Source organism: Dermacentor variabilis, chromosome 9, assembly GCF_050947875.1.
Source record: "Dermacentor variabilis isolate Ectoservices chromosome 9, ASM5094787v1, whole genome shotgun sequence".
Taxonomy (NCBI): Eukaryota; Metazoa; Arthropoda; class Arachnida; order Ixodida; family Ixodidae; genus Dermacentor; species Dermacentor variabilis.
In genome coordinates, this window is record NC_134576.1 from 46,656,574 (window position 1) to 46,800,752 (window position 144,179).

The window sequence follows — 144,179 nt, forward strand, 5'->3', positions numbered from 1 at the left end:
TCCTAGAACTATCAAAATGAACACACAACATTTGAAGTCTGGCGAATCAAAAGGAAAAAACCACGCGCTCACTTACGGTTGCAGCACCCTGCCATCTGGTTCATTGGTCCGCTGTTCCCGGTTCCTCAGGACTCTCTGGGTCGAAGGCTCGCTCTTCTTCGCTGTTCCCAGTTCCTCGGGAATCCTTTGGACGAAGGCTCTTTCTCGCTGTTTCGGGTTCCTCAGGATTTCTCTCGGCGATGGTTCATCCGTAGCGCTGCCACCACTTGTAGCATTTGGAGGCGATCCCACCGCTGGCAGCCAGTTGTAAGAGTTGAGGAGGACGTCAGGATGAAAACTCGGAGGTTTATTTACATTATTTACAGTGAGACGACCAAGAAATTAACAGTCATAGAGTCATTACGGGCCGGCACGAACTCGGACGCTGCGGCCCGTGGCAAGAAGCTCGAAAGAGATTAATCAAGGAATGCTCTATTGCTGCTCCCGGTCTCTGGCTTTTAAGCCCTTCGGTGTCTCGAAGACACGTCACGTTCGGCCAATCGGCGAGCCCGCTAAGGTGCCGTCATTTTCGGCCAATGGGAGGCGCCTGTGCGATTGTGTCACACCCGGCGGAGAGGGTCGCTCCTCGGGCCCCAATTGTCCGAGGGCTTTCTCCCTGCGGTATTGCCTTGCTGACTTGCAAGCGCCGACACAAATTGGCGGAAGGGGGCGACGCTGCCAGAATTTCACGGTGCATTACAGCCGTCTTGCTTCGGGACCCACTTTACCTGGAACAGTGCCAGGCTCTCGCTACACTTTCGGGAAGAGTCAAGCAGTGAATAGCTCCAGATGCGGCATACGAGGTGGGGGACGTCAACTCGTTTGCATGTGCCGCGCCTCGGGAATGTGGTATAGGCGCTTCTGCGCTCCTTAATTAGCTGTGGCGCGATTCGATGTGGTCTGGTGAACTCGAAGTGGGCTCAGGAAACGGTCCCGTATCTAACAAGGGGACGACTGAGCTCTCGCACTTCCGGCGACATGTGATAGATCGATAAATTTTATTTATAGGAAAGACAGGTCGACCTTCGCTAGTGCGTTTTAGTCTGCTACTCAGCATTGGCGAAGAGGAAAGGAGAATGAAAGTACTGAGATGGATGATGATGATGATGAACGAAGTGGCGAGTGCTTATGTACATTTGACTGCGGCCCTTCTAGATCCGCTCGTCTAGTTTTGCGTCATGCGGAAAGTTCAACACCGCTTTAGTAGTCCGCATCGAAGTTTCGGTGTCAGGCCTCCTCCGACAGTGATTGCCCACCAACGTACCACTAAGAAACCACTTACTACACTCCACCTCCCCCTGGCGCATTCTTGATCGCGTTACCGCGAACTCGCTGCCCTCTTTTGCTTGCGCGGGAAGGCGCCACTCGTGGAGTAATCATATTGCGTCTCAACCTCGCACCTAAAGCACAGTGTGCAGGGTGCGATATGATCTTATCGCACTTGCGACTTTATACGGATCATGATGCAGTTCCACTTTGGTGGTCTCGCTCTTGTTGCGCAGCGCGCAACTTCAGATGTGCATTTGCAAGCAGCCGCTCATAATTCTTAGCACCGGGGTAGTTGGAGAAGTATGGGAGAGGCCTTTGCCCTGCAGTGGGCGTAACCAGGCTGATGATATTTATAATTCAATCATTTGACCGCGTTTTCCTGGAAGTTTCCATTTTTGTCTCGGCATTCCTTTGCGGCGGCAGTGAAATTTCGCTATTTTGAAATCACATACAAACGCACTTCGTTATATTGAGGTTCTATATACATGGTGTTCAATGTACAAGAGGTTATGAAAAGTTAGGTACTTCTTTCACGGGTGTGACTGCCCAATGAAATTTTGGTAAAATTTTTGGAGCAAGTAAAATTGCGTTTTGGAGCAGCTTGGAGCAGTCTTTTATTTTGGAGCAATTTGGAGCAGATAAAATTTAATTTTGAAGCTATTTGGAGCAGGTCAATCTGAATTTTGGTGGAATAATGGTAAATGAAATATGGCAGCACACTTCAAAACCGCGATGAAACCAACATGACGCACCTAGCAGAAGTGCACTTTGTAGCTATAGCATACTAGAATATGGAAGACGGTGAGCAAAACGTGAACAAGGTGAATGCAGAAGCCAACGTTTCGACAAGTGGACTTTTCTTCAAGGCGACATACGCTTTCCTCACCACAGTATATATAGGTGGGGTTCTTCTAAAGGGGAGACAGACTGGGGTGGGGGAGTGGCCCTGGCTTTGGCCTTGTGCACAGCATTCCTTTACGCTCAATTCGACACGCTAAAACACCTTCCCTCGTTTCCGCACCCTCCCGAATTACACCCTTCCCCTTTAGAAGAACCCCACCTATATATACTGTGGCGAGGAAAGCATACGTCACATTGAAGAAGAGAAGTCCACTTGTCGAAACGTTGGCTCCTGCATTCACTTTGTTCACATTTTGCTCATCGTCTTGAATTTCCATCTCCTGCATTCCCAGTGTTTTCCCCAGAATATGGAAGAGAGTGTCGAGAGGCGGCACCAACACATGCTTTTCTGTAAAGCCTAGAACATCAGTGGCACTATGATCAAACTATATATTCCCATGCGAACGCTCATGATGACAGTGGAAAATCTCAAATTATGCGGTCCAATCGACGCAGTAACAAATTCTCAGTCACGATAAGTCACCGCAGACTCAGAGAGCCGCGATCAACCCAGGGCTAATATAATGTAAAGGTATTTCAATCTGTTTTTATTGCAACATCAACCATACGGACACTACAATTGCATTTCTGCCATCAGCATCGTCACGATGTTCTGTATAAAGTCCAGGGGCAATAATATTGTTGCCACGTGCCGTATGCTGTACAGTATGTGAGAGTTAAATCGTGCAAGGGTCAGTCGACAATGGCGCCTCAATCTCTAGCACGCAAGGAACTCCATTATATTGAGGGTCAACTGTATATGAATACTTGTGATAGCCCGTTTCCCACATTCTGTGCGTTTTTTGTGATGGCAATAAAGTGATGTTGCCGATACTACCTCGTGCCGATGCCACCTCGCGATACGACTCGTGCAACATAACAATCGCTACAAAGTGTTATGTAAAGAGATGACAGATGCCCTGAAGATACTTTTTTAGTTTCCCAAACATTCCCTCTACCAAGTGCTTTGAAAATATGAGTGCCAGGTACATACAACTATTCTAGATTGCACTGAAATAAGACTTCCAGTTCAAGCTAGTTAGCACTGAAATTTTCATAAACCTAGGGGCTGTGCTAGGGGGTGATTGCCCAAAATTGAGAAGCACGCTCTTCCCTCCTCCTATTCATGATTGATTATTCATGTAATCATAACTGTTCATAAAAAAGTACGAGGGACGTTTCGAAAGTAAGCTTCGTCATATTTTTTATAGAGAAGATGGTACACCAGGTGAAACAAACAATCGTCATTGTAATTCATGCCCGTTGCTGGTTTGACGACAACGGCAGCATCAGTGGAGGAGGAATGACGCATGTGCAGAGTGCTGAAGAGAGAGTAACAGCAGACCGGCGTGCCCACGGTTATTTGAGTACAAATTACAATGGCAGACAGATGTGTGCCGACAATGTGGCCAGCAATGGGAGTGCGTGCCGCTTTCCGGTACGAATGGGCATGTGGAACCAGTGTGTCCCTCATCCATGAACGCCTACAGATCTTGCATGGCAAAGAGGTCATGCTTAAGCCCTTGCGTCGCAGGGAACCGAATTTTACCAGTGTGGTTTCTTCAAACTCATTGCACACTACATGTCTCACTGTTGGTGGCGACTATGTGGAAAAACAGTTTGTGATGTCATGGTGCATTTTTTTTGGCAATAAAGTTTCTGTGTGAAAATAACCGACAAAACTTACTCTCGGAATGTCCCTCATACAATAATGGTGGAAACACCAAAAGCTTAAATACGTACTTCTTCAACGTTTCTTTCAATAAATAACTTCAAGTAAATCTGAAGTATGCATCAATTGCAACGATGCCCCTAAGAGAATGACAAGAAAGCCACGTTTCACCATAGTCGTGACAGATCACACCACCAATCTGTTGCAGCGAAACCAACACTTTTCTAGAAGTGTCACTGCAGTTCACATGCACTTCAGATTTGTGGAAGAAACAGGTAAGTGATGCCTGCAAGCATGGTGTTTAACTAAACCCACTGAATATTAACACTTCTGGGCAAAATTTCAGAATAAACGCGCCAACAGTTCACCTGGTCACCAACGGTTCAAGCTGTTTTGGTTATTTCTTGGTGCAGTCTTCACCATTTCTGCACTCTCGGTGAAATTCGGCACAGGAATTTGTGTGAATATCAAAATGCGGCAACTGGAACAGAATTCCCACCCCTGGAACTCTAGTCCACTTTTTTCCTTTGCATAGACGTATGCTTCAATGAGCTCCAGTTTGTCTACAGGGGCTGTATTCAGAAACGTTCGCCTTCCGCGATACTCATGTTCAATAAACCAAGTGACTGCTTACCCGTGACGTAAGCATGCACTACCAACATGCGATGTCGAACGCTTCACATCGCCTGAGAGAGCACCGTGCAGAGTCGCTCTGGTGCGTTGTTCTCTAGTGTAGTGGCCACAGTACGTGTTCTGCGTACTGACTACGGTTGATTGCAGCCCCTTTAGGTAAAATAAAGTAAGGAAGTGTGAAATGTTTTATTTTAAATGAATCAACAAATATCACTGCGAAAGAACGTGTGTAAGACGCCACCAAAAAGGCTACTACAAACTACCACCTATCTTATTTCTACTGCACTTCACCACCAACCGAACGCGAAATGACGTGTTCATTTATTCAATATACGTCGAGAGCATGCATCAACACCATGACACTAAAATGGCATAGGCTGGAACTACTAGATGCTGCTGTTTATTTTCCGGTTTTGCTAAAAGCGCCAATCGGCGAGCGCCCTTTGCGGAAGCGTGGCCAAGGCGATAGTTTCGCGGAAGGCGAACATTTCAGAATACGGGCCGAGGTATGCAGTGAAAAGAGCTACTCTCCCATGGTGCATACAAATACACTCACAAGTGACATTGACGGAGCTCGAGGAAGACAACTAGGGAAGCCTTGAATTGATACCAACATTTCAACGAGAATACTTGCCCTCATCTATATTTTAAATAGGAAAACCGTTTCACAAAGGCACTGGCACTACATTGCAGCTTCTTCGTCGTCATTCTTTAGTTCCCACTGCAGCTACTACACATGCTTCCTTTGGGAGCAGAGTCTTGTGAAAGTCTACCATCCTGTGAGCGAAGTGAACCGAGGCTGAGAGAGAGAGCCACACACATATAGGGGGCAGGCTTCTTGTGACACCAGCAATGAATTTAGCTGCTTTATCTGGAACACTTGCGAACCACTTTATTATGAACTGAACACACACAAGCTTTGCCAGTTGTTTGATTCTTTCTCAGCAAACATAAATATCCCACTGTACTTGTAGAGATATCACCTTGCACAGGATCCTTCACTGCATACACCTGTCTGCTGTTACAAATCAATCTGAAAATCTTGAATGAGTAAAAAAATATGAAAAACAAAACAAAAGGGTCATCGTCTGAATCGGCTGCAGGAGATGAAAGCAAGAGAGTCGCTTTGGAAGTAGCCGCCTGGGCATTGGCTATCAATGAAAGTGTCAAAATATGGTGTTGCAGCAGTGCTGCCATCACCAACTTTCGTCGATTCATGCCTTAGTGGCAGCTATTCTGCACCACATGACTGCTTCTTCAACCATGCGGGAGCCGCACAAATAAAGTTTCATTCCTACATCTTTCCATTTTTCTAACTTCTCTCTGAGCAACCTTGAAGAAAAAATGCGAACCCCTGCCTGCAGGAGCCACCACTAACATGCGTCATCAAACAATGACCCTAGTTATTTCTTGTGGCCAACGTTAATTCACTTCAGGTAAAACTTTCCATTAGCCACGGCATATGACAGCACAAGAATAAATGATTGCACGATTGTTGAAAGGATTTGAACACTCAATGGTTTACAGAGACGACAATTCACAAGCTTTCCACACCTCTATCAATCAACATTTCATCACAATTCCATTGCCTCTGGCTTACTAGGATAACAATAACATGCGAATACCTAGGCATGACCTAATTTAATGCATTTGATTTGTTAGAGATGCTCAAGCAATCCTTATAGACTTGGTTGCTCAGAGCTGAAAACAATGCTTTTTGACAAAACGAGAAACCATCTTCAATGCTACAGGCATTAGACTAATCACATCAACAGAAAAAAGAAGAGACAGAAAGTGACAGGCTTTATTTTGGTTACCATAACAAAGGACAGTGTAAATGGCTTGATCACTTATAATTTTGTTATTCGTGCATTGCAAGCAAGATTATTATGAAAAAAAAAAATCAATTTCCCCTAACGATTGGCCAGCCAGAATACAAAAGCACAGTAATCACAACATACAGCCCCTAATATGTCAACGTATGTTTGTCAAATGCAAAAATGAGCTCACGTAACTTGCATGCACTCTCATTCAACTGTTTCCGGGGGTTTCAACAAAATAAGTTGCGCAGGAAATCGACAATCGCGGCAGTTACTTTGAGAACACAATCAGGATCTCGTGGCGCGGAGCACTCTACATTTACTTAATGCACTTAAAAGTTTCTTGACAATCAATAAATCAATCAACACTATCATTAAACTAAGTATTGTACTGTTTTCATGTAGGAATGCTTTAATTCAAATAGACAGCAACATCTCACTGAAGGAAAATTAATGAAGGGGGCTACAAATAGGTACACAACCCAACATAAACATCTTTTCCAACACAGCCACAGTGGTGCAAGACAAGGCTTTACATCAGGCTTAATTAGTCCTAACTTCAATATCTAGTTGGAAATATGCAGAAACACTCTCTCTAGGTAATCTTCTCCATGTGATTTATCTCCTCCATCAACAGCGGAAGAGCCACTTCAAAAAACATACAACTGTCACTAGGTAAACGAGAGACAATTTTCTAAGCTTTTCTCATTTAAAAATTTTAGTTTCTTTAATTTCTAAATACTAAAGGGCTCCTCACCAGGCTCCATAGCAAAATTTGGTCATATGCTGCAAGTTGTTATATGTCCTCTAGGGAGCGTTCTGCAGCAAAAAATTTTGAAATCGGCTCATTAATAGCCGAGATATAAATATTTCAGTGGCACGAACCCATGACTTCAGCAGGCGGGCTCCACTGCCAAGTGAGACGCTCTCTCCACTCGCCCTGTCTAGCCTTCGCAAGCGAAATTCCTTCCCTGCATTCTCCCATACCAGACCTCAAGGATCGCGTGACGCATACGTCACAGGCCTTCATTTTTTTTTTTCGGCGTTACACACTTCCGCTGACAGCGTTGCGCGCGAGCTGTTGTCTCATTTGGGCAGCGCACAATTTTTCCCGCTGTGCACAAGGACACATCATGTGTCCTTGTGCATTGCATGCTCTGTGCTTGTCAGCTCAAAATGGCTAGACCTGGTGAGGGGCCCTTTAAAGGAACAAAATCAAAATTGTGCTACCATCTGTCATGAAAATTCTGCACTTTCAACACAGTTCGTGCAATTAGCCTCAATGGTTGTCCTAAATACAATATCTCTACATTTTCTATGTGCTTCAACAGGAAGTTGGATCTGAGATAAAGCAACCACCTTTATAGGGTCAATGCACAATAGTGATCTCAAGTCGGCTTTACGTAAAATTATGGATTACCGCACATATAATCATGCATTGCAGGATGGTCCACGAATCTGTACATTTACATATCCGCCCTTCAAGTGTAACATCAACAAAATGCATTGAAGGGCACAGTTCTTAATACTGCCGCAGGCAGGTAACAGTAGTGATAACATGCTACTGCAATACCACTTAAGGCCACATGTCAACAATGATCATTTGCATTTGTGGAGGCCTGCCAGGTCACGAGTCCTCACCAGCTGCTGCCTGAGGTGGGAATGGCAGCTCAAAGAGCCTGCAAGAACAACAGGACACAGAAACATTGCAGCCCAGTTAGACACACCGTGAATTATGACCATCCAGATGATCAGTGAAGTGACAATGAAAAAACGGTGCCCCGAAGGGCATTCACCAACCACAACAGCACTATTTATGTCCACTGCAGGAGGAAGGCTTCTCCCTGCAACCGCCAGTTATCCCTAGTTTGTGCCCACGAAGTCTTCCCTGCAAGTTTACCACCCAATTCTCTGCCATTCTCTACTGTGCTTCCCATTTCTTGGAACCCTTTCTGCAGCTGTAGTTTTGTAACCCTCGCAGGGTTATCAATGGTTATCTGCCCAATGCCTTACATGCCAAACTCCATTACTTCCCCTTAACCCTTGAGGGTCTATGCCGTAAAACTAAGGCGCCACGAACAAGTCCCAAGTGGTCGGTGTCATATTTATGGCGCCCTCTGTACGTTTGAAAAACACACCAATTTTTCAACTATTTGTTGCCCAGCAAGCGCCTCCTGCCAACCTGTCTGGACACAATGAATTTTTGTTTTCTCCGCAGTCGGCTGGTTTTCATTCCATGGCTTTTTTACACTGACGTTTCAGTGGCCGCTCGCACATCCATGCATGCGAAGGCGTGCAGCAGGTTCAGTTTTGTCTCGCAGGCTGTTTTCGTTCGTTTGCTCCTAAAAACCGATGTCTATCGGGTTTCTAATCTCTCAAAGGGTCACTGCTAGATGCTCGCTCGTGTGTTGCTCACAGAAGTGCGATTACATCTGTTCACAGGTGAGCGCCGGTATATACAAACGATGCTGCCATGCCAACCTTGCACTCGGCTCGCAAAAACGGACGTCCCCTCATTAGCGACGGAACGACGGATTAGTGCAGGCTTCTGACTATTTTGGTTTTTCGGACAGGTGCACAACTATCGAGTGATGATGTTTCAGGTTTAATGGCGCAAGGGCCAGGTATGGCCAAACAGCGCCATGCTAGTGGTAATGAATATGTCGTGGTCTGATGGCCTCTATGAATTTAATGTGACGTGGCTGTAAAGGGGCCTAAAAGAGTTTGTATAAATTGCATAAAAATTACACGTAATAAAATTATGGCAATGATTAATGACATGTACTATGATCACTAAAATGCATTACAAAAACAATGATGCATTATATAAAATATGCGAGATGCTAAAATTGTCTAAGAGCACTACTGCCTCGCCAGAGCCCTTGAAACGCAAGGGCCGAGAGGCATGTGCTATACGAAATAGCTATCACAGCGGCATCCTCTGGAGAGAGGAGACGCTATGAACGTATAGGGCTAATTAGATGTAACACAACATCTTTCAGGAAGTCTAGGACTGCGTTAGTGTCAAAGAGCGGTTCTGGGCCGAGTAACATTACAGGATGAAGGGGAATGTGCTGCCGGAATGCTAACGGAAAATGTTTCTTTCTGTCAGATTCGGCTTTCCGACACTCCAGGAGGACATGGAGGATGTTCAGCCTCTCCCCGCATCTCCCACAGGTTGGGGGCTCATTTCCAAAGAGTAAAAAATTGTGGGTGCCAAATGTGTGTCCTATTCTTAGATGGCAGAATAGCACATCTGTTCGGCGTGATTTTGTTGCAGAAGGGCAGAACCCTAATTGTGGCTTTATTACGTGCAGTTCATTATGTTTCCAGGTCCCACGAGCGTTGCCAGTAGTTTCGCAGTTTTCTGCGCAAGAAGGGCCTCAGATCTGTGACAGGGACTGCAGCGGTAGGATTTACAGAATACAATGCAATTGATGTGGCCATCTGGTCCGCCAGAACGTTGCCTTCGATGCCCCTATGACCCGGCACCTAGCATATGATGACATGCTGGTTACATATATACTTTTTACATAGGACGGAATATAGTTCATTGATTACTGGATTTTTGTGCTTAGAAAATGACATTAACCCTATCGCTGTCGGACCTTTCTGGCCATGACGCACCCCCAGTGTCGGCTTGGTTTCAGGGAATGAGCATAACAGGGAATGAACATAGCAATTTATTTTGGTTATGATCGGTATACAAATAACATAGTCAATGCAATATGCACATTTCAGTGTTCTGCAGCTGTTGTTAACATCATCAACATCATTAGCCTGACTAACATCCGTTCAACATCCGAATCTGACGATGCGGAACTCATCTCTTCCTCGCATGAGACACTGTCGGAGTCCAAATCCGAGCTCGGCTCATATTCTGAATCGGAAGAGCCACCGCTCCAATGAGCAGACGAAGGTCCCGCACGCCTCAGCTATCCGAAAGTAACCGCGCAGGAAGGATGCGCTTTCAGTCGCCAGCACAACGGAGAGAAATGGGACGTTGTGTGATCAAGAAGACAGAGGGAGATGGAAAAAGGCTAAAACAAAGTTCGAAGGGCTTTACATTTACTGCTGCAAGTGGGAAGCGACGGTGCGGCGAGAGAGCGAAAGCAGCGATCGAGTCACTCTTTTCGGAGAATCAACGGCGCGTGCGCCTGAACTTGATGCACTGTAGCAAACATACCAACAGAAGAAAAATAAAAACCTTCAAACCAGCGGAGATGGCAGAACAACCCTTTAACCCATAACTACACGCGTGCGACGCATGATCCAGCAAACGCGGAGCCACCGCGCCACTCAGAGAAGAGAAAAGGGGGAGTGGCAGTCGCACCGTACTCTTCAATACATGTACTAACACAGGTCGGGGCGAAAATATGAACTTGTAGAAAGAGTCAACAGATGGCGTGGCCAGTTTAGGAGCGCGGAAGAGAAAATTCCTAAGTGCACAGCCACAGGGCTAGACGAGGTTCCCGTTAGGCTGATAAATGAACTGGGACCAAAAAGTAAGGAAGCTCTGGTGAAAGCAGTGGAAAAAACTTTAAAATATAGATGAATACCAGACAGTTGGCAACAAAGTAGAATGAATTTAATTTATAAAGGTAAGGGGGAGAAAGACAGAATTCACTCGTATAGACCGTTGACCATTACATCGGTAATATACAGGCTAGCAATGGAGGCAATCAAATTAAAGCTTCAAGCATGGGCAGAGAATAACGACATTTTGGGAGAGCTTCAGAATGGCTTTAGAATAGGTAGGCGTTTGGATGATAACTTGTTTGTTCTTACTCAGTGTATTGAAATATCAAAATCAGAAAGCAGACCGTTGTATGTGGCCTTTTTGGACATTACAGGAGCCTACGACAACGTAGACTGCAACATTTTGTGGGAGATTCTGGAAGGGGAAGGCTCAGGTAACGATTGTCTACAGCTTTTGAGAGACATTTATCTAGAAAATACCGTTTGCGTTGAATGGGAAGGGATGAGGAGCGCGGAGAAAGTTCATATCAACAAGGGACTGAGGCAGGGGTGCCCTTTATCCCCGCTGCTGTTTATGATGTACATGGTGAGGATGGAGAGGGCGCTAGAAGGAAGTAATATCGGGTTTAATCTCTCATACAAACAGGCAGGTACAGTAATAGAGCAGCAACTCCCAGGTTTATTTTATGCGGACGACATTGTGTTGCTCGCTAACAAGCAAAGTGATTTGCAACGTCTGGCAAATATCTGTGGACAGGAAGGCAACAATTTAGGTTTGAAATTTAGTGTGAGAAAATCAGGTGTTATGGTATTCAATGAAAACAGTGAACAGACAGTGGAGATACAGGGCCAAGAAATACCTCAGGTAACAGAATATAAATACCTTGGTATATGGATAAACGAAGGCAATGGATATATGGAAACACAGGAAAAAACCACAACAGTCAAGGGGAAGAGAAATGCAGCCATAATGAAGCACAGAGCGCTATGGGGATACAATAGGTACGAGGTCCTCCGAGGTATGTGGAAAGGGGTAATGGTTCCAGGACTTACTTTTGGAAATGCGGTTGTTTGCTTTAAATCAGGGGTACAATCAGGACTCGACGGGAACCAAAGGTCAGTGGGTCGCCTCGCATTGGGCGCTCACGGGAAGACTACCAATGAAGCTGTGCAGGGGGATATGGGCTGGACTAGTTTTGAAGTGAGGGAAGCTCGCAGTAAAATTGAGTATGAAGAACGGCTGAGGAATATGGAAGAAAGTAAATGGGCTGGGAGAGTGTTCAGGTATCTGTACAGGCAAAACATTGATTCACAGTGGAGGAAAAGAACTAGGAAGCTTACCAGCAAGTATGCGGCCTGTGGGGTGGGCAACACAGCAACAAAGAAGGTCAAGCGGAAAGTCAGAGAGGCTGAATTAATCTCATGGGTGGAGGCAATGGAAAGGAAACCTGCCAAGAGTAACTACTTAAGAAGAAAAAACGAAATCAGGAAAGAAACCATTTATGATAACACAAAGGGAAGCTCATTACTTTTCGAAGCGAGATCGGGATGCCTTAGAACACGCACCTATCAAGCGAGATATAAGAAGGAAGAAGAAGCATGTGCTTGCTGCGGTAAAGCTAGGGAAACGACGGAGCATATTTTATTAGAATGTGAAGACGTCTACCCAGCGGTCGATTTAGGCGCCACTGGCCTCCTTGAAGCCCTTGGGTTCAGCGGGAGCAGTGGTAAAGCAAACAGGTCCGCAATAGACATCAGTAAGAGGCGATTGGAGGATTGGTGGAAGAAAAGTAGGGAAACGACAAAAGACTGAGACGTACAAAAGCACAGTTCGCAATAGAGGATCAGAAAATTGGGACGTGGTAGTTCATACGGTCTTTTTTTTTTCATTGGTTAACCTAGGTAGGATATAAGCAGCATAGTAGCAAGAGCTTGGTGGCGCAACCCACCGCCCTGTTCCAAAGGGGACGCTCATAACATCCATCCATCCATCCATCCATCCCATCCCTCCCATCCATCCATCCATCAATCCATCCATCCCATCCATCCCATCCATCCCGTCCGTCCGTCCGTCCGTCCGTCCGCCAGCTTTGCGCTCAGGCGCGAAATTTTGAACGCACGATAGGGAACGTACTGGTACGTCAGTGACACTGTGGGGGGAAGCGCGATGACGTACCGGTACGTCCGTGACAGCGAAAGGGTTAAGGCCTTCACAGCACTTAGGGAGTCTGTATATATAACTGATTTCTGGAGTTTTGATTTCTTTATATACTTTACAGCCGACAACAGTGCATAGGCCTCAGCCGTAAAGATACTAGTTTCCGGATGCAGTACGTCGGATTCCGAGAAGGATGGATTGACGGCTGCGTAGGACACCCCGTCATGTGACTTTGATGCATCTGTGTAGAACTCCATGCAGGAGTACTTGTACTGGAGTTCCAGGAAATGCATTTGGATTCCGATATCTGGGGCTTCCTTTGTAACTTGTAGGAAAGATATATCACATTGTACCAGCTGCCACTCCCAAGGAGGTAGCAGCTTGGCTGGATGCATTAGGCGAAGCTCGAAGAGCGGGACATGCGTTTCTTCACTAAGCTCCCTCACACGCAGTGAGAAAGGTTGTCTTACGGAGGGACGATTGCGAAAGAGTGTAGAATATGTCATATCATTAACAGTATTAAAACAAGGATGTTGAGGATTAGAGTGCACTTTCAGAAAATATGTTTGGCTGATATATGTTCTCTGCAGATGAAGTGACCACTCATTTGATTCTACGTATAAACTTTCAATGGGACTTGTTCTGAAAGCGCCCGTGGCTAAGCGGATTCCTAGATGGTGGACCGGATCTAGATCTAGATCTAGCGGCAGAATGATAGATCACGGCACCATAATCTAATCGTGACCGAATCAGGCTCTTATAGAGATTCAGTAGGCATGTCCTGTCACTACCCCATGTAGTCTGCGATAGAAGTTTCATTAGGTTCATTGTTTTCAGACATTTTTCTTTAAGAAGTTTAATGTGTGGGATGAAAGTGAGTCTATTGCAAAGTATAACACCTAGAAATTTGTGTTCTTTGTTTACAGGTATCTGTTGTCCACACAGTTCTAAGCAAGGATCCGGAACCAGGCCTCTCTTTCTTGTAAACAGAACACAAGCACTCTTGTGAGGATTGATTTTAAATCCATTTTTCTCTGCCCACTGCGACACCTTGTTCAAACCATGCTGTACCTGTCTCTCGCATACTGTGAGGTTGCAGGATTTGAAACCTATTCGTATATCATCTATGTAGACGGAATAGAAAATAGCTGGTGGTAAAGATGCACGAAGCGAGTTCATCTTTACAACAAAGAGCATGCAGCTGAGTACACCACCCTGGGGTACCCCAGTTTCCTGTATAAATGTGTGCGACAGTGCAGGACCTACTTTCACTTGAAATGTATGGTTGTCTAGGTAGCTCTCTATAGTATTTAACATATTGCCGCGGATACCTAACACGGAAAGATCGCGCAGGATTCCGTACCGCCAGGTTGTGTCGTACACTTTTTCCATATCCAGAAATACAGATAAGAAAGATTGCTTGTGCACGAAGGCATCGCGAATGCTCGCTTCGATGCGCACAAGAAGGTCGGTTGTAGATCGCCCTTCCCGAAAACCACATTGAAATGGGTCAAGCATTTTACTGGACTCTAGGAGATGTACGAGACGGCGATTGATCATTTTTTCAAATACCTTACAAAGGCAACTTGTCAGGGCTATCGGGTGGTAACTTGCCACTGAGGAAGGATCTTTGCCTTGTTTCAATACCGGGATCACAATGGCTTCTTTCCATGCAGTCGGGAGGTATACCACAGCCCAAATGGTGTTGAAAATTGCGACTAGTGTAACTTGGGTGTCTTTGTGTAAGTTTTTGATCATTTCATACATGATTCTGTCAGATCCCGGTGCAAAGCTCTTGCATACGTTCAAGGCAGCTCTCAACTCGGCAATACTAAAAGGACAGTTGTATGGTTAATTCTGTTGACATTTTCTTATGAGTGGCTTACATTCTTCTATTTGTTTATATTTCAGAAAGGATTGCGAGTAATGGTTGGCACTTGACACGCTCTCAAAGTGCTCCCCAAGTGAGTCCGCCTGATCTTGTAGGGTATCGCCTTGTGTGTTTACCAAAGGGAGTGAATATGCTTGTCGCCCTCTTATACTATTGACCCTGTTCCAGGCTTTGGCCTCATCAGTAAACGAGTCGATACGCGATAGAAACTTCTGCCAACTTTCTCGTCTGGCCTGTTGGCGGGTTCGCCTGCCTTGGGATTTTACTTTTTTAAAGTTGCTAAGATTCTCCGCGGTGGGAGAAGCGCGTAGAAACTCCCACGCCCTGTTCTGTTTTTTACGAGCGATCCTACAATCGTCGTTCCATCACGGGACACGCCGTTTGCGGGCCAAGCCTTTTACTTCTGATATGCATTTAGATGCGACATCTATTATGAAGGCTGTAAAGAACTAGATTGCAGCATCAATTCCTAGCGAAGACAGGTCAGCCCATGAGATACTAGTAAGAGATCGAAATTTCTCCCAATCAGCTGTCTCAATCTTCCACCTAGGAGTGTGTGGTGGATATCCGTTTTCTTTAGGTGATCTTAGCAGTATAGGGAAGTGGTCGCTGCCATAAGGGTTGTCGGTAACTTCCCATTCAAGTTCAGGCAGTACAGACGGGGAGACTATGCTAAGGTCTATGGAAGAATAGGTTCTGTTTGCAAGAGAGTAATATGTGTGTTCCTTTTTATTCAACAGACACGCACCAGAAGAAAAAAGGAACTGTTCGACAAGACGTCCTTAAGCATCTATACGAGGGCCCCCCACAGGTAGTTATGTGCATTGAAATCGCCAAGAACAACATAGGGTTCTGGCAATTCATCTATAAAGGACTGAAATTCATGTTTGCTTAGTTTATAATGTGGGGGTATATAAAGTGAGCAAATAGTGATAACTTTGTTTAGCAGAATAACTCGAACCGCCACTGCCTCAAGGGCCGTTCGTAGCTGTAAACGTTGACAGGCTATGCTTTTTTGAATTACAATTGCAACACCGCCTGATGATGTGAGAGCATCATCGTGATCTTTGCAAAACGTAACATACGTTTGGAGAAAGTTTGTGTGTTTGGATCTTAAGTGTGTTTCCTGTAGACACAGCACTTTTGGATTGTGTTTTTGGATAAGCTCTTGTACGTCATCAAGGTTCCTAAGAAGACCTCTGACGTTCCATTGAATAATTTGTGTATCCATATTGAATGTAAATAAGTGCCGCGTGTATGGAAACGGAGGTGATGCCTTAGGTTACAGAGCTCTTTCGAGGCCCTGTAATGGGGCTTCTGCCCTTTCTGGAGCGTTCGAGGGAGCCTCGCCGCTCCTTAGGCGTTTGGTGCGCCTTGAGGACAGGTGTAGTGTCCATTGCCTCTTGTGAGGCGCCGGACACGTGCTCTTGCGAGCGAGAAGTTACAAGAGAGAGTCCCGCCTTGGAGGGCAAGACCTCTGCGTCCACCAGTCCGGAGGTCGATGGGGCTCCCTGAGGGATTTGGCTGCGCCGGCTGTTGCCAGCGCTGGAAGGGGCCGGGGAGGTTGGGGCAGCCTCAGCTGCACTCACCTTCGGGGTCGGTGGCCCCGTCTGCTGGCTTGACGGAGCAGCGCTAGCTGCAACCGCCGCGGGGGCAGATCGCGTAACTGCCGACTCACGGCTTGTGGGTCGGACAGCCGCCGGAGGCCGTTGTGACGCAGCCCCCTGACGCGCCACTTCGGCAAAGCTGGCCTTAGGAAGGTATGCAACCCGCCTGCGTGCCTCTTTGAATGATATGTTTTCTTTTACTTTGATTGTGATTATTTCTTTTTCTTTCTTCCAAGACGGGCATGACCGCGAGTATGCGGCATGCTCGCCATCACAGTTCACGCAGTGTGGAGCGTTTTCGCACGTTTCAGAGGCATGGTCACGGGAACTACATTTTGCACATGTCTGCCGGCCTTGGCAGTTCAGGGAACTGTGGCCCAAACGCTGGCATTTGAAGCAGCGGAGAGGATTTGGAACATACGGCCTGACCCGTAGCATTACATAGCCGGCCTCGAGTGTCTCAGGCAGAATGCTTGAGGAGAAAGTCAGTACAAGATGCTTGGTTTTTATCTCCTTGCCATCGCGCCTTAGCATGATTCTTTTAACATTGATCAAGTTTTGCTCACTCCAGCCTTCCAACAGTTCGGCTTCTGTGAGCTCCATCAAATCGTCGTCAGAAACAACACCACGGCTGGTGTTCATAGTTCGGTGCGGGGTTACTGTTACTGGTATTTCCCCAAACGACTCAACTTTAGGAAGGTTTTCAAACTGTTTTGGATTGCGGAGTTCCAAAAGGAGATCGTCGCTAGCCAGTTTCGATGCTTTATAGCCTGTACCAAGAGTTTCAGTGAGATACTTAAGAACTGTGCAGCGGTGGCGTAGAGGTAGAACACCCGCCTCGCGTGCAAGAAGTCCGTGGTTCGAATCCCGGTGCCGGCAATTTTCCACCGGATTAAAAAAAAAAAAAAACAATCCGCGTGTTGATAAAATTGCACAAACAGGCCTGGAGTGTGGCCTGATCCCGGTGACCAGAACCGGTAACGCACTCCCTCACCAGAGCAGGATTGGCCACCCTGGTGCAGTACTTGGCCACAACCTCCTATGAACACAACAATCAAACCCCGGCCCTCAGTCCCCAGCAGCTGCGAAGCAACTGACCACGGCGGCGGTCAGACCTGCGACGCAGCAGAGGGTGCTAAGAATCACTGGCTCCGGACAGGCCGCCATTGGAATATGAACCTGGCAACGTTTAACGCTAGAACGTTATCTAGTGAGGCGAGTGAGTCTAGCAGTGCTATTGCAGGAATTAGAGGGCAGTAAATGGGATATAATAGGGCTCAGTGAAGTTAGGAGGCCAAAAGAAGCATATACAGTGCTAAATAGCGGGCACGTCCTGTGCTACCGGGGCTTAGCGGATAGAAGAGAACTAGGAGTCGGATTCCTGGTTAATAAGAATATAGCTGGTAACATACAGGAATTCTATAGCATTAACGAGAGGGTGGCAGGTCTTGTTGTGAAACTTAATAAGAGGTACAAAATGAAGATTGTACAGGTCTACGCCCCTACATCCAGTCATGATGACCAGGAAGTCGAAAGCTTCTATGAAGACGTGGAATCGGCGGTGGGTAGAGTGAAAACTAAATACACTATACTAATGGGCGACTTTAATGCCAAGGTAGGCAAGAAGCAGGCTGGAGACAAGGCAGTGGGGGAATATGGCATAGGCACTAGGAATAGCAGGGGAGAGTTATTAGTAGAGTTTGCGGAACAGAATAATATGAGGATAATGAATACCTTCTTCCGCAAGCGGGATAGCCGAAAGTGGACGTGGAGGAGCCCGAACGGCGAGACTAGAAATGAAATAGACTTCATACTCTGCGCTAACCCTGGCATCATACAAGATGTGGACGTGCTCGGCAAGGTGCGCTGCAGTGACCACAGGATGGTAAGAACTAGAATTAGGTTAGACCTGAGGAGGGAACGGAAGAAACTGGTACATAAGAAGCCGATCAATGAGTTAGCGGTAAGAGGGAAAATAGAGGAATTCCAGATCAAGCTACAAAACAGGTATTCAGCTTTAACTCAGGAAGAGGACCTTAGTGTTGAAGCAATGAACGACAATCTTGTGGGCATCATTAAGGTGTGTGCAATGGAAGTCGGTGGTAACTCCGTTAGGCAGGATACCAGCAAACTATCCCAGGAGACGAAAGATCTGATCAAGAAACGCCAATGTATGAAAGCATCTAACCCTACAGCTAGAATAGAACTGGCAGAAATTTCGAAGTTAATCAACAAGCGTAAGACAGCTGACATACGGAAGTATAATATGGATAGAATTGAACACGCTCTCAGGAACGGAGGAAGCCTAAAAACAGTGAAGAAGAAACTAGGAATTGGCAAGAATCAGATGTATGCGTTAAGAGACAAAGCCGGCAATATCATTACTAATATGAATGAGGTAGTTGAAGTGGCGGAGGAGTTTTATAGAGATTTATACAGTACCAGTGGCACCCACGACGATAATGGAAGAGAAAATAGTCTAGAGGAATTCGAAATCCCGAAGGTAACGCCGGAAGAGGTAAAGAAAGCCTTAGGAGATATGCAAAGGGGGAAGGCAGCTGGGGAGGATCAGGTAACAGCAGATTTGTTGAAGGATGGTGGACAGATTGTTCTAGAGAAACTGGCCACCCTGTATACGCAATGCCTCATGACCTCGAGCGTACCGGAATCTTGGAAGAACGCTAACATAATCCTAATCCATAAGAAAGGGGACGCCAAAGACTTGAAAAATTATAGACCGATCAGCTTACTGACTGTTGCCTACAAAGTATTTACTAAGGTAATTGCAAATAGAATCAGGAACACCTTAGACTTCTGTCAACCAAAGGACCAGGCAGGATTCCGTAAAGGCTACTCAACAATAGACCATATTCACACTATCAATCAAGTGATAGAGAAATGTGCAGAATATAAGCAACCGTTATATATAGCTTTCATTGATTACGAGAAAGCGTTTGATTCAGTCGAAACCTCAGCAGTCATGGAGGCTTTACGGAATCAGGGTGTAGATGAGCCATATGTAAAAATACTGGAAGATATCTATAGCGGCTCCACAGCCACCGTAGTCCTCCATAAAGCAAGCAACCGAATCCCAATAAAGAAAGGCGTCAGGCAGGGAGATACGATATCTCCAATGCTATTCACAGCGTGTTTACAGGAGGTATTCAGAGACCTGGATTGGGAAGAATTGGGGATAAAAGTTAATGGAGAATACCTTAGTAACTTGCGATTCGCTGATGATATTGCCTTGCTTAGTAACTCAGGGGACCAATTGCAATGCATGCTCACTGACCTGGAGAGGCAAAGCAGAAGAGTGGGTCTAAAAATTAATATGCAGAAAACTAAAGTAATGCTTAACAGTCTCGGGAGAGAACAGCAATTTACAATAGGCAGCGAGGCACTGGAAGTCGTAAGGGAATACATCTACTTAGGGCAGGTAGTGACGGCGGATCCGGATCATGAGACGGAAATAATAAGAAGAATAAGAATGGGCTGGAGTGCGTTTGGCAGGCATTCCCAAATCATGAACAGCAGGTTGCCGTTATCCCTCAAGAGAAAAGTATATAATAGCTGTGTCTTACCAGTACTCACCTACGGGGCAGAAACCTGGAGGCTTACGAAAAGGGTTCTACTCAAATTGAGGACGACACAACGAGCTATGGAAAGAAGAATGATAGGTGTAACGTTAAGGGATAAGAAAAGAGCAGATTGGGTGAGGGAACAAACGCGAGTTAATGACATCTTAGTTGAAATCAAGAAAAAAGAAATGGGCATGGGCAGGACATGTAATGAGGAGGGAAGATAACCGATGGTCATTAAGGGTTACGGACTGGATCCCAAGGGAAGGGAAGCGTAGCAGGGGGCGGCAGAAAGTTAGGTGGGCGGATGAGATTAAGAAGTTTGCAGGGACGGCATGGCCACAATTAGTACATGACCGGGGTTGTTGGAGAAGTATGGGAGAGGCCTTTGCCCTGCAGTGGGCGTAACCAGGCTGATGATGATGATGATGATGACTTAAGAGACAAGGAAAGGAGAAATCTTTCTCATGGTCTTTTCAGGTTTGTTTGAATGAATTACGTGGAATCGGGGGAAGCTTGGCGGTTTGTTTCCAGAAATTGGAAAATATCTTCGGTGCGCCCTCGTTTCTGAGAGCGATCAGGTAGTCGGGGAAAAGAAGTGGCCGTTAGAAGTATGGTGTTTTTCGGCAGGGATGGCCGCCGCCCACCATGGAGCCCAACCAGGGGACGACACAGGACGGAAATATTCAGTTCTGCGCACGCCAGCGGTACAACCCCGCTATAACCAAATACATATACCGAAGACTGGATATAATGCACAAGGTTAACCCTCGCTGCCTACGAAGCCGGAAGTAATACGAAAATAAAGAGAGGACAGGAAAGATTAAAAGTGAGAGAAAGACGAAGATTTGAGGGAGAAAGAGAAAGGAAAAGGCAACTACCGATTTCCCCCGGGTGGGTCAGTCCGGGGGTGCCGTCTATGTGAAGCAGAGGCCGAAGAGGTGTGTTGCCTCCGCCGGGGGGCCTTAAAGGTCCAAACACCCGGCATCGGCTCAACCTCCAGGATCCCCCTTTCCCCAGACACGGCTAAGCCGCGCACGGTTACATGCGGGAGGGTCCAACCCTCGTGTGCTCGGGTACGTGGTGTCGCAACACACCAAACGCCTGCTTACGCAGATGCCCCTGCGGGGAAAACTATCGAGTATTCTTGTGTGTGCTCACATTTACGGTTCGTTTACGCTACGGGTGTGTGTGCACTCGTTGCTTGCTGAAAGTGCGTAGAGCGGCGATTCCTCCAACAAGGACCACTTCCCAAGTGCCAAATCAGAATACATCCACTTCAGTGTATCAACTTTTTTTTTATTCTTATAAGTATTTATGGAAGCCCATTTGTATCTAGGAATAAACAATGTGTATTTACCTATGAAAAATATTTTTGTCACTTTATGGTCACTAAAAAAATTGCAATAAATTTTTTTTTTTGTAAGTAGGTCAATCTGAAGATTTGAAATCTGCAATAAAAAAAATTTGACCCTAGGAGTGATGTCGCATTTGGTGAAAAAACTTTACCCTCAATGGGTTAATCTCAACTAGAGCGTTGGCTACCCTCATTAGGTCTGCAATCCACATCGCTGCCTTGCCGTTTCTTGATGTTGTGGCAACCCTTTTTTTTTTTCAATCCGCAGCTTCTTGTAGAGCCTTTCATTCACTCTACTATTTTTCACGCATCAGTTCAATGTGGACATTACTGGGGTGGGAATGCCCAGTGTCACTTTGTTGCAATTTTTGGAGATGATAATATGTCCTTCTGGAGCATATCGGAGCAGACAAATTTGGATTTTTGGAGCAGTCTGTAGCATATATATCTTATATATGGAGCATGCAAATTTAGAGGATTATTATAATTAAGTGGGACAACAGTCACAAAATCTTGCACTCTGAAGCATTAAAGAAGTGTTGAAGAGAAGAAAGTTGAAGGCATTTTTTATACTATTTTTGTATTAGGTGCTGGTGAAGTGACTGGAGGTGTTTTCCAACAGAAATTGTGAAACTAGGGTCAGTGAACACCACAGCGGCTTATTCAAGGACATTTCTAGGTGATGTGACAGCACCGACTAGCTCAAACCAAGATTTTACACGTCACTAGTGGACTTCACTTTACCACTCACTAGACTAACTAGAAGCACCTAGCTATCTGAAGTTCACATAGAATGATTAGGTGCAAGCCCCCTGAATAAGCTAAAAGAAGCAACCTTACTCCTCTCCTTTACCGAGTCCCTTCGCGACTCGCCCCCTCAGTTTGCACTTTTTGATTGCAGCAACCGCACAGCACAGCAATGTGGTCCATGCAGTATCAGGATTTGCGATCGCCACTATCATGGGACTGCACAGGGAGATCTAAAGCAACTGTGATAGCACCAGCATGAATCAAAACAAAAAACAAAGGAAATGAAAGGCATTGATGCTCGTGCGAGTTTTCGCAAAAGTGGTGCCGGCCCTGTGACTCCACTCTGCCAACAGGGAGGCACGGATAAGCCCCTGACCTCCTAGCCTGCCTTCGCTCGTTGGCTTGGGTGGCCAGATAAAAGAATGTTGCTACCTTCAGTTTTATCAGGGTCCTTATATACTTCTGAAGGACCCTGGTTTTATTCATGGGGCTTACTGGGTGTGGTTGTTTGTGCCCATTGGCAACTAGAATGCGAAAGTTGCTTTTACGTAGGCACGCTCCAATACCGAAGACACACTGCCCTGCACCATGCCGCTGACCTTTTGCTAAGGTGTGCCAAAGCCAAAGCTGCTCTGATGCAGCGTGGCACAATTTACATCATTTTTCCACTTTTGGCACAATTCGACACAGGAATTTGCTTGAGTATTGAAATGGCGGAATGGACGAATTTAGAAAAGTGAGCACCGCTTGTGGTGCCAAGGACATTCGAGAATTTTGAGGGCTAGTGTCGGTTCTGGAGGTTGTAAGCTGCGCAGCTAGATATGACCGCAGTAGGTGACCGCAGCAGGATGCCACGAAGAACTTGCCCGCCATTGAAGTGCTCGGAAAACCGCATGCTCCGATTGGTCTCTGTGGGTGAGCGTGGTGACACAAGCTGGCCTGTGCTCACACCACTGGTACTTAGACGCGCATGAAGTGCCTTGTCCCGTCTGCGCAAGCTGGCTCTATTCCCATAAACGTGTGGGGTTACCCGCTGATGCTTTCTTCTGCGGGCTCTTCAGCTACACTTGCTAATGCAACCTCCATTCTGTGAGAAACGTGCGAGAGGTTATGTGCCCGTGAAATGTGTGAAGGACTTGTAAAGATTGTTGGACGGCTGCTGCCTATAAACCGAAGGGACGCTATAAAAAACACTAATTCATTTTAGAGTGATAAAGTATTCGTTATGAACTCTAAGTTTTCTTAATTTTACAGTAAGACATTGATTATTGAAACAGGGAGTGAATGTTAAATGTCACTCCTTGAATTTCCTGCCACAACTCCAGTGGCAAATACATCAATGTAGCGTCATGAATTTCATCATGAATTTCCAAGTATTTCCCCCAAATTTTCACCACTGTGACTCAGTTAAAGTTTCTGAAACGTTGCATGTTCAGTCTCTGGATCTTTTCGAATACAATGCACTCTATCTTCACTGACATAAAATGAACCAGGCCAGATCAGACACTGCCCATGATGTACTGGTGAGATGGTGCAAGAGCTTCAAGGTGGCATCAAAAGTAAGGTTTATCCAAGTTTTATCACATTTCTTACAGGTATATAATTAGTACAGGTATATAATACAGCTAATATGTACTAATATAACACATCTATATAACACATCGCCACCTGTCTCACTTTAGCATCCTTTCTTGTTTACCAAGCCTCTTTTCAAAGCAAGCATGGGTTTTCTGGCATTGTAGAAGGGTAATACTGATACAGCTCAAATAATTTTTCTCTGTAGTGTAAACAAAGCCATTAAGGCTTTCAACTGCAGCTTTTATTTTTTAAAATTTTTTTTAATACGTCATTATTACTGCGTTTAATAGGCCAAGCCTTGCGGCAGAAAAGGGGTGCTCTATGGGAAGGGGGAGGGGAGCCGGTGCTCTCTTTTATATTAGCTTTATTATTATTTTTATTTATTATTACTATATGCTTTTATTTTCTTGTGGCCTATTTCTACACCATGCCTTTCAATTATTTTAAATAAAAAGAAGAATGAAACACATCCATACTTCATTGTGACAGCGTAGTTGTCGTCCATGAGCTGAAGCAGCTCAGCGGTGCAGATTTCCAGATTCTGGAGCCTGCGGCGGGGAGAGATAAGCAGGGAGAGAACTTCGTATAACGTTTGTGCAAGTTAATATGCCAAACTTGACACCAGAAGGTTGTGCCCTTTCCTTTATGCAAGCTGCTGTGCCTCTGTGAAACAACACACTTGTTACCATTGCGCTGCTTGTTAGCACAGCAGACGGCTCCAGGCCCCACACACTCTCAAATTCCAGCAATCACCATGGAAGGTGAAAAAACAACCACTGCGCATTTCAGCATAAAGCGCACAAGCGGAGCTGCTGTAATTTGGTCACATGCTTTGATTCGCGTTTGTTGTGCAAGGTAAGCTCAACATGGCTAAATATTTCAACTATAAATGTAATTTTAGTAAGCATCCAACATAGTTAACATGTCATCTCATACAAAACAAGCAGGCAATTGCTTTTATTGAACTTTTGTTGTTCAACTCTGTACTTTATTATCTGAATCAATGTTTTGAGGCCTCACTGACTAGTGATAAGCAGCAGCCCATTAGTATCAATTGCATTTCTGCGAGCGAGGTGATTGTTTCCTCTGAGAAGCATCACGCAGGTTCATTTTATTATCTCTGTCAGTTTATGCTTCGAACGTCCAATAGTAGTGGCCACCAATCAAGCGTGTTTAAAACGGTAAATATTATGAAAAGCAGCATTTTACTTGCAAAATGGCAGACAACTTCAATCGTTTGTTATCTGCCACATCTGGCCACGCAATAAGTGTTGGTCGGAGAAAAAGAAAGAAAAGGTGCTAGCTAGTATGAAAATTTGTTGCTGGAACAGAGTCTTTTCATTCATTTGACTCCCTCCCTTAATTTCCAAATTGATCGAAAGGATTTTGGATAATACAAATTTCGACTGGCATGAATTTCTGTGCCATCCCGAGAGACTCGTATCATTGAGATTCTACTAAATTTAGCGTCCTTGTTTTATTCACACAATCGTTGCAGAATTCCCTGCAAGCACTGTTATCTCCGTAAGGTTATTTGCTTTCCAGGGAGTACCCTACATGTGTCAAAGCCTTTACTGCCGCACCTCAACACTAAATGTGCAGCAGAAATATCAAGAGCAGACAATATGAGCCTCGTGCCAAAGTTTTATGGAAGAAATGGGACATTGCAGCTCGAGCATATCTTGCTGACACTACATCTTTGCTGAGCACATTTTATGCTTATTTTTTTAATCAAGCTGAAATCTTTGAATGCAGACCATTATATGTATAGTGTGAAACACAACAAGCAGCAACACAGGCAAGTACAGCACGAGGGTAGCCCAGCATAAATATTGTTGCCTGAAAAGCTTCATTCTCCCTACTTTAAACGGCACGCCAAACATGAGGAGCTAAATGTGCTTGATTTCAGCTTTTCATTCCATTAAATAGATGGCTATGTGTCTTTCTGTGTATTGCAAACTCAGTGACTGACAGCATTCAAGTCCACGTGACCTGGGCATGTACTGCTTCATTAACCATTTAGAATAAACAATGTACCGTATTTTTGCGCATGTAGCCCTCAACAAACATGCAATAAATTGGACAGTAAAGCAGAGGTCCGCATTATATGCTATTTTGCCTTAAAGTGTGGCTCCACGGCGAAGTAGCTCGCGCTCCCGTGAAGCCACACTTGAAGGCCAGGTTCTTGACCATTTAGTTTCGCTATCTCCTACGGAACCCTTCCCACCCTTGTGCGTTGAAGCTCCCCTCCATGGTAGTCCATTCTCCTCTTTACCGAGAGCCATTTTGTGTTTGGCAGTTAGTGAATAGTGCAACGTGGCTCCGGCACGCTAGACCTCGGATCACGATGAGCTGTGTTCAACAGTTGTCTTAGCGCAGCAGAAGTTGATGATGAAGCTTTCACACGACGGTGCTCCCTCAGTCCGCACGAAGCACTTTGCGATATGGCTTGGTGGGGTTTGCTCCATCACCGTTGCCCATGCAAGGGCTGCTCTGTCTGCACTGTAATCCTCCATCGTGCGAACGCTAGCAGCGAAGTGATCCAATTCACGTGACATGCCATGTGACTGATTCGTCCGTGAACACATCCTTGTGTGAATTCAGCTTTATCAGCATCCAAGAAGAGCTGCTGGCTGAAAATACAATGTGGATGAGTTGTGCATCCGTGAACAGCGACTTCTTTCAAGGATTTTAGCGTACCTGTAGCAGTTATTTCCACGGGTTATATGTGCAGATTTTATTTTCTTTTTTTCTTTTTTACCAGGCTGTTGTAAATGGAAGTGCGGGTTATAGGTGCAGAAATATGGTAAGCTTACTTGTTTGATGTATTTTTTTGCAAACTGAGGCCTCTCGATCACCTGGCGACACAATAAAGGTATTGTTATGTTAGAGCAGCGCACACGCGAATACCATCCAGATAGCGGTAAGAAAATGCCCAAAACCAGCGAGCTAGCAGCACGACCGGCCCCACAAGTTGCCACTTCAGTGGCCATATTGAGTACTATGTAATGATGATATCAGTTCTGATTTTGACAGCATCCTTGGTTGCATACTTTAGTTCATGACACCACATGGAAGGAACAGTCTCCTTTTTCTAATTTTGTTACAGGTGTTCTGTGATGGGTCATTGCCCTCAGCTGCTGGTGTTGAGATGCCACGCAACTTTATTACGACCATGCTGAAATACTCAAAGGTGTGCCGCCAGTAACCTCTGTGTTCGCAGTGTAACACCTTTTTCAAAAGCACAAATACAACACTATTCATGTACTAACCATCATTCCCGTGGTAGCTGAATGATGGCGAGCTCTATGCAGACTAGAATGCCCAGTGAAGATTTTGCTCTTGCTCAATAACGTGTACAGTTACGAATATAGCGTATAACGAAAAAGAATTTTCATGTCCGATGTGACTTCACTGTAAAAAGGTTCGACTGTGTGCTTTCGAAGACGACTGGCTGCGGAGATCACAGCAGCTGGTCATCATTTTCTTCAAAGTGAGATGTTTAAAAAAGAAATGCATTCTGCAACTCTACGTACCACAAGAATGATCTAATTATGAGATATGCCGTAGTTAGGGACTGGAATGATTCTGGCCTCCTGGGGTTCCACCTAAATCTAAATACGCGAGCATTTTACACTCCACCTAATAGGAATGCGGCCGCCGTAGCAGGGATTGAATTTGCGACCTCAAGCTTAGTTGCGCAATGCCACAACCACTAGCCTACTGTGGTAGGTCAAAGGCAGATCTGCTTGAATAAAGTGAGTATAGTAAGCTTCAGAAGATAGAACCAGGGAAACAACAGCCAAACGTCACCCGCGTGTGAATTGCCGGGGAAGGCGTTGTTTCCTGGGACCAGCCCCATTTGTAGATGGCAGGTCACCAGCTGAAAGCATGGTAGTGTTGGATGCTATCGTGACAGTCGATGGCAGTGTTGTGGTTGGTGAATGCTGCTGTTGGGCCTTGAGATCCGAGACGAGGCTGCTTGCTGTCGACTGGAACACTTCACCAGCCTGAAATAGAGAAGGCAGGTGGCAAGAGAGACCACGACTCAAGTGAGGTTGACTCATTTTGTTTGCTTCGTTAGGACAGATATACTGAATGTTTTATCAATAAGATAAGGGAGCTAGACATGCAAGACTGTCCAAACTAAACCAATCACGTATTTAGACTCAAGTTTAGCAATAGCTATACAGTCGCCGACCGATAAATCGGACACCGATAATCGAGACATGCTTGGTAATTCGGACAACTTTGCGGCACCGCCAATGGCCCCACAGACTTAATGTATAAAGACAACAAATATTTCGCACAGCCACCAGCTCTACATTCGATCATCTTAACTCCATCTGTGGCTGTAGCGTACGCCAACTCTGCCACGATCATCTCCTCTGGCAACCTTGGCAAGATATCAAGTATGGCCTCAGAGATCACACACACTAGATGGCAATCTCTGAGGCCTTGATCGCCGCTCTACGCCTCTGAGATTTAACTGCAACTGCCGATCTTGGAGGCTTTGCCTGAATTGTGAAATTGCATCAACATCGCGGTCATCACATCCTTTTCCCGCACCCCTGTCCATGGCCTGCTATCGCAATTCTGTTTGTTGAGTTTGCCTTGTGCACAGCGTTCTGCCATGCTGTGCTTGTTTGTTGAGTTTGCCTTGTGCACAACGTTCTGCCATGCTGTGCTTGTTTGTTTAGTTTGCGTTTCAGAGAGTACTCTGCTGGCTGTAACAAGTCTTTCTCATGAAGTTATAGATAGGCTGCGTCAAATGGCACCAATGATGCCCTCGTAGTCAGACTTCAAATGAGTTTCGAGTCACAGTCTGAATGAGCCCGACTCCGCAACTGAAGAGGCTGAACTGCGGCCTACCACAACGAGCTCAAATGCGGACATCATTGATTACCTGCTGGGCTGCAGCGTGCCAATTCCTGCCGCCGTTAGATTTGGAGACTTTGCAGACGTCAACAGTGCGGTTTCGTCGTGTGCCAAACTGAACGATGACAAAATGATTGAGCAAGTTCTCCTACGGTCAAACAGCGACTCTGACTCGGATGATGATGTACCATGCGCTCTGGAGCCTTCCACATGCGGATCTGACTCAAGCCTCTGAAACTCAAAACTGGCAGAAATACAGGCAGACTTGGTTTCACATAAGTGGAAGTGCATGCAGCAATGCATCGACCACTTGTTCCGTGCACAGGGGCCTTAAGATGTAAATAAAGTGATCTTTTTTGGATACATTCGTTTTTTTTTTCAGACATTCGATAGCTCGGACTTATTCACACTCCCCGTGGTTGGTTGTCGTGAATTATTGGTTGTCGACTGTAGTACCAGAAAGATGCTATTGCTCGCCACAATTGCATAGTACTGCTACCACATCAGTTATAGATTTTACCCTTTCTAGTTCTGCAAGAAGTTTTTTTCTGTTATGCCTACTGATGTGCAGCCAATTCAGTAGCCAATCACTTTCAATGATTCACCACAATGGACATAAAGAGAGGTAAGAATTTCAAGACATTCCACAAACAAGCTCACGCACTCTTAAGTGAAAGTTTAGAGGCTCCTGCTGCATGTAAAGCAATACAGCAAGATGTCATTAATGTGAAAAATCAAATAGTTTGGAGTTGCCCTCTGCTCACATCAAGCATACAGTACATGATTTAATGGCATAAAACACTCGTTACATAGACTTCTTTAGCCATGCACCATCAATTACAATAAACACTAGATCTACAAGCGCAGGGCACCGCAAATGTGTGATGCAAAAGAACAAAAGCAATCAGGGCAGCTCTAGCCCCAGATGCAACAAAGCAGTGGTCTGCACTCCCACAGCCATCAGTAGGAACTGTACAAAGCTGAAATGAATACTTCATGACCAACGTACCACTATTTTTGTGCCTAGTGCCCTGCATAACATCACATTGGCCGCCTGCTTTCAGGAGCAGTGGTTGCTATCCATAACCACGACGACCGCAACCACAGGTTCAACTAAGCTACAGCAAGCGCTGGTTTTGTTTTGGTTCAGTTAAAACTGTGCAGTGCTACAAACAGCATGGAAGCTGTTAAGAATGAAAAGCAATTACAGTCGAATTTACTAATAACAACAGCAGTTTTAACAATATATTGGATATCACAATGAGCACTGTAACCACATTACCAGTTATAACAATGACGTCTGACTACTGGAGGGAGTGTGCGCAGAAAAAAGAAAAAAAATTCAAAACCCTTCGGGGGGGGGGGGGGGGGGGGGAAGAGAAAACAAGACGTTAACAACCGTGCTTCCCTATGTGGCAGGCACATACTTCGAGAAGAAAGAGGGTTAACCGAGGGGCCCGATTTTTATTAGTCATATCATAAGAAGCCAACAAACACCGACACTAAGGACAACATAGGGAAAATTACTTGTGCTTAATAAATTAAATAAGGAAACGATAAATTAATGGAAATTAAAGTGGATGAAAAAACAACTTGCCACAGGTGGGAACCAAACCCACAACCTACGCATTTCGCGTGCGATGCTCTACCAATTGAGCTACCACGGCGCCGTTTCCCCATCCACTTTCCTGGGTATTTATGTGTCCTAGTAGAACCCTGGGAGTGTTAGCCAGTGCCACCACTCACAGAACTTGGCGGCGGACATAGAACGTGATCTTTTTGGGTGAAGGCAACTGGTCAATAAACCCACATATGCTACCTGAAGGCATCAATGTTGCCGGATTCGAGACCCTCGTTATGTAATAAACGAGAAGAAAGAGGGTTAACCGAGGGGGCCCGATTTCTATTAGTCATATCATAAGAAGCAAACAAACACTGACACCAAAGACAACATAGGGAAAATTACTTGTGCTTAATAAATGAAATAAAGAAACGATAAATTAATGGAAATTAAAGTGGATGAAAAAACAACTTGCCACAGGTGGGAACCGAACCCACAACCTTCGTTTATTAAATAACGAGGGTCTCGAATCCGGCAACATTGATGCCTTCAGGTAGCATATGTGGGTTTATTGACCAGTTGCCTTCACCCAAAAAGATCACATTCTCGTGATGCCTGCGGCAACAAGGACGTTCCACGTCCGCCGCCAAGGTCTGTGAGTGGTGGCGCTGGCTAACACTCCCAGGGTTCTACTAGGACACATAAATACCCAAGAAAGTGGATGGGGAAACGGCGCCGTGGTAGCTCAATTGGTAGAGCATCGCACGCGAAATGCAAAGGTTGTGGGTTCGGTTCCCACCTGTGGCAAGTTGGTTTTTCATCCACTTTAATTTCCATTATTTTATCATTTTTTAATTTCATTTATTAAGCACAAGTAATTTTCCTTATGTTGTCCTTGGTGTCAGTGTTTGTTGGCTTCTTATGATAAGGCACATACTTCGCCACACCCGCCGCCCTTTGTGCTGCACACGTCGCAGAACACGCCTTCATCGCAGTTGCACCCTCGCAAACCTCGCTCCCGTCTCCCCCTCCATCCCTGCCAGAGCAGTTCATTCAAGTTTTGAAGGGTGGAAAGGAGACGGTAAAGAGACATGCGATGCCAACACTGCACCAAATGGGCAAAAAGGCAAGTGCAAGATCTTGCGTTTTTTTCTTTTCTCTTTTTTTTCTTTCCTTTTCGAGATCTTGCATGCCTTTCTTTCATCACAGATACCCAGCAGCCAGGTTTAAGGGGGGACGCGGCTTTCAACATCGATTTCCTTATTTCTTTATGGATTTTGATGAAAATTGGCATACATACACAATGAAGCCGGTGTCTGCTTTCACATGTACCCGCAGGACAAGAAGCTGCACAAAGCTTGGAGTGCAAAACTTGGAACCAGCAAGCAGCCATCAGCTATAACTTCGGTGTGCAGCAAGCATTTCCGTGAGAAAAATTTCTGATACGGCATCGGGGTTGCGATGCTCAGTGAGTAGCAGAAAGCGCGCACAGAGACGCTTGCGCGCGTGCACCACCTTGCTAATGTCATGAAGCTTTGGTCTATGGACTTGTCGATGCTAGATACGGTGTAGCAAGCATGCGACAATGTTTGTTCGCTGCCAGGCTCGGTGGCCTGCTAAGCTCGGCAGGCAACATTGGTCACCGCATCACAATAAACGCCAACGAGCACGGCTGCTCGGCGGTCAGTCATCGTTCAGCACCACCACGCTGCGGAGCGTCCGTCTATCGGAGGGTGCCTCGAGCCCTCCCTTGTTCACGAACCCGGATGGATCGTGACACTGGCGACAAAGGTGGGATCCTCGTGACACTGGCGACGAGGATGGCGACGAGTACCCACGCATCATCCCACGCCGCCGCGAGCGGCGAAACGTCACTCCCCGTTGCTGCCGCCATGCCGCTGTACAGAAGGCTCGAGCCGTTCGAGGGAGATGGGTCCGCCTGGCAAATTTACGAGGAGCAAGTCTACGTGTTCTTCCAGGCAAACGACACACCCGAGGCCAAACAGCGGGACATTTTCCTGGCCAGCTGCGGGACCCGTGTCTTCAGCCTCCTGCTCGACCTTCTCAAGCCAGCCATGCCACACGTTAAGACGCTGGGTGAGCTACTCGCCATACTGCGCTCGCATTTCAACCCAGCACCGTCCACTCTAATGCAGCGTTTCCGCTTCAACAACCGGAGCCGCCGGGAAGGAGAGACCCTCGGGCAATTCGTTGCTGCGCTACGAGGGTTAGCGAGTGCCCGCGCCTTCGGGGACCAGCTGGACTCGTTGCTCCAGGACCGTTTCGTCTGTGGCATCAACAAACCCGCCATGCAGACGCGACTCCTGGAGCTTCCCGACCCCTCGCTGGACGACGCCGTGAAGTCAGCGCTGGCAATGGAAGCGGCGGTCAACGAGTTGGCGACAAAGGGCAGTACCTGCGGTCGCTGTGGTGGTGCCCACTCCACCTCACAGTGCCAGTTCTCTCGAGCACAATGCTTTACGTGCTGGAAAACTGGGCACCTGACACGTGTATGCCGAAGGGGGAGGACGAACAGCAAGCAGCAGCCTGATTCAAGCCCAGGTACCACACAAGCCCGCGGCCAGGATAGCCGTCGCAAGCGTGTGCGGCGGGGGCATGCGGCAGCAGGCTCAAGTTTTTCCGCGGCCAGGCTCCACATCGTGACCGAGGACCCGCCAATTTGTACCGTCGTCCGTGCCGCCGTACATGCTGACCGTCGAAATCTGCGGGCTCCATTTCTATGGAGCTGGACACAGGGGCCAGCATGTCAGTAATGGCCAGGAAACTCTTCAAGCGTGCTTTCCCCGGCTTGTCCGTCGAGGCTTCGGGCGCGATGCTGTGCAGCTCCTCCGGGCAACTCTCCCAGGTCAGGCACAGGTCAGCGTTCGTTTTGGCGACAGGAAGGCAACCCTTCCCCTTTACTTAACGAAGGGGTCGTCACTGACGCTGCTGGGCCGAAACTGGATTTATGCACTGGGCATTCGTCTGCCAGAGTACCCGGAAGCCAGCCTACATGTGGTGCAGAGCTGCCAAATCTGCCAGGAGAATCAGCGAGCCTCGCGTCATGTGGAGATCACCCCGTGGCCGTTCCCACAGAGACCCTGGTCCCACCTACATGTGGGTATTGGGGGGCCTTTCAAGGGCCATTACCTCCTTGTGGTGGTGGACACCTTTTCAAGGTGGGTGGAGGTTCTACCTGTCACCACTCCATCAGCAGGTGCGACCATTGCAGTGCTACGACAGGTCTTCGCCGCCCAGGGGTTGCCGGATGTCATCGTGTCCAACTATGGTCCTGCTTTCGCCAGCACAGAGTACCTGGCCTGGCTGACGAAGAACGCAATCCGCCGGATGATGGTTCCACCGTACCACCCTGCTTCAAATGGTGCAGCCGAGCGGGTGGTGCAAACCATCAAAGACAAGCTCAAGAAGAGCCAGACTGGGGATTTCCAGACGCAGATTGCCCGGATACTGTTTCAGTACCGGACCACACCTCACGATGTCACTGGCCGTGCCCCCTGTGAGCTCCTGCTGGGTCGGATGGTCAAGACACCCTTGGACGTCTTGCATCCAGACCTCCGATCCACAGTGCTTTTGAAGCAGCTGAAGCAGAAGCTGGCTGCTGACCAAGGGTGCCGTCCCGGGCCTATGCCAGAGTCAGGAGCTCCCGTTTTCGCCGGGAACTTCTGTCCTGGCCCACCCTGGTCTGCCGGACAGGTGGTGTCTCCTGCCAGCGCTTCATCGCTGCTCGTCCGCATGCCAGACATAGACATGTGGCGTGTGGCATAGACACGCCGACTATATCGGGCCTCGCCTCGGGACCTGGCCAGCACCCTCGACTGCCACTGAGTTCCAGCCCGCAGGAGGACTAGCGGCAACACAAGTCACTTCCAGCAGAGCACCACCCACCTCGGAGGCGGCGACCGTTGCCAGTGGTGTGGCACCCATTGGACCGGTGTCGAGCCCAGCACCACTCACGAGGCCGACCACTACGGACCCTCTGGATGGAGCGAGGCTGGCTCAGGGAGCACCCGGCATTGCCACACCCAACCCATCAACACCGGTGCCGAGGCAGAGTACTCGACGGCGGAGGCCACGAGACCGCTACTCGCCTGGGTAGTAGGCACCATCGACCCAGCTAGGGTGGAGGCAGAGCCTCATATTTTGAACATGAACGCTTGTTTTTCATTTAACAAACAAACTGGGGGTAAGGGGGTGTAGCAAGCATGTGACGCCCCCTCAGGCATAATGCGTCCGTCTATCGGAGGGTGCCTCGAACCCTCCCTTGTTCACGAACCTGGGTGGATCGTGACATACGGGCAAGTTGATTGGAATGGAAAGAGAACGCTAAGAACATTGAAAAGAGGCATGGCATATCTTCATGTTTGTGTTAGCACCAAACAATGAATGTAATGGATTAAGAAAAAGAAGCAGCGCGAAATTGCTCACTGAGAAGACAGATAAACATACAGCATGACAGTACTTGAGAAATATTAAAAAAAAGAAATTTCATTGTTGCGGCGGCACATCACAAGATGCCGTAGACATCGAAGTCTCTAGTTATGATGAAATTATTTTTCAACAGCTCTGATAGTGTCCACGCAACAATGGTTGCTTGTGTACTGTCAAATGCTCATATGCTGTGGCCTAGAGCTCATGGCATGGTGCAAAAACACGCTCACAGATGCGCAGTCTGTTGCTACGAACCTGTGCGATCACTGCATAGAGGCTTCATTCTATTATGCTCCATTTGGTTATACAGACAGCCAACTATAGCAACATCTTTCACATAGTTTGCTCTCAGAGAGTGCCTACCTTTCATGCAAGAAGCCAGTTCGGGGACTGCGTGTAGTGGGCGTTCACTGTACGTATTCAGTGAGGAGACAGTGTCAGTAAACCATTCTGCGCTTTCTGCTTGCCCACGATTATTATTTTGGCAGTAAAAAACTTCCTTCGTTTCGTGGGTACTTGTAGAAATGTCTACGAGGGCGCCCACGTGGTGTTATTATTGAGTGCCACCAGCCGAACCTATGAGGAGCGCATCGCGCTTCCCATCATATTACGCAAGCGAGCCGCTTCTGACAGATGGCTACTCCATCCAATAGGCTAAACAGTAACAAAGAAATCAGCTCCAGAACCTGAGTGGGAAGGCAAAAAAAAAAAAAAAGCAGTTTTGAGAAAACAGCTCTCAAAGTTTCACGTTCTCTTCAGTTTTCTAAAAGGCATCAAATTTGTAGTCTTTGTGTCTTTTGTGATGTGGGATTTCTTGCGCATGCGGCCTCTGGTCTGGTGTGCCTTCATCCCCCCCCACCCAACCCGCCCCCCCCTTCTTTAGTATGACATTCTTTACTGCTGCTCTACAAAAAGCATGGTGCCTGGGTTTCAAACCAAGTGAGGTGCGGAACACTGTGTGGGCATAAATATAGTTGTGTTGTATCTGCAGACTGCCTCACTGATAGCGGTCTACAGTGCAATCAGTGAGGCAATGTTTTGGTAGAATTGACTATGTTACTGAACCAAGGCTCTCAGCAGCTTTCCAAGTCATCTTCCCTTGACAATGGCTGTGGAGCTTAGGATCAGAGAGCCACTGACAGATAGGCAGCAATGCAGCTGCTAGGTGCTTTTCCAGCTTGTACTTTTGTATGATGCCTCACTTCTCCAACCAGATCTCTGTGCCAGCCAAAGGGGCCTAGTGAACAGAACTCATGATGAGGTTTAAGATATTGTGACAACATGATAGATAATAGACCAAGCACATTGGTGTGCGATGTGCTTGGTCGCAGGTCTGAGGTTCCGATGCACAATCTGCTTGGTCGTGAATTCCGAAACCCCGAGTGCTGAAAGGTTTAGCCACGTGGCCGAGGACTATGCATGCGAAGCTTGGTTGCGAAGTCTGTGTCACCGGTGCTCGGAGTGCTTAGCTGCGGCTCTGAGACGTCCAACAACAAAAGGATCGGCCATGCTACTGCGATGTCCCCATAGCAGAAGTTTTGACACTCGTTGAGAATACGAAGAGTGTCCAGCAGAGCTTGCGAGTTACGAAGAGCCGAGTAGACGATGCCACTACAAAGCGAGCGCCACATCAATGGCAAACTGGGCTGGAGTCACGTGGCAGGCGCAGCCAAATCAGAGACTCTGGAATGACCTTCAATTATTTGCTCAATTTTGTGCGCTTGTTTCTGTATGGAGGAGATAACTGAAGCAGCAAATTTGAAGATGGAGAAATTAGCTTTCTGACAAAACCAATCTGTCAGTGCTCAGTTGTGCCGTTCCAGAGATACTGCGACTTGAAAAATGCTGTTCTTTCACGACTTCTGTGAAAATTTTCACCACCTTGGCTGACACAGCAAGTTTTTTTTAGCACTTCTTTGTGGTTTTCAGTGATGAACTTTCGGAATCAGGCAAGAAAAGAGTTATAGAAACTGAAAATGCAATTTTCAAGAAAATGTTTATATTTTTTGGCCATTTTTTCCCGATATGAAATTCACATCCCTCTTTAAGTTAATTTCAGAAGTACAAAGTACAAAGAGCAGTTGTAATATGTAAGAGGCATGTGGCGCAGAAAGACAGGAAAAGGGCGATGTGCACATATCGGTCCGAACTGCACGAGCGCTCGAGGCACATGACCCGAGCTGTGATCGAGGGAGAAGCGGCGCCGAGTTGGCATTATCGACATGGCTCTGGGCCACGAAGGTTGTAGTGTCATAGTGTCAGCATTGCACTGGCGAAAGGAGGAATGTAGGTTCGGTCAAGTTCACAACGCTGGCGGGCCAGGGCGTGGCCGTCGACCTCGGCGGCGTTTGAGCGAGGCTCCTTGGACCTGCTGCAGCCTCTCACGGCAGTGCCGGGCACTCCAGGAAGGATCCCCCTTCAGAGGCAGACCAGCACGTACAATAGTCCCCGGGGCGTCCCGCTGGCACTCGAAGAAGTAGAGGCAGAACCCGGAGTTAGGCCTAACCAGTGAGGCTGGAGTGCCACGTCACCGACGGAGTTTGGGACACCGTTACTAGATTACTTCTTTCAGTTTGCAAACTCCGCTGGGATGCGGCGGCAAATGTGGCCCCCTTCGGTTCCCGCTCGCGAGATGGCGCTTCTGACACCATTGGCCCGGTCGCATCATCGTTACGGAGCCTGCGCGCTTCGTTCAACGCAATTTACGCAGTTGGTCATGTGTAATGGGAGTTATTTTCGAGATAGTGAGCAAAGGTTATTTCCACTTCGCTACTAGAATATCGTTTGCGCCATTAGAGCGATGCCACCCGACAGAGGTGCTACTGAGATGCCTGAACCTAGCTACTGCTGCGCGGGACTCGTCTATTGAGCTGCGAGGATTAATCGGTTTCCTGTTCTTTTTAATTCAGTTTTGCATAAAATCACATGTTAGCGGTGAGCCACGTAAAATAGGTACCTGATGCCGCCGAGAATACTGAAACCTAAAGCTTAGAACCACCCTTTGTTCCAGAACACTTAATGCTAGGCAACGTTTACGGTGTCGCCAAGAACACCAACCATGATGAAGATCCGACACGCATGGGACTCGGAAGAAACATGCGAACACAAAAGTCTAAGAATGCTCCTTTCTGATAACGGCGCAGCCATAGGCTAGGGTTGCCTGACTTTCGTATAGAAAATGCCTAGGACTATCGTAGACGGGGATAAGGACATGTTTGGGTTACATAAATGTTACCATTCCTTCATTGAGTTTTGTTTTGAGTCAACTGAGTTTTAAGTTTTTGAGTTTTGAGTGTAATTAAAATCTGTCTGCTGTGCTGCCCTGCATCTCCCAACACCACCTCTCGTAACATCTGCACACCCCGATATCAGTGACACATGACATCAGTTAAAGTACGATACCTTGCTGATGGCAGAACCATAGGATGCCAGCATGTCCAGGCAACTGTCCAGCTCAGTGTCCAGGTGCCGACTTCGCCCGTATATCTCTAAAGCATCCCTGCAAAGCATTCACAGTTCAGCTACAACAAAGTTTGCAACACGCAGATTTCATTGCACCACGGCTATATTAACATTCCAGATATATTTTTCCATTCCATTTACATAACTGTAAGTTGACATTTCTTTTCTATTTCTTTTTTTTTTTAATTTGAATATCCAAAGTGCTTAAATAAAGCGCCAACTCTAGGTGCTTAACTTACAATCGAAACCAAAGCAAGGCACCGGCAATAAAGGCGAGACAAACAACATGTCAGGGACGCTATGGCATGACTACAATTTTATATGGCTATTCTGAGCACTTGTTTGGAAGGATTTTCCCTTTTTTCTAGCTTGTACTGTGCACACAGTGCTCTCAGGAGTGTTGATACTTGTTGGAAGAGCCACTGTTCCAATCGTAGTGGCACCAACACTCAGAATGGTGGCACTTCCAAGGAGTAAAGCCAACACCATGCATGCATTTCTCTTTGGCTCCGAGTTGGATGCATTTGAATTGACTGCCAGCTACGTTTTCATCAGTCGTTATGAGTGTTCCGGGTCCAATCAGCATCCAGTGCTCGTTCACGGCAACGTTTCAAGAGGACTGGCATTCTTTACACCGAAGGGACAAGTGTGCAGTGAGCTGCAAGTTCGACGAAGAAAAATAAACTAGGATGCGCATTCACCTTCATGCAATGGAGAGTGTAACTGAACCTTCCATGACTAACTCACAGACATTTAGTTGCAGGGCCGCACATCCAGCACCTGCTGCAATCGCACCACGCCAACTCAAATTGAGCAAATAATTGCTAGAGGTGTTCTCACATTTTACTCTGGCATGATATTAAATACCTTAGGTGCATATATTTCGTTGGACGATATCCTATATTTTTGTTTCAGGTTAAATTTTACTCAAACCACATATACTCTAACAGTATCTGAAATACCTAGAAGGCGGATTTAACACGTGTTGGTTTCAATTTGTTGAAGAGCACAAAGAGTTGAAAAATGAAAAATGCACGAGAAATGCGATTACTTTGCTCTTAGTCTTAGTATCTTTTAATAAAGCACCGTATCATGACTACAATGTGCACTCACTTGGCCCACGTCTCCAATGCCTGCGCCATCTTGTGACAAGCCTGCAGGCAACGTTCTTGCAGCAATGACAGCAACTTCTGGCATGTCTGTCGAATCTTGTTCCTGAGTGCACAAATTGAAACATTGAAACATGCAGTAAAACCGTCTTTATTCATCCCTTGTTAGTAAAACTGATAACCCGGACTCATGCTCTGGTCCCAGCAGGCGTATACTTTATTTAAAAGGGCCGTGAACCACCCCTCGGGCTTGGTGAAAAAAGAAACAGTTTGCGGATAGTGTATGCTGCTGTGAACACCTTAGCCAAATTTTGCAGTCTTGCACAACATGTGGAGATCGCAAGCAGAGAGCTTGAAGTCACCTTTTTCTCAAACTCTGTCACTTCAACAGAAGCCTGCTCCTCACCCTTTTCTGGATGCTAAATTTCATAATACAGCAGATTCCCATATGTGGCTACTATTGGCCAATAGCTGAGGTCAATCAAGAAGGGTGTTTGGATCAGTGCGCTTCTTCCTACTGTTACTGTGTATATTTACTGACGCAGTTTAATAAACAGGCTGAAGTAAGCAAAAATCTGCTTTCGAATTTCAATAATAATTATGTACTCCAGAAAAAGCAGACCATCTTCTGCTCGTGCTCGGCCGCAGCCACCCACACAGGAATTGAACTTCGGCCGCCCCGCTTATTAATGTCGTAGTCATTGGGTCTTGCCAGTTTCAACTAGTTTTGAACATTCCACTAGGCTCGTACCCAGTGAAACTTAAGATCACATCACACGCACCCTTGCCAGCGTGCGCTCACCCCTGGCTGCTCCTGGTTAGATGCCTTGGCAAACTTCGCTTCCTGATGAGTTACTGATAGCGCTTCAAAATACACAAGATGGATGTGGCTACCCTCCATCAGTCAAGCTGGTGCAGGACAAATCCAGTCCGCACCACGTAGCACAGCCAGACGGGCGCATACGAGTGTGAGCATGCACTCTATCCCTGCTGTGAACAGAGCAAATGCTGCGCATACACAATATACAGTTGCATGTAGCTGCCGTCCGCTACGTAGCGTAGGTACCGCGATTGCCACGGGGTGCCGAAACGAGCCCAGTGGCGGAGCACATTGCGGCTCGCTGAAGACAATTGCGTTTGGTGCGTCGTAGGTGCCAAAATCAGACATAGTGGTGTCTGCGTGAACATCCAAAATCAAATTTGAACTGCGCGCCACAGTGACGTCCCATAGCCGGAGCGAAGCGTCGTGGGCACGCCCGCTCTCCGCCATATACACCCTTCGCAGTGCAAATCATTGAAGGAGTGGAAGCACCACAAACAGTGTGTTTAATTGTCAATAAATCTGGTTCTGCTGAGCACATTGAAGAACTTTTGGCGACAAAGTATTTCCAAAATAGTATAATTTACCCTAATTCTCATCAATTAGGATGTACTTGGCTGCACATCGGTTATTACAGTGAGCATGCAAGGCTGAAAATGTGCAATGCTGAAGAGCAAGAACAGCATCCAACCTGAACAAAGCCGCAGAGTCCACTTCGCCATAATCATCAGTGGAAATCATACATGAATGACAGTAATGCCAGAATGCTTGGTCCCTATTTGTGTCTAAAGTCTTTATTCTTGCGTTTACCGCTGCACTTAACACCATGTTGGCCGGGTGTCTTCATAACTGCGTAGCCACCATCCATGATCGCGTCGATAGTGATTACGATTCCATCCGCTGTTGCTGCAGCAAATGGTAGTTTCGTTTCGATTCGGTGTGTGCGTTGACCATGTGCCTTCAGACCGCAAGGTAGCCATCCATGATTGTGTAAATATCGGCTGCAGTTTGTCCACAGCGAATGCGGCGTACAGTAGTTTCGTTTTGACTCAATGCAAAGCTGCCGAGGATCGAGGATGAAGAACACCAGCTACATCGCAATGGACGAATGATCTGTTGGCGACCAGCTCAATGGCAAAAAAAAAAAAAAATTTATCGGGATGAGCATGCGGTAGTGAAAGGAGTGTATCAGATGAAGATGCACACCGCGGCTGCACTGCGAAGGAAGTCGAGAGGCCTTCGCCACTGCAAGCACTAATCAGTCATGATATGATGAAAATTGCAGCTTTTGCACTGCTTTTATGCAAAATAGAAACAGGATTTGCTGATTCATTCAGTAATTAAAAGTGTGTCGACGTGGAAGGCATTTGTTTATTCTTTTCTTGATACCCTCAATAATTTGACATTCGGTTGATTCGGACATTTTCTTCAGTCCCGCAAAATCCGAATTCATCAGACATGGTCACATATGGCGAAAAAAATCAACCCTGAAAGGGTTAACCACACGAGCAGCTTTCTCTACTTAACACATGTGCACATTTTCTCTTTTTAACTGTGATGCTTCTAGTGCTAGTGCATTAATATACTGTCAGAGCGAAGGACAGGTGGTAACACCACCCTATAAATTCTGAAGCAGTTCTCCATAACAGAGAGAGTGATAGTGAAAATGGCTGGCCTTGACTGGAGTCATTACATGAAAAGGCAGATCTGCAAAGCATGAGCACAAGAGCAAGGAAAAGAACAACACAAATGCACACCTGCCATCTTTTACGATTTTATTGCAAACTGTAGAACTTTTGGAGCTTGTTTACAGTACTCATACTGACACGGATAATTATTCGATTTTTCATTTGTGTCTAGGTGGGCGGAAAACAGATTCCAAGAGAGCACAAATACAGCTGCCGACTGATTTTTTCAAACTGATGAATAATTCAGAAAAGCAATAAAGGGGGCTAGTTGGTGAACGTTCATGGTTATATTGCGCTCAGTTTTACAAACACAATATTAAGGAAGGACAAGACGTGGACAGACGCGCTACGTCTGTCCACGTCCTGTGCTTCCTTAATATCGTGTTTGTAAAACTGAGCGCAATATAACCATGAATAATTCAGACTTAAAAGCAGTAGCAACACCAATTTACAGAACCAAGGTGCAACAGCAAGCAAAATTTTGCCTGCTACTGTGTGAATATTGCATGAATGTCACTGACATTTCTGTTAGTCTGTGGCACAGATCAAACTTGCTGTGCCTACAGAGCAGAATGCCTGATCACAGCGCCCCTGCAGAACAAACTCCGGAAAACTTTAGTGAACAAACAACAACTCGAGTAACCAAACAATTTTGTGCATGTTTCAAAAAGGTTTGTATTTCTTGGTATTCACTGCCATATTTTTTCATATTCTAAAGATGGAAGGTTTGAAAATGCCTCTTACGCCCTTGTTTAGAACTATGCCTGCCTTTTCCAGCCATGAACCCTTACTAACTTGCTTCGCATTTTGTCATTCGAAGCCGAGAGTGTGTGCATCTAAGTTCCTGTGTTTGTCCGCATGCATGTGTGCTCGTCATAACATGGCCATCAGCATTTCTTCCTCCCACTTGCTCACCCAAGACAGATGAAGAACAGCGATTCATCCGCAGAATAAATTGATTCACCATTTGAATGACAATCTCCTTCACATCATAAAATATAGAAAATCAGAGTCCATAAGTGACAAACTCGCACTTACTTTTCCAAGATGTGGAACTGCTTCTCATGGAATGACAACTCTGAAAGCAACAAGAAGACAAAGGTTAAAATAAGGGAGGAAGAAGCAGAGACAGCATGTAACTGCAGAAAATAAAGCTGATGGCACGACACAGCTAAGAACAGTTCACAAAAGCCTCCACGTGACAGCAACACTCGTTGCCAAAAATTATGCAGTTTAATGTGCCAAAGTAATGCACAAGCTACGAGAGGTTCTGCCTAAAGTGTATGTGGGATTGGGGGGGAATTTGACCACCTGGAGTTCTTTTGTAAATCTAAGTATGTAAATCTAAGCACAGGTTGGCATGCTCACTCATAAGCATACTGACACATCCTTGCTCCATGCTCACTTGACAGGCTACAGTGTTTGTGAACGAGGAAGAGTAACATTAAGTGAGTGCCGATGAACTTGAGTGGGCATGAAGCTGATCAGGAGTGAGTGCCAGTTAACATGAGCACGAACGAAAGTCAGTGACTGTGAGTTTAAGTGGACTTGAGCATGAACACGGGTGAGTGGCAGAAACTGTGAGTGGACGTGAATGATTATGTAGGCGAGTGCCGGTGAGTGGGAGTGGGCACAAGTATGAGCAGACTGGTTTACGAAAAGCAAAGCGAGTATGAATGAGAGTGAGTGTTTTCAAATTTGAGAAAACTTATTTTGAAGAATTTCCAATTTCAGAGCCTAATTAAAAATGTATACAAGTGAAAGGGGGTTTATTAAGGTTGGATGGCAGGCGAAAGGACCGCACGACGGGCACAGCAAATACAGTCTCAGCCGGCTCAACAGCTCGCAATCTGCGCTTGCATCTACCGCCCGGACAGCGTCCCACTGCTGCATGCGATGCTTTATCTCCACTGCAGTACCCCGGCGGTGAAGGGAAGCCATCCTAGCGATAAAGGCGACATGACACCAGATGCAAGATGCGGTGTCAACACGTTCAGCTCAGGCTTCGGAATTGGCTTGGAGGAATCAATAGGCACGATAACATCATTGACAACTGACTGAACGTGGTAAAGCGTCTCATTACAGCCTAACGTGAGAGGGCATGAGGTTAGTGTTGGAAACAAGCATTCCGGAGGCATCCTGGTGAAGTTCTAGGACAGCAAATGGCAGCGACGTATGGTGGCGGCGACTGAATGCATCAGACGGTGTGAACAGAACTGTAGTTTCAGAAAGGCAGCACAGTAAACACGAATGACTACGGCACTGAGAGGGGGAAGGGTAGTGTAAGGGGAAGGGTAGCCACGACAAGCTTGTGAACACCAGGTGCAGGTCTATGCCCAGAAGGTGCATCATCAAACACTGACAGTTCCACCTGAGTGCGAGCGTAGGCTATAATGGTGCGATGGCGTGATAAGAAATCCCACCCAAGAATCGCATCATGTGAAAACGAAGTCAACACAACAAACTCTATGTTGTACAGTACGTCTCCAATGACGACTTTAGCCGTGCAGGCTGCAACCGGATGAATTCTGTGCGCTTGCAGTACTGAGGGAAAATGCTGTAGGTGGCGTTGTCACTTTACGAAGAGAGCGGCAAAGTTTCTGACTAATTACGGATATAGTGGCACCGGTATCAACGAGCGCAAGAGTTTGAACACCATCAACAAAAACTTCAACAAGTTGGCGAGCTACAAGTGAGGACTTAACAGGTCGACGACAACGCAGCTCGTGCCTCCGGAGCTGCGGCAGTCAGTTTTCCGTTTGAGTATAGGTGACAAAGAATGGCGGCATGGTGACGGTGAGCGACGATGCACGCTTGCTCTATAGAGCAAAGCTGTTAATACAGCTGGCGGATTTGATGCCAGTCGTGGATTGCAGCAATCGCTGTTCCTCCTCAACGGCTTCCGTCGTATTTGTGGCATCGCATGAGCCTTGCACTCAGTCAAAATCAAAGCACTGCTTGCCACAAGTGCTGCAACTATATCCGTGGTCGCTACTGGCACGATCATGAATGGCAACCACACAGTTCTGAAGGCACGCAGCCAAAGCAGTGCCACGAGTGGCAGTAAATGCAAGAATAAAAAAACTCCAAAGGTTCCTGGTTCCTGCACGGTTTCTACTGACGACTATGGCGACTCGCATTACACTGTTTTGTTTCGGTTGTGCAATGGCACCGCTCTTACTCTTCTGGTCGTGCCACTTGGGAGAGGCTGCGCTCGGTACGCTCAGGGGATCGTTTGATTTAACCAGTGCAGGGCTAACATGTCTGAATTCAGGCGAAAATTTGCTTGGAGTGTCCCCATAAGTACTATATCATAACAAAAGACAAAGGCAAATTCATGTACAGCCCATCATTTTCATGTTGGCTGAAATTCCGTGCAGCATGCTTGCAGCTCCCACAGACACTAGTGCCAGATTTCCCCCTAGTAATTATTGCACAAAACCGAGTAAAAGTACTTCCACACAATGGCCGAGCAGAAAGACCATGCCACGTGCACATAATTTTCCTGAAGAGAGAGAAAGAAAGACAGAACCAAACTTACCTCTTTGTGCCTTGTCTTTAGCAAGGGCTTGCCAGCTCTCCCGGATCTTCTGGACATATGTCATGGCAGTTTCAGAGCTAGATTGAATAGTAAACAGAAAAATAAAATCAATAACGCTACATCCAAAAGAGCTTATGTACTGGGTTAAATAAACACTATAGGCAAATATTAAGTCGATGTGGAGTGTTAAAATATCCTTCACGAAGCTTCCCAGCGCTTGTTTCGTTTGTTTCAAGGAAAGGGTTCAAGAGAAAATTCTTCCTGAAGGGGTTCGCATACCTCTAGAGTAATTGAAATTGCCCGCCCCCAAACAGAGGGTCGTGATTTTCCATACACCATCACCCCAGTTTACTGCTGTCAGCGAGTAAAACGGCACCTGACAGCCAGTGTTATGGTTCTGCAAAATGCAAAAGTGTGGCCAGAAACAGAGCTAAGACAGAGCCAACAGTTACGAATGAGGACGAGAAAGCACATGCTGAATCATAAGCCTGATCTTTGACATTTGTTGCAATGGGCCTCATTCTCTGCTACTTGCAGTTTGTGCAAGTTTCGTGAGCCAGAAAAACCAGGGGAGCACTACGCAATAATGAAACTACTGAAACACGAAGCAGGGGTGGTGCAAAGCAGAGCGAGAATGAAATCTTCCAACCACCTGCATTGTTGCCGAGGGTAACCTCAAAAAGATATTCTTTCTGAAATGCTATAATCTTTTTACTGTGAGTCATTGAGTACGACTGACAGAGTTATAATGAGGAGTCACTACGTCATCAGACTAGTACTTGTTCCGGTGTAGTCTCAAATCATGTCCTGCGTTTACCTCAATTTCTGAATTGCTAAAGTTTGGTTGTCAATAACATCGATACCTTAAGACATATTCAAGCATTACTCTATTACTTCAGCCCGACTTTGTAAACAGTCGGTGGAGGATTGCTTGAGTTATCTGCAGCGTGCTGGGTAATGGCTCTGCAGTGTGCAAGGACTGTTCTCGCATGCTTCTCCTAAAGTGCGCTCCGCAGACACTATCAGACAAATTACAGGTCTTGCACTATCATATCGCATGTCAAACTACAATGTCATTCAGAACTACCATTACATATATTTTTTTATTTTCTCACTGCATAGTTACTTTTCAGACACCCAACACAGAACTGTACTTTGGCAAAGGATTTCCAAGGAGATGTCATGACTGCTCAATATAGACCGTAACTCAATGTGTCCAGGTGTGATGTAGCTGGAATGGTCTGTAACCTTTCCCAACCTTCATAACTGCCCAGTGCCATTCTTTTATGCATGAGAAGTGCATGGTTTCACCAACTCTGAAAATATGTGCCAGAGCAAAGAGTAGCAGGTACCAACCATCCTTCGAGATTTGGCACGTCGGCACACAGTGACTCCCACTGTTGCCGCAGTGAGCGCCCTTTGAGGATCCGCTGCTCTAGGTGAGCTACGTCTGCCGTCAACTTCGACACCTGCTCCGTGATCTGCAAAAAGCACATTTCACAAGAGTGTGAACTTATATATTTTTATATTTTTATTATTATTTTTTTGCATGTGTTTGTCAAAGTGCAACAAGAGATCAGCATCCACCAGACAACTTTATTTACATGCAGAGACTTCTTGCTTGGATGGTCAAATCATGTCAGACACACACACACACACAGAAAGAAGCAGTGCTAAAGCATGATAGAAACAAATACAGTCAAACCTCAACATAATGAACCTTGATTTAACGAAATTTGCGATGTAACTAACTATATTTTCATTTCCCGATCTCAGTTGCATTGAAAATAGGGTGTTTATTTTTCTCGATCTAACGAAGTAACTTTGTGACAGTTTCAATTTAACGGAGTTTTCGGCCACTTCAATCGTGTACAGTCAACGACTGAATTTTCGGATGCCCAAATTTTCAGACATGCCTGATATTTCGGACGTCTTCGCGGCATCGCCACGAGCCCCATAGAATCAATGTATAAGGACATCTGAAGTTTCGCACGCTCGAACCCCCCGCCGTCCAATTTTCCGGACTTTTTGACTCGACGGAAGGTCCTTTGGCTCTTCGCGTAGCGCCCTTGCGAAGGAAATCGACTTGCAGCGGAAGCAATCACCGCTTTTGAACCACAACTAGCCGAATTTAGCCGTCACACACCGATTTGGTCCGGCCACGCTGGCTATGTTCATCGCCGCAAATGGCCACACTTCCGCCGCCGGCGGAGTTTCCAGAGCGGCGCTATTTCGTTTGTTTGCGCAGGCCACGTTTTGGCTAGCGTGGTGAGTGGTTGTGCTGTTGTGTCAAGTGTGCTCTGCAACGCTAGGCCTAGGTCTTCGACGATCGTCAGCGAACTGCACTGTTTGCAACTTGAGGATTTCGCTTGCCTTCGATGGCCCCCACTCCGTCTTCGTCGTTCTCGCCGATGGCATCGAAGCGCAGAAAGCAGTACCGTACCCACGGAAATAACTTTTGAACAGTTTGTTGACGCTGACAACGAGCTCAACTTCTGCGCAGAACTGACTGATGAGGGAATAGTCCGTTAGGTTGTGGGGGATTCAGAAGACTCCGATGTTGAAAATGAGGAGCCAATGCCTGCGCCGCCTACAAGCACAGAGTTGACGCGAGCACTATTGACTTTTTCACCGGTGGACAGTGCTGACATGACCCTTGCTCAGATTGAGGCAAATATGATTGCATGCAACCGGAATGCCGTCCAAACAACAATCAACAAGTTCTTCAAGCCACTGCAGCAATAACACAGGCTGCCTGACAATGCACATGTACATAAAAAACAGGCAGTCGGCTGCATACAGAGTTTTTGAACGCCTCTTTTTGTAGCACCTTCATTGATGCTTTGGCAGGGTTTCGGAAGCCTGGTAATTCACCCTTTACCTCTAGATCCGAGAAAAAAAGAGAAAAGGTGTGGTTTTTTGCATGCATTCATTTTTTCGTACTGCCTGAATTTTCAGACGTTCTTACGTTCCCTAGAGGGTCCGAAAAATCGGTCGTTGACTGTACTTGAAAGCCCATATGGCTAGTAAATCTAGCAAAAAACTACGCCAGCCAAGGCAAAAGGTATTTCAAGCGTCCTTCAAGAGTCCTTTTCAAGCGTCACATCTGCACATACTTCATTTTCATGCTCTTCATCCTGAAGACAGCTTACAGATGATGTTGCGATTTCCTGCCAAACTGTCCGCCTCTGATGCAGCAGCTAAATTTTATATTTAGTAACGTCAATGTTTTGGCTTCCACACAGGAGCCTTGTTCACAAAGAGCTAGTGCTGGAGCTGGCAACTTTACCAAATCTGTTGTGGTTGGTCCTTGGTCTACTTTTCCTCCTGTTCCGTCCCGACCCGACGGGATTCAGTCCTACTCTCGATTACAGCAACTAAATTTGGGCCAGTGGCCACTCCTGCAAGTTTTGATTTTGTCGGCGCAAGAAAGGCTTCTGAAAAGCATGGCAGCAGACTGTACCTTGTGTGATGTGTAGCGCAAACAAGGCGTACAAGACAACAGGGAAGGCAAAGATTCAACTCTGCATTCTTGATGGGTTCCGCTATGATGCAAGTCACTCACAGCAGCGTGGCTCTCCTGCTTATCGGTGAGAGTCCGCGCCAGCCGCTGCAGCTCGTTGGACTGCATCTGTGGTTGGACCAGCTCTGCTAGGTCACAGAGGTTGCAGTGGCTGCAAGCAGGGTGGAGGAAAAAAAGAATTAGAGGGACAAGTGAAAACCTCGCAGCCATCTTTGATTGCATCAAGTGTCCCATACAGTCAAACCTCAATAAACATATGTGGTTGTAATGAATTATTGGATAAAATGATGTATATCTGAAATATGGTTAGCCATACTTTATTTCAAAGGATATTGATACGTGTACCTATTTATCTCTCTTCGGTGACCACTTTTCACCGGCTACCATATGCTAAACGTTAGCACTCGGCGCAAGATGTGCCTGTATGTATCAGAAGTTCCTCGAACATTATTGATAGTTCTATTCATTGTCTGTTGTAACTGAACCTTGTGTAATCTATCAATGATAATGTTATTATCAATAACACACATCAATGTGGCATTCGGGATAAAAATGTAATAGTTTCATTATCTTTAATAGCGTGGCTTTCCTTCTGCATATATTGCAACATAAAGCCACTTCTGCCATTTTGACAAGCAACAAGCTTTTGTGTGTTTGCCGTGCTTCAAGCTACCAAGCAAAAAAAAGTTTGCAGAACAAAGGAGTGTAAGGAAGACCATACTCTATAGCATGTACGTGACTAATTGATGTTGCAATGATGATGTCCAGCGTTTCTTTTACTTCTCAAATGCAAAACCTCTCTTGCATGACTCTGCATTGGGTCCTGTGGAAGATGCTACAATTACAACCACGGAATCCGCTCTTCTGATCGTGCAGGGTTGCAACGAAGGTCCTCATTAACAGCAAATTAGATGTCAGTAATTGAGTACGCGTACAGTTGGACTCACTCACAGCAATACCAGTTTGAGCAATACTCAATATATAAATGGCTAGACGATGCACCGTCAACTTTTGCATGTGTTCTATGGTAAAATGAACTGCTTACTAAAGATACTCCCATGCCGCAATGCCGGTTATAACAAACAAGTCTGAATACTGGGTACATGCTGCTTAGCCAGATTTCATCCTGCAGTGAATGCGTTTCCATAATTAACAATACGATACACTTCTGTTTACCCCTGTGTGGCACATTTAATTCAGTACAACCTTGCTGGTGAATTACCTCGTTTGCATGAAATGTGATACAATTATAAGTTGATACGATATGCTTGTCACATTAGTGTAAACACAATTCTTGTTCTTAGCAGGATGCTGTTCATGCACATCTGGAAATATTTTCTTGAACAAATAGTCTACAAAACTTCTTGCATTAAAAAAGACAAAATAATGAAGGAAACTACCGTCGCTGTTTATTTTCTGTCAAGTGACATTCTTTCCTGTCTGATCGTTTCCTTTGTTACTTTGTGTCTTTTTCCACTGCAATAAATTATTAACCAACTAGTCCAACAACAAGTAGTAATACTGTACAAAACAATGCAAATCTTACTGCACATACTATTGTGGGAGCTATCGTATAAGTGCTTCACATTACGAGTAACACTCCAACATTATTTTTCTTGCAAATAGTATGCACAGACCTAACAGGCTGACAACACCTCATGTATTGGCAAAGCGTTCATTGGTACACTCCACAACTGTTCGGTCATCAGAGGTTGTGGTACCTGATGCAGGCTCACCTGACTGAGAGTATCCTGAGCTGTTGGTCGAGCAGGTTGTTGATGGTCTTTGCTTGGTTCAACTTCGCCAGCTGCTTCTCAGTCTGCTCTTCTAGAACACAACTGCAGCAAGGAAAAGTGTTGATGGCATAGATTGGAATGGCTTCTGAGCAGCGCTCTAAATGCATCCAGATTTTACAGCTAAATTAAAAAACTTCTTTCATCTAAGCACTTGCAGAATGGAATGAGCTTAGCTTGCAGGTAGGCAAAGTATCAAGTTGAATTTGTGCAATACAGCGCAAACTGCCGGTGTCACATAGTCAAGGTCGCTGTTTACAGCATCCCAATGGTGCATGAAGGCAAATACAAAACGCTCTCACGGCCTCAACATCCACAAAATTTTAAGTAGAAAGAAGCATAACGGTGAGCAAGAGCCTGTAAAAAAATTTCTGTGCAGCTGGAGTTGCAAGAAATGCTGAACTTACATTTCTGCATCAAAATATCTGAATATAAAGACACCTTGAAAATAAACTGACTCAAAGTTCAGCCTGTTTCCCTTTTTTTTTTTTTGCAAGGAAAGAACCTAAGCAACCAATTTAGAATTTGGGATATCTGGCTAATATGTCAAAATATTACACAAATCGCACAATTAATCAGAATTTTCACTTTGAAATTATTCCACGCTAAATAATATTTGTTTTGACTTCACTTTGAACCAAAAAACTGATATCTGCACCAGCCTACCTGAAAGTGATCATTCGAAAATTAGGGGTGTGGGAATATAGAAATTTTTGAATACGAATACGTAGCTTCAAATATTGAATCGAATATCGAATAATAATATGCACATGCATTTATTAGCAAGTTGGACTAATTTGTTATGTTGGAACATTGCAACTTCATTGTCAACATTAAAAAACTAGACTGGTTAGCCATTATACTAAAGCATTGTGTATTTGGCGCATGTTAACTTGAAAAATTCAGTAATTCTTACTAGCTGCCCTTGCCAGTGTGTGTCTTATTATACCGCATCAAATGCCCGTTAACTCGAAAGCATTTGACCCTGTGCCAGTTGTCACTCATGGCACTTGCTGCCAAGAACTAAGCCTAAAATTGGAGAGGCCACTGCAAAACAAAACAAAACAAAACAAAAAAGTTCACCCTAGCTGTCCGCAAACCCGTGGCCCTTGCTACTGAGAGGCTGGCTTTCCCGCATGGTTTAGACATTTAGAGAAGTTTCACCTTCTCTTAAGTTCTCTAGAAGGCACCAAATTTGTAGTCTTTGGGGTGTTTTGTGATGTGAGGCTTCTTGTACATGTGGCCTCTGGTCTGGTGTGCTTCCGCTCCCCGATTTTCTTTTTATATGGCATTCTTTGCTGCTGCTGCTCTACAATGTGCATGGTGCCTAGGTTTCAAACCAAGTGACGTGCAAAACTCTGTGTGGGCATGAATATAACTCCAGTGTTGTACCTGCAGGCTGCCTGATTGATAGCAGTCTTCAGTACAATCAGTGAGGCATTTTTTTTTCTTTTGGTAGAATTGACCATGTTATTGAATGAAGGCTCTGAGTGTCAGCAGCCTTCCAAGTCATGTTTACTTGACAATGGCTGTAGAACTTAGGCTCAGAGAGCCAGTGATAGATATGCAGCTGCTAGGTGCTTTCCAGAAATGTACTTTTGTATGATGCCTCGATCACCTCTACAGCCAGGTATCTGTGCCAGCCTAAGGGGCGTAGTGAACAGAGATCATGATGAGGTTCTCTTTATGAAGGGGTGGTATGATAGATATTGTTACGAGCTATTGTGACAATATGATAATAGAGTTAAAGCGCAATATGCTTGGTTGCGGGTCCGAGGTGCGGATGTGCGAAATGCCTAGCCGCAGATACAAGGAGCCAATGCTCGATGTGCTTAGTCGTGCAGTTCAAGGTGCCGATGCGTGCAATGCCTAGCCGCGGGCTTGAAGAGTCGACACTCGATATGCTTTTCCACTCAGTCCGATGTGCCAATGCATGAAATGCCTAGACGCGGGCTCGAGGAGTCGACACTCAATGCACTTGCATGCATCTTTGGCCGCTTGCGGATTCGCATCTTTGGATCACGATAACAGAAGAACTACGCAGTATTTTGTTATCAAATTTTGGAGCTGGCTGCGGAAACAAGTCGGGAACGCAGAAATTAAAAATTTTGAATGCCGAACTTTGGGCAGATTTTCTGTCCCAAAGACCCAGGACCAGCCTTAAGTAGAGTGGCATATCTACAGCCACATTCAACCTGTTTCTGTATTCGATTTTCAAGTATGCAAGCCTAGAAAAAGCATGCCTGCATGCCTATGCTGTAGAAAACTGCAAGAAAAGCTTTACAGCCATCTCATGAAAAAGGGGAAAGATTTCAAGTCCCTAACCAGATTGCCTCAAGACTTGCAGTGACTACAGCCATTAAAAAAAAAAAAAAGAAATTAATCAAGGGGGGTGCGGGGGGGTCGTGGGTTTCACAGAGCCCCACAACCGGCTGCGACAGACCCCCCTTTGAGAACCACTGGCCTAGGCCATTAGGCCTCATCGGCAATGTTTCATAGGGTGTCCGCGACTAATGTTACACTTTCGTGCGATGAAGCCATTGCCAGTGTTGCCGAAGTTTGGAGCGAGCTGTCAGAATTTCCGGAAGCCGTTGACAAATCAACAGTCGACGAGTTTGCGAGTGCAGATGATGGTGTCACGACCACGGGAGAGCCCGAAAACAAAGACTACATTGCCGACATCGTACCGAGTACAAGTGAAAGTGGGCACAATGAAGAAAGCAACGACAGTCCTTTGCGGATATGCTCCAAAGTGACTGGTGCAGTCGCACTAGTCCGGTGCTTCTGCGAGAATGTGGAAGGTTGCGGCCTCAGCTGCTCCGACTCTTTAGACAATGTGTAGAAGTGCGTGCATCGCAGGCAGCGAAATTGCCCAAGCAGAAGAAAATACAGGACTATTTCATGTGAAACTAAGCTAGTTTCATCAATAAAGTGATTTTATAAATGGTATGTGCTTTTATGACATCCAATTATTCAGCAGGCTTGTATCGAATTATGCCCTATATCGAACTGATAGGAGTTTTTCTGCAAGATCAATATAGCTAGGTTCGACTATATATTTCCAGAGTGCTACACTTTTCTCTCGCAGTCCTGTAGAAAACACATCAGCAGGGTTCTACTGCAGTCCCTTGCATCACATCAAAAGCGTTGGATTTCACACACATTTCTACTGATCAAATAAAAGGTGATGCAATTAATTGTGGCACTCTCAAGAAATGGAGAGTTCGTACACTCATTTATGGTATTTACAGCTCCCTAAAAAGGTAAAAGAAGAAGCGTGACACAATACTTTCACTTCAGTAACACCTTTAAGTACCACAAGGTTGATACCCATAGCATACCTAGATTTCAAAGCAACGCTTCGTAAATGGTGTAAATGAAGAACAAAGACTTCGTCTGCTGTACTCCCAATGAACGCAGCCATCCTGTTTTTACTGACCTGAGTGCATGAGGTGCCTTGGACAGCTGACCGTGGCAGCGGCACAGCTTGTCAAGGAGCCGCTGCATCGCGTGTGCAACACTGCAGCAAGTCTTGGCGAGGGAGGCATCATGCTCCAGCGTCGACGCAGGGGAGGCAAACGCCGGAAACCGTGCTGTCTGGGCACCCGCACCTGGCTGCACCTACACCAATGTGCAATGGAAAAGGCTGTGAGAATGTCGTAAGGGCCTGCTGCGAGTGTTGTACAATGCAAGAATGAAAATCATGGAAACGGCTGCTGACCAAGAACACAACTCTGGCTTTCAGTTTTCTGTTTTAATATCCAAATCGAAAGGTATTCAAAGAATTCACACTCCAAACAATACTAAGAGTTTGAAGAGACTCTACAGGAAAATACCAAACTAATGGTCAGTTACACTGAAGTTTTAAACATAAAAAGTCTAGTTTCAGGTAGCATAGATGTAGGGAGACTTTCGTGCAAAATCTTACATTTCAAATATATATGAGTAAATGCATCATGAAACACTTCCAAAAGTATATCTTTTTGATACTGAAACTGGAAGAAAGATAAAACACCACCATTACCGATTAGGAATGACACAGAACACAATGTTAAGAATTAAAATAGCAGCTCGAGAAAAGATGCCAAGGAAGGGTGCTTCTATAGCAAGACCTCATTAATTTGGTTCTCGTTAATTTGGAAAATCTGATTCGTCCTCTGGTCCCAGCAGGCCATATCCATTATTTATTACATTCAAACTCTCGTTAATTCAAACATATTCGGTTGCGCATCGGTTGATTCAGACAACACTCAAAGCTCAGTGAGCACGGAGTGCCGAAATTGTGGTGCAAGAGAGCAAGAACTATGCTAGCGTCCAATCGAAAGAAAACGGTGAAGTCTGCACCGCCATAGTTATCGGTGGAAATCAAAAGTGAATGGCAGCAACACTAGAATGATTCACGCCTATTCGTGCCTTTAAAGCTTTTATGCTTGCGTTTACCGCCTCGCATAATACTGCATTAGCGGCATGCCTTCATAACTGCGTAGTTGCCATTCATGATTGCATCGATAGCAGCCGCAGTTTCATTCGCAGCGGTTGTGGCGAACAGTTGTTTTATTCGGATTCAGTGTGCGGTTTGACAACATGCCTGCAAAACTGCAAGGTTGCCATCCATGATCGTGTCGATAGTGGCAGCGGTTTCTACAAGTAGTCGTTTCATTCTGATTCGATACATTCATCGGCAGCGTGCCTTCGTAACTGCATAGATGTCATCCATGATCACATCGATAGCGGCTGCGGTTTGTTCCACAGCAGTTGCGGCAAACAGTTGTTTCGTTTTGACTCTGACCATGCCTTGGCCATGTGCTTTCAAAACTGCATAGTCGCCATCTATGATTGCGTTGATAGCAACCTTGGTTTAATTCGCAGCCGTTATAGACAATAGCAGCCTCGTTTTGACCCAGTGCATGCATTGGCTGGGTGTCTTCCGAACCGCAAGGTCCTGAAGCATCAATACCTGCCACAGTTTTGTCCACGGCAGTTGCGGCAAACAGTTGTTTAGTTTTGACTCGGCGCAAAGCTGCTGGGCATGAAAAGCACCGGCTATATCGTGATGGATGGACAATATGTTGGTGACTAGCTCACTAAAAAATAATTGGGATGAGTGCTCAGAAGTTAAAAGCCTGTCTCAGATGAAGGCCCGACCCGTGGTTGCGCTGCGAAGGCAGTCGCAAGACTTTCGCCGCTGGGAGAACCAATCAGTCATAAGATGACCAGGATTGCAGCTTCCATACTGCTTTTGTTCAAAATGGAAATAGGATTTCCTCATTCATTTAGTAAATAAATGTATGTTGACTTAGTAATAATTGTTTATTGTTGATACCGTAATTAATGCGACATTCGGTTAATTCGGCCATTTTTTTCAATCCTGTGAAATCTGAATGAATGAGGTTTTACTGTACTCCATAGATGTACGTAAAAAGCAAAGCTCCATGGCACAACTTCATGGGTCTAATGCAAGTGTCATGCAACATTTTCGATTGTGACTGAGCCAGATTGGGATTGAATGTCTTGATCGCAATTGGCTCCTTTGTGCAAGCTGCAGGAGGGAGCCAATAGGGTCTTGTTTCAGATCACTTTGGGTGCGTCGAGCACGCGGAAGGTGGGGCGGAATAGCATTTGCCTGTTGCGTTGTGCACTAACACTGCAACACCGTGGTGGCACCGCCACTCGGCACTGCTAATGCATGTGCACAGCATGGAGAAAAAGGGTGTGCCAACAGAGAGGGCTCGCTCGCTCACTCGGCACGAAGCCCCCTGAATAAAACTAGAGGTAACTAATCGTAGCGACATTCTTTTATCTTGCTGCCCGAGCCAGCCAGCGAGGGCAGGTGAGAAGGCCCAAAGCTTATCCACAATTTTCTGTTGGTGGAGTGGAGTCATGCAGTTGAGCTTGCACCGTTTCCACAGGAACAAGCGCGCGAGTATCCCTATGCTGCCAGCAGTGCCTTTAGTTTTCCTGGCTTTCTTTTGTTTTGACTAGCTCCGGTGCCATGACAGTTGCTCTTGATCGCAGTGCACAGTGAAGCTACAAGGGTGCAGACACCCCTTCACAGTTCGCTCTAAGCGGAGCAGTTAATAGGTAGTAATCAGGTTTAGAATGCACATGTTTGTTCTGGTCTGGAGAAATTTGGAATAAAGTGATAATTCGAGTAAAGCGGCTTCGTTATACAGAGGGTTTACTGCACTGCTCATTAGTTGAATGATCGCAGTGTCAGAGCTTCCTTTAATAAACAAACGCCTCGCTCTAAATCATAATTCATTTGGCGCACAAGATGACAGACCTCCATGCACCTCTGCGCTTCCCATAGAAGAATTATTACTTCATTTACTCAATTCTAATACTCACTTTTTTATGAAAAATAGCAGACGAGTTGTTTTGACATTTTTCACATGTAGGGATGGGTGAATATTCGATCGAGTTAAGGTATTTGATACTTTTGAATTATTCGGTGGTCTTAAATAGGCCGCCAAAAGCCACAAACGACCGGCACAAATGCAAATCTTGGAGGCTACGTTTTATAAGTCATGGCTGCCATACAGCTGCTGTAGATCTCGAGGGCTATATATTTTTGCATTAAAAAGCCAGAAATACGTCATCGCTGTATAGCTCACTACGTGGGCAACCTCGCATTGTTGTAGACATCAATTTTTTTTCCTTGCTCTTTTTTCTCTCCCCGTGACAAAGCCTCGGCATTGCCCTGACCTTCAGTAGCACCACGCCAGCCGTGCTTATTCACATGTTGGCCGCTGCCGCTATACGTGAAGATGGCATCGACCATGCCTGTGTCTGGGCAGAACGCGCACGCGAACCCGATATTGAAGCTTTCCTGAAAGTACCTGCTGGAGGTGAAACGCAGTGCAAGACCTGCGGAGTTGTTTTGAAGACGCCTACTAGCACTGCGACGGTGCTTGTCACCCACTGGAAGAAACATCCAGGCAAGTACAAAGAATACTCAGAAATGCACCAACTTTACAGTTTGCGAAAAAGAAAAGCGAGTCAAAGGAGCTATCATCGCAGCTATCCGTGGGCAGTCCATTTAAGCCTAAACTTTAGTCTTCATCGATAAAAGCACAAGAAATGACTGAGAAGATAGTAGCATTCACTGCATGCAGCCTGCAGCTGTACAGCGTGGTCTAAGAAGAAAGCTTCATAGAGATGATGCGCTGTGTAATTCCAGAGTATGTCGTTCTATCGCGGAACACCTTTTCACGAACGGTCATTCCGAACTTGTATGCGACGAAGAAAAATTACCCGCCATGATGGAGAGACTCGTCACACTCCATGCCCCTATTTCAGGTGAACTTTGCGAATGTGATGTGGACAACTTGAACTCCAAAGAATGGAAATTAATGGCTGCAGCTGTAAAATTCTTGCAGCCCCTAGTCCAAGCAATTACCGTGCTGTGCACAGACCGCTACCTTACACTTTCCCAAGTGATACCTCTAATGCATTGTACACAAGTGGTGCTGCATCAGCATGTGTCTGAAGGTGAGGAAGCAGCATCATTTGCAAAGACCCTTCTGCGCAGCCTTGCAACAAGGTTCCCTGGCTTAAAAATGGCACATGTTCAAGCAAACGCAATGCTAGTTGACCCTCGTTACAAAGACATTTGCTACACTGAAGAGAGCCAAAGCCACACTTTCAACTGCAGCAAATGAGCTCATGCCAGCCCAAAATGATTGTGCCTGGACATCTGTTTGCACAGACATGGACAAGCCTCCAGCTAAACACTCTGTAGAGTGTTTTTTCTTCATTAAGCTCCAACCTAGTGCAAAAGCATGCACATGAAAGCGTTCCTTGCCAAGTGGCAGACTACTTGGCTACCCCTGTGCTTCCAAGGTCAGAAAACCCTTTGGTGTGGTGGAAGAGCCACAGCAGCCGACTGTACCCAGAGCTGGCCAAGGTTGCACAAAAGTACCTCTCGATTCCTGCCACACAGGCAAGGAGTGAGAGGCTGTTTTCAACAGCAGGAAATGTTGTTAGCAGCCGGCAGGAACTGCTGCTGCCAGACCACATGGAGCAGCTGGTATTCTTGCATAAAAACTTGTGAATGCAGTAAAGAAAAGCAGTGTGTGATTTCTGAATAAAATTCAGCTGTTAATAGTTGTCAATTTCACAAAGTGCTGTGCCTGCATGTGTTCTAATTCTTTAAAAGTTGTGTAAATCAGTCGTGTCATGATAAAAAAGCTAATTCTTTAAAAATATGCTATATATACTATTCGAAATATTCGATTCAAAATTATTCGACCAAATTACTATTCGCTTCAAATTTGCTTCGAGCCTCAGATTCACTATTCGCCCATTGCTATTCACATGATGAGAATGCAATCCACGTTGACGTTTCCGTGAAGTGCCAAGTGCGTGAGTTCCATGATCAGACTGAGTCAGCCATGAGAAGGCAACAATGAGACGCTGCAGCAGTGGCACGAGCACGCCGAAGAAATAATTCGAAGAGGAAAAACAAGCGAGCAGGGGAAAAAGAAGAAGAGGAAGAAGAAGTGGAGACGTGGAATGACAAGCCTGCGTGGAGGAAGGAGTTTGCCAGTGCTCCAGGTGCAGGAGTGAAGTTGTCGGGCATCACGCCCGTGCTTCGTGCCTTCTACTGGACCAGGGTGACCTTCCAGGGGCGTGTCACCGCATTCTCGCAAACCGCGTTCTCATGATCGCATGCAAGAAGATGCCGAGCGACGTCGGGAAAATGAAGTCCATGCACCGGGAGTAGAGGTGAAGCCATTTGACTTAGTGTCCGGCGTCAAGACCTCTAACGTGCCAAGGCCACCTGCCCTTGTCAAAACGTCAAAACCGGACTTATGCTGAATCACTGAATCCTGGGTGTTCGCCTGAGAAGACCAGGATTTTTCTTCAACAGTGCCTGTCTTCAGCACTGCTTCTAAGCTCAGAGGGCTGTCTCCGTTGCCACCTCGTGTTCATCTCGCAGCTCCACTGCAGACCATGAAACTGTAGGCCCTTTCTGACTTTGACACTTTCCTTGGGGACTTAATTATTTTTGTGTGCGTGTGTGTTTGATTAGTTTGTAGTTTCTGTTCCTCTTTCTGCTGGATATTTTTAAAGAATGGCTTGCAGTGTGATAATGAGCGACTTTGTCACTTCATAGCTGAGGCAGTGCATCAGCGAGGATTAATTAATTGAAAGAACCTCATCACAGTTTCTGGGTGCACAGTGCAAGCTAAAATCACCACCTAGTACAAGTAAGTGCAGATTGATAGACAAAAGATTGCTTTCAGAACATATTATGCGTGGTGAGTGGGATGGCATTACTTTCAATAGCGCATTTTCTCCCGACTTCACAATATCTATTGTGACGAACTAGGTACTGAAATTCGTGTAAAGCAAGTTCGGCTATATCAAAATACCTCATACATCAAACAAATTCCAGAAAATCATGCTGTTTGTTATAACTACGTTTGATTGCACAGTCACCGATGGATTTTTTGGACTCCAAAAATTTGGACAAGATGTATATTCGAGACTTCATAAATGCACTGTCAGGGTTCCCATAGAGCTAATGTATTTCGAAGTTAAATTTACTGGACTAAATCCCTCGTTCCAAGCCACGCTACCCAAGCTTGGGGGACACCATGTTGGATTTTCTGCTGGCTTGGCCAGGTGTGGCTTTCAGTGGCCCGCTCTATAGCCTCCAAGATTGCGATACACACTCTTTCAATAGAGAATGTGTGATATTCTCCAGTCTCGGAGGCCATGCCCACTCTTCCTTGGCTGACAGAACGCTCTAGGGGTCAGCACTTTTTCTTGTTTATTTCTTTTTTTCAGTTAGCAATATTGTCATTATCCCTCAATGTGGGATCGATCTTTATTCATTTGTTTATTTTAAAGTTTAAATTGCTATTTGCACAAGGTGTGTCCACAGAACAGGTGTGTCGGAGACAACATCACACCTTTGTGCGTGTTTGTGCGTCTTCTCATTTGTGTGATCGGCGCCACCTCGTGTGCCTCCACGAGAGCCAAGTGGTGCCAAGAAAAGTGGCTCGTTTCTTTTATCTTCATGCCGATCTCCAGCAATGGCAATTGCAGATTGCCAATGTGGTGACGCTCTTGTCAGACTGTATACAGAGACGACGTCACTCTTGCGTAAATCCAAGCAAATCTGATTTCCTCCAAGCATAGTATGAGGCAGGGCGTTATTAGAGATTTTTAAAGCCATTCTAAGCCTAATAATTTTTTTTTTTGGCTGAACGAGTTCTTCGGACTGTTCAATTTTTTGGACTATTTCTCGGTTCCCGCAAGGTCCGGAAAATTGGTCGGCGACTGATCTGAGATAGGAGACACCAGGTGCACGCATGTGTAATACTATGTACATACTATGCCCTGTAGCAGCGTGCCATTCCCACTTCTTGTATACTTCACCACACTACACTCCATATGCTTGACCATGTAACACCTCTATATTGCGGCGAAGCTCCCTTTCTTTTTAAACTGGCAGATAAACTTTCATCACCATCATCAGCCTGGCCACGCCCACTGCACGGCAACGGTCTCTCCCATACTTCTTCAACTACCCTGGTCATGTTCTAATTGTGGCCATGTTGTCCCTGCAAACTTCTTAATCTCATCCGCCCACCTAACTTTCTGCCGCCCCCTGCTACGCTTTCCTTCCCTTGGAATCCAGTCCGTAACCCTTAATGACCATCGGTTATCTTCCCTCCTCATTACATGTCCTGCCCATGCCCATTTTTCTTGATTTCAAGTAAGATATGATTAACTCGCGTTTTTTTCCCTCACCCAATCTGCTCTCATCTTATCCCCTTAACGTTACACCCATCATTCTTCTTTCCATAGCTCGATGTGTCGTCCTCAGTTTAAGTAGAACCATTTTTGTAAGCCTCCAGGTTTCTGCCCCGTAGGTGAATACTGGTAAGACACACCAGTTATACACTTTTCTCTTGAGGGATAATGGCAACCTGGTGTTCATGATCTGAGAATGCTTGCCAAACGCACCCCAGCCCATTCTTATTCTTCTGATTATTTTGGTCTCATGATCCGTATCCGCGGTCACTGCCTGCTCTAAGTAGATGTATTCCCTTACCACTTCCAGTGCCTCGCTACCTATCGTAAACTGCTGTTCTCTTCCGAGACTGTTAAAAATTACTTTAGTTTTCTGCAGATTAATTTTCAGACCTACCATTCTGCTTTGCCTCTCCGGGTCAGTGAGGATGCATTGCAATTGGTCCCCTGAGTTACTAAGCAAAGCAATATCATCAGCAAATGGCAAGTTACTAAGGTATTCTCCATTAACTCTTATCCCCTATATGAATACAACAGAGAAACTTTTATTGAAGGAATAATCAGTTTTTGTGGGTGGCACCCGTAGGGAGCATCGCTAAGTGTCGACGCCCCTAGCCCATTGCTCCGCTGGCTCTTGCCATCTTCTCCACTCTCTGAATCAGCTTGAGCTGATCGTCGAGGGCAGAGCTGGACAACAGTGCCACCTATTGCTCCATCGTGGCATCCTATGTTGCATAGCATGCACTCCTACGTAATATGGTATGGGGTTGGTGTGACCCCACATCACAGGCATTCGTCCCTGTAGGCAGTGGGGTATATGCAATGCAATATGTGTAGTCCATCTAGGCACCTGTCTGGAGCCTTAATTCAACGCTTATTAAACTCCTGCTGTGCTTTCTGCCCTTCGAAGCTGTCACTGAGGATGACGAAGGCGGAGTCGGCAGCATTGCCAATAGCAACAAATTCTTACAATGAAAAATACAGCACTGAGCAGCAGGACGCTTGGTAGCAAATGTCCAAGCAGCTATGCCTAACTTTGCTAAGCGCATGACAGCACAGAAAAAAAAAGGAGCCAACAAACACCACGTAGCCAAATATTGCTAAGGTGACTACAGTGGCTACAAGCTGGCTACAGCTGCCAGTGGATCAGTTTGCTGGAGTATTGGTTCAAGGCTGCGAGATAATCGAAGTGGCAGCGGCGGTGGTTTCGACTATGCTATTTCGGACCTACAGTAATACAAAAAATTTGAAAAATTAGACAGTGAAGGGTTTCAGCATTGGAAATTTTGGATGTCCTATACACTGGCTTTATGGGGTACATGGCCGTGCCGCAAAGTCATCTCAATTGTCAGGCATTTCTGAAAAATCAGATGTTTACTCTTGTAGGTTGTTTACAGAAATGAAGACAACATTCTATGGGCTGCGCATGGTGATAAGCAGGCCTTAAACAGCAACTATAGGTGATACCCAGTCTACTAAGACACGGATTAAATAAATTTCTTTTCCAAATGAGAACATAACCATTTTACGATAAAGTCTGATAGGTGAATAGTCAACGTCATTACATTTTTCAGGACATTACATGACATGAAATTCATCTTTCACTGAAAATTGGGTGCCCTTTAGAATCTAGTAAATATGCTAAATAGTAAATACAGCAGTCAACTCTACTCAGCACATGCCTGAACTTGGGCGCAGTTGATGTCGAGCAGCAAGTAGGGGTGTTCCAAGGTGGTTGGGGGTAGCCTATGCGCAGAACTGCCACGACCAAGTGCACTCTCCAACAACACTCCCTCGGGCAGCAGCAGCAACTGCGATGCGGCCGGGAGGTTCGTCTGCTGGTACACTTCGGCCTTCAGGTCAGCCAGCCTGCACCACAGAGGGACCCCAGAGGTGCTAGCTGCTTCGTGTCACAATTGGCGACTTTCGGGTCACCTTGGCTATTAAAATGTGGGATTCTTTACTTGATAGCAATGTTACCAGCAACACTGAGTCTTGCATAAACAGTTGTGTTTTCCATTTGCATAGAACACTTAATCACTTAGGTATATATATCTTTTCTGTTTAGATCATTACAGAACAGAAAATGCAAGTTTTGTCAAGCACCAGGATGTCACTGTGATTTCACAGATCATGAAGTACAGAAGAGCCTCATTGATATGACCCCATTTCATACAATTTCACAGCACCACTGTTCCTGACCAAGAACACAAAACATGAGCCAAAAGAACAGGATAATATGTTCACAGAAAACACAATTTTTCGGCACCAATGTTCAGTACATCTCGAAACTGTGATCATACGATACATTTTCCAGCTGCTAGATTCAGATTCTGTAAGAACCAGAAAAGCCGTGAGGCACAGTGACAAAGAGCAGTAGGTGCCATCGTGGCCGCTTCCCCACAGTACTTGCCCACCCGTGTTCTGTGAAAATGCTAGCACGCACTCAGTTTGCTCTTGCACTACCAGTAAATATCCTCGTGGGCTGTCGCACCATCCCGTGCATAGCTATCACCACTAACTCTAATGCAACAGCCATCTTCACCTAGCTGCCTGTTTTGCAGCAAGTGTGGTGTAGTGGCATTGAAAGCATACTAAATGCAAATAACACATATTTTACCACGAACATGCCCTGCGGGCAGCCCAAAGTGAGCATCATGTTTCACTCTCGCAGCATCTTATTCCGGTGTAGCCCACCAGTTCGATTTCATTCCTGTTCTCTGCTGCAGTCTTAAAACACTGCGCAATCGGAAAATGACAACAGGTGTCTTGGGCCCTTCGGACCCCAACCAGCTCGATGTGAGTGTCAGCGTCAATTCAATCAATGCTTCAACTTTCGGAGAAGGCAATCACAGTTGAGTCAACCAAATCTTTTAGCGACTACAGATTATATGTTCTCCTGGTTAGCACTTTTTTTCTCACCTTTCTTTCTAAAACATGTGAACAAGGTTCAACAGTATTTTCTTGCATTTATGCCATAGCAGCTCAGTAAAAGTTCTGAAAGCTTGCTAGTTTGTCTCTGGCGTTCTCGGAATACAATGCAAACCATTTCTATCAATAAAGAAAGCTAACTAAACCTGAGTGGATAGCATCAACATCCATGGCATCAAGGCTAGCCAATGCCGGAAATTCAAAGTGACAGAATCAGCAGTTTTGGCACTGTGCACCAGAACAAAACACCACCCTTAATTAGCAGGTCATTAAGAACTGATCACCAGCTGGCACGAGGCCTATCTTATCTTTTCCATCTGCAAGCTTGCCGAAAACACCAGGTGCCTTTTACTTCTTTTTTTTTAATAAGTAAGGTTAAAATGGTCTACTATCGACCCTTAATAGAATGAACACAAATATAATAAATTATTGGATATAACAATATAAATCTAAAATATGTCTAGCTGATATCTGCATGCAACAAATATGTGCTCTTCATATTTATTTTCCTTCGCCTGAAAATGTATTCATTGCATGGTAAGAAGTATTCAAGTATTTATTAGACTGGGAAGGATTAGGAGTGAACGTCAACGGCACATATCTTGGCCACCTAGAGCTTGCAGATGACCATTATCCTGTTCAGCAAAGCTGAGGATAAATTGCAACAAATGATTGAAGACCTTAGCCAAGAAAGTGTAAGAGCAGGGTTGAAGACAAAAGCAACATTCAATACCCTGGCAAGAGTATTTAGGGTGCCTACCAAGTTGACATTTGCAAATTCCCTGAGTTTTCCAGGTTTTCCCTGAGTGCCTTTGCGAAATTCCCTGAGTGATGCAAAACTATGCTTTATGTCAAGACGGGCTGGAACCATATCACTTGATGTTGTCACTTTTTAGTAAGCATATGAAAAAATTTGTTTAAAAGAACAGACTTAATTTAATTTGAATACTTACGAGTAGTGGTTATGTTATTCAAAAAAAGAATAGAAGGGAGGGGTTAGTAAAATGCACAACAAATAAAATGTCTTCGAAAGAAATTGCAAATCGAGTCAGACATTCTCAAATACAAATAAAAAGTAGATGCATACAGAAGCAAATATTTTCGAATATGAGCTATTTATATCAACTGATAGCAAGCTCTGTGGTATGAGGCTAGAATTTTGTCACAATTGAGAGTCTCTCCCAACAGCTCAACTGTTGGGTCAGTCAGCCTCAACTGTCCTGACATACTCTCAGCCCACACACAATGCCTCAGTGTTGTGTTTCACTGCTTTAAACAGTTTATTTTGGTTTGTATGAGGGACACCTGCATCTCGGCGTCAGCCAAGAGTGTTTTTTAAGCTCAGCCTCCTTCAAAGAAGCGCTCGCATACTTCATTCCTCAATGCGTCGGTCCTTTCTGTTCTCGTGCTCCTTTTGTTGCGGGTTTGAACTATGGACCATTTGAAGCATACTCTTGGTCAGTTTACAGTCAACGTCCAATTTTTTGGATCCCCTAGGGGCCACGAAAACTTCCGAAAAATAGGGCAGTCCGAAAAAATAAATGCATGTCTTTTACTGCTCTTAAGGGCTCAAATCGACACAGGCACATATTGAAAAGCTCTGAATGCCTGTCAGTAAACTTATTCGGCATAGTGGTGCTCCTACTGTGACATGAGAGGGCAGGCGCAAGCGTGTAAAATTAAGGAATACATACTGTGTCTCCTGACAATTGCCCCTTCCTACGCTTGTTAAGCTTCACCACAATACTTTTGCTAATGCTTCACCGCGTCACAAAACTATGCCAAGGCAAAACTAACTTTCAGGAACCAGCATTATGGAATGCGCCGAGCTTCGAAGCCAAAATGATTGTTGACAGTGGAGAAATGAAGAAACACAGCACCGAATGGCAAAAAGCTTAATAGCGAACGTCGAAGCAGCTAGGCGTAGCGTTGCCGCAGTGGTGGCTACGGCTGCCAGCAGATCTGCATGTGATAGCGCCGGTTCGAGGCGGCGAGGTAATCAAAATGGCAGCGGTGGTGGCTTTGATTAATGCCGTTTCAGACCTGCGGTCATGCAGAACGTCCAGAAAATCAGACAGCAAAGAGTTCTTGCATCCGAAATTTCAGACGTTCTGATACATTGACTCTATGGGGTACGTGGTGGTGCCGCGAAGCCGTCCAAATTATCGGGAATCCGGAAAGTCGGTCGTTGACTCTACACTGGCAACTCCTCCAGCCGACGACAGGGCGTCAAAGACGATTCATTACGATTCCTGTCTGTTACTCGAGCCAGCATTACCACGACTTTCAACCCTTTCAATAAAATTACAGCTAATTTTCCCTGATAGAGGCACAAATGCCCCGAGTTTTCCCCGAGTTTTTGCAGACTACTAAAAATCCCGGAGAATTCCCGGTTTTCCCGGTTTAGACACCCTGAGTATGTTTATCTAGCTTATTGACTGACAGGAGACCCTCATCACGAGAAGGAAATTTACAGAACTGGGTTGGAGTGCGTACGGTGGGCATTAGCAAATGAAAGAAAAAAAAGAAGGTGCACAATCATTGCATTCTACTGGTACTAACATATGGGGCAGAGACCTGGAGGTTAACGAAGAAGCTTCAGAACAAGGTAAGGACAACGTGCAATGAGTGATGGAAAGAAAAATGTCAGGTGTCACGTTAAAGGTGTCCTGAAACACTTTTCTAACTGCTCATAGAACGACCACATTATTGAAGTATGTCACCTCACGAATCTCCTGCTGCAAACATTTTTCAAACCCTTCAAGTACTGTATTTACCCTTCTATAACATGCACCTTCTTTCTGAGAAAATTGGTTTGAAAACTGCCCAGCGCGTTACAACCACATACAAAACCAAACCCGCATTCACGGCATTGGCAACAGCCAACCGTCCAGAGGAATCACACAGTGTTATCATCCTCACAACATGGCAACAGAGCAGGATTTTGTCAAAGTTGGTGATGGTTGATTTTGTGCTCGACTACAGTCTTGAGCAGTATTTTCGGCCACTAACTTCTGGAGATACTATCACTTTTGCAAGATTTCGCATGATTCAGCAGCAAATACGGTGGCATAAACTGCCACCAGTGTTTCTGGTGCTGTACTAAGCTCCCCATCTGTGAACAGTACCAAGAATGCTGTCCGATGCATACTTTGCTAAGTCTGATGCAAAGTCTCGCGAGAGTAGTAGTAGTATCCCTAAATGTGATTGCTACAGAATACCAACCCTGTGTGCTTGTATCTGTGGCCAATGAAGTGCAAATGGCAATGATGATGTGCTACTTTCATTATGAAAGCTGTGGGGTCTCTCACCCGTGCTCTTGGGACAAAGGAATGACAAACACAGTAGTGCAAACAATCACAAGGGCATTTATTGCACATTTCATAGATCAATGCCTGCTAGCCGAGTTGCTATCCACAAAACATGCCAATGGGCGCGCGACAAATCTAGAAGTCTGACTCACCGCGACCGGAAGCGAGCAAATATGTTCGCCCCATGCTGGATCCCAACGCATGGTCCTTCGCGTGTATGGTCACGCGAACCGTGGCGCGTTCGAAGGCAGCCACGCGAGGCGGTCTCGCAGAAGCATCGGTCGCCGCGCACGCGGAATGTCCACGCCGCGCGCCGACCCGCCGGGGAAGACAGCCCGTCCTCCCCTGCGCCCCCAAGTAACCCTGCCGTGAGGCGGCGTTAGCAACGCAATACTCGCGCCATCTCTCGCACTGCGCCCCAACCACATCGACCGCCGTGGGCATCACGCAGGCCACGCGGCGATGCCGGATTACAGGAGACGCGCCATGCGGGAAAAACATATCAGGGGACGCGCGAGAGTCGCGCATCCCCACAAAGCTCATGAAAAATTGCTTCCCTCCTGTGAAGGTAAATTCTGCATGTTTTGTTTTCCTGAGATGGAACGCGGGGACATGGTACGTTATTTTATAAATAATGCACGTGTTAGATTCTTTTTTTATGGGGTTTTACATGCCAAAACCACTTTCTGATTATGAGGCATGCCGTAGTGGAGGACTCCGGAAATTTTGACCACCTGAGGTTCTTTAACGTGCATCTAAATGTAAGTACATGGATGTTTTCTCATTTCACCCCCATTGATATGCGGCCGCCGTGGCCGGGATTCGATCCCACGACCTCATGCTCAGCAGCCTAACACCATAGCCACTGAGCAACCATGGTGGGTCATACAGGCAAAATTGAAAGTCACTTAATTATCTTTATGTGATTTGAATTTGAAAGCATTCAAATCCACATTAATCCACTTTAATTCACCTTCATTAACTTTACTTCACCTTAATTCATTTTACTCCACCTTAAGTCAGCTTACTCTAACTTCACCACAATACCATAATCCATCTTGGTCTAATTTCATCATCATCAGCATGGTTATGCCCACTGCAGGGCAAAGGCCTCTCCCATACTTCTCCAACAACCCCGGTCATGTACTAATTGTGGCCATGTCGTCCCTGCAAACTTCTTAATCTCATCCGCCCACCTAACTTTCTGCCACCCCCTGCTACGCTTCCGTTCCCTTGGAATCCAGTCCGTAACCCTTAATGACCATCGGTTATCTTCCCTCCTCATTACATGCCTTGCCTATGCCCCCCTTTCTTTTTCTTGATTTCAACTAAGATGTCATTAACTCGCATTTGTTCCCTCACCCAATCTTCTCTTTTCTTATCCCTTAACGTTACACCCATCATTCTTCTTTCCATAGCTCGTTGCGTTGTCCTCAATTTAAGAAGAACCCTTTTCGTTAGCCTCCAGGTTTCTGCCCCGTAGGTGAGTACTGGTAAGACACAGCTATTATACACTTTTCTCTTGAGGGATAATGGTAACCTGCTGTTCATGATCTGAGAATGCCTGCCAAACGCACCCCAGCCCATTCTTATTCTTCTGATTATTTCCGTCTCATGATCCGGATCCGCCGTCACTACCTGCCCTAAGTAGATGTATTCTCTAAGTAGATGTAGATGCTCTAATTTATACCAACTTTAATCCACCTCAATCCACTTTAATTCACATTCATTCACCTCACCTCAATTCCCTTTATTCCACCTTAAGTAACCTTACTCACACTTGCACCAACTTTAATTCACTTTACTTCACTGTAATTCATGTTAATTCACCTTAATCACCCATGATTACTACCAATTAATGTTGCTATACCATTTACTATCTTCTGTGTTACTACTTAGGTCAGACAAGACACTGATGATGTCACCTCCTCCCCAATGGCTGCACCATCACGTGCCCAACGACACATACACTAGGCCGCATGTTTAGTCAGCCAGATGGCTGCGACGTGATGTGTGCAATGATGCACACTAAGCACACCTTCAGTCAACCAGAACCAGAAGGCCCAGGTTCGAATCCCCCCGCCCCCCCCAGACCGAACGTTACCGAGTTTTCTTTTTAAAGGCATTAATTTACTTCATGTACAGGAACCTCCCCGAGAAATGTGGCGTCAATGCGAGCACTTCTTTTACATGTTTCTAGCGTTTGCTCCGTCGGCCATTTTTGGTACCATCAATTGATCACGCCAGATTTTCTGCCTCATGGGACATATAATGCCTTCACAATAATATTTAGCCCACATGTTCACAGGAGCCTCTTCTACAGATTGCCAATGCTTTCTTACTGTATTCAAAAAGTGTTTCAGGACCCCTTAAGGAGACAGCAAGACAGCAGTATGGATCAGGGAGCCAACAAGGGTAGCCGACATTCCAGTTAACATTAAGAGGAAAAAAATGAGGCGGCCAGGCCATGCAATGCATAGGATAGATAACCGGTGGTCTATCAGAGTTACAGAATGAGTGGCAAGGGAAGGGAAGCGCAGCAAAGGATGGGAGAGAATAAGGTGGTGTGATGAAGTTGGGAAATTTGCAGGCACAACTTTGAATCCACTAGTGCAGGACAAAGGTAATTGGAGGTTGCTGGCCTTCTTTCTGCAGTGTGCATAACAATAGGCTGATAGTGATGAATATTTGATATAACAAACTTACTTTCATGTCTGGTGTGACTTCTGTTATAACATGGTTCAACTTTAGAGATAGCGTGCAGGGTGTTCAAAGGCATCCATTGAGATCACCATCAACGCAGTCAAAATGAACTCACGTTGCCTGAGATGGCAGGTAGGCATGTATCTCGCGTCCCTCGTTCAGGTACAGCACGTGGACGAGACGACAGCGAAGCACCTCCGTGACTGACTCAAAAAACTGCTCGAAGGTCCACATCTTGGAGTCGTCACACTCTAGTAGTCCAGCCAGCAGTGGAACAACCTTCTCTCGTAGTCCCCTGTCAGTAAAATAAAATATAATCCACAATGTTTGTACAAGTCTAGTACAATGGATAGTTTGTTTCAGCGGGACGCTGGTACTAAAACCATTGTAACGTGACCAGTAGTCTTAGGATACTTCACGCAGTTTCTGGTATCTATCTATGACCTGATCTAACCATTTTCCTCTCACACCAACTTTTTAGGTCAAGCAGTTGTGCACCTACAAACAGCATTCTGAGTGAGGGGCCACCGTAGGATATTTCGCATAGATGGTGGCACTGAACATGCAAAAGTCATCCTATCTACTTGCTTTCACTGGCAAGGCAGTTTGGTAGCTTCCGGAGGGTCATGCGATTGCTGTGAATAGATATGCATTGATTAGGTAACCGTAACTTTAGTTGCGAACACCTGACGATGCAGCTCTTATTAGGCCTAATGGGCCGGACAGTGTGGCCATGATGAAAATTCGTTGCTGGCCGATGTGATAACAGCCGTAAACCATCGAGCGAAGCTGGTCACTAATATGTTACTAAGGGTGGCTCATCACTCATAGGTTGCGAGAACACGCGTACGGGTAAGATTGACAGCCGTTAAGTGGCGTTGGAGTCTGTGTTCGACCAGCCGGCAAGTACTGCAGACATGCGTCTGCAGGCTTGCCACATTCGTCTGCGTGCTTGCATGTAGGTAAAAAACTCCCAACTGCACAAACCTATGTGTGTCACAAACCTGTGTGTGTGAACACTGAACGCACAAATTTGGTGCAATCATCTTGCCTTCCGGTGGCTAATCCGCCTGATCTTTCCACATGCTTTCGTGCTTTCCACACACGCTGCTTTTGTTGCTCCTTCTGTTCACATAACGTTAATTGTTTTGATCGATCCGGTTGACCTGGTCGAACCTTGTACCAATATAATTGCGCGCTGTGGCAACATTGCGCATGTCAAGGCACCGACCACGGCCGGGTCATTCATCGAAGGTACCGATATTCGAAAAATCGAACATTCCAGAGACTGAATATTAGATTTTTGATTCACAAATCAAATTATTCAAGTGTTTGCTGTTCGATTCAAAATAGAATATTCGAGTATTTGCTCATCCCTACTAAGAACCAATCAATGACAGCACAACTGAATCATATGCAGCAAGATGCCTATGCTGACCCATTCTTGACATAACACCAAGGTCCACCTCTCTCCCTCTTCATAACCCTACACGCTCACCAATGCCACAAGCAAGCCGCAGTACTCACGGCGACAGGAGGCAAGTTCGGGGCAGCTCCTTGCTCCACTCGATGGGGCCATTCTCGGCGTTCTGCACACCCGAGATGACACCCGACTCCTTCTTGGAGGTGATGCAGTACCTGCAGAGAGTCCCTGCTTTAAGGCAAGCGTGGCACAGAACACACTATTCGAGCTCAATCTTTATTGGAAGCAGAGAGGTAGCGGAGATGCCGTCTTTAAAAGGAAGCAAAACCACCAAGAATGTGCCACAAGATTTTGATGAAAATAAAAGACTATCACTTATAGTGATAAAATCAAGAATGCTGCTTGCAGCTTAAGGCAGGAAATATTATTATGTTGAACAGGCCCAAAAGTCGCAAAAAACGACACGTCGCAGCCCTTTGCAGTGAAACCTTGAGACTACAGCTGGATACTGACTATGTAACCACAGATTTTAGTAAGCAAGTCGGCTGTTATTAAGAGCACCTCATGTATTGTTTAACCGCACAAAGCCCCCATCACCATTTGAAGTAAAGTAAAATTTAAACAATTGGTTCACATCTATTTCTGGCCATGGAGAGTATGTTGGTACGAAGAAACCAGCGAAATGATAATTGAGTAAAACTTACTTAGTATAATAATTAATTAGTAATTGATTTGCTGAACTGAAAACTCTCTCCAGCATATCGAAAACACTAGTATGGGTTCTCTGTTGGGTTTCCAGCACTTAAATTTGTTTAAGGGCATTGTGGCCCAGTCATGTAAGCTACTGCCCTTAGCCGCATTCCGAGGGACTGCTGTGTATTATCTGTAGTGTGCATCTCAATACGCTGAATAAATAAATGAATAAATAAATAATCAAGAGTTCTTTGGCAACAAATTCAGCATATGTTGCGCTCTGTGGGGTTAAAATCGCAGCCTTTATAGTTGACTTCCGTTAATTCAACCTTGATGGGACCGACAAAATGGATAGAATCATCCAGTGGGTCAAATTAAACAACACACAGAAAAAAACATCAAAACCCACCACTGATTCATTTAGCAGTATTTGCCAGATTCTAACATGCCCCCAAATGAAACATTCAACTGCTTTTATCTGTGCAAAGTAGAAAACTAATGTAAAGATAACATTAAAGCTCTTAAACAAGGCAGAAACCTAACATGCATCTGAATTTTTACAAAAAAATGCGCAAGGGTCTAATATGTGTTGCACAGTGGTGGCCAGTTTTCTGTAGTCAGCTTCACCGCGTGTTTGTTTGCTTCACAGCAATACAGCTGTGTTATGCGGCAAAGCATACAAACGCTGAGCTCTCTTTTCTTTTTTAAAGAAAAATGAGACGCACATTAGCATCGGGTAAATACCGCAATTAGGCATTGCAAGCTACCCATACTGCTTGAAAATCTTGATGATGTATGGCGTTTAATAGCACAAGGGGCATCATGACATATGGTAATGAATTGGTAAGTAGTATGTATGAAACTATCAACTTGTCAAACGTATATGTGATGTGCCTGTAACGAGGCCTAAAAATGGGCCGCTGTAAATTGCGTAAAATATATAAGCATCAAAATAATGACAAAGACTCATGATAAAAAAAAGGGCACAAAAGTTATGGTATGAGGAAGTGGCATAATGGGATGAATACAAGCACTACTGCCCCCACAGGGCTCTTGAAGTAAAGCAAGAGCAGAGAGACGATTGCTGTAAAAAACTAGTCAGTGCAGCTACAGCCTCAAAGGCGCGGCTGTGCTACACATGAACCGGCCAAATTATTTATAAGATATTAACTTTATCTAAAAAGCTAAAAACAGTTTCCAGGGCAAAAAGAGGTTCTTTACTAAGAAAAAATGCTGGGTGAAGTGGAATACACTGACGATACACAGAATAAAAGTACTTTTTACACTCGGTTTCTATTTCCCTGCATTGGACGAGGAGGTGGAGAACTGTTAGACTATCGCCACTCCTTCGACATGAGGGAGGCTCACTTCCAGTCAGTAAGTAAGAGTGGGTGCCGAAGGTATGATCTATTCTTAGTCAACACAGGAGCACTTCCTTGTACTGTGTTGTGTTCTCCGATATCCAGTGCCCTAATTTGGGTTTGATCAAGTGCAATTTATTGGGCACCTCGGAATCACACTGTTTCTGCCAGTGCTTCTTCAGCTGGTGACGTAATATTGTTTAAGGTCCATTGCTGGAATGGGTATGTTTGTGTCAGTGTCATTAAAAGCTATTGAGGTAGCGTTCTCGTCAGCAGCTTCATTGCCTCTTATGCCACTGTGGCCAGGCACCCAGCAAAGGATGACGACTTGTATATCCATATAAGCAGAGCATAGAAATGCATATTGTCGCGAGAGGAAAAGGCGAGCAGTCAGTTCCAAGTGAACGGTCGTTTACTGTTCGTTTCTGCAGCAGCTACCACACACACTTCTTCATCTTCGGCTTCTAGCGTTTCTAGCGCGTGGCATTACCCTTCCCTTCCCAAAAAATAAAACGAGAAAAGACTACTTCTCGATGTGACTACACGAAAGTTAGGCAAAAAAAAGTGGGGACGGGGTAAATGCCACAAGGAGAAAATAAAATAAATGAGAAAGACAACGAACGTGAGGACAGGGACCGTACCACAAAGCTTGTGAATGGGAGTCAGCCCGAGTAGTAAAAATTCATCCTGGTAATGTGAACAATGTCAGAGGAACGTGGTCTATGGGAGTGGTGCTATGTTTCGGTTGGAACAACTTCATGGTTGACAGAGCTCAGGCAATGCAAAATTATGTAGGGTCCAAAGTATTGGCGCAATAATTTTTCTGAGTGGCCTCGTTGACGTACAGTAGCCGCTGTTTATTCGGACATCATGGGGACTGCTGAAATCTCTGAATAAACAGGCGTCCAAAAAAGCAGATTACGAAAAAAAAAATTCTTTATTTCCACGCATTTATTCAGGCTCGGCAGTAGGCTTGAAGAAATCGTGAATGCGCCGTTGCACGCTGTTTCGTTTACGCACAATCAGATAAGCCTGAATCTCGGGGAGGGTCGTACAGTCACTATAGGTGGCTCAAAGCACAGTCACTGCTTGTACACGCTCTTGTACACTGCTACGCTGCTTGTACATTGTAAGCTTGTACGCTGCTTGTAAGTTGTACGCTGCTTGTACATGCGACGGCCACGTAGTACAGTGCAGTCCACTTATAACAATATCGAGAAAGACGAAAAATATTATTGTTATAACCGATGATCGCTATATCTGAACTGCAGTTATATATATATATATATATATATATATATATATATATATATATATATATATATATATATATATATATATATATATATATATAAAAAAAAGCCGCGGGACATACCTTTGTAGCTCCGAACTAGAATTCGCTACTTGCTCTAAAGAATAGATGATGTAGAAAGTAGGCTGTGAAAAACAAACTTTATTTCTAGCGCCAATGACCGTGTCAAGGGTTAGGCGCGCCGAAATAGTCTGAAATCTGCACTTGCTTTTGCGGCAGCTTCAGCTTCACAACCACAGTGTGCATGGATTCCAGCTGCTGCGCAAACACTGGCGGCAATCCTTTAGCATGCAAAAAATCGATTAAGGAGTCGAGCGACGACAGTGTACAGTAGAACCCCGCTGTTACGTTCCTCACTGCTGCGTTTTCCCGGCTGCTACGTCGTTTTCATGCGGTCCCGGCATAGCTTCCATAGGATCCAATGTATAAGGAACCCCGCTGTTACGTCGTAGCTGTGAAAACGTTCCCACATGATACGTCGCAACTTAGCACTCCGAGCCCGCCTGGGCTGAAGTAGGCAACGCGCTCCAGCCGCCATTTTGGCTTTTGACAAGTTTTGGCTGGGCTTGGCCGGGCTTGGCTATGGAACTGGCTGCAAGAAGCCGCACGCCAGTTCGGGAGGCCGCCACTAAGTGGCCATTCGTGAAAAATGCTCTCACTATCATCACTGTGATTAGGGTCACCGCATGGTTGTTGTTGTTGGACGGGTCGACTCACGGAGGAAGGAAACTCGGGAGAGGCCCTCGCGTCACTCTTTGTGAAGCAAAAGTGAAACCGGAAGTTGGCGTTGCTCGTGGCGTTGCTCCGCCTATCGGGCCAGCTCTCCTCTCTTGTTTACATTTCTCCCACGGCGTGCCGCGCGCAACCGAGTTGCTCGGACGCGCGCGCTCCGCAGCAATACTAAACAATCGTTAGCAGGTTAGCATGATTACGCCAAAGAGGGCAAAATTTCCCGCGGATATTCCTTTGTCCGTTGCCATTACCGTGGCGCGGTGACGAGGAGGAGCACGAGCCGCATGATGCCGGGGAGTGGCCAAATCCTAGCTTTGGAGAAGCCGTCGCGGCTCTAGACCTCCTCCGCAGGTACGTCGCACCTCACAGCGACGCTGACAGCAATGCGGCCTTCCAGGCTATTGAGAAACGTGTGGCGATTTCTAGCGAGCGAAAGAAACGGCAAGCCATCATTCTAGACTTTTTTAAGTCCTAAGCGCACTCTGTGGAAATAAATAGTCTATAGTTGAAGCTGCCCTTTTTTTCATTCATTTTCGGAGCTTTCCTCACTGTTGCGTTTTCCCGGCTGTTACGTTTTTTTTCCCCGGTCCGGTGAAAAACGTATGAACGGGGTTCCACTGTACTTTGCGTGGACATCGTGGTCAGGGTCAAGGAGCCACTGTCAATCTCGTTGTCACTGTCACTGCTGCCATCGCCACCGTCGCACAGCTTTGCCATCTGTCGAGACAGCACATCTTCAGCGATCGCCTCTCCGGTGACCTCATCGCAGAACGAGGCAGCACTCTGCAGTCAAAAACTCCTCCATCGACGCACCATCTGTGTCACCAGTAGGAACGAGCTCCCAGAGTTCGGTTATGTCAGCAGCTTCCACCGTGTTGGTCTCAGTGGGTTGGGGAAGTTCGTACTGACGCTCAAAGCCCGCCTTTTTGAAGCAGTTGTACATATATGGTTGACTGCTTTACTTCATACCATGCACCATAAACGAAGTGCACGGCTTTCAAAAGGCTGATCTTCAGGTCAGGGGGCCCGTCTGCATGACCCGACGTGCCAGGAGCTGTGCAGTCAATGGCTAAAATTAGCCACTCCAGCATGCGCCGCTGATACAGGACTTTAAAGTTGGCGATCACGCCGGCGTCCAACGGCTGCAGGCCTGCCGTAATATTCGGAGGCAGAAACATCAATTTGACAGATGTTAGCTTCGGGTTAACGCTGTGTGCGCTACAGTTGTCAAGTAGCAACACTACTTTTCTTCCTTGGGCTTCAATTATACTGTCCAACTCGAGCAGCCATTCTTCGAACAGGTCGTGGGTCATCCACGCCTTCTTATTGCTGCGATAGCGGACCGGGATGTGTTGATTCTTAAAGCACGTTGGCTTCTTTGATCGCCCGATCATGAAAGGCTTGAGACGATGGCTCCCGTCCATGCTAACGCACAGCAACATGGTCACCCTGTTTCGAGTGCTTCCCGCTGGGGCATTGATCTCCTTTAAGAGCGTGAGTCTTCGACGGCAACATTTGAAAAAACAGAGCAGTTTCATCGCAATTATATATGTCCTTCTCCGCGTAGCGGTCCAGCACGCCGGGCAGCTTTGTCTGCAGCTACTGCTGCTTTGCCTCTGTGTCCAAAGACGTCGCTTCCCCTACCACGTTCTTGTAAACAATTCCTTGCTGCTCTTTAAAGCGCTGAATCCAGCCTCCCCAAGGCTCAAAATTTGGGCGTCCCAGAAGAAAAGCGAAGTTTTTCGCTTTGGTAGCAAGTATTGGCCCACTAATAGGCACATCATGCACGCGGGTTGTGATGAACCACTGGTAAAGCGCCTCTTCAACATCGGCGTACAAAGGGTCTCTAACCCTTTTCCGCTGATCGGCATGGCCGCGGATAGCTCCTGCCTTCACAATCGCGGTGCTACCGGTTTTCAAGGTGGTTGATATCGTCGACTGGGTGAGCTTATACTTCTTCACGAGGGCGCTCACCTTGAAGCCGCGTCGAGAGTCCTGCAAAATATCCATCTTCGTGTCAAGCGACACAGCTTTGCGCTTTGTCGGCGCTATCTTCGAACTGGGTTGTACCGTTAATTACACGCTGCTTCGGTGGCATCAGCCTGCTATCGCGAGAGAGAGAGACGCGGGACGGGTGCCACCGCGCCGCTTTGCTTGTCGCTTTTTTTACTTTCTCTCTCTTTCGGAGCGACTGTGACCGACGCGCATGAAGCAGCTAGTGCCATCTTGTGGCGCGCTGCGCCTACTCAGGTACTCTCCGGTGCGCAGGCGGGGCGGGACGTGTCTAGTAACGCTAGGACGCGCAGCGTGGTAATGGTGGCAGATACGAACTTACGGAGGTAAACATCGCCTTGTCTCGACATCGTTCGTTTCAGGGAACTAAGCAACGCAAATGTTGCGATTATATTGCACAGAAAAAGCCATCCGGACGGCAAAATTTTGATCATTATATCCGATATGCAGTGAATAACCTGTCGTTATAAATGTTTTTTCCCCCCATAGACCTAATGCATAAAATGACTCTCATGTCGACCCATTGTTATAACCGATATATCGTTAAATGTGGTATCGTTATAAGTGGTCTGCACTGTACAAGGAGTGTCATCTTCCGACTCGGAGTCATCGTCTGGCGGTGCAGCAGAAACTCGACGAATGATCTCGCCGTTTGTTCTGCGCATGTCAGTACAGCAGTGTCAGCACCTGTGAGATGGTGTCCGGAATCACAATGCAACCACTGCGCAGGTCTCGGCAGAACATGTTCGGCATCAGTAAGGAGCACATCGGAAGGCGACAAATCCTAGGCCTCCCGGCACCCGCTTGCCGGCATTCCCCAGCGCAGTCTGTGCGGGCACTGTCGGCGCCATTAGACACTTGACGCGATGTTTCCGTATGCTGCATTGGATCACCGCAACCTTGACACAACACACAAAGCAAACACCACTACGCCGTCACGTCAACACCAGTCGCACAAATGAAAAACGTGGCCTACTCGCAGGGTCTTGCACGAAGAAAGAAACAAATCAGCTGCTGGATTGTCTTGACATGGTTTACTAAGCTGAGACTGGAACTGCTGTAGCCACTCTATCGAACCAGGCAGAAACGATGATGATGAGCGGGGATTTGCAGTAGTGCCACTTCGTGAGGCAGCAAGGAGGCTCCGTTCAAAACAAAAATGGCGTTCAGCAAGTCGAACCATGCACCGGTCAGAGTCGGTCTATGGGGAGAATGGCGGTGCTGCGAAACAGACCGAATAATCGAGCATGTCCGATTTTTGGAGTCCGAAAAATCAGTCGGCGACTGTATAGGGGTCCAAACCCATACGAGATCTCCCGGGCTGTATGTTATGTCTCGATGGCATATGCTTTATCAACAAGCGTCTTGACTTTGTCGAGATAGAATTCGTTGCCGCGCAAGGTGCCATGCTTCTTCGGCATGCTGAACAAAAGCGTCTGTACCTGGTGTGGTAGGTTGAGATGAAGTTGGTAGGAGCATCACGCCGAGCATAATGGTGATGTCGCGTCCATAGACCAGACAAAAAGGAGGAAACCTGGTGGTTTCTTGTAGCGCAGTGTTATACGCGAATGTCACATACGGGAGCAGTTCGTCCCAATTTTTATGGCCCTTGGCAACATGCATAGAAAGCACATCTGCAATCATTTTGTTGAGACGTCCAGTTAACCAGTTAGTCTGCGGGTGATACGCAGTTGCCGTACGGTGCTTTGTCCCGCTCAGCTGCAGAATATCTGGGACCAACTGCACGGTGAAAGGCCATACCACGGTCTGTGATGACGACAGTGGGAGCACCATGTTGAAGGACGATATTTTTGACAAAGAGACTAGCTACATCTGATGCAGTAGCTCGCTGAACGGCTTGTGTTTCGCATTATTGAGTGAGGTAATTGGTGGCGATCTAGTGGTTATCAGCCGAAGACTTGGGAAATGGGCCAAGTAAATCCATCCAGACTTGTTTAAAAGGTGAGCAAGGAGGTCATACAGACTGAAGCAGACCGGCTGGTTTCATTGGCGGAACTTTGCAATGTTGGCAACGTCGACCACTTCTGACATACTGCGCTTCACAGTTTTGGGCATTTTTTGAAAGTACTATTTCTGCTTGATCCTTGGCAGAGTACACGTGAAATCAAGGTGTCCAGACGTTGGTTCGACATGGCATGCATGTAAAATGTCGTTGCAGAGAGAAGTGGGAACAACGAGCAGGAAAACGGTTTCCGTAGGGTGAAAGTTTTGCTTGTATAGGATGTCGCTGCGTAGGCAGAAAGAGGACAAGTGACGCGCGAACTGCCACGAGGGTTGTTGGCAGCTTCCTTCAAGGTATTTAATCAAGGATTGCAGCTCGGAGTCGTGGCGTTGCTGTTGAGCTAGGTCTAAAGATGGAAGATTACAATGAAAACCACAGTCATCGTCAGTATCTAGTGGTGCAGGTTTAATGGGGGGCACGGGAGAGACAATCAGCATCCGTGCATTTCTGACCAGACTTATAAAGTCAAGCGTGGGCTTAAAGTCAAGATGTATTTTTGAGTATGAGGGCAAAAACCATTGCACAATGCTGGTTCCACATAGCTTCCCCGCAATACAGCAGTGTTATGCGGTCAAACATAAGGTGCACATTAGAAAGAGTAATACGGCATGTCATTGTTTCATTATTGTTCAGTTATAGACATATAAAACGATGCCTCATATATAAAATGTTCCCTGGTTTTTAACTATTCCCGTAAAAAAATGCAATGGTGGGCTACACCTTAAGTTTCCTGCCATAATTCAGCAATGCTAAACTCGATTTTTCAAATGCAACAAATGTCACCAAAACCAAAATTGATTTTTTATGGGTAGCGAACACAACAATTTCTCTATTTCCCTGTACTTTGTGAGGATGCGAGTCTCTCGCGCGTCCGCTGATATATAGTTTTCCCAGCATGTCTCACGTCTCCTATAATCTGTAATCTGTAATCTGTAGCTTAGTGCCGGCAGCAGTCTGTCGGGCTGCAGTGCAGTACGAGAAATGGCGCGAGTGTGGCGCTTCTAGCCCCATCTGACAGCGGGGTTGGGCGGGCGTGACAGAGAGTAGGCGCTTCCTCTTTGGCTCCGAGTCGACAAGCGGCGCGGACGTTTTGCGTGTGCGCCGATCTATGTTTCTGCGAGACTGCCTCGCGAGGCCTCGTTCGAATGCCCTGTTCGTGTGACTGTCCGTGCGAACGACCAGGCGTTAGTGTCCAGCATGGGGCGAACATATTCGCTCGCTATCCAGTCGCAGCGAGTCGGACTTCCTAGATTTGTCGTGCGCCCATCGGCATGCTTTGTGCATAGCAACTCGGCTAGCAAGCATTAGTGTACGAAAGGTGCAATAAATGCACTTGTGATTGTTTGCACTACTGTGCTATTATTCCTTTGTCCCAAGAGAAACGGGTGAGAACCCTACAACTTAGGCGTGAACTTCTGGAACGAAGCCTCCCATCAAAATTGTCCAAATAGAAACACAGGTTTCATATGGCCTGGGGCCCACTCACATGGTGTCTTTGTTGCGGCGTCCCCCATACGGTCGGAAAGGCAGAGCCCCCGTTGCCACATGATACAGGGTCACCCCGATGCTCCACAAGTCCACCGTGGCCCCAAACGACTTGCCTGCACTCTTCTTCAGCACGGCCCGCTCATACATGTCGGGATGCTGCATGATTGATTGAATGACTGATTAACAGATGGATTGATTGACTGATTCAAGTAGCTCACCCTCCCAAAATGACCGTGGGGCCATAATTCCACAGCAGACAAAGCCAAATGGTCATGGCCGTAGATGTAAGACAGCAACAGAACATTTGTAAGAATGCGCCTCTTTATAGTGAAGCAATGCTAGGTGTCACTTCAGAGATGCTGCAACCTTCTTTAACTTCAAGAAAATATTTTCCTCCCGCTGCTGCTGCTCGATTTCCACCAAAATTACCTGGAACAGCAACACATTCCTGTTCCACGTAATTTATTGCTGCATACTTATTAATTCACCCGCTCACTTCGTATTCGGCATTTTCATGTTTCATTTGAAGTTGCATGCATTGGAAAAACTGACTTCAATCTCGTTTCGTTCCACAAAATGCTCGGCCACATGGCTCTCCCGTAGCCGACAATTATTTCGTTCTCAGGTGGGCGCTTCCGAATTTGGCGATACTGTAATGCACAAATCACTTTTTCGTGAGGCACACAAGAACACAATCTAGTCGAACAATCAAGCAACTGACTCTCACTTGCCTCATTTTCCAGAGAAGTGCGCAACACCAAGTTTGCTCGTGGGAGCTCACGTGACATGCCTCGTTTTTTGCTATGGCCGCATGTCCCCGAGCTGTATTCTAGTACAATTACAGGAACGACATAACTTTATACAGTTGAACCTCGCGTTAACCATCTTTGCGAAAAGGATGAGTCTCACTTGTTCAGATGCTTCCTTCAATATATGCCGGTGCTCCTGACATTGTACACACAATGTCAATTAAACATTTGACTTGTTTTCATTGGACGATTCTTACTAGTGCAGGGATTTCCAGATGCAGGGTTGTCATTTCACAATTTTTAGTGCAAATGCTGTGCTAATAAATGCCACCAGCTTCCCGAAAACTCATTTCTTTAGGGTGTCATTGGTAGACACACAGCTGAAGCCTGTCCTCCCTGGGTTATTAAAAATGGCAGTGTGGAGTAAGGCAGCTGCAGCTACAACACTTGCCTTTTACAATGCCAGAATCATGGTACAGTTAAACTTCAATATATATATAGACATCGATATAACAAACCACAATATAGTGAAATTCTCAACGTAACGAAGTACCACATTTACTCGCATAATAGGTGCACTTTTTTTTCAGGAAATCCGGCTCAAAGTTCGGGGTGCGCCTATATCGTGGGGAAAAGTTTACTAAATTTTTTCAACTCGCATTCTCGTGCTTTAAATTTTAACACGTCAGGAATATGGCTGCTCTCACATAATTTACCAATAAATCCAGAATAAAATAAAAAAATAAAAGCTACCTACTTACCTTTTAATGAACAGACGAGAGACGTTGACTGCACACACACGTAAAATTTATTAAGACTATTCAGAGTCCGAGTCCGAGTCGGAGAGAACATACTCATCACCGCCGGGTGGAGACTCGTCTTCTTTGTCTGAGCTCCACAGCATGTCGTCTGAGCTCGCATCCAGTGCATTGGAGATCCCAGACTTCTTGAAAGTTTTCCTGACGACGTCATCGGAGATCTCTCGCCAAGCTTCCACGATCCATTTTCACAACATTTCCATAGGCGGCCTCTTAATTTTGCCACCAGGGGTTAGTTGACGCTGTCCTCCAGCCATCCAATTGGTGTACAGCCTTCGAATGTTGTCCTTAAAAGGCTTATTTAGAGAAACGTCCAAAGGTTCCAGCACGGAAGTGAGGCCTCCTGGAATCACGGCAATATTGGCGGCGAGGAATTACGGAGTCGCCATCTATCGGAAGCGCCTCGCTGGCGTAGTATGAGGGATCACGCGGCGCGCTCCTCATAGGTTTTGCTGTCAGTGCTCACTGAAAACACCACGCGCGAGCTCTCCCGGACATTTCTGTAAGTACTTTCGAAACGAGAGAAGTTTTTTACTGTCTAAATAATATTCTTGGGCAAACTGAAAGCACACAATCGTTTACAGACGCTATCTCTTTACCGAATACGTACAGTGAACGCCACTGCGCGCGGTCGCCGCGATGGAGTCTACCGAACCGGCTTCTTGCATAAAAGGTAGGTAAACGCTGAGCGCTAACTATGTGAAATACGTTCTTATAGTGTTTGTATAAATAAATGCAGCGTAATAGAATGAAGCCTCAATGCAGCGATCGCGCAGATTCGCAGCGACCGACTGCGCGTCTGCATGCTTATCCGTGCATTGTTTCGCTTTCTCCGCGCACGCGTTCTCGCACCGTGTCATGAGCTTTAGGCCGCAGAATATGAGCATTTGACAGTATACAAACAGCCATTGTTGCGTGGGCGCTAACAGAGCTGTTCAAAAATAATTTCATTGTAGAGACTTCGACGCCTACGGGGACTGTGATGTGCCGTCGCGACGATTCAATATTTTTTTTTTTTTTTCTTCTAAAGTCTTTGACCTTTCAATATTATTTCTCGAGTTGCGTCGCACTGTATGTTTATCGGTGTTCTCAGTGTGCAATTTTCCGCTGCTCCTTTTTTGTAATCCAGTGCATTAATTCATAACACAAACATGACCATATGCCATGCTTTTTTTAAATGTGCTTCTTACCGCTGCCTTTCCACTCCACTGAACTTGCCAGTATCTATAGCATCGACAAGTTCATAGACCAAACCATCATGACATTAGTCGTGCAGCAGACTCGGGCGAGCGTCTCAGTGCGCGTCTTTAGAACATCGCAGACCGGGCCCGTAGCAGAAATCTTCCTCGCGTCTGTGCTTGCTGCATACCCGAGTTGAAGCCGATGACTGTTTGCCGGTTTTATGTTTCGCGAACCAAGCTTCACGCAGCTTCTTGTCCTGCGGCTACGCGTGAATAAGGCTGACACCGGCCTCCGTTACGTGCGTCCGGCCCTGCGGAACCGAGCAGTAGCCTACCATGTTGCGCGCCTTCAAAGGCAGCCACTACCTATTGTGGTGCTTTCAAGCGCTTTAAAGGAGACACTCGAAGCGGGAAAATTTCGCCACTAAATGAGGACCGTAGGGTACAAGGGAACTTAAAACTCGTTTTCAGCTCGCTTCGGCGCACCCGAAGCAGCCGACGCGGCCGCTATGTCCACGTGATCCCTCCTAGCACATCACGCCGACGGTGGCGCCAGCTTTTCCAGTGGTGGAGCTCGAGGCCAATCCGTACGCACCTCTAACGTCTCTCGTACACATTCTACAAGGTGCCCGCGAAAACTGTCCAAAACGAGCATGGCCAGATACAACAGGCCGCCTGGCCGCCGGCCCCCAGATGGTCTCTTGACCCAGTCCATCATCAACTCCGCGGACATCCAACCTTTCTCCTGGACCCTTACATAGATGTCTGGAGGGAAATTTCCCTTTGGGAGCGTCTTTCTCTTAAAAATAACATAAGGCGGTATTTTGCGCCTATCTGCAGTCACTGCCAACATGACAGTATACCTTTCTTTTTCTGCCCCAGATGTTCTAATAAGCACACTTCGTTCACCTTTCTCCTCTACAGCTGTATTTCTCGGCATGTCGAAACAGAGAGGAGTCTGATCTGCATTCCCGATCTTGGACAAAATGAAGTTTTTTTTTGCTGCCGGAGCCGTATGACAAAACGGTGAAACTCCAGTACCTTGTCCTCGTATGCTGAGGGCAAGCGCTGGCACAACGTTGTGCGCCTCCTCAGGGTAAGTCCATGGCGTCGCATGAAGCGCGTTGTCCATCTAGAGCTTGCTTTGAAATCTTACGCTTCGATGCCCTGCGCTCGGGCAATTCTGGACGCCTCAGTCTGTACTGTGTCGAGAGACACTGCACATAACCGTCCTGTCGAAGGCCCCATATGTGTTGAACAAGTTGATCTTCCACTTGTGGATACTTTCCCGAATTTGCACCGCGGAAGGCCCGTCGCGACTTCTTTGTGGCCTGAAGTTTTTCTTGCTGAGCTCGCCAGTAGTGAATGCTTGTTTCTCCGACACTGACATGTCTGCTTGCAGCACAGTTCCCATGCTCGAGTCCATACTGCACAGCTTTCAGTTTGAATGCAGCCATGTAGCTACCATACTTTCCCATTGCGGACCACGCGACCACACGAACGGCATGCCGCTTGCAAAATGGCGACATGTGGCGTTTTTTTCTTTTCTTTGCCTCTGTCAGCCTGTGTGGAGCATTGATGGCAATGGCACTGTCGCTTGTGTCGAGTCGCCCAGCTTTCCGAGCTGCCTAAGCGAAGGTAGCGATAAGCTTAGATCCACATGGCGGTTTGGAGGGGAAGGGGGTGTTATCGATAGTTGATGGAAGAACTATTTTTCGCTTGTTGATGCATTGTTTTTTTTTTTTTTTGTTTCTACGGACGCGTTAGGTCGTCGTGCTTGCTGGCTTCGCGGCGGTTTGGGCAGCGGGGTGTTGGTAGTTAATGATGGTTAACGGAAGAACTAGTTTTCGCGATGTTGTATGTGCTGTGGGTCTTGAGCACCTGCGACGGCAGCAACACTAATGAGAACTAGTAGTCCAGCAAATACGTTAATAAGCTTGGGTTGTGGAATGTGCGTGCGTTGCTTTTTGTTTTGTTTTTTTCACCCGAGATGGAGGGGGAGGAGGGCGTCGGCTTGCAATCATGTAAATGCGGTACTGATCACAGTGACAAGTTCGGGGTGCGCCTATTATGCGCGGAAATAAAAAAATCAGATTTTCCGCGACCAAGCTGGGGTGCGCCTATTATGCGAGTGCGCCTATTATGCGAGTAAATACGGTAATTAACATTTCATAGCCTCTTGTCCATAGGACACCATGTATTTAGAACCTTAATATAACGAAGTATGTTTGTATCCCAGTATAACAAAATTTCGCTTCCACCCCACAGAAATTCAAAAACAATAAATGGAAACTTCTGCAGACACATGTGCAATTGATTGAATTACGAGCAGCTGCTTGCAAATGCACCACTCAAATCGCGAGCAGCGCGTCAAGAGCGACTGCCAAAGTGGAGCCACATCATGTTCCCTATAAAGTCCAAGTGCGATAAGATCATGGCCCGCGCACTTTGTGCTTTAAGTGCAAGGGAAAGTGTGCGAGGGTGATCGCCCGTTTCAAATGGCAAGGCTGTATTGCCGTTGACATTTACTGACAAGTGACTACGCTTTTTGCGTACCATCTGCAGTGCATACTCTCTGGTTCAGAGCTAAATGTCTGTGCTATGCAGGGAAAACGAAGTACAGCAAAAACAAGGAGACTTGTTCATGGAGTTTGAGTTGGTAGCCGCAGCGTGGGCTGCCAAGCATCAGACCGGAGTTGCGAAGTGAGAACGTGTGTGTCAATGAATATGGCTCCTGCATCAAGAATGCTCGTTTTGGTACCACCAAACAGGTATCTCATGCGGATCTGTAGTCACTGGATAAAAAAATTTGCCCGATGGGGCCGCATTCTTAGTCAACCGCTTTTTCGAGTTGCATATGACCATTTTCGCAAGATTTTGCGTAACTTGGCACTTGAGGCGCCAGCATCTATGGGCAGCAGCATGGTTAGTACTGAAAGAATGTGTGCATGGAACACTGTTGCTTGTAGAGGGAGCCTGACTTCTGGGAACCAGCATTATGCAATGCGTCATGCTTTCCGAGCTTCGAAGCCATTGGGGAGGATTACAAAGGCAGAGTCAGTGCCATTGCTGACAGCAGCGAATTCTTTCAAAGAAAAACATAGCACCAAACAGCAAGAAGCTTGTCAGCGAACACTGAAGCAGGTAGGCCTAGTGGTGCCACTGCATGGTGGTGGCTGCGGCTACCGGCGGGTCTGCGTGCGAGTGTGCCTGTTCAAGGCGATGAGATAATCAATTTGGTGGCGGCAGCGGCAGCTTCGATTAATGCCGTTTCAGACCTACGGTCATGGCAAAAAGTCCAGAAAATTGTACAGCAAGGGGTTTCCACAGTAAAAACTTCGGATGTTCTTATGCATTGTCTTTATAGGGTTGTGGCAGTGCTGAGAAGGCATCCAAATTATCGGACTTGTTCGAAAAATTGGGGGCCCCAAAAATCGGTCGTTGACTGTATTCAATTTCATATTCTAGATTTTTTTCATGATTTTATTAAATATTTGACTCGTACCTACGATTCTGTATTTGCACATCCCTAAAAATAAGTACAGTCATCAATGAATACTTGCTTGGATCGGGCTGCAAAGTTTTCTGGATTATCAGGCAATCGATAAAGAAATCAAAGCATTTTAATGAGATGATAAAACAACTATTTCGTTGAATTTGAGAGTTGATGGCTGTGTCAACGATATCTTCACACTCACTGGCAGTACAAAGCGAGGCCTGCAACATTTTCACGTACTTTTCGCCCCTGCAACTGGTAATATCACCCACAGAGGGACGAACCTATCACGAACAGTGCAGGCACACGGGAGCATACCAGTCTGTCTCTCGCTTCACTGCATCTCCGAGACTAGAGAGTATGACACCTCTCACCCTAAATGCATGGGAAGACTGCACACATGAAGTCACTGTCACCTCAGCTCGCGCAGCCTTTGTGTAGTAGGGCGCAGGTGAAATGACCGCTCACCTGCTTCCCACTACAAGCGCCCGCCCCCCTGAATAGTTTGTTGCAGTGAAAGAAGGCACACGTCAATCCATCATCCTTCTGTGCTCACTCTTGAACGCTTTCCACCAACCCCAGAGGCACAGGGTGCGATAGGATCTTATCACACTTGCACTTTATACAGAACGTTATGCCAAGAAGGTCTTGCAAAGGTCACTTTGGCAGCCGCTCTCTTTTGTGCGGCACCATATTTCAGAGGTGCCATTTACAAGCGGCCACATATAATTCAATCTTTTGACCATCCACGATCGTGGCAGTTCCCATTATTTGCCTCGGTATTCCTCCGTGGCGGCAGTGGGATTACGTTATATTAAAATCACATATAAACACACTTCATTATACTGAGGTTAGATTTGCCTGGTGTTCTGGAGACAGGAAGTTATTAAAAGTTATACACATTGTTATATCGAGAATTTCATTATATTGAAGTTAGTTACACTGAGGTTTAACTGTATATTGCATAGGGCCTTACTGCTTACCAGATATTCTTCAGTGCCGTACAGCGACATGAACTGCTGATCATCCTGGAGCTCTCGGGCAGCGCCAAAGTCGGCCAGCTTGTACACAAACCTGGACACAAATGCACTGAATGAGCAGCAGAAATACAAAGAAGGAGGGGTGTGTAAACATCGAATATCACTGAATCAAATCAGATAGTGAACATTCAAATAATTTGATTCACAAATTTAATATCTACAATTTGATTTTTCAAATACTCAATATATTCGGTGTAGCGCAATGCAATGTATTCTACACGTAATGCAATGCCACGTGTCGCCTGCGCCATGGAACACCTCGTGCTTGACACCGGCCAAGTTTATCAATTCACTTTGTTTTCGGCACAAAAGCTGTGCACAGCAGAGGGGCTCCCTGGCTTATGCACTGGCGGTGTCACTGTGAGCACTCCTAGATGTCAGCCTGAGGTGGGTTTCGCGCGTACAGCGCCTAAACGTCGCAATTCGCAGAACAGAGCTGCAACAGCCAGGGCCACCTCTGTTGTTACAAATTGCATCCAGATCGACAAGGCCAATTGAAACGATAACACGGACTTCAATGCTTCAACGGCCGTCAGTCTAAACTGCACGCGTCGCCTCGGAACCCCATCACATGATGACCAACCGTATAAACATACTAGCGACAAGCATTCCACGGTGGCTTGTGGCCAGTAACCTCATTGGCCAGCAGTGAATTTTCGTCAAGGCCACACACTGCCTGAGCCATTAGGCATGATCAGCGCTGCTTTGTCGGGCATCAGTGGCTAAAGTTAGTTTGGTGCCAAGTCGACACAGATCTGTTTGCAGCTGCCACACAACACTTGGAAAACTGCCAAACTGGTTCACGAACGAAAGTGAGTGCACGGGATTGCAACAAAGTTGTTCAAGGACACTATCTTTGTGATACATGGTAGGGCAGCTTCTCGTTCCCAGTGCCGTTCAGGCTCAAATCATTCTTTCTCTTTTTTTTCCTTTTTCTTTTTGCAACTTCGAGCAACCCCTCACCTTTGAATTTACAGGATGGGCGCAAAAGTGTTACGACCTGGTTGCATGCATTGGTGCGGACAAAGCATAGATGGAGGGGGTGTATAGCGAGAACTTGCCGTGACTCTGCAGCTTTCAGATCTTGGACAGGTGGCAAATCATGCCAACCCTGACAATGAAACGGTGCAGACAGTGCCTGCTCTTTATCGTCGGCGCCAGCTACGTGTGGAGCAGTGATCGAGTCACGTGACCCATGCACCTTTGGTCTGTTGCAAAGGTTGACCTTACGATAATCCACCTGCCGTAAAGCTGCAATAGCCCTTCTGTATTTTGAAGAAAAACTGGAAAGCAAAGCTTTCTGTGCAATAAATAAATGATTGCCACAAAACACAGGCTCACTCTTAAACTGAGAATCTCATTGGTATTTAGTCCAACAGAATGTCCCTAATTCATTAGTTTCAGAGAGTAAGAAAGCACTTGATTCTGTTCAACAGGAATTATATTGCTAATAAAATATTTTTCATACCTTCATAGACTAGAACTGAGCTGTAATCAGTGCTGGCATACTCATATGGTGTCCCATCTAATAAAAGTAATCCGTACTGTATATCTAGGTTTCTATCTACCCGAGACACTGACAGCTTGATACATCCTTGTTATGCAATGCTAGGAGAGTCCCGAGTGTGTGTAGCACTGTAGTTTCTTGTCCAAAATTTGTAATCATTAAATTTTATGAAAAGCTTTGATAAGCGATATCCGCTTTAATATTCGACTTTTTTTGTTAATTCGATTCAATATTCAATACGAAATCTATCTGCACACCACTAAAAGAAGGTGATGGAGAAATAAAACAAAATCAAATAAGTTCAATTAATGGGGGGCACTAAAGACAAACACTGAACCAGCTTAAATCATTGATTACAGTAGGACCAAGAAATTTGTACTTGTGTGATAACTGCACCCCCAACTTCCAACCAATAGGTTACTTACTCGTGTGCATAGGTCATACTACTATACTCAAGAAATGAAAATAACCCTTCCTTCTGTGGGTAATCAAAAAAAAAAAAAAAAAACAAGCTTTGCTGTGCCATGTTGTTGTCACTGCGCCATTACGCAGTGTAGTCGGGCCACTTGTGCTTTGCCTGCTTGGAAATGTGCAGCACAAAATCAAAACAGTATTCTCGAGCATTCGCATTCAAGCATACAACCACTTTCGTGGGATTTTGCATGACTCGGCGCAGGACGCGCGCTGCTACCTTTGCACAGAGCAACAAACACTGACCCACGCGTTCAAGTGTCAAGACGCAAAATCTCATAAAAGTGGTCGTACCTCAGAAAGCGATTGCTCGAGGATACCCGCTCGGAGCGATCATGTTACCCACTGGTGTTAAGTTGGTGTTTCATCTTCATGTGACAAGACTGAAAAAGCAAGATGGGCCCACAGGTACAAGCTTTTGTGCCAACCTGCTTGGGCTTCGGTTTTGGCAGATTGTTTCAGCTGATGGTACCTCTCTTCTGGCCCTTTTACTGAAGGAGCTGGGGGGCTAGCGCACGGTAATGAACTCGCGGGCAGTCTGTGATCAACCAGGAAGTTTCACATGAACAGCTTCAACCATGAGCAATAGTGTCATGTTGCAGTGACGTACAACAACAGTGGCCCAACGCAAGTCACAGGACTGTTTACTGGGCGAACCTGTGCCCAGCCAAACAAGTAGCACTCATCACAATGGCAGTGGCCAGCAAACTTTACGATCATCAAAAACTGATCAGTGGGTCAAGCACGTCGGCTTTTATACATAATTTGTCCAAGGTTCTACCATAGTCACTGGTGCTTCCATACCTTCCAGAAAGTACAACACTATTCGCATCGCGCATACAATCTGATTACGCAATGTTCAGCAACAACATAGACAACACATAGAATCAATGATAAAATTCGAGTAAGTTCCAAATCATGCAGTCGCATCTGGCACTGAGTGGTAACTCTAGTTTGTTGGCGGGTACAATGGCATTCCCGGTAAAGTATGAACAAACACACGTGTCAGTGCCTCACTCTTAAAAAGCACTCTCTCAATGCTGCAATATAGTCAAACATATGTGCAGTTACACAGACCGGTTGGCCATTACTCAACCAGTGCATTCCATCAACATCAACAACTTAGCTAGAACACATCGGTTTCAACCCTTTACATTCACCCAAACGTCCGATGCAGCAAACACCGACTAGCTGCAACAATAACCACCTTCGCTACCTCTAGAAAAAGGAAACATAACTGCATAGACGTGAGAAATATGAGAAGGGGTACCACCAGAGAAATATAAACTCAAAAGGCGTCGCCAATTTGTGGGAACAAGCGTTTACTACCTGCAAAAGACAATGCAGATAGAATGCATAAGATCGCTGTGCGCTGTTCACGAAACAAAGCTTCACAGGACACAAAACAACAATTAGCACTAACAACTTCAAATGTTCGCCGTCTCTTGTATTGTGTTATCTTGTAAGGTGAAATGGGCTTTAGAAGATAATCACCAGAATTATGTATAAACCAAAATATAGGTTAAGATTTCTTTTCCAGAAGAAAGAAAAGAAAAGAACACCTAACTTTGGCTGTCATCTCATATAGCATTCTTTAGCACACTGGAAATTGTCATGTGGACAAGTCAAGGGCAGGGGTCGACCTATATACAGGTTTTTACGGTAATTAAAACAGAAGGCGATTGTTGACAGTTGGCTAAGCAAGGTACAAGTCCTAAGAGAGACCAAAGATGGGAGCAAACATTCATAACTTCCTTTTGTCACCTGCTAGCCACAGAACTTCCAGAGAGCTGCCAAACCAAACTCTTCTTGGCAGGTTCTGGTAGCTCAGGGGTAGCCAGAAGTGTACAACCAGAGAGGAAAGAATGGGTGGCAAACATACATCTGGCGGTGGTCGGAGTAACCAGAGAAAAATGACTGTCCAGCTCTGGCAGCTCACCAGTAGCCAGAAGTGACATATTTAAGAGGCCCACTGTCCCATGTTGGTGCGTTCTGAACGTAGCTGTATTGCCATAAGCGATGCCAAGGAGAGCTGCTTCCCAGCACCAGATGTACAGCTATGCCTGGGATTGTCAGAGCAGTGGCCACTCCACCTACCACCACTTATCACAGCAGCCACACAGGCCTCACCTGCCATCCTCAGCAACATATTTCATTATGTTCCCAGGCTTTAGGTCCCGGTGGATGATGTTGTTGTCACGCAGGTGTTTCATGCCCGCACCTGTGAGCAGATACAGAAGAAACATTAAATCAGAGTCACTCACTAACTATCCAGCCTCTCTAATCCATCTTTATCTTGAGAGGACAAGGCACAGTGGCTGCAATGCAATTACAGTCACAGAACTTCCCTAATCTCCACTTGCTGCAAGTCCTTTACCCCACATCCTATTCTCCCTGCTGACTGGACTGTTGGCACACCCAACATTATTTCATGCGACGCTAAAATGCCAATGTTCACTGCTTGGACAACAAGCCTACAAGCAACCCAACAAAACCTGAAAATTCAGCAGAACCCATCCCACCCTGACTGTCTACGGAAATGCATTTAGCATTGAATCATCATAGCAACACAATGGATTGCCACCGATGAAACGAGTTATGCGTGAAGCATGCACTGCAGCAGGACTTTCGCGCTTCCCTATGAATACTCGGTGCCATCTAGCAGTGCTGCTGCGAAGCCTGCGCATGGCACCCGAAATGCATGGCGTGCCGGTGTGTGCAAACGCCAAGAAACGCGACATTCGGCAACCAAGTTCATCTCTCGCGCTTCTTTCTTGACATGCTGCACCATCTAGTGGCACTGCCGAGAAGTCCACACATGGCCTCGCAGATGAGAAGCGGGGCTTACCGGTACATGCGAACGCAAAGAATTGTTCCCTAACTTGCTACATGCCCGGTGGCACATACTCTTAGTGACCCTGGTTGGCGAGAGATTCATACTCGGTAAGCTCATGGCGCAGCTCTTTAAAGGGACACTAAAGGTTACCAGAAACTCAAATTGAAGTGGTAGAGCAATGTTCTAGAACGTCTAAGGCGTCAATATAATCGCGAACAGAGCTTTAGTAACCGAGAAATTGAGGTAAATGCATAACACGATTTGAGACCCCCCAGCGACATTCCGGTACTAGCCCGATGACGAAAGGACTCCTCATAATTTGTGTTACTAATACTCAACTACTCGTATTAAAAATATCATTTCATTCGATTATAAGACGGAAAAAAATGCTATTTGTCTACGTCTATTCGATTCTAAGAAAAAATAACATTTTGATGTTGCCCTTCAGTAATATGGGTGTTCAAAAGGTTTCGTTTTCGCTCGAGTCTGCGCGCTCGACTCTGCGCCGCGCACGCTTTGGAGTTTCAGTAGTTTCGTTATCGCGTCGTGCTGTGAGGGTTCTGCTGGCTCGCGAAACTTTCATTTGGAACAAGCAGCGAGAATGCCACGTCCATGTGATGTCGTGGGAAGCCCTCGTTGCTTTCCCGCTCAGGAGAGCCGGTGTCGAGGCCACCGTCGTAGTACGCAACGACGCCGGCAGTGCGAGCCCTCAGCAGCAGGTCGCGCTCGTCGGTGCTCAAATTGCTGAAGTTGAGCCCACCATCGCGAGCCAATCTGTCGGTGTCAGGGTCCATTGCGACGAGCGTCGAAGTTAGCGTCATAGAATGAAGTACCAGCTTATGGGCGTTTTGCGCTGGAGTTTGAGGTATAGTAGCGGCGCCTGGTGGCGGTGCGGGAAACGACATCTGGGTCGTGCCAGCTTGGGTCGTATTGAGCCCTGGCTGTGGCGAAGCACGTTTCTAGGCCGAGTTTTGCGTTGATTCGCGCATTTTTATGCCCTGTTGCGAGTGCGAAAAGGCTCGTCGCTTCTCATAGACCACGCCGACCACGCTGCGAGCTCGCCGCAGCCTATAGTTTAACGAAAACGGACTCTCCGTGTGCTGTGGGACGTAATGTGGGACGTAATTCGTTTCTCCTTCCGCTAGCCACCATACTCCCGCTTTCGCTCTGCTGTCGGCTCTGTCTTGGCTCTGTTTCTGGCCGCGCGTTCGCGTTTTCGCAGAAAAGCCGTAGCGCCGTCTGCGGACGCCGTTCTACTCACCGATGGCGCAACGTCACTACGAGACCATGATGTCAGTACTCCTCGATCGGAGGGCGGGCGATTTGAACTGCGCTAGAGGTACGCGGACGCTTCAGAACGCATTTACTCTTAATTAAAATAAGTCTCTCCTTGGCACGAAACAAGCGTTTTGACGTTTCTGTGATGGTATTTCAACAGTCCACGTTGACTTAATAGTAACCTTTAGTGTCCCTTTAAAGCATTCACATGAAAGACGTTCACTGAAAAGGAGCACATACCCCATGCATTTGTGGCACAGCCTGCTAAAGCGTCAGGCTGCTTTCCTTGAGGAACCCATGTGACGTGGGTACAATTCAGCATTGGAGAAATTTAAAGGATCTTTTCATTGTTGTAGAGGGACACATTTCCAGTGGCACACACCTAGCTACCCCAGTTGGCGTCAAAGAGGTTCATTGAAGGCCGGCACAGACCGAGTGGCACATACAAAGAATTAGAACCGCAGTACTTACCCAGTCCTGCATCCTACAGTGACCCACGTTGGTGTAGAAAAGGTTTCTTGAAGAGTGGCACATGTGTACACATTGAAGGGGAGAATGTGGCTTTCAGAACCAACTTTCTTATTCCTTAACTTAGCCCTTAACTTAATGTTGATGAAAATTGGCAGATATATTGAGAATATCTCCCTGATGCTCCCATACAAGTTTAAGAGAGATATCTTGAGAACGTTTTATTCAGTAGAAATTTTCTCCCTTGAAATTTCTGGAGGCCTTGGGAAGCTTAAAAAATCCAATGGAAGGCTCAGTGAATATTGGCCGCATAGCTAAATGTGGGCTGAAGGTCGTGGCATTCTTGCCTTTTTATTTTTTTGCAACACAAAATGTTCGGATTGTCATTTGTTATGTTACCTCCGCATCAGGCACACTTTTTGGGTGAGCGAATAGCCACATCATAAATTTAGAAAAAGTCAGGATAAGAAAGCGAGAATATAAAAACCTGCACTGCAGTCCAAGGAATGTCATAGAAAAAGGCAGAGTCAAAATAGGCTGAAGAATAAAAATTAAATCAATCCGAAAGCTAAGCCGAAAGCAAAAAACCAGTTCTGAGAAAACAGCTCTTTAAGTTTCACCTTCTCTCCAGTTCTCTAAGAGGCACCAAATTTGTTCTCTTTAGTGCGTTTTCTGACGTGGGGCTTCTTGAACATGTGGCCTCTGGTCTGGTGTGTCTTCGTTCAATCCCCCCCCCCCTTTTTTTTGTGGCATTCATTACTGCTGCTCTACAAAGAGCACTGTGCCTAGGTTTCAAACCAAATGAGGTGCAGAACATTGTGTGGGTATGAATACAGTTCCAGTGTTGTACCTGCAGACTGCTTCATTGATAGCAGTCTTCAGTGTAATCAGCGAAGCATTTCTCTCCTTTTAGTAGAATCCTCCATGTTACTCAATTAAGTCTCTCAGCAGCCTTCCAAGTTGTCTTCCCTTGACAATGGCTGTTAAGCTTAGGATAAGAGAGCCACTGACAGATAGGCAGCAATGCAGATGCTAAGTGCTTTTCCAGCTTGTACATTTGTGCGATGCATCGCTTCTTGTCATGAGTCACCGGCAAAGCATGTGCAAGAAGCATGTGAAGAAGATGACGACGACTGGTAAAGTGGAGAATGGAACTCTGATCTGAGAAGCATGTGAGGAAAAATTAACAAAAAGGGAGAGGAAGACGCAAGAACGGCCATTACTGACATGGACAAGGAGCAGGGCCGAAGTATCTCCAGCTGTGCTCTGGAGATGGGAAGTGGCAGCTTCGAGGTCTACAAATCGGAGAGGGGTGTCCCGTCAGTTGGCCGGTAACAGCTCCAGCTCCTGAGCCCTGACTATGTCACCATGGCTGTGCCCCGCGGCTCCGGTCCAGCCCAACGCTGCCGTAACCGGCCGCCGTCCCGTGCCGCAGAGGTAATCACCTGGCCACGTCAGCAGCACAATGCCCGACGGGCCCAGACCGTGTCCTGTGCCATGCTGATCCTGCCTCCATGCATACGTCGTAGTCACAGAAGTTGGTACAGCCAGCACATCGTCAGTCATCATCACCAAAGCAGGCGTATACGATCCCATGAAGCTGCAGAGACAATCGTCTGATGTCACATTTGGGAACTCCAGCCACGATGATCGAGGACGTTCAGACCGTTATAGTTTTACTTCTGGACTTGTCTGTTCGAACACTGTTCAGGTTGTTTAGGTTAGTTTGTTGTGTTTGAGTGGTTAGATAGTATAACCATTTGTAGCACATGGTTATGTAGAGAGTTTTGCAGTGTTTCATATTATTTTCATGTTGGCTTAGTTTTCTGTATAGGTGTCAAATAAATTGCCTTTGCTCGGGGTTTGAGAAGCCTGTCCATTTCTAGATCGCAGAAATTCGTGACACTTCTGCAGCCCGGTGTCTGCACCAGCTCAAGGGGCCAAGTGAACAGAGCTCATGATGAGGTTCTCTTTATGAAGAAGGGTCGTATGACAGATACTGTTACGACATATTGTGACAATAGAGGACAAAAGAGCCGGTGCGCGATATACTTGGTCACTGGTCATACGTGCCGATGCACAAAATACCTAGACGAGGGTCTGAGGAATCAATGCCCTATGCACTCAGTCACGCAGTACGAGGTGCCGATGCGCGAAATGCCTAGCAGCAGGTTTGAGGAGTAGACACTCAATGTGCTTGGTCAGATAGTCGGAGGCGCAGATGCACGAAATGCTCAGTCGGGGGTCCATGGAGTCGGCACATGACAAGCTTGATCAGAGTCCAAGGCGTTGAGGTGCGAAATGCTAGCTCCTGGTCCATAGAGTACGCGCGCAAAGTACACGGTCACGGGTCTGAGCAATCAGCGAGTGAGGTGCTTGATCGCCGAGCCAGAGGAGCCGATGCATGCGATGCTTGGCCGTGGGTACAAGGATTGCATGTGCGATGTGCTTGGTCGCAAATTCCGAAGCACTGATGCTCCAAAGGCTCAGCCACTTGACCGAGGTTTCTGCACGCAAAGCTTGATCGCACAGTCTGCATCACCGATGCTCAGAATGCTTAGCCGCGAGTCTGAGACGGCCACTATTAGAGGGATCAGCTACACTTCTGCAATGTCCACAAAGGCATTTTCACACCCATCGAGATTACGGAGACTCAAGAGCTTGCGAGATGCAAAAGGCCGAGCAGATGACACCCCTACAAAGTGAGCGCTCGACCAATGGCGAACCGTGCTGGAGTCATGAGGCAGGCACGGCTGGTTGGAGACTTCAAAATGACCTTCAATGATTTGCTTTTTGTTCCCTTGTTTCTGTGCGAAGGAGATAGCTGAAGTCGGAGAAATTTGCTTTCGAACGAAGCCAAGCGGCACTTGGTTGCGCTGTTCCGGAGATATTGTATCTTGGAACAGTGTATTTTTGCAATTTTTTCACAATTGTTTACCACCTTGGTTGATGCAACAAATGTTTTAGAGCACTTCTACATGTTTCTTGGTGAATATATTTCGGAATCAGATAAAGAAAAGAGTTACAGAAACTAAAAATGTTATGTTCAAAAAATTGCTTTTTGGCCATTTTGCACGATGCAAAAGATGCGTCCCCCTTAAAGGGATGCCAACAGTAAATATTAAGCCCAGTTAAAGTCATAGATTAGTGCTTGAGAATCTCTAAGGCATCAATATTATCAGGACACAGCCTTAGTAATCAAGAAATTGAGGTAAATGCAGGACATGATTAGAGACTCCCCCGGGAAGTTCAAGTACTTGCCCGATGATGAAGGCACTAATTTAAAGTCTGTCGCTAGTACTCAACCACTTGTTATAAAATCTTCCATTGTATTGCATTATAAAAAAAAAAGAAAATGCTACTTGTCCAGTTTTATTTCATCTTTAGCAAAAGAACTCACCGACTTGACAACAACGCGGATGGTCAAAAGGTTTCGTTTTTGCTAAACTCTGTGCCGCCCACGCTTTCAAGTTTCAGTAGTTTCGTTATCACGTAGTGCTGCGCTGGTTTTGCTGGCTCGTGAAACTTGCACATTCTGCAAGTAGCTGAGAATTCCACTTCCATGTGATGTTGCGGGATGCTGAAATGGTCCATCGCTCTGTCTTGGCCCGGTTTCTCCATGGCTGCACGTTTGCATTTTGTGGAAAAAAACTTACTACCATCTGTCGGGCGCCGTTTTACTCACAAATGGCAACAAGGGGCAGTGATGGCCTATGCAACCTCACCACGCCCCAGTTGGCTGGCGGGAAATTTGAATTGCGATAAAGGTATTCGGACCTCTCAGGTACAATTTTCTCGTCAACTAAGTCATTGCTTGTCACGAAGCAAGCATTGCGAGGTTTTTGGAATGGTAATTAAACAGTCCCTGTTGACTTAGTATTTGCAGGGTGTCTACCAAGTTGACATTTCCAAATTCCCTGAGTTTTTCAGGTTTTCCCTGAGTGCCTTTGCCCATTTCCCTGAGTGATGCAGAACTATGTTTTATGTAAAGACGGGCTGAAACCATATTGCCTGATGCTGTCACTCTCGAGTAAGCACATGAAAAAAATTAAAAAGCGACTTAATCCAATTTGAATACTAAGGAGTAGTGTTTATGTTATTCAAAAAGAGAATAGAAGGCAGAGGTTAGTAAAATGCACAGCAAATAAAGTGCCTTCGAAAAAAATTGCAAATAAGTCGGACATTCACAAATACGAATAAAAAGGAGATGCACACAGAAGCAAATATATTCGAAGATGAGCTATTTCTATCAACTGATAGCAAGCTCAGTGGTATGAGGCCCGAACTCTGTCACAATTGAGATTCTCTCTCAACCGCTCGTAAGTCAACCTCAACTGTCCTGACATACTCTCAGCCCGCGCACGACGCCTGAGTGCTGTGTTTCACTGCTTTACAGAGTTTATTTTGGTTTGGATGCGGGACACCTGCATCTCGGCATCAGCCAAAACTTTGTTTTTTGAGCTCAAGCTCCTTCAAAACGGCGGCAGCAAGCTTCCTTTCCTGTTTATTCCTCAATGCGTACATCATTTCTGTGCTTGTCCTCCTTCTGCCACTCGTTCGCCCCAAGGACCATTTGAAGCATCTTGGTCAGTTGCACAGTCCACGGCCAATTTTTAAAACTCCCTAGGGGTCGCGAAAACATTCGAAAAATCGGCCAGTTGGAAAAAAGTAAATGCGTGTCATTTACTGCCCTTAGGGGCTCAAACCGCCACAGGCACGTTCGAAAACGCTCTGAAGGCCTGTCGGTACACATATTAGGCATATCGGAGCTCGTACTGTGACAGGAAATACCGGGTGCACGTGTGTATAATTAAGGAATATATACTGTTTTCCGTGGCAATAGCCCCTTCCAACGCTTGTTATGCTTCACTGCAATACTTTTGCGTATGCTTCACCATGTAACATTTCTGTGCAGAGGCGAAGCTGACTTTCGGGAACCGGCATTATGCAACGCACCGTGTTTTCTAAGTTTCTAAGCCAATCGCTAGGACCACAAAAACGGTGTCCGTGCCATTGCTGACAGCAGCTAATTCTTTCAATAAAAAAACTCGGCACCCAAGGGCAAGAAGCTTCATAGCGAACGTCGAAGCAGCTAGGCCTAGCGTTGCCGCAGTGGTGGCAACGGCTGCCAGCGGATCTGCGTGCCAGAGTGCCGGTTCGAGGTGGCGAAGTAATCAAAACGGCAGCGATGGTGCCTTTGATTATTGCCGTTTCGGACCTGCGGTCACGGCAAAACGTACGGAAAATCGGACGGCGAAGGGTTCTTGCCTCCGAAATTTCACACGTTCTGATACGTTGACTCTATGGGGTACGTGGCGGTGCCACAAAGCCGTCCAAATTATCGGGAATCCGGAAAGTCGGTCGTTGACTGCACACTGGCAACTCATCCAGCCGACGACAGAGCGTCAAAGACGATTCATTGCGATTCCTGTCTGTTTCTCGAGCCAGCATTACCGCGACTTTCGACCCTTCCAATAAAATTGCCGCTAATTTTCCCTGATAGAGGCCCAAATTCCCTGAGTTTCCCCTGACTTTTTCCAGACTACTCAAAATCCCTGATAATTCCCGGTTTTCCCGGGTGGTAGACACCCTGATTTGTCTTTTATGTCCCTTTAATGCCCCCCCACCTCAAGGTCGTGAACATTTCTGCATTCTGTCCCTATTGAAATGCAGCTGCCCTGGCTGGCAATCAGGCCTACAACCTCACAATGAGCAAAAGAATGACACAGGCAATCAGGCCAAGCATTAGGCGCACCTCGTTCAAGAGAGAGGCAAACAGAATTTCAGTCACAGAGAGAGATGCAGAAAAACCCACTAAGGTCACGGAGAACAACGAGGTAGTCGTGCTCCTCGAGGCCGTAGCTGTTGGCCGGGTCATCCAGGATGGTGAACAGGCTGCCACCCGTGCAGAGCTCCATCACCAACACCTTGCTGTGGTTCTCCACCTGGGGTCGACAACAGGCATAAAATCACTGAACAAATCCCGCTACCTAGTCAGTTTGGAGTACGCTTGTGTTCAACATCAGTCTAAGCTCTATCTGCGCTGGTGCTTAAAGGGTCCCTTACAAGGTATGGGCATTGCAAACAAACAAGCACAATGTGTAAATCACACAGTGGGATTGCATCTGCAAAGTATGAAACAGCTGCTTAGCACAAATTAAATTTCGAATAGAAAGTCATGCGCCATTCCTCTCACAGGTGCCAAGCTTCAAATTAAAGAGTTACGGTCACAGGCACTGACGGATGCACACACAAGATCCACGGTTTACAATGTCACCGACCATGGCATGCGACTTCGTTTCATCAACCAATGCAGAATGCGCAATGCCGCCGCTGAAAATGGGTGGTGCAGCAGAAAAAAAAAAACAAATAAAGAGGTGGGATTGTCACATGAACATGACATATCCTCTTAGTTCCATTATGGAAGAAGGCAGGGAAGTAACACTGCTTGCGGATGCTAATCGAAGCAAAGAGAGATAGTGTCTCCATTGGCAGTGATGCTCTCCTGCTGGCAGCAAGGTAACAGCACAGTTAATTTCTTCTCTCTCTTCCAATAATGAACTTATCTTAAAAAATATTTCGGTAAAACATTCCTTAGGTGGCACCTTACAATTTCCAGTGTATAATCAAAATTTGCAATGAGGCCTGGTGAGGGGCCCTTTAATAGGACACTAAAGGAAAGCATCAAATAATTTAAAAGAATGAAGTATTTTTACAGAAAGTTATTTTACTTTAATTCTCAGCAATATGTTAACTTGCTATCATTTGAACAAAATTTCGACCCTACCTGAAGAGTAGGCCATTCAAAGTCGTAAGTGACTCTCACACCTTGTGCTGGCTGGTAAATTTGGAGGACCCTGCAGGCCGCCTTGCATGGTGGTGCATCAGAGTGCCGGAATTTGACATCACCGTGACCTACAAGTCAGGTCAGAAACACTCGATGCCAAGTGCATGTCCCATGCCCCACATGACCTGCCGCCACGTGACAACCAAAGCTACGTCACCTTTGTGGGAAGGATAAGCACAGACGATTATGTTGAACAGCAATGAAGAGACCCGGAACATCGAAGGGAAAGGCCGACACCATCCCTAGGGTATTTAGGTGCAGATTGCCTTCATTTTCCCTGAAAAATGATGCCCTCGTAAAGAACTTCTCCCCAGTTGACGTCAACTACCTTCTGGTTGTACCCTCATCACTGAGATCAGAGGTTCTACATTCCGTGTGTGACGATCCAGCTGCATGCGATAAAGAGAAATACAATATTTACCTGAATGTAACGCGACCATGATTCTAATGCGAGGGTCTACTTTTCAGTCAGGAGAAATAAAAAACAAATAAAACCGCAAACGTAACAAGATGAATGGGAGAAACGGTACCTTTATTCAAGAAATAATTCGGAAACAAGTTCTCTTCACTTATTGTCGCCATCTGAGGTGGAGACAACTTTTCTTGGGCGGTATTCTTGGGCGTTCACTTTCAGAGATAGCCTCACTTTCACGAAATTTCGAATGACTCCACACTGAAAGCGTCCCTGACAAGTGTTTCTGGTGTTGTGCCAAGCTAGTTATCAATGCCAAAAGCACTATCAGCTGCACACTTCGTGGGATGTTGTGCAGGGATGAGCTAAGCCTAGTGAAAGTGAAACTATCCCCGTAAGTGATCGCACAAGATCATGTCATCTTTGAGCTTGTTTGAGATTAAGTACTTCTCAAAAGGCCACACAATCATTTCATTTGGGGATGGCACCAAGTCACTACAAAGTCCACAGAGCACTTCCGACCAGCCTCGCATTTAAAGAGGGCCTCCCGCTTGTCCTGCCATTCGCGAATTGTTGACGTCGAGCCGCCTAGCCACGATGGAGTTTCTCTCCTTCTCGGCCTCAAAATTGGTAGTCTCTAGAAGCAGGCGTCATATCAAATGCCCTAGGTCACCATAATGTCATGAATAAGGGGAGTTGAAACATGAAAGACCACAGGGTACCACAGCACCGTAACATGAGTCACAAGTAGACCGAAAACGGCATTGATTCCAATAAAAAACCAGTTTTTACTTCGGTCGACTTGTCTATGGATTGGATCAAGACATAAAGGTGCAGGTTGCCAATGTAACGCTAAAAGCCATGGAATTTAGGATATCTCCGTTAAAATTGCAGATTTTGACCTTATTCAAATGTAGCACAAAGTTCAAGTTCAAGCAACAAAAGTCATGAAAATTTTTCGTTACAATCGAGTAAATACAGTACTACTGGCCACGCCTGACTGCCGACGTCTCCCATTAAGTCAAGACGTGCCAAGACTGTCAGGACACCGACAACAAGGACAGTGGGATTGCCATAGCCAGTCCAGGCCCCTTGCCAACTGTTACTGCAGATTGGAATAGACTTAGTTGGACCTTTTCCGACGGCAACATCCAAAAATAAAAGGATCGTCATAGTGACAGACCACATTACGCGCTCTGCTGAAACGAATACCCTGCCATAGGCTTTTCCCAGAAGTCCTCATCACTGACAGGAATGGCCTTAACAGGAAAGTTCACCCAAGCCATCCTGCAACACAGCCAGACAAGTCACCACAGGACAACCACCTACCATCCCCAGACGCATTTCCTTACAGAACATCCAACTAAATCTCTCACCAACGTGTTAGAAACGTATGTCAACATTGAACACAAAGTTGTGGGAAGCCATCCTTCTGTACGTAACTTTTGCATACAACATGGCAGTGCAAAAAACAACACAAATGACGCCATTCAATCTGCCGCCTGCCCGGGCGCTGCATTTTTTTTTTTTCGCTGCAGCTTCTACGGCGCGCCTCATGGCGCCGCCACTGTATACGGTCCCGTCGGCGCATACAACAATTGTGACCTTATCTGGTCGCCAGCGCTCGCTCGCGCTGACAGGAGTTTTACCTCCTAAATGTCTTACTCCGTGGCCCTGCCAGACGACAAAGGTCTCCAGTCATACCCATACGCCTCCCCAAGCCTTCCTTCCTACCGGCTGTCATTTCCACCATGTTCACCTAGGCATTGTGGGCCCTCTACCCATGTCTCAAGGTTATCGTTATATACTCACCATGGTCGACTGGCGTCGATTCGAATCAGCTGTCTTTCTCCTTAGCTCCTGAGGCATAAGCCTACACTACCATTGTTCCAGGTATTACCGTATTTACTCGAATAATGATCGCACCCCTGAATTTTGTCATCAAAATAAATTTTTTCTCTTTCCCGTGTAATGGTCACACCCTGAACTTGCCGGAGCAATATGTAGTGTGCCAAGTCTAACTAATGATGATCACGTTTACCATCTGTCGAATGAGGCGCGAACGACTCTTGAAGACATACCAAGCGGTCTGCACGCACCCAACATTCTTAAGAAGATGCCCCATTTCATTTCTTTCATCACTTTCTGCACTTCCATGAAAAAAAAAATGCTACGACCAAACTTGCCTCGGCTTTATAAGTTGTAGGTTTCATAATAGTTTTGGTCACCAACATAGAGGGGGCCTTTCGATTCTTCTCGTCTGCACTCGTGATCACACAACAAATTGCGAGCGGCAACGATAGTGGCATGTTTACACTGATATGTTAGAAGTGTACCCTATTCATATGCCAATGCTTGTAACGCAGCCAAGATATTCGCCCACCCTTAGCGGAAACGTGCCATATTAAGATAGTAGTGAAGACAGATGCCGCAGTTTCTGCAGCATGCCGGCCATGTGTTTCTATGTCACTGGCAGCTAAGTGCGCCCATCTGTTTCTGTCCCCTCAAAGTGGACATGGCTACGTTATCGTCACAAACTTGCTGATGTTAATGATATTATTCATTACTGATACGGAAGAAACTGCTTCAATGTGCGTAATGTACTCAGGAAAAGAAAAATAATTGTGTTCAGCGCGTTTGGCGCGTTCAGCTTGCTCCGCCGGCCGCCATTTTCGTTTTGGTGTCCCGCACTGACAGCAGCAGTCGCCTGCTTGACATCCCGCAGCACGTGCGGGAAGAAAAAAGAAAATGTTTCTTTTCGTGGGAAATTTAACCCACATAATTATCGCACCCCTGAATGCAGTACTTGCATTGCTGGGCACAGATTCACTCAATAAACAGTTAGATCCATGACCTACATTATGCAATGGCGACTGTTCACCATCACTGTAATGTGACAATATGCAGCATTGCACACTGAGATGATCAGGAAATGAAGGAGGCCTTGCAACATTTTTAACATGGCAAAATGGTACAGGGACCTGTTTTGCAACTAGCGGGACAATGCTTTCATGAACACTTAGCTATGCATACATTGAGTAGACTTAGCATAGTAAACGATTTCGCTCAAAAGGCCTCCTACCCCTTCCTTCAACTTGTTCAAATCCGTGCCATCCTTCATACTTAATGTGACCCACTAATAAACATGATGGCTACTGATGTCTTTTTTTTTCAACATTGTGATTGGGCTGCGATTCCTGCCCGACTAAAGAAGGGGAAATTTCATGACTCATGAGGCAACGGCAAACTGTATCACTGTGCCAATCTTACTGCCTACAGGATTTGGCTGTACAGCAGATCAATCTTGGAGGCCATTCAACGGGAATATCACTTGGCACTGAAAGCAGCAGCACAGCGTCAATAACGTAAATGAGGGAAAGGCGTCAAAACTTGGGCAACATATGATTGCTGATGACTCTGGTCACACAAAGTGCAGTTAATACATTTTTGTTGGATTCTTTCTAAAGGAGGGAGAAAGCATTTCCTCTCTCTGGACAGTTCCACACGTGCACAAAGCCCACCGCAGAGCCTTGAGTAGGGGCTGCAAGGGTTTGCAACAGTCCAGAGGGCATTATAGCTGTGCCTACAAAGCCCTCACTGGTAGATAACTTTGCTTGTGATGCCACCCACCCCTTAGCTGCCGATAATGCGATAACCTGCCATCACAACGAGCATCCTCTTGTGCCAATGACAAGTTAACTTGTCGTGACTGTTTGGCAATTTTTGCAAATGTATGTGCATTCAGTTTATTGTAATTTCCACAAGAAAATAATAAACAACTTCTGCCAACCTTTTTTGCACTTATAAAAAATTTTTCGTAATCCACCCTAAGTTAAGAAGTTAACCATGTAAGAATGAGACATACAAGATATCTGAAAAAAAATATGGATGTTTATTTTCCACCTAAATGAACAAAATACACCACAATAAGTACAATCATTAAAAAGAACAAGTATATTGCTACAACCTTGTTTAGCAAAAAAGGGGCAACACGAGGCAGAATGATGCAAGTGGACGTTCCGTTAAGGCAGGCTTGGCGTCACTTGGATTCTGTACGAACAGCTCTCGTCATGTGTGATCCGTAGGTGTACATTTGCATTTGCTTTATGTTATGTGTATTACACCACAGCAGCCAGAGATTTGGCACTGGTCTACCTCCTTCGGCTGTGCTGTCAAAAGAAGGCGAGTTGTGTGCCAAACTTCTCCACTTATCTGTTTTTCTGCTCTGACCCGACGGATGATGCTTCATGCCAGTCATTCAGTGCTGGCTTCCGACATTTAGCCAGAAACTCCGTAATCAATGTCGACACTCAACAAGAAAAAAATATTTCCCGGTGTGTTGCCCATAGAGAAACTTTCCCCAAGTGTCTTAATTTTTAATATAAGCCACATGATCGCTTGAATGATAAACAAGTCACAATTTCACACCCCTGATGCAATTCGAACAAAAAAAAAGAAAGAAAAGAAGGAACACTCACATCTTCCTCGACAGCCAAGAGCCGCACAATGTTCTCGTGGTTGACAATCTTGAGCACCTCAAACTCGCGCATCTGCACCTCGAGCGGCCGCAGCTGGCTGACCTGGTTGAACGTCTTCACAGCCACTGGTTCACCTGTTTGCTGCAGCGATCACCACACAAGAAAGGAATTGAACAGGAAAAAAGAAAACGCTCGCAAGTCAACATCTAGCCAGAAACTAAAATTTTCACTTGGAAGGTCACGGAAAACAAAACAAATGCGAGTTCGCGATTGATTCATCCGCATCATCAGCCAGTTTTTGTGTCTGCTTAAAGACAACGGTGTCTCCCAGCTATCTCCAATTACCCCCATCTTGCGCTGGCTGATGTGAGTGTATCCACTGACTCCTTTCTGTAATATCCTTGGGCCTTGAAAAGCATTTCAAATAAATTAGTGAATACTAAATAAATAAATATATGAATAGGGGTGTGCAAATAGTGATTTTAAAACCAAATCGAATAGTGCTCGCATTGGATTGAAGATAATATCGGGTAGTTATCGAACGACGTTCGCATCCCAGTAATCTTCAGGTTAGCAAGTTTCCGCCATTACATGACATGTCACAAGTTTTGTTTATTAAAAGCACAAGTGCAGCATTAGGAGCAAACAAGCAGTTTCTTTGAATGCACAGGACTCTTTCAGAGCGCATGAATGATTGCTGTATGGCTTATAAAGTACGGCTACCTAAGCAACATAGCCTTCTCCACTACACAAGTTCTCATGATTTATGTCTATACCATGCCCATAGGGGTGAAAATTTAACATATGTTCGCTCCAATTTTATGTCTAATTGGGTTCAGCTGAGGTTCTGAAATATTCTAAAAGTATTTGAAAAATATTTGCACTTACGTATAGAACTATTCAATTCGAAGAATGTATGCATAGGGCACCATTCAATTTGTTATTTGAAAGTTTCAAATATTCATACACCTCTGTAAATAAATAAACAAATAAACAAATAAGTAAAATAAATAAATAAATAAATAAGCCTCCACTACTTGTACAACACTACCAATTGAGCTAGGTGAGGATATTTACTTTGGGGGATTTGCATACTCCCAGGAGCAAGAGCATACGAACTACGGATTCCATGTTATAACTAATTTTCGCCTCTGCCTGTGAAGGCAACTTGAACATGACTGCACTCCTGATTTGGGATTGCGTACCTTCTAGTGCACTCCTGAATTTCACTTTGTGCATCTTAATTACAAAGAACGCTTTTTCTGGCGAGCCTGTGGTCCATATACTCTTCCTCACAGGCGTACATGTATTTATCACCTAGCCCTTGAAGTGTTAGCCAGCACCTCTCACCGCCAGAGGTAAAAACTTACCATCACACGAGTATGTGACTGTTAGGATCACGCAACTGACCAATAAACTCTCGTGCGTAGTCTAGTTTGGTTAAATCTGTAAACAGTGTCGAAGGTACAGACTTGCTGCTGCCCACTACAAAACATTCAATAAACACGTAATGAAAACAGGAAAACAATAATTTAATTACTCATAAAAGAAAGCACATGCTAGGTCTATGATGAAAAGTACCTCCTTCCTCGAGCAAGCCATGCAGAGTGCTTTCGTAGTGTATATAGAGGCTGTCTGCATACACTAGCAAAATTTATTGCACAGTAAGAGCGAGGGCAAAACTTTATAATGATTAAGTTCCACTATGCCTTTCTTTTGGCTTCACGTCTGTTAGTTTCAGTATGGTTATATCATAAGCCAACAAACACTGATACCAAAGACAACATAGGGGAAATTACTTGTGCTTCATAAATGAAACAAACAAACGATAAATTAATGGAAATGAAATTGGATGAAAAAACAACTTGCCACAGGTGGGGAACAATCCCGCAATGCTCGCATGATATGACTAATCAAAATCGGGCCCCTCGGTTAACCCCCTTTTTTCTCGTTTATTTCCATATGGTTGTTACTCCAAACCCAAATATCTTTCGGTTCCCCATATTTTTTCTATTCACAACAAACCTTGTGGACGCCTCGATAGACAGCGCCGGTGGCCCCCTTGCCAAGGACATCCCTGGTGTTCCAGACGTAATTGGCTGAGCCCCGCAGGTAAGACATGACTGTGCTGAGAAGTTCGTTCTGCACCAAAGCAAAATGTTTTTGCAGACTTAAGGAGCTTTAAGGAGCACCAGCAACAACGCTTTCGTCACCTGCTATAACATTTGTTTGCGTTTAATGCCCTGAAGGTATGTTGTGGGTAATGAGAGACTGTTACAGAGGACTATGGGCCAATTTTGACCTGAAGGTCTAGCATGCGTTTAAATCTTAGTATACAAGCATTCCTAACAGCAGTAATATAACTGCTATGGCTGGGACTTGACCCCACGAACCTCGTGCTCAGCCGCAGGAAGCCATAGCCATGTCAGCAGATTTCATCTGAGTCTTTCTTAAAGAAAAAGGAACAGTAATACTCTATTTAAATGGGCACTTTCAGCTGCCAGTGAGCCGATGGCAGTTGAAATGAATGAGAGTTCACCAAGTTTACTTGGCAACTCCAACTGCCATTGACATATTAGTGATCGTTGGCCTCAACTAAGGTCAAGGGTCTCAGTTGAAAGTCGGGCAGCTAATTGAGAGGTGGCAGCCTCCACTGATAAAGATGCACCATTTGGAACACAGAATGTTGCACCATGTGTTGTGTGAGCGTGGTTTATGACAGATCTTCTCATGAACACGTGGAAAGATCCTCTGCCCAAGCTCCATGCTAAAATACTAATAATGTGAACATGTACGCTGCCATGGTTCAACCAGGCAGCCAGCGAAGGCTCAGCCAAACCAAATAAGTTTGTCATAAGTTCCTTCCTTCATGTACTCTAGTCAAAAGATAGAAAACAGACGATTGAACCATCTTGGCTTCACGTTTAAATATATTTTACCAATTATGTTTTTTGTAGTTAAAAAAGAAAGCAAATGTTACATCATAATAAATAAATCAGAATTAAAAGGAAAACATACAGAAGTAACGAAAACATATACATCATTTTGTCGATTATTCTCCGCAATTCTGTGTGCTCGCATGATAGCAAAGTCTAGCCGGAAAAGCCATGTAAGCACAGTCAACAGACATTCACTCCAATGCCAATTTTAAAGTTCAAATCTTGATTTCAATGATTGCCAAAGGCAACCGTCTAGGCGGGTATCATCGGTTTGGACTGCCAGAGTATTTTTGAAACTATTTTTGTAATAATAGGTGGATAATTAAAGAAGTAGTTAACAGTCAGTCCATGTTTTTTTTTAATTTTGTGCCGCAACCCCAGTGCTTGTAAATCAGAACATCAGGAATTCTTCAAGAAAATGTCTTTCATATTTGGGCTTTGTTGGCTCAGTAGAAGTTTGCAAAACTTGCCAAGGTAAATCTTTATCTCTTTTAGAATACAATACAGGTCATATTAATTTATTAAAATATTAACTATGTCGTCAGAACCCATGACGTCACAGTGAGCTGATGCAGCGACTTCATGGCGCTGTCACCACTTGCGTTTTATTTTTGCGGCTTTTCTGACATAGCAAGCCTCTTCTCCTCACAGTAAGGGTGGCATTCTTGATACTGTAGAAGGGGAGTTCACTAACATAGTTGAAATAATTTTCCTCTGTAGCGTCCCTTTAAGATACCAGACATAGCAACACCCATCAGCAAGCATTTTTTTCAGGCATATACACAAAGAACAAAAAAAGTGCATACATATAATAAATGTAACAGTAAAAGGTGGATCTCCTTTTTCACTTTGTACACTAAACTTGGCAAAATGACATCGTGGGTTTTTCGCCCTGAAGCTACGCAGTGGGCTACGTGGGACGCTGTAGTGCAGTTACGAAGAAAGCTTTTTCCGGTGAGCCTGTGGTCCATATACCCTTGCTGACAGGGGTACATTTATTTATCACCTAGCCCTTGGACTTCAGTATCGACGCCATGACTGGTTTTCATAGCCGCTGTCCACCACTGCCTAGCCCACCTTCCATGGAATCAGCATGTGTTAACTATGCGTAGTCACCGGCCTAGTTTTCAGCAAACAATGGCTAGGTGCTCTGTGCTGTTGTGTACGAACCACTCCAGAAATGGTTGAAGAAGGCTTCACTTTCCAACAGAGCTGTAAAGATGACTTCAGTGAATCGCGAATGTCAAGCATGTCAAGTGTCGAAAGTCAAGCATTGAGAAAGTGGTCCACCAGTGTAAACCGTGCAAGACCACAGTCTTGGATCCAGCAGCAGAGCATGCTCATCGAACAGCACCAAGGCAATATGTTTGTGATGGCAACAACCTTCACTATCCTAGCAATGCAGTCATAAGACCTCTGAAATGTTGTGAAGAGTATTTCAGGGGCATCATCATCATCATCATCATCAGCCTGGTTAAGCCCACTGCAGGGCAAAGGCCTCTCCCATACTTCTCCAACTACCCCGGTCATGTACAAATTGTGACCATGTTGTCCCAGCAAACTTCCCAATTTCATCCACCCACCTAACTTTATGCCGCCCCCTGCTACGATTCCCTTCCCTTGGAATCCAGTCCGTAACCCTTAATGACCATCGGTTATCTTCCCTCCTCATTACATGTCCTGCCCATGACCATTTCTTTTTCTTGATTCCAATTAAGATGTCATTAACTCACATTTGTTCTCTCACCCAATCTGCTCTTTTCTTATCCCTTAAGGTTACACTCATCCTTCTTTCCATAGCTCGTTGCGTCGTCCTCAATTTAAGTAGAACCCTTTTCGTAAGCCTCCAGGTTTCTGCCTCGTACGTGAGTACTGGTAAGACACAGCTGTTATACACTTCTCTCTTGAGGGATAATGGCAACCTGCTGTTCATGATCTGAGAATGCCTGCCAAAGGCACCCCAGCCCATTCTTATTCTTCTGATTATTTCAGTCTCATGATTGGGATCCACGGTCACTACCTGCCCTATGTAGATGTATTCCCTTACCACTTCCAGTGCCTTGCTACCTATCGTAAACTGCTGTTCTCTTCCAAGACTGTTAAACATTACTTTAGTTTTCTGCAGATTAATTTTTAGACCCACCCTTCTGCTGTGCCTCTCCAGGTCAGTGAGCATGCCTTGCAATTGGTCCCTTGAGTTACTAAGCAAGGCAATGTCATCAGCGAATCTCAAGTTACTAAGGTATTCTCCATTAATTCTTATCCCCAATTCTTCCTATTCCAGGTCTCTGAATACCTCCTGTAAACACGCTGTGAATAGCATTAGAGAGGTCATATCTCCCTGCCTAACGCCTTTCTTTATTGGGATTTTGTTGCTTTCTTTATGGAGGACTACGGTGGCTATGGAGCCGCTATATATATCTTTCAGTATTTTTACATACAGCTCGTCTACACCCTGATTCCGTAATGCCTCCATGACTGCTGAGGTTTTGATTGAATCAAACGCTTTCTCATAATCAATGACAGCTATATATATAAGGGTTGGTTATATTCCGCACATTTCTCTATCACCAGACTGATAGTGTGAATATGGTCTATTGCTGAGTAGCCTTTACGGAATCCTGCCTGGTCCTTTGGTTGACAGAAGTCTAAGGTGTTCCTGATTCTATTTGTGATTACCTTAGTAAATACTTTGTAGACAACGGACAGTAAGCGGATCGGTCTATAATTTTTCAAGTCTTTGGCGTCTCCTTTCTTATGGATTAGGATTATGTTAGCGTTCTTCCAAGATTCCGGTACGCTCGAGGTCATGAGGCATTGCGTATACAGGGTGGCCAATTTTTCTAGAACAATCTGCCCAACATCCTTCAACAAATCTGCTGTTACCTGATCCTCCCTAGCTGCCTTCCCCCTTTGCATAGCTCCCAAAGCTTTCCTTACTTCTTCCAGCGTTACTTGTGGGATTTCAAATTCCTGTAGACTATTCTCTCTACCATTATCGTCATGGGTGCCACTGGTGGTACTGTATAAATCTCTATAGAACTCCTCAGACACTTGAACTATCTCATCCATATTAGTAATGATATTGCCGGCTTTGTCTCTTAAAGCATACATCTGTTTCTTGCGAATTCCTAGTTTCTTCTTGACTGCTTTTACGCTTCCTCCGTTCCCGAGAGCATGTTCATTTCTATCCGTATTATAGTTCCTTATGTCAGCTGTCTTACACTTGTTGATTAACTTCAAAAGTTCTGCCAATTCTATTCTAGCTGTAGGGTTAGAGGCTTTCATACATTGCCGTTTCTTGATCAGATCTTTTGTCTCCTGCGATAGCTTACTGGTGTCCTGTCTAACGGGGTTACCGCCGAATTCCATTGCACACTCCTTAATGATGCCCATAAGACAGTCGTTCATTGTTTCAACACTAAGATCCTCTTCCTGAGTTAAAGCCGAATGCCTGTTCTGTAGCTTGATCCAGAATTCCTCTATTTTCCCTCTTACCGCTAACTCATTGATCGGCTTCTTATGTACCAGTTTCTTCCGTTCCCTCCTCAAGTCTAGGCTAATTCAAGTTCTTACCATCCTATGGTCACTGCAGCACACCTTGCCAAGCACGTCCACATTTTGTATGATACCAGGGTTACCGCAGAGTATGAAGTCTATTTCATTTCTAGTCTCGCCGTTCGGGCTCCTCCACGTCCACTTTTGGCTATTCCGCTTGCGGAAGAAGGTAGTCATTATCCACATATTATTCTGTTCCGCAAACTCTACTAATAGCTCTCCCCTGCTATTCCTAGTGCCTATGCCATATTCCCCCACTGCCTTGTCTCCAGCCTGCTTCTTGCCTACCTTGGCATTGAAGTCGCCCATCAGTATAGTGTATTTTGTATTGACTTTACCCATCGCCGATTCGACATCTTCATGGAAGCTTTCGACTTCCTGGTCATCATGACTGGATGTAGGGGCGTACGCCTGTACGACCTTCAATTTGTGCCTGTTATTAAGTTTCACAACAAGACCTGCCATCCTCGCGTTAATGCTACAGAATTCCTGTATATTACCAGCTACATTCTTATTAATCAGGAATCCGACTCCTAGTTCTCGTCTCTCCGCTAAACCCCGGTACCACAGGACGTGCCCGCTTTTTAGCACTGTATATGCTTCATTTGTTCTCCTAACTTCACTGAGACCTATTATATCGCATTTACTGCCCTCTAATTCCTTCAATAGCACTGCTAGACTCGCCTCAGTAGATAACATTCTAGCGTTAAACGTTGCCAGGTTCAGATTCTAATGGCGGCCTGTCCGGATCAAGGGATTCTTAGCACCCTTTGCTGTGTCACAGGTCTGACCGCCGCTGTGGTCAGTTGCTTCGCAGCTGCTGGGGACTGAGGGCCGGGGTTTGATTGTTGTATTCATATAGGAGGTTTTGGCCAAGTACCGCACCAGGGTGGCCAATCCTGCTCTGGTGAGGGAGTGCATTACCGGTTCTGGTCACAGGGATCAGGCCCCACTCCAGGCCTGTTTGTGCAATTTTATCAACACGCAGATTCTTTTTTTTTGTTAATCCGGTGGAAAATTGCGCGGCACCGGGATTTGAACCACAGTCCTTTTGCATTCAAGGCGGATGCTCTACCTCTTCCCCACCGCTGAAATTCTATTTGGGGCATTAATACTTAAACGGATAGTGTGCTCACCATAACATTGCCCCTGCAGGTCGTAACTGCTTATCTGAGCAGGATGTTACGGTCTAATCTGAAAATGTGCGAGTGGCACAAGGAAGGCGTGGAGAAGATGTTTGTCTCAAGCTATGCAAGAGTGCGGCTACACATACACCTTCATCAAATTGGGGCAAGAGTGGTTAAATGGAAGCAAGAAGTGGTCATTAGTAAGCCTACCATGAGCTCTGCAGCTGCCTTGTTGTGCCCTGTACATAGCCACAGCATACACCCTTTCATTTTACTTTAGAGATAGTGTTATAAGGTTGGTTCCTTTTGTCAATGCAATTTTGACCATGTTATGCATTTTCTGTTCTTTTGTTTCTTCAAACGCTTTCTCTGTATGCTCATAGATCTGTTCTTTTAAACTACAGGTACATTCGAAGCTGGCATGAAAATAGCTGCTCGAGTATATTCCCCAACACTGACATAAAAAGCATAATTGCCTTCATTATATTATTTGTTATTGCTTTTATTATTTCAACAATCGAAATTAGTGCTTTAATGCTCCATGATGACACTAGTAAACATCACATTTTGCCAGCCAGCTTTGCCTGGGGAAGGTGCAACATCCAACTACACTAAAGGGAATGAGCCCACACCATGCCAGTGAAGATCAGTCAACTATGGTACCTGCCGTATGTGGTGCGAGAACACCAATCCACATTGATACTTTCTATACGAACAATTACTGCATTACACCTAGATGCAAATAGTACCACACTTATAGGCCAATATCACGTCATAACATAGGTTGAGCGAAACTATGATGAAAAAGTGAGCTTTCCTGATCTGTTATTATGTGCTGCTACCTCTTTAAGCAATTTTGTCAGCACGAAATACGCCTACGGATGAGAATCTAGTGGCATATTCGTGTACTTACAGCACACTAAACGAGGTGGGATATACAATAGCAGATGCCTTAGCAGACGGCATGGTTGTCCCCACTCTGCCCAGAGAGGTGGGCGAGGAGGACATCAAGGCACCCTATGCACAACGCAACCACACTCAGGAAGGGGTGTGTACTGCAGCGCACTAACAAAAACCTAGATTGAGCAAACCCAGCGCGACGAGAAAACACTTTCGTAGAAATATTCTACAGATGGCGAAACTACCTCGGAGCATGCCAACTCCATGTTACTGTGCACGTCCGACTGGGGAGAGGTAAGCGGACAGGCACATCAGCGACATAGCATGACAAAAATGCAGAAATGTATCAGCACATCAGTGACACTGAAAGGGTTCATTTTTATCACCTGGCATTCTTTACCATGCACCCAATGCACGGTGAGTGCTGCCACTTTAGCAATTTTGTTGCTGGATTTAGCAACTTTTTGGCTCATTTCACGACCAGCAACCTTATTGGTAACATGAAAATTGGGATACTGGGGACATTTTAGATACTTTGAAATTAGAAAAGCTGCCATGGAAATGCTTTTCAGGATGCACTTTATTATTAAAAAACTACAAGAAAGTGGCCCGAATTGACTGTACAGCAAGTGAGCTCGGTGACCATGATGAAGAAATGGTTCTCCTCACATAAGTGGTGCTTGTGCTTCACAGCACAGTGGTCCTAGCAGGCCTCACACTGTGCTCACAAAGTGCATATTTTTTTCCTTTTTTGTCTACAAAACCAATTCGAATGAATGTAAGTGCTGCAGGTTTTACAGTTTCACTAAATACATTCGACTGGAGAACAATCGCAACAGTAGCAGAAAAATATTTACCAAAACTAATTGCAAGAAGTGTATGGTGAGATTTAGAACACTGCAAGTGCATAATCAGACAGGTTGACTGAAGAAAGGCATACATGATGGCGGGATTGACTCGTCCAAACAAATCTGAATGCATCGTTTCTGTTTCTCAACGCTTTTGGACAAATCAATACTGCACAAAGCTTTTAGGTGGATAAGGTGTAGAAATACGGTAAAGATCATGCATCTATGATCACCAAATGAACAACATAAGACTAAGTGTGTCAAAGTATTTTCTTCTCTGTTCAAGAGTGCAAAAACTACATAATGTGCAGGGGTAATGTGACTCAAGCACCTTTATTTTCATGCTAAGAAATATGTCATGTTTTTTTTTGTTTTGGGTTTATAACCTTACAATATTGTTATGGTGGGAAAAGAGGACTTCCACTGGAAGCAATGTCCCAAGCTGGGTAAGACGTCCGCTGAGGAGCTCCGTGGCGAAGACATGTAACGATCATGTCCACCAAAATATCATGTGTATACAACTATTTACACGATGTATTTACAGGGCATATATAAACAGCAGCTGAGAATCCTGAGAAGCGGTTGCCACTTCGTCGTCTTCACCGTCGACGCCCTTGTCCTCTTTTCCCACCGTAACAATATGAAGGTAAACACGAAATTTCACCTTGCTTCCTCCACTGTTGTGCAGATATACTAGTAAATTTAAAGCCTGATACACCTTGCCAGTAAATATTTTAGTGCATCACCTGCACAGGTGCTAGACAAATGTCGACACTGCAGCAGATTATTAATGCTACATTGGCTAATGTTATAGTGTTCCAATATGCCCAAGTAATTTAAAATTCACTCAACTGATTTAGTGAGAATTTTAGAGACTGATGCAGAATTTAGCAGAAATTAAGCAACTTATTTGTCTCAGTTTCACGACACACACAAGAAAATATGCCAACATTATGCTCAGTACACAAACGTTCTTGAATTCTGCATTCATCGGATACATTTATTTTGCCTGCTGGCAAAAAAGAAAAAGTGCACTGTATAAAATATCGAAACCACTTGGAGCAATCGCATTTTGTCAATTAACTTTCGACAATACCTATGTCTGCAAGTGAAGTCACATTTGTCATCTGCTGTGAACAGGTCCTGGCCGTCCACCATTTCTAGGCACACTGTTTGCAATGCTATATGTTCAGAGTTTGCTTTGATGCCGCACAGTTATGGTGATAGGAGCGTACAATTGTACAACAACACACACCTTTCGTTTTGTTGTATTCATTTTGATTCCTCGTGAGCCGTGTTGACGTAATGCTACCATTATTGTTACTTTGTTCTTTTGTGCAAAATGCACATTACTCTGTCGCCTGACAACACCATGTCCCTCAACTCTTCTTTACTATTATGTACATTTTGTTTGTTGATGTACTATGTTCTATATTTTGATTATTGCTGTCTGCATTATTGCTGTCTGATTACTTTTGTCTTTGTCACAACATGTTACACTCTATTCACACTTTTAGCACTTGCTCTCACTATCATGTTCTTAGCAGCAGCTGTTGCCAATGCATGTCATTGGAGGCATAATGCCCTTCAAGCCAACATCGTCGTTGGCTTTCCTGCCACGTTCCCAGCTTTCAATATATGGAAAGGTGCGAAATAAAGTTGTGGTTGAAGCCCCAATTTCACCTTTCAAGTGGATGGGCTTAGAGGGCCAACATGGGCTCACTATAAAACAAAATTGAACTTTGCAACAGCAGGGATTCAAACTAGGTGTGCATTGGTGTGGGCATGACTTCAGACCCCAAGATGCTTTCAACCTCAACACGCGTAAATATGATTAACTACTTCATCCTCTCTTCAAGCTGCATCACTCTGCGTAAAAAAAGGACAAGAAGTCGCTGGAAACTTGCAATTATGACAAACACAGCAGCAAAGTGCCTGCTGTCAGGTCTCGTCATTGCCCTGAGCAAGGTGGAGCACATTTCTTTACATCTGTCAGTGAAAAATTTCTCGCCTCATTCTTCTCCGAGCTTCTATGCTCGCAGATCGCCTTGCGCAAGCAATTATTGTTTTTAAGTGAAACATAACCAGATTTAAATGAGGTGTCTGCTCCTTTATGCAAGTTCTTGTTTAGTAGTTAAGAGGTTCTCTCACTCCATGAAGCGAATATTTTGTAGTATTAAACACAAACTGCTTTAACATTGTAAGCATGCAGCAATCTTCCATGTTTAGGGTGTGTTTGGAATATCACTGCAGCAGCTGGACTTGAACCGGACCAAATTAGTATTGATTTACCACCTTAATGTGCTAATTCAGGTACTGCTTAAAGGACCTTCTGATAGTACAAAAAAACAATCATGTGCTTCCCTCCTGGCTTCTTTGGTCTTTTTTTCACCCATAACGCAAGCAGGGTCACACACATGTCGTGTCATCAGGGTAAAAGCCGTCAATTAGTCCGTTTGCAAGGGATATCAGACCTTCGAGCGCACCTTTGCCATGCCAATCACATGCCTGCATTTCATCCATTTATTGAATACGGCGGGCCAGAAAGCCCAAGAAGGAGTGGCAAGAATTCAAAATGCAATAACAGGTTCGACGTTTCGGAATGCCAAAACTACAAATGCACTGAACACAAAGTACAAAAGTGCCGAAAACAATGTCTGCTACCTTATACAAAGCAGTTATGGAAACAACAGTCACATGACATAGGCATTAATTTCTCCTTGAAAGCGTAGCCAAACAACTGAGTCCTGTTAAGCAATGGAGGTTGTTTTCGAACTAGAAAAGAGCACCAGCGTGACGGTCATTACTGGCGTGGACTCCACTTGTCTTATAAAGAAGCACACCACAAGAAAGAGAGCACACATGAGCAGGACAGGAAAGATAAGAGAGAAAACACACAATCGCCTTCATGCTCAGAGTGGTCTAGGCCCTTTGAATCAAGAATGAAGTGATACATGTTCTGGACATAATTCCAATCTAATCTGCACTAGCAATGGGCACGGACATTTTTCCTATGGGCACTCTTGTGTTTTCTTCACTGAACTCTTACGACTTTTGGTGAACAATGCTAAGCTATGCCTGGTTCTGTGTAGTTTGGCTTCTCGGCAGTGTTATTTGTAGTGCAGCAGCCAAAAACTGTGCTCACTGGAATGATCACGACGTGGGCATGAACTTTGGCTCAACAAGAATGCAAAAGCCTGGTACACCACAGTATGCCCAGGTGCCTGGAATTGGGGGATGCCCTCGCACAACGGACTTGAAGTAATGTTCGCACAAACTATGTATGCACTGTTTATCAAGATTACCGGCAGTGCAGTAAATTAAATTAATGGCAACTCAACAAATAGATTCGTAGCTTACGACTGCACAAGTATTCCTGAAATAGTTTATTTCATGCTTTATGTTTTTAAATTGGGTTAAGACGGCGCACATATTTCTTCATTATAATTTGCAAGCTGTGTGTCTTTTCATAACACATAATGATGCCTTCCGGCTTACTTGAATGTGTTAACCTTTGCGAATGCTGTTTTTACTTCAATGTGATAACAGCTGATACAATTTGTTAGGACGAAGTAATGAACATCACTGCCTGTAACGACTTTACAAACGAAAGACGACGCGGGCTTGTCGTTTTGAAGCATCAGGAGAGGGAAAAAAAACAATTAAAAAGAAACAAACAATGAAACGGGTACCAAGACCACCGTGGTTGTCAACAGCCTGCAAAACAATACGTTCGCGATGATATCGCTAGGATGTTCTAAAAGGTGCATTCGTGTTACGTCATCCAAATCACACCCACTGACTGACAGCGAAGGTGACGAACCGGCTGCGGTTAAGACGGCAAACGATATTTTAACACAAGAACTTCGAGACATGGCGCGCCTTAGGAGGCCCTGACAATGGTCAACAAGCGCTTGACGGTAATCCGGACAACATGGTCGCGACCAGCCGAGAGTTGATGTTTGCAATACGGCTACTATCCCACCAGACAAAAGACCTCTGCAGCCCCGTTTTTTCCTGCAAGTCAACACCGTATCGCTCGAGAAAATGCCTAAGGTAAAAGGACAAAATTCGCAGTAAGTGACGTTTCGCACGAAGTTAGCTACCACTTCATGTTGTATGCGAAACAATAGCGCAATCAGCTGCACCGGCTACAACAAAAATCGCAGAACTGCACATGCAACATGGGCAAAGTAACAAGGCCCAGGATTCACGACAGGAACCGTTCACAACGCAGCGACACCGGTATTCCATCGAGATACGAGCTGGCCGGGTTGTAGATAAACAAAACAGGCAAACCCTATTGCACTATATTGAGCAACGCCACAAATCGCCACGGCATTACTTCCGCCAGCCGCTACTCACCAGACAAGACAAGGCAGCGAAAATCGCCTGGGCCACCTGTCAAGCGACGTTGTGCGACCGTGTTGTCACATGGACAGCGCGCAGATATTCTCGCAGAGCCAGCGTCCGCGATGGTAGATGAAATCAGAAACGCACTGCACTTGGGACACACGTTCCGCAGACTGCTCGAGCGAGCGAGGTAGTCACGTGAAAAAGTAAAACAATAACGACAACAATCAACAAATACTTGTGTCTTTTTTTTTATATCCAATGTAGCCGGACTCCTTACTGTAGTGAGCCAAATTTCGAAACACCGCGTACTGCGTCTCGTAGAAACTCCAGCACGAGATATGTCGGATACAAGCATGTACAATTAAAAAAAAATAAACGTCAGTTGGCAAGCAAGGCACACGGACCGCGTACGGCATAGAGTTTTATATAATAAATTATTGTATGAACCTCTATGGCTATTAACCCCGAGAACAAACTACAGGGGCGCCGCGAGCGTCGCTCGCGTGACGTCAGGGCACGGACTCGCGCCTGTCGTCCGCTGCAGTTAGGACATTTTTTTTTCTTTCTCTATGGTTAGGGTACACTGCAGTTAGGGCGGTGTCCAGACGACTTCAGCAGTGTTTTCGTTTCTTCGCTCTCGTTCCCTCTGTTTTTATACTAACGGCGCTCGTCTCAAATATATTTTTGCGCTGTCTTCGTTCTCGAAAATTTATTCAAAGAGCTTATTTCTTAGACGACATACAGTTCTCAAAGGCAACGCCACAGTGCCATCCAAAGGAATGCAGACCAGCCCATTGCAGGTTTTTCATGCGCGGATCGACAACCGCAAACACGCAGCATATAAGAATCCAGTTGATACCATACCTGCCGGGATATATGTCATTAACGCTGGCAATATATGACTTGTACAACAGTTACCCTGATTTTCATCTGCTAAAACAGGTTTGCTCACGACGAATAGTTCATGGTATATTATCTAATTTTTTCATTTCTTCACAGAAACGCTCGTAAGTAACACGAGGACTTAACTAACATCATCATCATCATCAGCCTGGTTACGCCCACTGCAGGGCAAAGGCCTCTCCCATACTTCTCCAACTACCCCGGTCATGTACTAATTGTGGCCATGTTGTCCCTGCAAACTTCTCAATCTCATCCGCCCACCTAACTTTCTGCCGCCCTCTGCTACGCTTCCTTTCCCTTGGAATCCATTCCGTATCTCTTAATGACCATCGGTTATCTTCCCTCCTCATTACGTGTCCTGCCCATGCCCATTTCTTTTTCTTGATTTCCACTAAGGTATCATTAACTCGCGTTTGTTCCCTAACCCAATCTGCTCTTTTCTTATCCCTTAACGTTACACCTATCATTCTTCTTTCCAAAGCTCGTTGCGTCGTCTTCAATTTAAGTAGAACCCTTTTCGTAAGCCTCCAGGTTTCTGCCCCGTACGTTAGTACTGGTAAGACACAGCTGTTATAAACTTTTCTCTTGAGGGATAATGGCAATCTGCTGTTCATGATCTGATAATGTCTGCCAAACGCACCCCAGCCCATTCTTATTCTTCTGATTATTTCAGTCACGTGATCCGGATCCGCAGCCACTACCTGTCCTAAGCAGATGTATTCCCTTACCACTTCCAGTGCCTCACTACCTATCGTAAACTGCTGTTCTCTTCCGAGACTGTTAAACATTACTTTAGCAATGCTTTACTTAACTAACACTGCAATTTAGATTCTACCAGCATCACTTGTTTCTTTAAAGGGATACTAAAGAGAAGAATGATTTCTTCTGCATCACTAAATTACCTTTCTATGACAACAAAAACACCATTCTTACCACGATAAGACGCTTCGTTAACCAGAAAATCGCAAGAAAGAAAGACGGGTGGCGACGCCTCCTTCAAGTTCCCGCACCTGGTCGCTGTGACGTCATGGATTTTGATGGCATCTTTTAGGGCCTACTTAATTATATACCGGTACAGATTGACTACATTGTGTTCTAAAGGAACCAACTATTAAACATGGCAAGTTTCGGGAAACTTTGCTCAGCCAACGCGGCCTAAATGCGAACACACATACTTTGGAATCCTTGGTGTCGCACTGACGTAGCGGTGTCAGGGTTTCGGCGCGAAATTCAAATACTGATACTTCGACCTTCATTTTCTCATCTAATAATCAAACTATTATTTTGAAATGACTGCCTGCAGGGTTCTCAAACAATGCTTTATTAGCCTCAACTGATTTATTGTTTCACTTTAGTGTCCCTTTAACTGCTTCTCAAAATTAGGCGGTTCTTCACGTGTTTATTTTAGGTGGCGATAACTTGAAGTAAAGCTAATTGAGGCTTACAGCTGTTTGCAGAATACGAAAACGAATGTACAAATATATATTCCCTTTTCCATACCACACGCTCAACTCACTTGAGTTTACTGGTGTTTGTTGCTTGAGGAATATGCATGACGAATCTGGGGCCATATAACGTAAAACTATTCCAATATGTTTTTATTCCAGTCTGCTGACGTCAAATTTGCGTAACCGCCGACGCAAGCATCGGGTGGTCACCCGCAGGGTTGTCTGAACCGACCAATCAAACGCTCTCCTCGTTCATAGGAGGTCACTTTTGTTTGCTTGAAAAACGAATAACATTGACTACACTGAGCGGCTTGTGTTATCTAATTGGCTCACAAGAGGCGAGGAGCACGCGCAAGCGGAGAGGGATTCGATAGGGTCGAGCCACTGCACTGAAAATCGTTAACCGGATGAAGAGGGTGGCGCCGGCGTCTGCGATTGGTCCGCTTTCCCTTACTTTGCTTGCGGTGGCTGGTCGAAAATCGCGGCGGCATGCAACGAAAACTTAAAAATGACGCTAAAACGGATACTCAGCAAAGAAGAGTTGGCAGAACGAGGTCTTAAACGTGCCGAAAGTGCTCGAAAACGTTGCACGGCCACGCAAAAAGTCTTATTACACGCACATAAATCCATGCTCACCGACAGGAGCGAGTAGCCAGTGCGTGAGCGATCGGCGGCATCTATCTTTTATTCCTTTCGGAACGGGGCAGCGTGCGGCTATTCAGAAAAAAATTCAGTTTTGTTCGGCATATTAATGCATCTTTATCGCGAACACGTCACTTTGACGCGGTGAGTTTTTGCGGTTTTGTGACGTCGCGTGAGAAGCAGGTGAAGTGGGCGCAGCCCGAGAACTTTTGACCAATAGCCGAGGGCTAATGGCGAAAAGGTGTCGAATCAGAAATAGCTATTTTTCTTTTGTTCGGTCAAATCATGCATAATCCGTGTGTACACGTTATATCAGATGGGAAGCTATCGCGGTTTTCGTGACGTCGCGTGACAGACAGGTGAAATGGGGGTGGTCCAAAAAAGTTTTTGACCGATCGCGAAGAGCTGATTGCAGAATTGGAATAAAAAAGTTTGGAATAGTTTTACGTTATAGCGCCCCTGTTTGGCGAAATGACAAAGGCTGTACGGGCCCTTATTTTTTTGTAAAATATGCCTTTTGGACTATATGGCAGCAGCCAGAAAGAAGTCGAAGCGTCATTTATGATTAGTATGGGACATATATTGAAGATATCATAATTCCCCTGTGGAGGGTGAAAAATCAAGTGAAGTATGTAAGGCCTGTGGTGTCTTCTTTATGAAGGTTTGCGAGGTTCCCTTTTATGTACTGAATAAGCGAATAGTTCTCCTTTTCTATAATTAAACAACGCTGGATCTAGACATGGTGAGGCAGAATGTGCTTGAATTCTGCTTTTCTGGGCAGCCTAAGTGCGCTGTAGTACCTTGAGTATATGTTAGGCATTACAATTGGCGCTGTAAAAACTGCTTTGTGGTTTCAATTCGAAGTCGTAGTGAATTTATGGGTTTCGCGAACAATGGGCGCTTTGCCATAACGACAGTCGGTTGCTACCGTTGGGTGAGGGGCGTGCCATATTGCCGATAAATGCTACTGAGGGCCACCATCAAACATTTAATTGCTTGCAATTGATTGGCCCTCGATCCTAACCACGAAACTTTTCTTTCAGATGATTGCTACTATTGTATTTGTGAATTAACTATTTAAATACTCTACATGACGCGCCGCCGTGTTGGCAGCCACCAGAAATTCGATTTATGGAGGCCTGTTTAAGAGAGCGGTGAAAGTAGCAGCAAACTTTTTCACACTAAATGCGCGTCTAACTCTTTATTTTACGCATGAATTAGGTCGCCATATTTGACTAGAAGAATTCACCAGAGTAATAAGAATCATGATGACAGCTTCGCTGGGCAGTCTCTTTCTAAAGCGAATAACATGTTGATACCAAATACCAAGATTTTTCTTCCATGTAAAATGCAATGTCTCTCATAGCTAAGTACTAAGAGAATTATAAGTGTTTAGCCAAGCATCGTATACAATTTCGCGCGTCGAATTTGCACACATTCTTTTTACGCAAAATTTGTGGACTGACACGGCGCATATTTGCATCGCAAAACCAGTAGACCCCTTCAACGCTACATAGCTTGCGATATCCAAGCCGCAAATTTTCTCGACTCAGGCGCTTTTGAAGAAGGAAAACTGCCGTTCAGGCATGCCAGCAGAAAGAAGCCGACATATCCTACAATAAGTACGGCTCGAGCCACCCATACCCCAAGCCACGGCCGGACTCGACTCCCTCGCCATACTCCAAGCCACGGTCGAACTCGACTCTCTCCGCGCGAGTGAGTCGAGTATAGAGGCTAGTGTCGGCCGTGATAAAGTCCGGCCTAGTGTCGGGAGCGGGCGCCGTTTCAAACGAGACGTTCATTTGAGGGATCGCCAGCCGTTTGTGAGAGAGAAAATCTGGAGGCTTTTGCTCCTTGAATAGATGACTCTTCCTAGGCACTGCGGAGGAGGTTTCTTGTTGGTGTTTGTCCCTAGGCGTGCCAAGTATCTATAAACGTTGAGCGTGCCGGCATTGCGGAGTTGGGTCGAGTTTGTTTACGCTCGGACGTTCGCTGCCGGCGCGGTAAATGGTAAAATAGGTGAAGCAGCAGGCAGTGACGCCCGATTTGGCGAGCGGTGTGTCGGACAGATCTACTGTCTTGCAGCTGCGGCACTCGTGCTAAGTCAGCCGTGGCGGATCATAGCTTTCTCGCGCCTGGCGGCGATGTACGTTGTAAATAACATCACAGATGTTTCTGCGGGAGCAGTAGCGACCGTAGTAGAGCCCGGGCCGGATATACTGAACATATAGAAGGCAGAGTGCCTTAGCAACCGCGGTTGAACGCAGGTGGCTGAAAGGCTGCCAGTGACGATGACTGACTCAGCACCAGCGCCGCAGGCACGAGAAAGTCAGTCCGATGTACAGTCAACAGCGAAAGTTTACGGGATGCGGTTTCCCTCTAAAATGTGAATTCCTGCACTGTTAGGCATGACACTTCGTATTTAATGAATCACTGTATAGGTGGCGAAGGCTACTCCATGCTGAAAGATTTAATTCGAGGCTGTGTGACCCCGCTTCGCGAGAATTCAGCTTCTTGGCAGATCCTGCGTCCCGTAAACTTTTGTGGTTGACTGTACCCTGAGAGGCAAAGTTGTGACTGGTGTTGCAGAAGTAGCGGGGCGTGGTAGCGCTGAACTTAGCGTCACAAGTTGGCGGCTGGACGTAATTATATTCAATCATGTTATTTACTAATTGTAACAACATGTCATCCTTTCGCATTATTGGCGGCGCCTCCAGGACAGCAAAGCGGCAACGGGGACATCAAAGCTAGAACTCGGACTGCTTCGTGGAGGGCTGTGCATCGGCTGTGCCAATTTATTTATGTGAACACCCCCTGGCACGCTTCGGCCTCTGCGGCACCAACCAAAGGGCCGCCCTGCTTCCAGTTTTGAGCCCCCGCTCCCCCTTGGGTGACCTGGAGAACCTGCGCCACCTGCTTTATTTATAAGGTCAGGTGCTCTCCTGAGGCTTCCATTTGCTGGTTACATGTGCCCTCTTGGAGCTGTGGTCGTAAAAAATTCAATCTATCGTCCCGACAAAAAAAAAAAACCGACCAGCGTTTCGTAAAGCACCAGCCAGAACTGCCCCTTCAGACACAGCGATCACCAAATGGGGCGTCCGCGCCCACTGCCTCACCGCGCGGGCAGCCAGCAGCTGAGCAAACTCGATCGACCGCGCTCCTCCGGCATGTCTAGGGGACAAACGCATACAACACGCGCTAAGAAACCTCCTCCGTAGTGCCTAGACAGAGTCACATATTCAAGGAGCAAAAGCCCCCAGATTTTCTCTCTCGCGCCCGCTCTTACTCGTGCCTGCGCACAAACGGCTGGCGATCCCTCAAACGAACGTATCGTGGTGCCCTCCGCGCTCTCACACGCTCAGTTCGCGCTAAGCACAGAAAACGGCACAGATCGTTCGCCTCTCTACCACCAAGGCCGGCCGCCGAATACTCGAGATGGCGGGTCTGGCAGCCATGGCCGAGGAGTCGTGCGCAGTCCCGCTATTCGAGGGTGAAAGGGATGCCTTTCGAGTCTCCCCCTTCCCGAGGAACGTTCATCCAGAACACAACGAGGCCCGGCGCGCAGCCAGAGCCCGAGCACTCAGCAAGACTGCCCTGCAGAACCCAGAGCTCGCGTGCTTTGTCGACGCGGCGCGGTATCCCGGATCAAACTCTTACGTGGCCACGGTGGTTGACCCCCAGGGCAAGATCCCGAATGCGGCGTCTATCCAACGCTTGACGGCGTCCGTCGCAGAGCAAATCGCAGTGGCGCTGGCTCTGTGCGAACCCGGGCGCACGCAGATCTTCACGGACTCCAGGGTCGGCGGCGATGGCTTTCTCGCCGGCTCGGTGTCGGCCGAGCCTGCGGCGGTGCTGAAGACCCGCAAGACAGGCATGGCCCGTCACGTCATCTCTTGATTTCGGCTCACATGGACCGGAACGTCTCCCCTGGCTCGATCAGACCCAATGAGCTGGCCCACGACCAGGCGCGAGGTCTCATCAACCGCGCCAGTCCGAGGGGCCCGGCGTCGCAGGGGATCGACCGAACCATGGAGCCGCTGCTTACTTTCCACGAGATCACTGCTCACTACCAGCTGGGACGCGGGCAGCTTCCGGCTCCTCACCCGAAGCTAGGCAGACCCCAGGCCTCGGTGCTGAGAATGCTGCAGACGGGCTCCTTTCCGTCTCGTTCAAGGCTGAGCCACTACACTGCGGGTGTGGATTCCCGCTGCCCAGACTGCGGCGAGGAACGGTCCACCTTGAACCACATGCTGTGGCAATGTTCTGCGTTGCGCCACTCGTTTTTAAACAGGCAAAAAGAGTGGGATGAAGCCGTAAAGAGCGACGACCTTCAAGTCCAGCTTCGGGCTGTCCAAAGGGCCTGCGACAGGGCTGAAGATCACGGTCTTTCGCCCCCCGGCGCGGGTGCGGCCCGCGACTACGACAACGTAGTTCGTTAGGACCAATTAAAATTTCTTGTCTGTCTGTCTGTCTGTCTGTCTGTCTGTCTGTCTGTCTGTCTGTCTGTCTGTCTGTCTGTCTGTCTGTCTGTCTGTCTGTCTGTCTGTCTGTCATGAGTTCCAGCGTGAACGTTTGTCAGTTCTGGGTGAACGTTTTCGTCGTGCGCTTTGCGGCTCCATTTCCGCCGCGTCTGTGCGTCTTACGCCTATCAAAAGGTAAGTGGCAGCCCATGAAGTCAGTGTTTTTCAATTAGCAGCCCTGTAATATTTTCGACTAAAGTGCGGCGACGATAATATCAATCGGTGATTGACCATTCGTTGTGCTGCGTTTGGTCCCATCGTACAGCTTTTCTGCAAACTTCCGAGCTTACTCTGTCCCATATTTCTTCGCCGCGTTGAGATCCGCCAAAAAAGAAATTTCTGAATGCGAAACTTTAGAACCGCTAACTCCTCCCATGTGGCCCACAGGGTTGGTCCGCGAGAGTTATCGTTGTCTTTCTTGAACAGTGACGAATAATAACAAAATGAATATTGATAATAACTATTCCCGACACACAGTAATTGGAATAGCCCTGCATGAGCTTCGTTTCGTTTTCCTTGCGTAACCGCGATCTCGCAATCGATACAACTGCGTAAGGTTGAAAGAGCTGAAATTCTGTACGCATTTGTATCATAACATAGGGCACTTGCTGCACATTCCAACATTTTAACACGCCTGTCTTTAGGACTGCTATATTGTTCTTGCCAAACAGTACCATGCACGTTCCTTGGAATAGCGAAACTTTTGGGCGACTTGTTAGACTTCTGCTTACTTACACTTGATCGGATGCTAGTATGGTGGTGACATCAAGGGAAGTTTACTCCTCGGCTGTCTGTGACGAACGAAATGTTTGCGCCTGCTTAATTGCTCGTTCGCACGTGGCCGTAAATTTTAGTAAGGAACAGTGAAACATTTCTCAGTTGACAGTTTCTTTCGCGTGCTCCTATACTAACAACCGCGTCGCTTAAACTTCGGTGCGTGTGCTGTTGTCGTTTTGTTTGCGTAACCGCAAGTGCCGAAGTAATCGTAAAACCGTGTACGTTCGGAATAACAGAACTGTCGTTTTCGTTGATATCCTTATCTGAGAATTTGTTGCCCGTGATCGCCGGTAGCGCTGCTGAATTTAACCACGCATGTATTTAAGGATGATATTGTTTCTGGCTAACAGTGTCGTGCACGTTGTCGTAATAACGAAGCATCTGGGCGACTTGCTAGACTTCTGCTTATTTACAAGTGAACGGATACATGCTAGTATGGTGTTAAGGTCCACTTCACGTCTTAGCTTCGTAACCACGAAAAGTGCGCGCTGATTAGCTCCTTCGCACGCGATCACATTTTCTTAAAGCGACAGCGTTAAGGAGCTCGTGTCGCAGAAAAGCCGGTGTCGTCGGCGTCGGTGTCGGCGTCAGCGGCGTTGGCCGTGAGCGATAACTCCCAGAAGGCACTTCATAAATAGAAAAACATGATGGGCTGGTGGGAATCGAACCAGGGTCTCCGGAGTGTGAGACGGAGACTCTACCACTCATCGTTCAAAGCGGGACAAAATCGCCTCTAGTGAATGCGGTGTTGCCTTAGAAACATGCCGTAGAACGTTATACTGCGGTGTATCGGTAATTATGACCATGTGAATTACAGAAGTCGCAGTTTCAGGAGTAGCGAAGTACGTTTCCGCTACATTCCTTCTGTGCTCTGCGCACACGCAGAGCCATCTTGCGGCAAACACAGAAGACCCCCTCCTCGCAATGTACGGCGCTGCCCCGACACGTGGCGCGCCACTCGCCCGATGGCTTCGTCCGCCTTCGTGGCGCGTCGGGGCCCGGCTGTTTGGCTCGCGTTGATCGCAATGTTTGGCTCGCGTAGACCGTTTGAGAAGGCGGTGCTAACGGGGTGCGATAACGCTATCGCGTTCCACTCTTGAAGGCGAAGCTTAAGCGTCCTCCAATTTTTGTTAATATGAGAGTTTGTCAGAGTTGACTCTATCACGCACTCGTCGTGATAACCGTGTCGCTTAAGCTTCGTCTGCTATTGGTGTTTTGTTTGCTTAACGATCGAGATAGCAATCGTAAATACTGCGTAAGGATGTAATAACTGAATTTACTTTACTAATTGTTTATTTCAATATCTGAATGTGACGTAGGGCGTTACAAAGAGGGGTGGGATTCTATACATTAAGTGGAAATAGTAGTTTGGAGGATGGTGGAACAATTTGTCGCTGATCTTGGAATGAAGGAATGAAGCGTGCAGGTTTGTACGTGAACTTGGGACGTGGAATACAGATGTAGACATCTGTATCACGATCGGAGCACTTGCTGCACGTGATGGCTAATTGGCCGGCCCCGCTGCTGAATTTTACCACGCGTGTCTTTACGGCTGGTATACCAGTCGTAAAGACAAGGGACGTAAAGCTCAGCAGTGCGGCCGTCCAACTAACCATCACGTGCAGCATATACACGCTTAGTGAGCATGGCGGGTGGTGTTATGCGGCGACCCGAGCGGAGCTCCAGTGAGAACGTACGAGAGCTCTTAAGGAACGAAAAGCACCGTTCACCACTTATAAGGAATCGCTTTATTGCAGCCGACCTCGTGCTGCTACCACGAAGATGAAGCTGTGTTGCTGGTGATGATATATGAAGATGATGAAGTTGAAGTCAGGCATGTGTTGCGCTATATATATATATTAAGGCCGAACATTGTCATGCCTTGCACATTTTTCGAAATAACGAAACTTTTGGGCGACTTGTTAGGCTTCTGCCTATCTGCATGTGGTCGGATGCCTGCTATTATGCGGGTAATACGATCAAGCTTAGGTCTCAGCTTCCTGTAACGATCGAAACATTTACGCTACTTAGACTATAGCTCGTTCGCACGTGGTCTTATTGTTTCGTATTAGTCATAGGGAACGTTTGTAGGTCCTTGTTGACAGCTGAATTGGTGTCGCAGGCCCATCATCACTGATTAGCCGTGTCGCTTGAGCTTCGTCTGCCGTTTCAGTTTCAGTTTTCTTTGCGTAACCGCGACTGCGAGAGGGATCGTAAAACGGCGTAGGTTTGAAATAACTAAACGTGTGTGGGCACTGCAATCGTTGGGGTCGGGCATGGAATAGGTGGTAGCTGGTCCGTGCCGTCGTCCAATTTATCCACGCTGAGGACGTTTTTGAAAGGAAGGACTGCTTCTCATCGTGAACGAGGAATATGGGTTTATTTATAGTATTTACATGAGAACGTTACAGTTCATCAATCTAACATGAATGAAGGAGGAGTGAACACCGAGGAGCTGCCAACGGCTTCTTAAGTACACTCTGTCCTCCCTAGATCCCTAGGTGAGGAAAAGTGGCAGTTCACCGCCAACCAATTCGGAGCGTCCAAAGTCATCGTAGCCAATCCGCCTTTGAGGGGGAGAGTTTATGCACTCACTTATGCACAGGTTGCACTGACAACACCAAGGTGAGAGGGTTCTCGCAGACACGGTGCTTGACCCGAGCAGGCGTCTCTTCATCCCAGTGTTGACTTCGCAGACAATGGTCGCCGCACCTGTCCATGACTTTTAAGCCCCGTGAGACGGCCGCATAACATCTCCCAGGATTTCCACCACTTCTCACAAGCCGTGACGGTGACGGCGAATCCACTAACAATATTCGGTCCGCCGACCACGTTTAGTCATAGCGGCGCCGAGGGGCTGTTGATGCGGCCCACGCCCCTACAAAGCGAGTCGCCGCAGCAGGTGGGGAAGGGTTCCACGGTCGCTTCTGAGAAGCTCGCAACCCCTACAGCAGCAGCTGGCTGAGAAAATTTTGTAGGTCAGTACCCTTGCAGGCCGTTCGTAACAGCACTTGTATCGTGATCGCAGCACTTGTTGCACGTGATGGTTGGCCTGCCGCGCTGCTGAATTTTCCCACGCCTTTCTGTCAGACAATTCCGTACACGTTCGTTTCTGAGAATAACAAAACTGTTGGGAAGACTTCTTGTGAACTGCTCCTTATCCCGTTCTCGGTGCACGCTAGTATGATTGTGGTCAAGCTTATGTCTCAGCTGTCTGTTACGATCGAAACGTTTACGCTACTTATTATACTTTTGCTCGTTCACACGCTGTCATATCTTTATTAATGCGGAACGTTTGTCTCTGTTGACTGTTAGTTAAATTTCTGCCACGCGACTTCGCTAGTTAAGCGCGTCGCTCAAGCTTCGTCTGCTGTTTGAATTTCCTTTGAGCAATCGTAAAACTACGTGGGGTTGATATAACTAGACTTTTTTAAGTATTTGTATCACGATCCGAGCACTTCCTGTACGTGATGGGTGGCCGGCCAAGCTGCTGAATTGTCACGTTACTTTTAGGACGGTATATTGCTCGCGCCAAAGAATGCCGCACACTTGCCTTTTTGGAAATAACGAAACTTTTGAGCGACTTATGAAAATGCTGCTTATTTACATGTTCGCGAGTGCATGCTAGTTTGATGGTGAGGTCAATTAAGCTTACGTACGTCTCAGCTGTCTGTAACGATCTGAACGTTTACGTTTCTTCTTAGACCGCTGCACCTTCGCACGTTGTCCTATTTTTAGTAATGGAGTCCCGGCCAAGGCGCCCGTATTTCGATGGGGGCGAAATGCGAAAACACCCGTGTACTTAGGTTTAGAAGAACGTTAAGAACCCCAGGTGGTCCAAATTATTCCAGAGTCCGCCACTATGGCCTGCTTCATAATCAGATCGTGGTTTGGGCACGTAAAACCCAATCATTTAATTTTTTAGTAATGGAGAACGTTTATCTCTTTTGACTGTTCATTAAATTTCTGTCAGGTGATTTACTGTATCGCTTAAGCTTTGTGCACGGTTTGAGTTTTCTTTGCGTAACCGCGATTACAAGAACAATCGTACAACCACGGAAGCTCCGAATAACGGAACTGTTGAAGGCATTTGTATTTCAATGGCAGCACATCTCACACAGCGCGGTTGATCAACCGTGCTGCTTCAGTTTCCTTCTCGCATTTGCTATCATTTGGCCCAACGTATGTGCTGACGTGTGTGCTCGGCGCGCTGGACTAGATTACGAGACTGTTGCATCCCCGTATTGTCATTGTATTCTTAGTGAAGCTATAATATAGTCGACATTCGCCAACTTTTTTTATTGCGATAGAAATTGTAGGAACACTCCTGAGAAAATTCCGCTGGCGCGGACGAGCGCTGCGGTGGGTTGTGGCTTCGCAAGTGGCTGTTCCCGCGCAGCTGTAGCGTCGAAGGTGACGTAAACTTGGCTCTAGAAGCGCGTTGTAGCTGGAAGCAGCAATTAAGAAGCGATCGCTTGTCGCTGCTGCCTCGCTTCACCACGCCAGCGTTCCTACAGCGTGTTTACCGTCAGTGAGACGTGTTCATGTTTGGCTTCGCGCACAACAAATTTGTTCATTTAACAAGGAAGCGATGTAATTTACACTGGCGATAACACGTACAGATGCTTAATTATAGCTATCTGGTAATTTACTATCGCAATAACTGCTTCGCTTTTCGGACGAAACTGCGACATTCTTTACTGTTATCAGCTCGCTTGACATAGCTGTGATGACGTAGAGACTAGGAGAATTCCTTTTATCCTTGTACAGCGTTGAAATCATTACAACTTCTTTTCTGATAACTGTTAGCTCAGCGAGTTTGTATGAGGCTACAAAGAAGCAAAGTTGCTGTCAGAACCAGCAGATTGCTGTAAAAAGTGCAAGTTCTTAACATGCACATAGTGGATAGTGATTTTAGTGCATATTTCTAACACGTTTTTATTGCATTGTTGACAGCCATCCTGTGTTCCCGCCATCAACCTCGTGCCACTTCAGGTCGACGTCATTCTTCGTTGATGATCAGCACAGAAACAAGCCCACGGAAATCTGAAAAAAACTTTCTTAGTATCTCTGATTTTAACAGTGCATTTTCGTGTCTGCGACCACTGGAATCGATCCTGCAGGACGACTAGTAAATTGTGTAGCGTACTCTTCTGTTCTGCATCTGCAACCATGGATAAAAGGATGCACCCTGTGTGGGGTACTTCCTTATGGGCCGATGTACCTATGAACCCTGGGTTAATTTTTGTCTCTGTGACTGTTCAAGCAAGTCCACCAAATGCCCCACTAAATTTCTTAGTACACGTGAAGTGCAATGTAATTGTCAATGTAAAGCCTTAGTCAAATGTTTAGCCGCCAAGATACCTGCGATCTTTTCAGAAGTATTTGTATCTGCTGCCATCGAAGAACAGCCACGCTCTGCCTATGGTAACTTCCATCGAGGCTGCCTGATACCCATTAACATTTAGGATGAACTTGTGTTTGTGTGCGGCATCCGAAGCAAGCACAAACAAATACTCTGCTAGCTTTTGGTACGAGTGAACTCGTATAATGCATTTTTGAATCTATGACTCCTGAAGCGAGCATGCTGCAAGTCTTTAGTTATTTGTGTATTCGCCAAGCTACCTGTGACGGCTTCAGCAGTATTTGGTGGCGACAACAGAAAGGTTGCATTCAGCTTATGTTTACATGCTTAGAGGCCTTCGAGCCTTGTTGCGTACTCCAGGGTAGCGTATCGTACTGCTGCCGAGTTGTAGCGACGTCTGCCTATCGAAGCTCGACCGACGTTACTATTGGGTAGCGTGGCGCTGTCGGAGGGCCGCAGGCATCCGGTAGACCATGGCGACTGGACAAGGACAAGACGATTTCTAGTGGGAAACTTGCACGGTTTATTGAAAAGTTGATGAAAGATGATGAGAAGAGAATGAAGTGATGAAAAGTACATTTCGGAGCCCCTTAAGTAGGCTCGATACAATCGTGGGAGGGATCTTGCTTCCGTCGACGTCACGTGACCGGCAAAGAGTCTGATTAGCGGAAAGAGGGCCCCGCCTCCGGTGTTATACCACGCCTATGGTGGTGCCGAGCCACCTGGAATTGTAGACGCTTGTCCGTCTCTTTTGCGCGTTGCAGCTTTGTGGAATTTCTCCTGTAAAGTCTGACCGTTCGAGGAAAGGGTCTCTCTAAAGTCGCACACACACACACACACACACACACACACACACACACAAAAGAGACCTGTAAACACTGCGAGGCTTCCGCCAGACCGGCAGACACTCGAAATGGTCATGGCGAATTAGGAAGTCACGCTTCATTACGGCGAGGCATGGCGGGTGAAGGTCGGGTGAGAGAAAGTCCTTTATGCACGAGGTGTTGGACGCCAACCGTAGCAGGAGAAGTCACGCCTCATTTCTACGAGGCATGGTGAGAGAAAGTCCGGTGAAATTCCTTTCTGCACGAGGTGCTGGACGCCACTTGTAACAGGAGAAGTCACGCCTCATTTCGACGAGGCATGGTGAGAGAAGGTCGGGTGAAATTCCTTTCTGCACGTGGTGCCAGACGCCAATCATAACAGCCTGTGAACACTTAGGGTGAATTTTTATCTGTGACCACTTAAGTATAGCAAGTATCGTGTAACTTGCAGCACCTGTGAAATCAGTTTGGTTTTGTGCTGAAGCAAGTGTCTCGTAATTGCTTCTGTATCTGCGAACTCTCTAGTATTGTTCGTGTCTACAACTGCTTAAGGGATCCTTCAGTAATTTTATTAATGCCCAGTACCTCTATCAAACCTTTAATACTTCTACTGTGTGCTAATACTGAAACACGCCCGCGGAAAGTCTGGAGCAGCTTTCTTCATTTTTAAGACACCTGTGAACTTTCCACCAAATATTGCATTTATGTGCCTGCGACCGCTGATGTGAGCTAGCCCGCAGTAGGCCTCCTTTTAACTTCCTTTGTACCCGCATCCTTGCAGAGGGCTTTTAAAGTTCTTTTACTGGCCAGGGTGCATCTGCAAAATATTAGCTCAACTGAAATAGTCACGAAAGTTCAGTGTTTGCTTTGGTGACCTTTACCTGAATTTGTTATGGGTGCATAGCGTATTTGCTCTGTAAACGGATCATCATGCAACAGCTGTTTGTGTCTATTATTTGGATCGCGACACTGGAGCGATCGGATGGGAACTCGGCGCTGACGCCCGTGGTTGTACCTGGGTCGCAAGCCCCAAGGGTAGCGTTGGCCTGGCGGCCTGGGGTACAACTGCAAGCATCCGAAGGTCCCGGCAAAGCATGAGTCGACAGGTAACAACGAAACAACTTGTTTATTTTAACATCGCAAAGAGTTGGCGGTCAGGTTTGACCGAAGTAGAGAGACGGGAGAGCACTTCACTCAACAGAAGAAATCGGAGCCCTCCTCTGGCGTCCGGGGGCAGCTGTTTTTATACTCTCGCAGTTGAGGGCAAGAAGGAACCCCTCAAAAGACGAGCACGTGAATGTACAATGGGCTAATGGTGACGCACACTGTCGTAGCGATGCCGTAGCACCATGTCGTGGCGCTGCGCACGATCTCGTAGCACCTGGTCGTGGCGCTGCGCAGCACACTGTCGTGGCGCTGCGCAGCATACTGTCGTGGCGCTGCGCAGCACACTGTCGTGGCGCTGCCGGTCGGACACAATGACTGTAACGAGAAGATGGTCCCTGCTTTGGCATCGCCTGTTTCGGGCACAATGACTGGAACGAGATCCCTGCTTTGGCATCGCCTGTTTCGGGCCCAATAACTGGAAGGAGATCCCTGCTTTGGCCTCGCCTGTTTCGGGCACAATGACTGGAACGAAATCCCTAGGCGGTCGCATCGCCGCAGACGCGCCTGGAAACACCTGGCGATGAGTGTTGCGGTGACGACGATCGGGCCCAAAATGTCCGCCGCCCCGCCGCCGTCGCGCCGGCAAAACCACGTGTCGCAGGCGAAACGCAACAGACCGCCCCGCCGGGGAAAGGAGATCCCGATGGACAGGGGACTGCATCCGCTGTCCGGAGGGATGTCGCTCGATGATGCTCATAACCGAAGTCGGGCGTCCCTTGACGTTTCTTGAGCGCAGCGCACAGAGAAGGCCTCGTTCTCTCGTTCAGGTTCGCACGGGACACTGCAAAGTGACTTCGGGAGAGTTCACATTTTTGTTCTCGTTCCCGGCAAGCGTTAGAACTACGCTGAAAACTCAACCGCTCAGTCAGCAAGCACGGCACAACCCTCACTAAGCCCTGCCAGGCTCTTTCCCCTTTTTATACCACTGCCTAGTTCCTTACAGTAGTCTAGCATCACTCAGAACGCGTCCACAAATTGAAAAATTGCACTAGAAAGCATATCATCACTTTGAAACACTAAACAAAAGCAATATGTTAAAAAAAATCCTGCCTCAGGAAGAAAAACATCAGTAACAAACAATTTTGAGGCTGATTCCTACGTTAGGGGCTTCGACTTAAGCCATCGGCGTTACCGTTGAGACTCCCCTTTTTGTAACGCACCTCAAAGGAATATTGTTGTAAAGCGAGGCTCCAGCGCAGGAGGCGGCCATTTTTGGGAGAGATGGTCTGCAGCCATTGGAGAGGGCAGTGATCTGTCTCAATGATAAACCTCGAGCCGGCTAGATAGCATGACAATTTCTGAACGGCCCACACGAGACATGCACACTCTTTCTCGGTGGCGCTATACGCCTGCTCACGACTGGTCAGCTTACGACTAGCATACAGGACGGGGTGTTCTACTTCTCCATTTTCCCGTTGGCACAGTACAACGCCCATGCCTCGCTCACTAGCATCGCACTGAACAATGAACCCTTTTGTATAGTCTGGCGATCGTAGCACAGGCTGGCTTGTTAGGGCACTCTTTAGGGCGCTAAAAGCTCTTTCCTTTGTCTCGTCCCAGACGACTGTTTGAGGCTCTGTCTTTCTTAGAGCATCCGTCAGGGGAGCCGCGATATCAGAGTACCTAGGGATGTACCTCTGATAGTAGCCGGCGACACCTAAGAACGACCGAATATCGGTCTTTGTGCGCGGTTGCGGAAAGTCTCGCACAGCGGCCACTTTTATTTCAGAGGGGCGGCGACGACCCTGACCAATCACGTGACCGAGGTAGACAACCTCGGCCTGTGCTAACTGGCACTTAGGAGCCTTTACTGTCAAGCCTGCTTCGCGCAGGCGGGTTAGCACTGCCCGCAAGTGTGTCATATGCTCAGACCAGGATGCGGAGAATATCGCTACGTCGTCTAGATACGGTAAAGCGAATTCTTGCTGTCCCCGCAACACTTTATCCATGAGACTTGAAAAACAGTATGGCGCGTTCTTCAAACCAAAACTCAACACTTTAGGACGGAATGTTCCCATTGGTGAAATGAACGCCGCATACCTACTAGCCTCTTCTGTAAGTGGAACCTGCCAATAACCCCTGACAAGATCTAGGGTGGAAATAAACTGAGCGCTACTAACTTTCTCAAGGCGCTCCTCGATGTTAGGGATCGGATAAATTTGATCCTTAGTGATGGAATTAAGCCTGCGGTAGTCGACGCAAGGACGAGGTTCCTTGCCCGGTACCTCAACTAAAATCAAAGGGGAGGTATAATCACTCTCACCTGCCTCAATAACACCGAGCTGTAGCATTTTCTTTACCTCAGCCTCCATAATATCGCTCTGGCGGGGTGACACCCGATACGCCTTGGATCGTACTGGCTCTGTGGAGGTAAGTTCTATATCATGAGTAAGTACAGAAGTCCTACCAGGCCTCTCAGAGAACAGACCTTGAAACTCTTGTAATAGCTGGTGTAGTTCGGTTTTCTGCTCAGGCGACAGCGGTGCTTTACTGATAAGGTCACTAATGACTTGACCGGTGTCTTCCCTGTTCGTCACTGAGCCTAGTCCCGGAAGCTCGACCGGAAGCTCTTCAGGAACGTTTACCATCATGCACACCACTGCTTCCCTTTGTCTATAAGGTTTGAGCAGATTACAGTGGTAAACTTGCTGTGCTTTCCGCTTTCCTGGCAGACTTACCACGTAGTTAACGTCCGACAGTTTCTGAACAATTCGCGCTGGGCCCTCCCACTGCACGTCTAGTTTGTTGTTTAGCGATGTGCGCAATATCATGACCTCATCGCCAACCTCAAAACGACGGGCCCTGGCTGTCCGATCATAATAAACCTTGGCCCTCTGCTGGGCCTTTGTCATTGCTTCACCTGACAACTCCTGTGCCCTTCTTAAGCGTTCGAGGAGCTTAAGCACGTACTCCACCACGACTGGGTCGTCGCCCCTACCTTCCCATGATTCTCGAAGCATGCGAAGCGGAGATCGAAGCGAGCGACCGTACACCAGTTCAGCTGGCGAAAACCCCGTAGCCGCATGCGGCGCGGTCCTTAAAGCAAACATCACCCCAGGCAGACACAGCTCCCAGTCAGTTTGATGTTCAAAACACAAGGCTCTCAACACGCGCTTCATGACGGAGTGGAGCTTCTCAACGGAATTCGACTGTGGGTGGTACACTGAGCTGTGTAGCAGCTTTACCCCACACCTTTCGAGAAAAGTTGTCGTCGAAGCGCTAGTAAACACTGTGCCCTGATCTGATTGAATTTCTGCAGGAAAACCAACTCGCGCAAATATGGACAGTAGTGCATTAACTATCTCAACTGAGCTGAGTTCTTTAAGCGGCACTGCTTCAGGGAACTTTGTCGCTGGGCAGATCACAGTCAAAATGTGTCTGTACCCCGTGGCTGTTACCGGCAGAGGTCCCACTGTATCAATAACGAGCCGTCTAAAAGGCTCCGTAATGATAGGTACCAATTTCAACGGCGCCCTCGATTTGTCCCCTGGTTTGCCCACCCGCTGACAAGTGTCACATGTCCTCACGAAATGGTCTGCGTCCCGAAAACACCCTGGCCAATAGTACTCTTGCAAGAGACGGTCCTTAGTTTTCTTAACTCCTAGGTGTCCGGACCACGAACCCCCATGTGACAAGCGCAACAGATCCTGACGATAGCATTGAGGCACGACCAGCTGATCGAACTCCACTCCTCGGCGGTCTAGATACTTCCGGTACAGGACTCCACCTCTTTCCACAAAACGCGCAGTTTTCCTGGCGATACCTTCTTTGACATTGCAGCGCACGTTTTCCAGGCTGCCATCCTTTTTTTGCTCGGCTATCAAAGCCGTCCGGCTGACTTTTAGCAACCTATCAAGTCCGTCTGACGTAGGCGCGATGAGCAAATCAGTAGATAGCTCTTCTAACTTTCCCGCGTCGGGATTTTCCTCTCCAGTATCTGGCGCCTTCAACGCTACAGACTCAATTCTATTCTGTTCGGGCGTGCTCTGAATATCAGCTTGCTGCGCCTCTGACCCTTTTTCGTTGTTTGATAACGTCGGCCCCGCAACTACCGCCTTTGCAGCGAGCTCCCGAACCTTCGATCTGGTTAAGGCCTGAACACTAGCTTCACCAAACAAAAGCCCCTTCTCGCGCAGGAGGTGATCGGACCTGTTTGAAAATAGGTACGGGTACTGGGGTGGCAGCATAGATGACACTGCCGCCTCCGTCTCAAGCGCTCCGAAAGGTCCTTCAATAAGCACTTTTGCTACCGGCAGACACACGCTATGAGCTTCCACGGCTTGCTTGATCCACGCGCACTCGCCCGTGAACATATGGGGTTCTACGTAAGATGGGTGAACTACATCCATCGTAGCTGCGGAATCGCGAAGCACTCGGCACTCTTTCCCGTTCACGAGGAGGTCTCGCATGTAAGGCTCGAGAAGCTTCATGTTCTCGTCAGTGCTGCCTATTGAAAAAAACACAACTTTTGGTGTTGTTTCCGGACACTGCGCCGAAAAGTGACCCGGCTTCTGGCACGTATAACACAAGCGCGCTCGCCTCATCTCGAACCGCTTTCTGCGTTTGGCTGCCGCCGTCTCTTTACGTTTGGTCGGACTGCTTTCGCTCGCATCCGCACTACGCGTGTCCCCCTTTAATCTCATGGGCGTGAACTTCGGCCTCTCAAACTTCGAGCCAAATTCACCCTTTTGACCGTCCTTAGCTCCGCGAGCTCGACGCGTCACAAACTCCTCGGCTAGCTCAGCGGCTCTAGCCACCGTACTCACGTCTGGCCTATCCAAGACCCAGTATCGCACGTTCTCCGGTAACCGACTATAAAACTGTTCTAGCCCGAAACACTGCAGAACTTTATCGTGGTCACCAAACGCTTTCTCTTCTTTGAGCCACTCCTGCATGTTCGACATAAGCCTATACGCAAACTCTGTATATGACTCACTTCTGCCTTTCTCATTTTCCCGAAACTTCCGACGGAACGCCTCCGCAGACAGCCGGTACTTTTTTAGCAGACTCGATTTTACTTTGTCGAAATCCTCTGCTTCCTCTCTATCCAAGCGAGCGACTACGTCGGCCGCCTCGCCGGGTAACAAAGTGAGCAAGCGCTGTGGCCACGTTTCCCGAGAGAACCCCTGCTTCTCGCACGTTCGCTCAAAGTTAACCAGGAACAAACCAATGTCCTCTCCAAGCTTAAACGGCCGCATCAGGTCAGTCATTTTGAACAATACGCGTTCTCCTGCACCGTGTGCCTGACTTCCATTACGAGCGCGTTCCATCTCTACCTCGAGACGCTTCATTTCCAAAGCGTGTTCGCGCTCTTCTTTTTCTTTCTGCTCTTTAAGTTCGCGCTCCTGTCTTTTTGACCTCTCCTCAATAGTCTCAAGGCATTCCGACAGCTCGTCATCCTCAGCCTCTAACTCAAGAATAGCCTTTAGCAGTTCAGGTTTTCTGAGTTTGTCCGAGACATCCAGACCCAACTCTCTTGCAAGCTCCAACAATTTCGGTTTGCGCAACGACTTCAAATCCATGGCTGCTCTGAATGCTGCTTTCTCTACTGCTTACTATTGTCTTGCCGCAAACTAACCCGGCAGCAACGACAACCACAATTACCAGCTCTGTTTCTGACACTAACAAAAAGCCTGGCAAAGCTCAGTAGAAGAAAGTCCCGCACTCACCAAACCTCGCAGGCAGGAATTCCGCGCAGTCGTTCCGCTGCAGGCAACCAGTCGTCACACAGGGCTCGTTGCACTGCTCCCGGATCGACGTTGAGCTGCTCAGCATACAGTCAACTGCATCTCTTTGCTGCTGGCCTCCGTTGTCGCGATCTCGCCGCTGGCAGACAGTTGTTTGAAGTCGTAGGCGATCTCACCGCTGGCAACCAGATATTTGGATCGCGACACTGGAGCGATCGGATGGGAACTCGGCGCTGACGCCCGTGGTTGTACCTGGGTCGCAAGCCCCAAGGGTAGCGTTGGCCTGGCGGCCTGGGGTACAACTGCAAGCATCCGAAGGTCCCGGCAAAGCATGAGTCGACAGGTAACAACGAAACAACTTGTTTATTTTAACATCGCAAAGAGTTGGCGGTCAGGTTTGACCGAAGTAGAGAGACGGGAGAGCACTTCACTCAACAGAAGAAATCGGAGCCCTCCTCTGGCGTCCGGGGGCAGCTGTTTTTATACTCTCGCAGTTGAGGGCAAGAAGGAACCCCTCAAAAGACGAGCACGTGAATGTACAATGGGCTAATGGTGACGCACACTGTCGTAGCGATGCCGTAGCACCATGTCGTGGCGCTGCGCACGATCTCGTAGCACCTGGTCGTGGCGCTGCGCAGCACACTGTCGTGGCGCTGCGCAGCATACTGTCGTGGCGCTGCGCAGCACACTGTCGTGGCGCTGCCGGTCGGACACAATGACTGTAACGAGAAGATGGTCCCTGCTTTGGCATCGCCTGTTTCGGGCACAATGACTGGAACGAGATCCCTGCTTTGGCATCGCCTGTTTCGGGCCCAATAACTGGAAGGAGATCCCTGCTTTGGCCTCGCCTGTTTCGGGCACAATGACTGGAACGAAATCCCTAGGCGGTCGCATCGCCGCAGACGCGCCTGGAAACACCTGGCGATGAGTGTTGCGGTGACGACGATCGGGCCCAAAATGTCCGCCGCCCCGCCGCCGTCGCGCCGGCAAAACCACGTGTCGCAGGCGAAACGCAACACTATGTGTGACCACTGAACTAGTCTCAAGTAATTTCGTTTATGCCTAATTTAGTTGTGACACCTTTAGCATAGCCCGTGTTAGTGCGTATAGCTACTAAATCTGGCCTAGACAAAGACATATCTGAGCATATCTGAAGTGTTCAGCAAGTTTTGCAGTGATGTGCCTGCGACCGCGGAAGTGAGCCCGCAGCAAGCCTCATGACAACTTCCGTATTGGCCCCACTGAGAATTATAAAATTGTTTTTGCTACCCAAAGTACATTTGTAAACAGTTTAACTAGTGCGCACTTTTAATAACTACGGTGTGTCGTAAATAACTTCTAATGGCCGAGTTTGTATGATGAAATTATTGAATTTTATTTGTTGGCATTGATGCGCTTTACTGAAAACTGCTGAGTGGATTTGAGAGTTGAACTCGTGATCTTCCTGCCACTGTTTTATTGAAATATATTTTTAATGAGTTTGTCAAATGATTCAGCAGCCCGCAGAACACAGTTCTGCAGCTTCATTTCTGTTAGCACAAGAAAAGTATAGCTTGCGCATGTGTATATGTTATGATTTGGTGCATTTTTATCAAGTTGTATGTAATATAATAGCTTACGGTAGCACGTTATCATGTGCACAATGCTTAGCTGCACTGCAGTCTTCTTTAGCATGCTTTGATATGCGGTGGGCTGTATTCCTGGGCTGTCTCCTGGTACTTCAGCTTCTGCATGACAAAAATGGTTGGTCGCCTTATTGGCCCGCTGGGATGGATCATCAAGAGCCATGCAAGTCCTTTTCATCATTGCACCAGAAGCCAACACAAAACAAGGTCAAAATTAGTTTGTAAATGGTATGTAAAATGCAGCAGGCCTGCTGCACTGCTAGGGCGCATTATGAGGAACGTCTCTATTATGTTAATTTGTAATCAATATGGACGTCCTGTGGATATCCTCAATCTGCAACCAAATGTCCCAGAAACGTCCTTTAGACCACTGGCAACACAAGATGTCCCAGTAGCGTCCTACAACCTGAAAAAAATGTCCTTAGGACGGACTCGGGTTTGTGCGATAAGAATAATCCATATTTAAACATATCTTGGACGTCCGAATATCCTGTTATGGCGTTCGTGGGACGTTTCTATGGACGTCGATTCGCGTGCATGGGACGATCCCATGGACATCCAAGAATGATCCACAGGCTTACATATGTCCTAGGAAGGTTC

The 144,179-nt window shown here is 46.3% G+C and overlaps 1 protein-coding gene across 1 annotated transcript; it reads right to left on the reverse strand.

Moving 5' to 3' along the window:
* Positions 1–6,294: 6,294 nt before the first annotated feature.
* On the reverse strand, positions 6,295–120,835 carry LOC142592658 (serine/threonine-protein kinase TBK1-like). Its single transcript, XM_075704225.1, has 21 exons — positions 120,631–120,835; positions 108,919–109,035; positions 106,894–107,034; positions 100,972–101,101; positions 92,705–92,795; positions 88,540–88,630; positions 81,311–81,468; positions 71,795–71,905; positions 70,383–70,562; positions 63,005–63,191; positions 53,995–54,176; positions 50,499–50,600; positions 48,805–48,913; positions 46,596–46,720; positions 45,240–45,316; positions 42,737–42,776; positions 39,195–39,296; positions 38,022–38,118; positions 27,545–27,741; positions 24,208–24,279; positions 6,295–8,012 (listed from the first exon to the last, which is right to left on the reverse strand). Exons 2-21 carry the CDS (start codon positions 109,012–109,014, stop codon positions 7,961–7,963), a joined length of 2,340 nt encoding a protein of 779 aa, XP_075560340.1. The 5' UTR covers positions 109,015–109,035; positions 120,631–120,835; the 3' UTR covers positions 6,295–7,960.
* Between the last annotated feature and the right edge of the window lie 23,344 nt (positions 120,836–144,179).

Bases quoted from the DNA above. Each gene is read 5' to 3' on its own strand.
- LOC142592658 (XM_075704225.1), bottom strand. From the start codon at position 109,014: ATGTCTTACCTGCGGGGCTCAGCCAATTACGTCTGGAACACCAGGGAT. The intron at 50,601-53,994 runs GTCAGTAAAAAC...TCCTTGCTGCAG, and splicing joins AAGGCACCTCATGCACTCAG to TTGTGTTCTAGAAGAGCAGA. The intron at 38,119-39,194 runs GTGAGTGCACAT...AATGCTTTGCAG, and splicing joins GCATTGGAGACGTGGGCCAA to GGATGCTTTAGAGATATACG.